The sequence below is a fragment of the Schistosoma mansoni genome, chromosome W (assembly GCF_000237925.1).
Source record: "Schistosoma mansoni strain Puerto Rico chromosome W, complete genome".
In the NCBI taxonomy this organism is placed as follows: domain Eukaryota; kingdom Metazoa; phylum Platyhelminthes; class Trematoda; order Strigeidida; family Schistosomatidae; genus Schistosoma; species Schistosoma mansoni.
This window is the reverse complement of record NC_031502.1, coordinates 10300839-10436767: the sequence shown is the minus strand read 5'-3', so window position 1 is coordinate 10436767 and position 135929 is coordinate 10300839. Positions and strand designations below refer to the sequence as shown.

The window sequence follows — 135929 nt, the reverse complement described above, 5'->3', positions numbered from 1 at the left end:
TATCCAATTATATATATATATATATAAAAATATATAGAGAGAGAGAGAGAGAGAGATGGCAAATTGTTTTGAAATTACGCCATTTTTCTGAAACACATTTTATAAAATGAAGAAATTTTGCAGACAATTACTAACAAGCATGCTTTCATGCATATAAAACATTAGCCTTTCCCTATCTTTTGATGAAATGTTGGACTAGCTACTTAAATCATAACACATACAACAGAATTTAGATTTGCGTCAAAGGTTCTGAATATTTAACTCATCGAAATCATAACTTGATTTGATATCAACTATAATTTGTAAATGAGTTGTAACTTGAATAGATGTTTATAAATCATCACTAAGTGTATTCTGTTGTTCTCACTTAAATCTTTAGTGATTGTATTGTATCTAATTTATTCTATTTTTTGTATTGACAAATATTAAATTATTATCAAATTGTTGGTAGGGGAAAATTGTTTTAAATCTGAATTATTCATAAAGTTTACATGACGGAAAATTTTTGATAGTAAAACATTTTCAGCAATCTGTGTCGTGGAATTACAGCAGCCGCAGATTATAGATGAAAGGACTCAGACTTAAGCCAAATAGGCTATCTGTCAATTCAAAGCTCACTCCAGCTAATTTGGATTAGACAGCCGGTTAATGTTACCGGACTTCACAAAAACAATGTAACTCAAAAGTGATAACGTAAAACTAGTACCTCAACTGGATTAATTTAATATAATTCATTTATGAAGAATTCGACTAATTGATGATAATGGATAGCAGATTGTAAATGATGTTTGATCCCGATTAGTTGTTACTGGAAATATTTACACATAAGGACATTATGAAAAAATATTTCTCGTAAAAAGAAAACAACACCTTTTCAACGTGTCCACTTAATAATTGTGTACTGACAAAATCAATTCTGACAATTCTAAACAATGAGAAATCTGTGTCTAGAATATGTGGACTATTAATCTAGGCTAATGACACAATTGTTTCGTGTGTTGTCTGTTTTTGTCACAGTTAAAAGTCAACTTCCTTTATTCATAGACAACGTTACGTCATACCAGTGTGTTAATAAAAAACTGTTAAGTTTTAGAAAACAAAGATTATGTAGGCACAGTATGTTAAGTTCAGTAGCGAAGGTCTTATGTTTTCGTGTTAGCATGTTCACCTAAATTTATAACATTGTTGATTTATCGATTAACTATATTTAGGTGCAGTACTTTAATCTATTAACTCCATCTAAAGCCCCTCCACGGTTATTGTTGCTCCTAAGACTGGGTGATAGAGAATGGGTGGGTGCAAGACTAGCGACCGTACTCCTTAGAAGAACCAGCTACAATAAAGCTAATCGCATAAGACTGAATAATCTCTTCACTGGAAGTTGAAGGACCTTCATATAGAAAAAATATGGCTCCACAAAATGAAACCCAAGTCTCCCGAAGCCACCTGGAGAACAACCCTCGTAACACCCAAAGCAGCAATAAACACAGGGACATGGGATTCCCAAACAATTTAAAAGCCCAGAAGGATCACACAGCTTAGAAGATGAAACCTTTCTCTGCTTGGAATAAACGAAACCGACTGAAGATAAGCTGGACAAAATAGATCAACTTCAGGAGAGCTGTTGTTGTATCCCGGTCAGTTAGGAAAAATGCCACACACACTCAAGGAGTTAGATCTATGCTCTCCAAAGAAGCAAGAAAATCCCTTATGGGATAGGGAACTCATGTCTACATGATCATCAAACCATCATTCAAAACAAAGTAGGGGATTACAATGAATGCCATCCATTGTTATGCCCCCACAGATTATATCAGTGTAGATGGTAAAGATCAGTTTTTTATGAGACTATATTCCATGTTAGACGAATCCCCAGGAAAAGATCTGATTCTTCTGACGGGTGACCTAAGTGTCAAACAGTGGATACAGACGTATCATTAGGTGATATGGACTACGAAAACGAAATGAGAATGGTGAAAGACCTGCAAATATATTTCCCTTAGACGAAGACCAGGTAACTGAAGAAAAAAAGCTGTAAGGGAAGAATATATCATCAAACTAATAATTTAACAGGGGAATATGGTGGACCAGATCAACCAGTCGAGAATAAATGACGGAAACCAGTCATTGTGGGTCATACAAAACTTCTACGAGGGATTGAATTGTGGTGTCATGAATAGAAGGAAATTTAGACAAGACTGTATACCCTCAGCTTTTTTCTCTCTGTTAACAGTTGACTGGATTATAAAGACTTACACAACTCTAGGAAAGAAAGAAATATGTGAACACCTTGGACACATGTGGACGATTTGATCTTTGCAGATAAATTAGCCCTTATGTCGCATACATAACAAAAAATGAAGAAGAAAACACTTAATGTATCAGCGGCTTTTGCAGAAATAAGCCTCTATTTTCACAAAGGAAAACGCAACATAAGGAGCACCAACCCAATCACACATTATATCGAAGCCCTGAAACAGGTGGAAGCCTTAAATACCTGGTCAGGATCACCAATAAACATGCCTTTTCTGATGCAGATGTCATAAAACAAACTGGCAGGGCAAAGACAACATTCCTACTATCGAAGTATATCTGGAATTCAAAAGAACTCTCAGTCAACACTTCAGGCAGAACTTTTTATACAAACGCTAAGAAGATTCTATTGTACGGAGCTGAAACTCAGAGGAGTACTCTAATAATCACTAAAAAAGTACAGGTACTAATAAACAGCCTTTTACTCAAGATACTTCGGATCCCTTGACCAGAGGTCACCAGCAATAATCTATTTTTCTGTTGAATAAACAAACTTTCGGTTGATGAAAAAACTAATAAATGACGTTGGTAGTGGGTAGGACAAACTGCGCGAAAACCTTCGAACTGCACCACAAGACAAGTTTTAATCTGGAATCCTGAAGGGGAAAAGAGGAAGATCAAAGAATCCATGGCGCTTGGAACCGGAGATATACATAAAAACCATGAGTAGAACTTGGGAACAGTTGTAAGGAAAAGAGTTGGTTGAGAATTCTTGATCGATGACCGTTAACCTAGTAGGCTTTTGTACGTCAGTAGGCAACTCTAAACTATACTTATGTTTTATAGCCTCCAACTGGTTACATCACGAAGATCTAGACATGTATTCTAAGCTAATAAACTGGGAATATGTGTGAAGGGTAGTTACCCTTTAGTTGTTCGCTCAACGGGTGATTGTTTAGACAATATGATTGGTTTGAGATATTTCTTTTATATGGGTATGCGTTACATATGTTAGAGTAATTTTAGTGTATTGAAATGACTTGTAAACACCTATTTCCTTTCTGAAATGAACTCACGTTAGTCAATTTGACAATTTTTTCCCTGTGCGAAGTGTTTAACAGAAATTCTTAGTGGTTGGGTATTAAAATTGTACACCTGTAAATAGGTTATGAATAAACACCAAATTGATAATTCCACACATAAACTAACCTCATCATTTTGAAAAGACTCGTTTAAGCTTTTTATCATATCAGACTGTTTTGATATAACACCTGATGAGTAATAATTACGAGTGTTACCTTGACGAAATTCATCCTTATATTTTATCGGTGTATTAAAATTAAGATAAGATTGGTTAGAAACCACAAAATTACTCATCTTAATTAAAGAATTATTGTTTAAATCGGAGTGTGCTACTACTTGACGTTGTAAACACAATAACGGATTATATGCAGAACTTGGTGTTTTTATTGTTTCAGTAATCGTGTCACTAGTTGCTGCAACAGTACTAGCATTAATATTCACTTCCATAAATTCATTAGATGTTTGAAACGTAGTTGAATCCAGTGAATAATTTGATTTCGATGAGATCTGACCATCTGTTAATTTTGTAATATTTTTGTCTTTATCTGAAAGATTGCTGTCATCATTGTCATTACAATATTCAGTTCTTTCATTGCCATAATTATCATCGTCACCATAATTAGTATTAACATTAGTTTCATCTATTCCATTTGTCAATGCAAGATTAGTTCTTGAATCATTAAGACTATCCCTGCAATTATTTTTTAATAAGTTCTTTTTGATTGAGTTCATTAAATTCTCTTCAATAAAATTTCGTTTTTTCATGCTACAATAACGTTCTGTTGATGTGAGATCAGTTTTAAATCGACGTTTACGTCTTAAATATGAACCATTATCAAACATATTATGTGCTTCTGGATGTAAAGTCCAAAATGAACCTTTACCTGGCTTTGTATCATCTCTAGGCACTTTGACAAAACAATCATTTAAGCTTAGATTATGTCGAATGGAATTTTGCCAACCTTGTTTATTCTCTCGATAGTATGGATAACTATATTACAAATAAAAAAAAGTGAAAAAAAGGAGAAAATAATTGATTATCATAATCAAAAATCGTATATTTTTTATAGTTGTCAAATAAAAAACAGTCAAACAAGAATCAAAAACACTTGGATACAATGATTGTCGGGATTTTTAAAAACTGTTGAATGTATTAGAGATCACGAACTCTAGCACTGATGACTACAATTAACTTCACGAATCTTAAGAGAAAATTTCATGAATTCTAGTGAGAAGTCATGATAACTGGAGCTTAAACATATCGGACATGAGGTTGTTAACCCCCGAAAATCAGTGAGAGATATTTGTGCAACATTGATAATTAATTGAAGTTAGACAATATAAACCATTGTATACCGGCTCAGGAGTTTAAAGACAAGCTGTCAGAAGACTGATGATATTAAGTCAATCCCAATTGGTGTCATGGACAAACACCTATGTATTATGTTAAGCCAAAAGAAATTAGAGATATCGATAAATTTTATATTATAATGAAACAAAAAGTACTTTTACTATAACTCTGATTGTTATATAAAAGACATAATTTCATTAAAATTGCCAACTCTTCATAATACTTTAAAATTATCAGATATCTTTAGTACATTGATATTTCTCATACTAACGTGATATAAATGGAGTTAGCGGAATATAATAAACTCCACACTAATAATATTACCAGTGTTATTATTATGATTATTAGTATCAATAACTTGCATCATATAGTTGAGCCTGTTGGTTTAAAATTAATGAGTCCAGCATAGAACCTTATCTTATACCTGTTACACCTCTTGAAGGAGCATAGGCCGATCACCAGCATTCTCCATCCAACCCTTTCCTTGGCAATCCTTTCCAGTTCTTTTCAGTTGCTATTCATCCTTTTTATGTCTGCTTCCAATTACTGATGCAGTTTGCTCTTTGGCCTTGTTTTCTGTTTCCTTTCAGGATTCCAAGTTAGTGCTTGCTTCGTGATGCAGTTTGATGATTTCCTCCATATATGTTCTATCCACTTCCAGAGTCTTTTCCTAGTTCGGTTTGTTCTCGCCCGTAGTAGGCTGTTTCTGATGGTTCCCGGTCAACGAACATTGAGTATCTTACGTAAACAATTGTTTATAATTACTTGTACGCTTTTGATGATGGTTGTGATAGTTCTCCAAGTTTCAGCTTCGTACAGTAGAACTGTCTTGACGATCGTATTGAAGATTCTGATTTTAACATTGGCTGACAGTTGTTTTGAGTTCCGTATGTTCTTCAGTTGTAGGAATGCGGCCCTTACTATAACGATCCTCGCTTTTACTCTAGCACAGAAACTATATGTTTATTTAAAAATATTTAAACTTCAGTGGATATATTCATAGTTGAATTAGATATTTATTGTAAAATGCTTAAATATTTAACAGTAGTGTAGCGGGTTTGAAACTTTATGCTATTTACTTTTATTTCTGATTTCCAGTTTGTCTTAATCTTAAGCTAATGTTAGTCCTGATTATCGTCCATTTCTTTTCTCAATAAACGTAAGTATTTTCTATGCGCTTGTCGAATCGTCGACTACCCTTGTCTTTTATCCTTGTCCTTTTCATCTTTCTTCATGCACGCTCTCCTGGTACTAAAAGTATCTCCCGGTTAGGCACAATCCGCTACATTAGTTTATATACAACATATGTTATTTTTTAGTTACATTTAGCTACATCGTAATATGATTTGAGGAACTATTGAAAACAAGAGAGCACCGAACATCAGTTTGTTCTTATCATAAGTATGTGCACATAACTTCTCTACGAACTAAACAGAAGATATATATGCATTTGAGCCATTGAGCTTAAATTCAACTATTTGTCTTCCGAAATTCAGTTAAATCGCTCTAATAGGTGGAGAGTTAATCAGTTAGTATCACTTGTGGTGACTAATTTAAGTCCAATATAACTTCACAGTTTACATCACATAGTTACGTAACCATTAAAAATCAGGAAGCACTGGAAGAATTTTTTTGGTCTCAACTTGGGACTGCTCAGCATTGAACATTCACGAGCCCATCGGGGATAGAACATAGAATCTTTAATCTTACGACGAGAGACCTTTACTTCTAGACCACTGAGTCGGTGTTCAATGACTTACATGTATAACTTCACTCTGTAGCTATATTGTCCGACTCTATGTTGATTCTTTTTCGACAGTTATTTACGTTAAATAGAATTACTTGATAATCAAAATAAAGTTAATGGAACTTGCATATCTCAGCAATAACTATTATTTAAGGAAAAAAAAGACAAAATACTAAAAAGATAAATCTTTACTGTGAATTTACTCTACACTAAGATATCTCTTTACTTTACACAACTTGACTTAGATAATGATTAGACAATAGCAAAAAGTTAATAAAATAGTTTAGTTTAATCACATATTCAGATTTACCTTACTATTCAGACATCATATGAACGTACATGTACCTAGCTTTAACTATTTCTCCACTTCTACTAAAATGTAAGAGCATTAAAATCCGCTTAACAAATCACTTAGATTAGTGATTACATCATAATTTAATACATTGAATCTGGCTAGTAATAAGGTCTGAATAAACAAGACATCTGTTATTACTCAGTAGTCAATCAGTTTTGAGTATCTGTTCTACAGCAGGTTGGTGGTGGTCGGAATGGTCAAGTGGTAAAGCGTTAGCCTATGAAGCTAGGCAACGATGTTTCAAATTCTTGAAAAAGCATCAGTTATCTCAAGGTTTCAGATATACCTTGCTGACAAGTATCAAATAGCACGAACCTAGATCCAAGATCTCCAACCTAATTCCTTCAACCACTAACAATCACTGTCCATTTTATCCCTAACCAGACAGGTTCTGAATAACATTTTAATTTATACTAAGTATTCAAAAATAGATTCAATTCTTCGGTATTTGATTGCACTGAATGTATATGAATCTTTTGTAGAGTATTTACGATCTATTTATTAAGAGTTAAGTAAACATTCCAATTTATGTCTTCATAGGGAATATATATATATATATATATATACCACTAGAGTATAAAAGTCAATTTTTTTTCTCTTAACTATTCATATCTATTACATACTATGAACGACTATAGGATTGAGAAATGTCAAAAATATTATTGATCGCCGTCACATTTAATCATTACGATACAATGACCGTTTATCTACGTCTTTTGTCTTCAGACACACACACACGAATGATCAAACACAGTCACATACACTTTTTATTATATAATAAAAGGTAAACATTTACAATGATTACATATAAAGATATTACCACCAATATTAATATTTTTTGAATAAGGTAGTCTATCCTTTATGGAATTGATTTTGAAAAAAAAATGAAAAACTAAGAAAAAAACAAATAAGTTCTTCATTTGTCTATTTCAACTCGTCAACATCCTGTTCATTAGAATATAATTCATCTTGATAAATTTAGTTGTTTTTTTTCTCCGAAAGTGGTATTTGATCCTACTTACCCTCTTGGACAGTGTTAACCTAAGCAAAATTTTATCTCTCTGAACTATTATAATATTTAAAAAGTAGGATGAATATTGAAAAAAGACCGGAAGTGGTAAGTTTCCCATAATTATCGAAATGATGTAATGACATCTAAGTTGTCGTTATTCTCATTATCATAAGTACAATGCGATTATTTGTATTTCATACAATTAATAGGTAAGAATTAGATATCAAATTTTTTCACACTGCAAAATGGACAATTTTAACATGAGTACTGAAAACCTGGGAGCAATATATACTAGTTTCTTCCTAGGCAGTGATTACTCACATTTACATCCCCGTGATGATGAACAGTTAGTATTATAGTTTATTACTAAATTATGTGGAGCTAGCATGGTGGAACTAGTTAAGAAAAAATTTATTGTTCGTTTTGTGATCTTTACTTTCATCATTTCTTAATTGTTCATTATCTGTTATATGAGACTATTTTGTTTGAACAGTTTTGATACTAATGGAAATTTTAATTCTTCATTGGACACAGAAACAAACGGAAGTCAGTAGGATGATCCACTCGTAGAAAATTCATCTAAATGGTAATTTGGGAACTAGTTTCCATGGATAAAATTAGCAATAAAGTCACACTAATTATACCCCGAGCTTATGAAACCACGTGTGACCTTATAACATGCAGATTCGAATTTGTCAGGTTTTCTCCCTCTCTCCGTTCCTTTAGATATCGAGGTTTTCAAAACACTAGTTGGTGTTATTACCCTCCAAATTACATTTGAGTGGTTATAATTCTGTAAATCAAGCTGTAGGAAATTATTGAACCAATCACCTCACCAAGTGTCATCAACTTCGATGTATGACATTTTACAGTAGTTATAATCTTTTTAATAAGTGCTAAAATATGTATTCATCGCGTCGTATGACGTTTGTTACCTCTTTAACCATTATGATAAAAAAATTTTCCTTTCACAAGTAATCCATCATAACTGAAAATGAATGGTTTCACGTAAACTGATTTAGTGGAAGGGCGGGCTAATAAACATGCTAACCAATAAATACAGTTGTTTTTTATCAATTTTTTTCTTGTTTAAGTGTTGAATATCATTCATCTAATGAATTCGTGGAGGTGTGGGTGATCTCTAGTACTTTCAATATTACTTGTCATATAGTGCTACGTTAAACCACTCGGCCTAATAAATTTAAATAAGAACCGACATCGGTTACTAACTAGAGGGAGAAAAATTTTATTACAGAAATAATGAAATCCATTGATGACATCTTGATTTGGACATTACTTAATTCTGTTCATTAATTTGCGTGTAAATAATTACTTGATTCAGTAAATTGATGGGCTAAAGTATTCTTTTTTAAACTATGGCAATTGAATAAGTTCCTAGTTTTGGTAATGGACATTAATAACGTCTTTCCATATTCTATTAGTTTAATAGTAAGCATGTAACATACCGACTGCGCACACACATAAGCAGCCATTACATTCATTGATTTTTATTAGTAAATAATTTGAAGGGGGGAAAGAATTAAAAGATGAAAATATTCCCTAGAGCTTCTAAATCAATTCGCAAGGATTCGTTTATTTTCCATTTCAACACTTGTTACTCTACTTTTCAATTAAACCAAATGTGGAAAAGCAAGTTTTCCAACGAACATTATATGTTGCTAAGCTGATTGTACTCCACAGGTGTATATGACTAATTCATAGACCATAAAATTCCATTAGCAACATGTGTCAGTCATTCATAGGAAAAAATGTTTCCTTAAAAGAGCATCTCTTTAAGATGTGTCACAATTCGAAAATATAACAAATTAATTATGAAGTTAAACGATTGAATATTCGATGAGTTTTTGTCAACATACTTAGACAAAATGATTTACCTGTCAGAAAAGAACATTTGGGATCCATCTTATTATTTCAGATGGCATTAGATATACTGAGAACTAAAATCCTTTGAAACAAACAATTACAAAGCGATTTCAGCTACCTTTTGTATACAGGATATTCAAGCTATGGTTTGTAACGGTCAAACCATTGTCTAATTTAATTTACGATTAAAATTCAAACTACTGGATACTGAATATTCAGTATGAGATAAACTAATATTTAGTAATTATTTAATGAATTGGATTTGTAATTATCTTTCTAAAGTAATGAATTGTTAAACAAGGACTATTTTGTCATTGTTTAGGACTTATGCATATTAATGAGCACTAACGATTCCACTAACATAATCTCATCAGAGATGTCAGTGTTGTGTCATGATCCTACACCTAATTAGATTGATTCTACATACTTCTCATTAGAATTTAGAAGAGTATTTTTTACCCGGTCACTGATGAGCATACAAATATTGTTAGGTAAAGGTATTTTTTGGTAAACATTTCAACTATTTCAAATGAACTACCATTGTGAACTAATATGAAATGAATAAGTCTTAAACTAGGACAATAACATTTGTTTAATGCTCCGCTGCATTCAATGGTCTTCCAATTGGTATTGATTCATGATGAAATAAATTCCACTAAAACGACCCAATCTATTTTCCTTACCTTTTTTCTTCCCAATAGAACAATTTTTGTCTGAAGGTCAAGCAGTCAGCGTAAGGGGCCTCAGGTCCTGACATGGATGGGGTCGCGGAGGAACACTCCTGAAAATTCCCGTAATAGAACAAATGATTTGTTCAGCGCCTCCTGGTTGTCACTAGTTGTCCAACGAAAATCAGTCTGACGTTAAATTACAAAATCAAAAAATCTCCAAAACTCTCTATACTAATAAAACAGATTAATGTTTATTTACCTAGCTTTATCGCTTTTTACACGTTCTTTGTAAAGCTTTACTTCAAACAAAGGCTTCAATGGTAACGAATGTTGTTATCATGAAAATTCGAGATCAGCGAATAATCAATTCACAAAAACTTTTACGTGTCAAGAATTTACCATCAACTTATTTAAGCGCTTCATAAACAATAAGGTAACTCATTAACATACGAAACTGAAATGAGAGGTTAGTTCTTCTTTATATATTTTGAGATCATATCAGTGTCAGTGGATCATCTAGCATATTATGGTTGTATTTAAACAACGATCAGATTTCATAACGTACAAGTTAGTTTTCAATATACATAATCAAAGTTTTATAATTTAATCACTGCCACGTCAAAATAAAGCTAACTCATTATCATAAAGACAGATAAATATGAATTAACCTACAAAGCCTTTGCTGAAATTTACTACAACATGATCGTAGCCATTGACTAATTGAATTATAGATAATTAGAAGGCTACAATGAGAGTCTTACACTCAAAAAGTGATTAAGAATCTTTCTGACCGTCCAAACTATGACGTTCACAGTTTCAATTTGAAGTTATGAACAGTGACTGATAAGCATGAAAACTGAACAGAATCGTATTTGTCACAAGACCTGAGTTCTTAGGTTTCATTTCTATCAGGATCGTCATTTTCCATTATCGAGGAATAACAAACTAACAAGAAAAATTATGTTTTCTCTGGTTTTCGAATAATCAGTCTTAAACAAAAGTTATCATTAGTATGTAAATCACTTAAAATAATATACCCAACACTTGTTACTGACACACCACACTTATACCCTTTTTATAATGGTCAGCAAATATTGTACTGATTATTCTTACACTGATGAATAACCATTGAAATATAAGAGTTTATTTTTTGTCACATTGATGACCCACTAGACAAAAATAGAAATATATTAGATAAAACTTATGATGCTTTTTGTTTTAGTTCGTGAACGACGATTAAAATGTGTTCTGAAGATAGGCAATACCATCTTCCGACCTAGGCTAAAAATTATTGAAGACAGTGGAACGTTAAACAGTTGACATGGGACTCTTCACAACTGAGCATTCATGACCCCAACAGGTAAACACGCCAAACTTTGACTCCTTGATGCGAACTGTCATTTAATTTAATGAAAGTTCTGGAAATGAATAAAAATTCCATGCTGATTACAAATTACTGTTTTCTAATAATTGGCTTAGAGATGAACTAGCTAAATTTTACTGTGAATTTCTCACCAAGAGTTAAACCATGTTGAGAACAAGGTAGTATCATGAATTGATTGAAGCTGGAAATGTAAAGCATTAGGTGATAACTCACTTCCTACGGATCTTGATGGTTCTGGATTCCAGCCCTGAGGTGACAGTGGGTACACACTAATGAGGTATCTCGGAATAGATGAAAACAGTTGTCTAGTAAACCCTAATAAAGTCAGTTCGTAATGTAAAAATATATTCACAAGGAAAGATCTCTATAAATCTTCAATCCTGTGAAATATTTATCAAATAAATACAAAAGAATTGTCATCATAGAATAAGAGATGAATAAAGTTTCATATATTACAATTTATAAAAACAAATTAACTTACTTATCCATGATATAACGATAAATTCCATTTAGTGTTGCTTTCCCATCATATTGGGATGAAATAGCCATTGCTATCAATGCGATATAAGAGTATGGTGGTTTTACTGAACTGTCTTGAACACTTTCTTCTGACTGATTTGTAGTTATTGAAAACTTATTTGGATCATTTCGTTTAGTTTGCCTCTGATGAGTTTGTTCTCTTGAAGCATTCTCTTGTTGTAATTGATGTTGTAAGTACAAATTGTGTTGATAAGAAAGTGTATGGTTCAAGGACGAATTATGTAACTGATTGTCGTAAATAAAAGAGGATATGTCATTAAATAACGTATGATTTGATGTTGGATTCGATAAATTAAAGTTGTTTGTATAGGGATTCAAAAGATCAGTTCTTGTTTGATGAATAGGATATCCTGGAAGCCGATAACTTGTTGGAAGATGTGCTGTTAACGATTGATTGGATTCCGTTGGATTTATTGTCATCTCCGTGAATCTTTTAAAAGAGTTAAAATGTTCTATTGGTAATTCTGATGGATGTGGAACACATAGAGGATATTTTAAACTAGCAGTTAGTGTTTCTGATTCACATTTAGCATTTTTATTAGGATCATCACCGTTATTTTGCTGCAGATAAGAATTACTTTCTGCTATCGATTTATTTAATCCTTGTTGTTGATATCCATTTGTAGTTAAATTTAATCCTGCATCGAAAAAACCAGACTTTATTTGTGAATTCTGTATTTCATCCACTTTATTACAATCACAATCATTGCTAGCATTATTAGTAGCAGCATCATGGGTATGTTTGTTTATTAATATATGAGAATAGTCAGGAAATTGATTGATAGATTTTACATTCACTGCATTTGTTTCAATTTCTATATGCTCGGGCGACTGGTAATTATTGAATGTAGGAAAATGGATCGGGATTGAGCGAGAGCACAGGTCAAATGGTCGAATATACGTGCTATTATTATTACTACTACCATCTGTTAAATAAGTTTCTAAATTATTTTGTGATTCTTCATATGTAGTTGGAAATCTTGTACAATTCATTGAAAAACCTTCTGGATTAATTATTTTTAAAGTATCACTATTATTGTTGGAAACACTATGAAAATTTACAGTACTAGCAGTTTCTAAATTATATGAAGGCCATAGTTTAGAGGTAATCGATGGGTTACGAGTACCAATATCAGTTAGGTATGAATGTAGCATGTGAACAGATTGTAACTACTATTTAAATATTTTGGAATATAATTCGTCATAAGTTTCCCATCCGCAAAGCATAAAGTAGCTCATTATGTCCCTCTTCATGTTCTTCTCCAACTGACCAATCGGAATTAACTTTATTTTTAAGTACTTTAGCAATAAAATATATCAATAGATGATTGGTTAAATGAAGCGTTATAAATTCATTCCTTTACTATGTTAACCAATGAAGACGTTATAAACCATTTTTGTCATTTACACTTCAGTTTACTTCGTAAGGGAGGGGGCACAAAACCAAATCCCAATACTTTTTAATGAGTATTATTTATGAAAATGAACAACAAACTTGTACGCAGCTCAAGACTGGTTTTTCGGTTAGAAAGAATATAAATGTCGAGATTCGCACAAAATGTCGAAGTAAAAACAACATATTTTAGTAATTCCACTTAATTAGTTCAAGGATAAGGTAATGAAAGAGAATTTAAGGCCTAGTTATAAAAGTGATAAATTTTGTCTACTTTTCGTCTGTTTGGTTGACCATTAAAGTTCAAGTATTGGAGGGCAACAGTCCGCTTGATTTGAACCGATAGATTAGTTTACTTGGAATAATGAGAAGAATCTAACTAGTTCTATGTAAGGTGGTGGTTGAAGGTAGTCGACAAGAACCCTGCACCTAGGTTTCGTACTATTTGGTGCACATCAGCAAGGTGCACCTGTAATCTTGAAGGAACTGATGAGTCCTGACGGGTTCGATCTCGTGTATTCTTACTTCACGGTCAGAGACGTTACAACTGAGCTATCCGGGTTGCGACTGACCTCCTGTAGGACTGAGATATGTCTACAATTGATTGGTCAATGGGTAGTGGTATGTATATCAGGCCCTTCTTGGCAGGCAGGATTCAATCTGCACTACGTTATGTCACATATGCTACGATTAAATCTGTTCATTAAGCTTCATAGATTAGGGGAAAACTTATAACGACTGTTATTAGATACTTAAAAACTCCATACGTCTTCTACCCGTATAATCTATGTTACACAGAGACTAATTAATAAGAACAGGACTCCTTCAGAATATTTTCGTTCCCTAAAATGAGACAAGCATCTCTCATGCATCACAGCTGACGTGGATTAGCAGAAGTCAAACAGACTTTCTGCGTGATCTAATCGGCCATCAATTTATTGGGGATGTTAAAATTACCGAGATAACTGAAGTCTTCAGCACATTACTTCAATCCCGATGGTCAAATTAGTCAACGATGTATACCAGACCTAATGTATTGTCACTAAAAGCATACAGAAGAATTTTCATTTTCCAAGTATCTTTGTCAAACACAACTACACCATTCATGTAGTCTAAGGTGGATGACAAATTCCTCGAAAAGTCATATGAAAATAGAACTATCTTAAAGAGTATTGAAGAATATAAGGATGGTTAGTAACTGGTCTCACACTGTCATGATAACAAACTATATAAAGCCAAACAATAAACATTAAGAAAACATACGATTACGTAAAAAGTTAACCTGATCAATATTTATGCCTCATCAGTTGGACAACGAGAAATAACAAATCAATAAATAATAGCACTGAAATAAATTTATTAGGAAGCTTGCATATGTTGTACAGTTACCTTAATTTTTAAACTTTGAAACAAATTGGCCACTATTAAACATGAATTTCTTTCTATATATATATATATATATATTGCCTCCAGATTGTACTGAGGATAAATAACAGATAAGTTGATTTAAGACTTCAATGAAAGATATACTGAGTCACTGAATCATTAAACATTATGTCCTAACTAATAAATACTATGACACAACGATTATCAAACTTAATTTGAATAATATTATGCGTCTAACTTTATTTATTAACTAATAACAAAGAAATCCTGTTGCCATGTTGTTTTGACAATTCATCTTCAGTGAGGTATAGACAACAAATTGGTTTATTTATTACGCAATAGCTGATAAACTTCTGTCAAGACGAAATAATAAAAGAATGATATTGGTCACGATTCAATAATTTATAAACGTAATCATCTTCTGAAGAGAATTGTCTAAACCTCTTATAAGTTTTGTCTATACACTGAACGATTGGATAATTCTAACAGGCTGTCTAATTTTTCCGTCCCACTTTACACTCAAGCCGTCAAACAGTAAACTTCTGAGAAGTCACTATATACTAAGACGTGTGTCCAACTTGATTTATGTAAAAAACACAACAACCATTTTTCGCAATGTGTTTTGCTCAGCGGGTTAGTTACAGAATGGTAAATTATAAGAATGTTTCATAATGAAACGTACCGACGGTTTTTGTAAAATCAATATGTAGTTTCAGAAAATAATTGGTGTTTTCACTCTTTCTGTGAAGCAATCCTGATTAGCGTTTTTTAGCAAGGTTGGTTTCCGCGAGATTGGGATGCTGACCCTACTCCCAACCCTCCTCTTTTACCCGAGCTTGGGACCGGCGGTAGCCCTAGAAGAGCTATAGGCGGAGTTTTAAAGCAATCCAACCTAAGAGATAATATTGCTATTACACAAACAAACATTGTGAAACTGTGTTTGTGAATCAATGAAAATCTTACAAATTTTCAGTTCGGGGCAGTGGAGATTGTTGAACTTCAATGAAATCATGAACTGATTAATGATGGACCTCCATTGGAAAACTGGAAGCACTAGATGGCTGTTTCGTCCTAATGTGGGTCTCTTCAGGAGTGCACATCCACGATCCTGAACCCGGAATTTGAACCCAGGACCTCCAGTCTCGCGCGAGAACTCTTAATCTATAGACCACTGAGCCGGCATCCAACGTTGTCAATGTCTTACTTCAATCAATCCACAATATCATGCGATCATCTTCCATTTCCTCCGTGGGTAACTACCTCACATCCAACATAGCTGAACTCCACTGGTCACGGCTTCCAGTGGTGGTCTAACATTGATTGGTTCATGATTCCAATAGGTGTTATAAAGTTAAAAGTACAATTAATTGATGATTAAAATGGATTTTTTTGACCAATGACTATAAAACTATGTGAAACACTTAAAATGTTTGTTAACTTTAAAATTTCTTAAAACTATTTGATTTATGGCTAGCAGTGAGATCCAGGACTTGCATTTTTACTATGTTTGAAACCCATCAACTGGATATACCCGCACTACAGTGCTGATATTCATTTTTGAACGCAGCACTTATCATTTCAAATACTGACGCTTTATTCGCTATACCATAGTGATAAACTTCAAGCACCGCTTTTAATTTCAAACCTGTCAAACAAATTCGTAGCTTTTAAGGCACCATAAAGACAGTCAGCTCCGAATGTACACATCCCAATAGTGACTGATCAATTGCTGTCCTGAATATCAACAACGGGAATACTGAAAGATTTGCGTATTGATTACAAAAAGTTATCCAATCATATAAACTAACTACTTGAAAAACAAAAAACAGTCCACCCACAAGTTAAGTGAAATTATCATTTAAAGAGCAAATTTTGGATAAACTTCCAGTAACCTTGATGTTAATGTCTAATTTCCATACTAAAATAACTGACTGATTAAATAAATTAGAAACGGTAGTGTTTCGATTCGTAATAAGAATACTGTGACTAAAGCTAAAGCGAACAACAGTTATTACGTCATCTAAAACATATGTACAAAAGACAGTGGCTACAAATATGAAATTTACCCCTGATGGTGTTGTGGTTTTTGGGCAAAATGGATAATTATGAAGCTTTTGTTGTTATTCTGAACAACATTATCAGTCCACATAAGTGAGCTTTTTAATTATTTCACAAGTATTAAATTAGTTCGTTCTGATGGAGTTGTTTGTGCGTGAGTGTTTTAGTAGGTTTTTCGTCTTTATTTATCTTTAGATTCCTGTTGACTGTCATGTTCGGTTGACCTCGGACGATATGACTGACTAACATTTCATGTATGTGTTGATAGACTGGATCTATATTGATGTAGCTATTGAATCCCTAATCGATCTTAATATCATACTTCTAAGAATGTGTTAGCATGCTTACAGTTGTCGCTATCCAGAATTTCAAAATGACCATTTTTCTCTAGTTGCACAGTGATAACATATCATGTCCCTTCACTCTAAGCAGATTTTCGTGTATTTGTAGTCTGCAATATTTAGTGTAATATTTATCACAGCTAGCGCAATTTCTTTTGAGGATAACATTGCATGTAGTAGATATTGATAATGTTAACCAGAACGACATTGAAAGCTTTAAAACAGATCAACCAGTTCAGAGAGTACCCCGCCAAAGGACATCCGCCTAAGCTACAACTGACTTCAGAATCGTATGACTGAAATTAAATACAAAAAAAAGTCAACTGGAAACAGGTAAGTGTTTTGTTTCACAAAATTATGAGACTATTGGAATCTACATAGCATTAGATAGATGTCCAGTTACAGTTTACTATTTATTCCTCAAGTCCACTAACAGTTTTAATTGGGATAGAAACTTGGATGATTTTTTGTTTCTATAAGTTGTAGAGACCTTATATGACTTGACGGTAATTTTCATTACGGGATGAAATCAACTGTAGAACCATTAAGACTTATGAGTTAGTTCTCCAGCTGATATCAACTTGAGTTAAATATTGCTTTTAAATTACTAGATGTTCTAATAAGCTACTTTAGTAAACGATCGGCATATGTAATTACTAGCAAAATGGATACGTTCCTTTCTACGGATCGGTAACTAAGTTGTCGGACAAATGAATGTGAATAGGGAAATAAAAATGATTGAAAATTGAAATTAGAATCTAGAAATATTTATTAATTTGCATACACACTAGTCATTTTAGTCTAATTTTCGAACAACTAATTTCCTACAACAATTCATACCCTAGTTATATAATTAATAATAACAATAGTGACAAGTAACCACAAATTATAGTTATGACGTCTTATTTTCAGTTTCAATTGAACAAGGTTCATTATCCATTCATTAGAACAAAACTGACTATAACAGATTAGTTGTTTTTAGCATTAAAAATACGCAAATAAACTAGTTTATGGACAACACACATATATATAGTCTATAGTTAGTTGTTATGATTTAAACTATAAATGCATTAAAATGAATTTGTGTCGTGTTAAATTAAAATTATAAAACATGCATATTTTGGAAACAGTTTAATGTTAGAACATTGACATAGTTTGTTTTTTTCTTTCTTTCAAATTCTCTTTTCCACTTACATCTTATTCGTCAGATTCGATGCAACAACTATTGACTGACTATTTCAAATAATAAATGAGTATAAATGAAGTATGTTAAATAAAACTCAGAAATGTTTGAACGAAAGTACCATTTAATCATTGTCTGATTAAACATTATAATAAATTCGAAATCATTCAGTTATCAGTTTTTATTTTCGATTATCAGATTGTTAATTGTTGTCAATAGCTTTCATTATTAAAAAGTATATTCTAGATACTGATTGAGTTAGTGGGTTAGATTTTCTGCATTCCAGGATATCATTCAGTTTAACATAGTTCCTAAAGAGTTCATAATTAGCTAATAAGTGAGATAGGAACTCACTGAAGATAATTGGTGAACGGTTGCTCAACTTGGTAGATTGGTTGAAGTTAGACACAAACACCATCGGATGCCGGCTCAGTGGTCTATCGGTTAAGTGCTCTGGTGCGAGACTAGTAGGTCCTGGGTTCGAATCTCGCGAGGCGAGGTCGTGGATGCACACTGCTGAAGAGTCCCACAATGGGACGAAACGGTCGTCTAGTGCTTCCAGGTTTTCGATGGTGGTCTAGCTTCAATTGACTCATGCTTTCAACTATGAAAATACTAAATCTCCACAAAAAACCCCTTCTCATTACCATTTGTTTACTGAATTTTAGTAGTTCACTTTCATTGCAATCTAAAATAATACAAAATAATCAGGTTTGCTTGATATTCAAATCAAACATGATGACCCATGAGAAAAATGTTAATTTCAGTCGCTGACAGTTTTATGAACACAACACCTTTCCAATACAAATAAATCATATTATCATGAAAATTGATTATGTATTGAAATCTAACAATATTTCTAAATACTTATTTTTGCTGATACATTTCCGCATACCATAATGATGATTAAAATTAAAAGTATGTAATAGTCAATCTTATAATCTAAACCAGTGACTGAGTCACAGTGTTATTACTCTATCAATTAAGCTATAACTTATGATGGTAATAAAATTATTTCATAATAAGTATGATAAACAACAGGCTAATACATGTTGATTAACGTAGAAAGTACTTTCAATGAAAAGCAATATTACCAGAATGTCATTCAGTTTAACATAATTCCTAAAGAGTTCATGATTAACCAATAAGTCTTTATAATCTCACTTTCAACAAGAAATTCTATTCAGATTATTAAATAAACCTCTAATCCTCAAGATATTTTCAAGAGATATTGTCATACGTTATTATTAGAAAAAAATTGACTAACTTATTTGTTAATATCAGTGCACTATTGATGAGTTACATACTAGGACGAAACAGCCATCTAATGCTTTCAGGTTTTCCATCGTGGTCTAGCTTTAATTGACTCATGGACTCAATTATTTGTTAATAGTTATGCAATTATTACTTAAATGTTTTGTTCCACATTGTAGCATTATTCATAATAATAATAATATTTAAATCATTTCTAAAAATCTTACCAATTAACTGAAATTTTCCTTTATAAAATATTTATTACAAATATATGCTGAGTTACAAATAATAGAGATACATCAATCCCGTTGTTGATGTTAAGAACAGGAAGATCCAAACCTTTATAAATTAATTAAAATGTATCCCAGTTACATAATCTAGTGATTATCCGGGCTCAGTAGCTCAATGGATAGTGGGTTAGGCGTTTGAAGTGAAAAACACTGAGTTCGAGTCTATGAGTAAAAACCAACTACAATGTAGGTACATTCAACTGATGGACTTCAAATAAAACGAGACGCGTCTCTTAGATTCTTTTGCTGATCACTGCCAAAAATCCCCTAAAAACTTGTAATTTTTCCCCACTTTTTCATCTAGTTCTTAAACACTGTGTTACTGTGAGTGAATTTGACTTAATGTTTAATGTATTGCAATTTTCTTCTCAATTCCTTAAAACCCAAGTTAGAAAATGCCTGAGTATGGATAGGGTTTAAAATCATCTATTAACCATTGTTTATTAATATGTGGTGTATGCTACTTATGTCTGTCGACTTAAGTAGTATGTAACAACAATCAAAAGTTGAATAGCTGACAACAGAAGGCTGAGAAGATCAAATTGAGGAAAAAAGAAGGGGAAATTGAAAGGAATTGTGGATCGGAAGAATCAGACAGAATATAAAGGACAATTGATGGAAGATTTGCAAATGAAGCATTTAATGAGTGGTTGTCCCCACCCAAGTTCTCGTTCATTACCAATATGCCTTTTTCATGTAATATTGGCTTACTATTATAATATTTTCTGACTTTTTTGGTAAAAGTGAACCAAAATAATAATCTAGGATGTGTTTTTCTGAAATTAGTAACTAATACTCAAATAAACTGTCGATTAAATCAAGCAACCAAGGTGATCTAAAAGAAGTAAGCACAATCTGCAAACTTACTGAACAAGAGGTTAAACATATTGATTTGATTTTAAAACATTTTATTCATCTAATTAGGAACTCTGGTATTTACAGTAAGTTTTAGTGATAACCTCAACATTCAGTAAAATAATTCAAATTAAACTGACAAACCCAGAAGAGAATGAAAAATCTAAACACTTTTACTAAAACATTAGTTTCAGTTTGCAGTGGAAACTTTCAATCGATTAAAAAAAATTACATAAAATTCATTAAATTCAACAATTTTGATGTAAATTCCTATTTCAATCTTGATAGTACATTATTTTCTCAACTTTTTTTCACAAACAAATAAATTCATTACAAAATAGTCACGTAAAAGTATTCTTTCGACTCTTTCTCCCGTAGTTTATAACATTCAACAATTTCCCTCCGGTGTAACAGAGATATGAATAAATTCCAATTTGTAGAGCATCTTTTTAACAGTGAAAAATTATAAGTGGAAGCATAGACTAGTTAATAGATGGAAGGCGGGATGGACAGACTGATAAATAATATATAGTTAGATAGACAGGCTATTGAATGTAAAAAAGATTTGCGAGAAATGGTTACATGTCGAATAATTTCTATTTCAGCTTACTTCTTTACATGTACAAGAATTTCATGATGATGGGTAAGAAAATTTAACAAAATCAAAAGCAACAATAACCGGTAAATGATATTAACTTATTGTCTTCCTTATTTCATGACTTTTTGTAACACCGAAAAGAAACGAATGATTTTATTGAAGTTGTCAGTGTATTAACAATCTTATGACTATTATTAATTATATATCATTCATACGTGCCATTTGAGTTGTTCTTCATTTGACGGGACTACTGTTATAGTTTGTATTGTCTTGTTTAATGTTCATAGTATCTATTTAATAATTAATCATACATTATATAGGCATGTTCAACAATGACGGCAGTTATATTCGTCACATACACACACCGAAAGCTAGTGTTGCTATATATATATTGATACATGATAATAAAATGGTAGTATACTTTAGAGTGAAATTGCTTTCAACAGGAAACATGACTACCAATAAAACTAAGATTAATAAGACAATGAAGAAATGATAATTAAGTGTTAAATTAATAAATAAAACTTAGAATGAGAATGTCATTCGAAATATAAGATAAATAGCAATGGTAATCATTATCATTTGATAAAGCGGAGTTAGTCCTACCTACCATTAATTATATTCAGTTCTTAATCAATTTATTACTAATGTTCACTGTGAGTTGCCATAATTTACAATCCGTTATAAGCTGATGAACACTGGAAAATTTATTCCTCTTAGTTTGGGAATCCTAAAAAAACTGCTAACTTGTGGTATCATATAAGCTTAAAAAATTCAACGGTAACTTCTCAGATTATGTAAATGGATGAAGTAGGTTCTAATAGATCAGAGAACATCAGTTCCATCTATATTACTGATGACTGTCAACCAACACAAAAACCAGGTTCGAGGTTTTCTGAAGACTATCTCCAATCACTTTACAATTTCACGTAACACTTAGCATGTTTTACAGAAACCTCTGAGTAATAATCAAACGGGGTACATTTATGTCTTTAGTCAATTTACAATGTAGTATAATGTTTATTTAATATCATTAATCATTTACTGTGTTATTTCGTAGTGAAAATCACCTTGGAAAAATATTCTAATTGATTCGAACCGAAAATTTCCTTGTCAGTCTAACATTGAGAAGCTGGAAACACCGGACAGCTGTTTCGTTCTAGCATGGGAGTTCTAGTGAGAAGCCATGATCAGTGGAGCTAAACCATGTCGAGCGTGAGGAAAGTATCCATCTAAGATAATGGAAGATAATTGGGCACTATAGTTGATCGATTTAAGTCGGACTTGTACACCACTGTATCCCGGCTGAGTGGTCTAGCTAGCAAATCAATAGATCAATAACAGATATTTGAGTGTATCTGAGTAGTTCCACTTGATATCTACTCAAAAATCATTTACAATTTCCACCTGAAATTAATACATAATTTCTAAAAATTGTTTGATGATTAACTTGATGCAAATGTTGAATGATGAACATGGGATCCAAGATGCACATATTCATTCGGTATTGATACTTTTCGTCTGAAACCTAAATCACAGTGGGTGATGTTGTTCCAATTAAAAATTAAATAGACATTATTGTAAAAATTTTACTAGAGAAAACAAGTGTTTAATTAGCATTTTCAAAACGGTGTCAATGATCCTTTCGAAAGCAACAAATTATTCATATGTTTTCTATTATCCGCTGGTTTTCATAATATAAACCAAAATAATTTAAAAATGCATAGGATTCACAACCAATTACTTTGGTATGACAAACTCAGCTGGTGTTCAGTAAAACCTATAAAATATATTTTACATTTTTCAATTTCAGCATTATCAAAGTTCGGTTTCACTTCACTGTTGGTTTTCCTGATACCTACGTAAATCAAACTAAACACACATACACGCAGATACACACAAGCGCACATATACATGCACATATATATACATGATAAGTGTAGATCGAGGTCAAAAGCACACCAACGAAATAACTACTAGAATAAAAACACTTGGGATTTAGAAAACTAACAATCTGTACACGTATGTATACATCGTAGACAGGTAAATCCCGATTATGTAATCAAGATAAACAAATTCAAAAAAATAACAAAAAAGGAAGTGGAAATAATCTAAAACTAGTATGTCACCTTTTTGTCCAGTTTAGAATTAACAGTCTATTGTCTCCTAAACGCCTTATATATTCCATTCATGCAAGTATATTCTGTCCAGTGGGTGGACATCAGTGCATATTTATATATTCAGTGAATGCGAACAAAAATTTGACGTAAGATATATATAGATAGATGTGAAATATATATATATATATATATATATATATATATATAAATCTATAAATCTGTGATTAGTCAGATAATCAGATCAACATGAACCAGATGAAACACTATGGGATTCAGTCCCATGCCACCCGCGATTTTTATTCCCCATTAGCTTTTTTTACTTTTCAAAATACCTAAAATAAGATTTAGTTTTTACTGACAAAAAAAATTGCCCCAGTGTAAAAAAACTACTCTAACATGCGACATAATTCAGATTAAGGAAGGGGAATCGGTACTTATGACAATCACTCAGTCATTTTTTCTGACTGAACTGTTCCCTCTATTTTTCGGAAATCACAAATATAGGTATTTGTCTGTGCGTTTATTTGTGTGAGGATTTATTCTATTTAACCGTTTTTTTCTAAGAATCAGTGTATTGACTTTCTGATCTTTTTTTCTATAACATATTTGAAGAATTTGTAATTTAACTTACTGGCATTGTATCGAGATAATCATCGATAACTAAGTACACAACATGTATGGGTCAGTTTATGTGATTAGTTGAGAAAATAACAAAGATTGCCTATGTCGAATAAAAGTATTGTAGGGATTTTGATTTTTGGAGTTCAACTATGTGGAAAATCGTTTAATATGTGCAAAATACAAAGGATATCAAGGAATATTATGATTCCCATGAGACCTGAATGTCTTGAACGTAGTCACTGACTGGGTCATCGATGGTGTATACTATGAAATAATTCTAAACCAACACGAAACCACTGAACATTATTGCCCACTCTCCAACTGATATCAGCTGGTGATTAGATCTAATTTGGAATTAAACAATTTCTAAAGATTTCATATCTTCTTATTGGTAGCTAAGAGTTATTGATTTGTTGTTTTATCATACATAAAATCCGTGCAATTTAAAAAAAGACCTTCACGTGTAATGACAAACATATTATCAATTATTCAAGGAATTGGAATTGAATGATGTATGTTTTTCTACTTCACAACAAGGAATAATTATTATCTCGTATGCACCTGATGTTTATGTTCTTTTTTTCCCACAGATTAGTGATTTCAATATTCCACAGATATTATTAGGTATTCAGCCGATGAGGTAATTTATATTGAAAGCTACTGTCATTACATGGATTATGTTTAACAATGGAATTCAAAATATGAATTTTGTCTTGTTTACCTGGACATCTTAGTGTTGATGTTTACAGTGAGACTGAAATCTAGTACCTATCCTTTGAAATGCAGATGTGTTATAAAATAAGCTACTGAGTTAAGATAACCACCAGCTTATTTAACGGATGTGATATTTAATATTCAGTGTTTATATTAGGTGAATGTTGATAAGCAAAAATGAATTTTGATCAGTCTTTATTTATTGAAATAAATTCAATAAGAAATGCACTTGAAATTCACAAATACTTCTGTATTAAGTAGATGATTTAAATTTTTTTGTGGCATATGATTTTGCTCGTACACAAGATATACTAGAATGAATGTATTCCAAAATATCTCATTTATACAGGGTCGTTGATAGACACTCTATATCAGATTCACTCTTTCCCATTTCAGTAACCAGGTATTCAGGAATGGAAGCTTTCAGAAGAACTTTAATATCTGCAGAAAAGGTAATGAATTAAGTAAGGATCACAACATAAATTATTAGTGTGGAGACAAAACAACTAATAGGAGTAGGTATTGACTGCTTACCACTGCCACTTTACAAGATCACAACATTAGCGAAACATAAAAGATCCAAATACCAATTGTAGTGTAGTAGCTCCAACAATTCATGGTAATTTCGATTCGGATCAGCCCCGATGATATTTTACTATTGAAACTAATACGGTGATAAATGAAAACAATTATCATGTTACAGGAGAAAACTTATCGAAACTATTGTGCGACACTTTGTTTGAATGATATATTTGTTGAAATTACTTACACGAAGACAACAAATGTGTGTTGTTTGAAAATATGTAAACAAAAATCCAATCTAGAAACACATCATTTCCGTTTTGTCCTAATGCGAGACTCCTCAGCTGTGCGTACCAATGGTGACCTAGCTAAGATTATTTTGTAATTTAAACTGTGAAAATTCTACAGTCTCTGCAAATCCTTCTATACTAAAAAAATCTCACTATTAGTTTCGTCGATACTGATATTATAAACATATTATTTACCAAAATATTTAAGTTTTGATGATTCGTAAACTTTTTTGGTATGAATATAGTTATGATTTCCGAAGCCGAATATATTTATATGCAAAAAACATTAAATTCTCTATTATCAGAAGGGGGTTTTGTGGAGATTTTAGTAATTTTATGGTTGAAATCATGAGTCATTTGAAGCTAAACCACCATAGAAAACCTGGAAGCACTGGTTAAAGTCATTTTATATACGAAACTTTATCTCCGTATGCATAAGATCAAATCAACATGACTCGACAATGACATATATAAACAAACATTAGTGTAGAGGACAAATTAATTCCACAGAGTAATCAGACAAATTCGAAGAGAGACTCGTACTCAATCCTCACGTTTGTTAATATTCATTCGTAAATAATTTCCACATCCCTAAAAAAAGCATACTCCATTAAATATTTAGATTTGTATAATTTAGCAGTTCATTCAGGAACGTTATGAGGTAATTGATCAATTACACGAGTCTAATTTTGTAGAGTAACCAATGTTCCGTTTTTATTAATAGTCACCATAATATTGCAATAAGCAAAGATCATAAGTTCATGACTTTATACTGAATATATTTGGTTACAACATCGTACACTGATCATTTACTTAACCTAGAAGTTACGATTCAAAACACGAATTTCGTCATTATAGAAGACTAAATACTATGACTACTTCTAACCTTCTAGTAACTGAACAGTATTTCAAAGTAACTAAATACAACGAACAAAACTTATAGGCTGGAAAAAATATTTTAATTAGCTAATAATTGATGCGCTATGCTGAGTTGATGATCTTATCAGTTTTTACTTTACACTGAATACTAATTTACGGTCAACCACAAGTTGCAATTCATTCCACTGTTAACGCTTCAGTTGGATTTAAAATCTTATCGCTCGTAATGAACATGGATAATATATTTAGAATATTCAAGCCAAACCTTAGCTATTGTAATCATGAACGAAGAGCAGATGACTTGTAAGTGAATAACATAAGGTGTAATATAGATCAACCATTAAATAATTGACAAAATTGAAATACTTTATCTTGCTCTACTAAAAAAATATCTGTTCAGAATTACTAAATTCACAATTGAATGATCACCGTGTGCAGTGTTATTTTTTATCCAGACATTTAGTTCTGATAGTATTCAGTTGGACAAGTTGAAATGTAGCCATTGGTCCAAGTGACCAGATATCGCGTAAACGATGTTGAGATGATAGATGGTTGTCTGTAGTCAATAGGAAACACCAGATCTAAGTTCCATGCTATTTGGTGCTCGTTAGCAAGATGTACCTGTAATCTTGAGGAAACCGGGTTTTTTAAGTAGATTTTATCCCAGTAATGCAGAAGGTCAGTCGAAGCCCGAATAGTTCAGGGGTAACATCTCAGATTATGAAGCTGATTGACATCAGATCAAATCTGCTAGAGGATACAAATTACCTCATGATTACAGATCTCACTATTTCACTATTTTTCTGATAAACTGTATTCCCTTCATCTTCCGTGAAAATTATCTCCATTAGCATATATACAAGACTGAATTATGGGCATATAGTAGGTAACTATATAATCCTTTTTACACTGTATATATAAATTGTGAGAGAGGTGACAGAAATCTACATGTGAAATAATGTTTTGTTTATTTAACAAGTTAATCGGAATTCAGTTTGAAAACATGGTATACGTAGCATATGATTCTGTATAATTGAATATCTATGTGTGTGTGTGCAATAATATTGTCTATTTTGTAGATATTTGATTTTAAGTTTATGCATATATATATATATTAGTACATGTATATTATATTATATTAAATACAATTCAAATTCAGTGTCCAATACAACCGAACTTTTTTTGAATCATTTTCCTTTCAACAACAATTTGAAATTAATTTGTCATCCTATAGATATTTTAAAATAATGTGTGTATGGTCAGATAAAAGCTAAAAATTAACTTCAGTAAAATATCAAAGTCTCTTATTGAAATCTATTTCACGTTGTATGTATATTCCGCATAGAATAAGTTATTTTAACCTGATTTATTCACAGTTATACATACAATTAGTAGTTAAAAACAGAACATGTGAAATTAAACTTTACCCAGGTGTGCAAAGTGTTGAAAGTGATGGAAACTAAGGTAACTGACCCGTATATACATATATATCACACCTGGACGACACGAGTTAATGGATATGATGGGAAAATAAGATATACTTTGAATATAGAAGCAGAAGTAGTGAAATTTTTACATGTGATTTCAGTTTATCAAGTTAATGTATTTTTCATTTCAAAAATGATTTTTTAAATATTCAGTTACAAGTTATGGAATATTCGGGTGAAATCGGATTCAATTAAAAGTAACAATATACGATTACCTCATATTAAAGTAAAGCTTTTTAATAGAGTTAAAAGTCATAGAGAATTTTAAGAAAGATATTCATATAGTATCCTTCGGATGATTGACCTTTATGATATTATATATTACAACGTAAGTAAAATCTTGAGTTGTTTTTCCTCATTCATTAGTTATAAACAACATGGAATCCGACAGAGTTGGTTGGGTAGTTACATACAACACTGCTATCAAGAGGAGTGAATAAAACTGATAAGATGAAATAAATTTAGGTTATTCTAAGTAATGCAATCCAAAATATGAGCTGAGCCCTCACTGAAATCCTCCAGCTGGATGCAACCATATCCCAGTGGTGATGTTCACATTAAGTTTCAGAGTTAAGATATCCACTAACGTGATCTATTAGTATAAAGAGTTATTAACAATAGGTGAACTCAAACCCTTATATATAATGATCATAATAATTGCCTCACCATTGATTGATCAAAATACCCAAAAGATGAACAATAATTTACAACCGATTGTTCAGATATTAACATAAAAGGGGGAGAGTGTATGACATATTAGGTTTTGACTTCATAAGAATTGCAAGGTATTTGTTGGTTTTCATTGATACTTTATCTCAAAAAGTTGTCGAATAAATTTTGGTTTAAAAATATTGAAATAATATTGTATTAATTACAAATAATTGTAATTTATTTAGTTATTTCCTCATTTAGTTAGTAAGTTATTAATAGATTTAATGATCTCATTAATGGTTAATTGCATTTTCCTTAGAGTGTGATATGTGTACATGGGTTCGTTTGTTCACAACATAGACAAACGAATACACATAAACAGACATACGTACCACCACCACCACCACCACCATAGTTTACATAATTCAAATTTGATTAGTTCATGTTTATTATACGTCCACTGTAAATGATCTTATCTAACAAACTTTTTTTTCGGAGTTATATAGGATATTATTATTGTTGTTATAATAATTATTATAGAACACTCACCCATGTAGACTTTAGAAAATGGCTAATTGACTTGAATTTTATTCTAAATGGTGAAACAAATTGGTGAATTCACAAGGAAATAGGTGAATCATACTGGACAAGATTATTGTTAATCTTAACCAAATATAGTTTATGTAATGAGGTGAATTATTTACTTATATATACATTTAAGAAAGGAAACAAAATAAATGATATATGAAATAATGTTAATAGTCAAGTCAATGCAACAGATTGAAGAAATTTCCAATGTTGAGTAATTTCCATTGGTGTTAGTTATTTTGTCAATTTTCATAAAATTCCCAAATATGAACAGTTTGATATTTCTTTCTCATCTTACGGGTTAAGCCTTTATTGTGTAAAATAATTGAAATGATCTACGTTAAATAATCAAGATTTATGAATATGAAACAAGAAAAATAGAACGGTCTGAATGTGTGTGGCAGGAATGGGGATGAGTGAGTGAAAATCGAAGAGGGGAGGAGATAATGGTGAATCATTATTGTTCTGTTGATTTAAATGACCATAACTCTAATTTCGTTTTTATCAATATTTATCGAATATGGATGGAAATTATTCATTAGGAAGAGACCACTAGTTTGTTTGAAATATGTCCAGTGCTTCCAGGTTTTCCATGGTGGTCTAGCTTCAATTGACTCATGAATTCAACTATAAAATTACTAAAATCTCCACAAAAAACCCCTTGTGAAATATGTTTTTTAAAAATGCTTCTGTTTTTAAAAATCAAAATGATCTAAAATACATAGGTGTTATTGATAGCTGATATTGACTAGTTAGGAGTCGAAATAAAGTATTTGACCTAGTCTTCGTGCAGTCTGATATCGCCTATGAAGAGGTATATGTGAGTTTTACTAATTCTAATCCAAGTGACCAAGTGAAACAGTCAGACTGTTTACAGAACGGTGCTATTCAGGCTACAACCCATTTCTTGTGTGACTGAGATATGTACATCAAGTAAAATCCCACAGGATTTCCCAGTTCTTCGAAAATCTCAGATATATTTTACTGATTAGTGTCAACTAGCTCGAAAAACAGTTCCCAAGCTTCCTGATAATGTATTTTACAGCTGAACATCAAATGAAGTACATGGTAGTGTGAAGTTTCTTAACTTAATGATCAACTTGATCCACTGAATCTAATCGTTATTCAGAAAGGGATAACATAACATTAGTTTATGATCAATGATCAGTTAGCGTTATTTGCATCTAAACGACGATGATATCTTATCCATTGACAGCAATTTTAATGTGTAATTAAACGGAGTAATCATCTCATTCGTTAGAAGTTGAATAAATTGCCGGTGTACTTTGTTATGAAAGTCAAACCTATTTGTAGGGTTAAAGCAGTGTAGAGTCAGAGACGATGTTAGTTGAGTAAGTTTTCAGTAGAGTTTTGGATAAAAATATCTGAATTATTGAGAATTATATGATAATTATATGTTCATAAACTAATATATACACAGAAATACCATTTGTGTGGTCAGATACTCAGATAGAGCTTCATCTGACATAGTTTCCTATGTGATCTGCATAATCTCAACTAAGTAGCTAAACTATACAGATTTGATTACTTCAGAGCAATACTGACATTCATTAATAAGAATATATTCACAGAAAGCCTTAACCCTAGGCTTTCTAAGAAAGGCGAATAAAATACTAAGGAATAATGCTACATCATGGGATCGAACGAGTGACATCCAACATTTTAGTTACAAACATATACTTTGAAACAAAAGATTTTTATGTGCAATCATCACTGAGTAACTAGTGTATTATGTCTAATTATTTTATTTTACAAACTATTATCTTTGATTGATCATGTAGTCTAGGTGTTCTGATATTCACTGACCACATCATCTACGCAAACATAAATTACAAAACTGACGACATTAAGTTTTCATAATATTTATCGACAACTCAGAGTTCACAGTTAAGTTTAATTGCTCACAGTATACATATCAACTTGTTCACTTCACTAACAATAAACACAACCTCTGTTTTTTTCTTTTTTTTTTCACGAGAATTTTCACTTTTCCAAGCCTCCAAAATACTGGCTATAGGACAAACTAATAATCAAAAGTAATATTTCTCATAGTATTCGAATTAGTAACTTAAGTGATCGTACATGTAAAATACCAGACTAAAACTTTCAACTTTATATCTATGGTCAGCTGTTGTTTTTTAATGATAAAAGATCTAACAATAATCAATGAATCAAAAGAGATCTTACATCTAGTAATATATAAAAGCACTGTAAAACTATTGTTTGATAAATAGTCAGTAAACGTCTACTAATTTACTGAAGTATAGATAGCGGTATCCTATAGTTACTTTTAACTGCCTTTTATTAACAGTATTTATATGTACAGAATGTCGGAGTTTACTAATTATAGGTGGGTCTTATTGAAAATATATAGGGCATTGATGTAATCATAATTATGGTTGAATAGTATCAGGCTCACTGAGAGACCAGGAAGTTCTAGATGTATACCCTTTAGTGATTTAAAACTAAGAAAGAATAGCTTATAGTATTTCATAGCAACCAGTGGTTCTTCTGTCGAGATCAGCCATTAGTGAACAATTTCATCAACAGATTAAACATTTGTTTGCTAATTTCATTACATATGCTCATGTTTATTAATTTAATGAAGAAAACAAAGGGAATGTTTATCGCGACAATTCAATAAAGGAGTTGCTTTTTTATTAGATATACAAAGATCCGAATGAAACTTAATCAATCTCATTCTGACTGATGCAATCTAAGATCAAACAATTCAATTATTTTGAAGGTTGAAATCACGGACTGATCTTAGCTAGACTACCATTGGAAACCTGGAAGCACTAGACAGCTGTTTTTTCCTAATACGGGACTCCTCGGCAGCGCATATTTATGGCTCCGTACCTGAGAACTGAACTAAGGGCTGTCAATTATTGTATGCATTAAATCAGAGGAATCTAACGTAAAAACCCATTCCACTGAAGATAATTGATTATCAGGAACGATATTTACTGCGTACTTGGTCAACAATTTTTGTAGCGTTAGTGGTTATTGTTCTAATTTGCAACTTGAATTTAATGTATTTGTCAAGAAGTAAAGACAGTCTCCAAAAAACTGTTCATTTCAGTGCTTATTCGATTTTTTCAAGGTCTTTCAATGTCAAAGTGATTTCACAGCTTGTCCAACCATTTGAGCTGTTAGTATTATTCAATCGTGTCCTGACTGACATTAGTACTAGAATAATTCAAGGAGGACGTGATATATACTTCTCAGTATGAATCCTACACCTGTTTTTTGATGTATCATTTTAAGTACATGCTGGACAATGGTTAAAATAATCTCTATTCATATGGTTAGCAAACATTCAATTCATTTGAGTTCTGTCATGTAGTTCAACTCTTAAGGTTGCGTATCTAGAAAGAACGGCTACATTAAGTTAGCACTCGATTTGGTGAATTTATGTATGCAACAGATGATTTTATTGGCCAACTGCAAACTTGCAGATTATTATTGTGTGCAGGATATTTATTTGAAGATAGGAGGCTAACTACTTACAAACGTTTCAGTAGGCAAAATGTCCACGAATATTAGTAAACTAATTGACCAGTAATAAACAAAGGCGACAGTGCGCATCCACGATCCCGCCTCGCGAGATTCGAACCCAGGACCCATCAGTCTCGCGCGCGAGCGCTCAACCACTAAACCACTGAGCCGGCACCCAACGGTGTTAATGTCTAACTTCACTAGGACGAAACGGCCGTCCAGTGCTTCCAGGTTTTCCATGGTGGCCTAGCTTCAGTTGACTCATGATTTCAACTATATAAAATTACTGAAATCTCCACAAAAACCCCCTTCTAATGAAGGCAACAGTGTCCATTTAAGTGGTCTCTACATAGACGTGCTACTTAAACGACTATTATTAGTAAGTTACTGAATGAAGAAATAATTCGCTCGATTTATTTTGAAATGACTGTTTCGATCATGATTTTATGTTCAAAATGTATGGTATGTTAAGTACACGGACATCTGACTAATTACCAAAGTTTAAGCTGGTTACCTTCTCCCGAAATTTATATGGTGATTTTCAGGGACAGTAAATTCTAGGTGAAAGTACGAACTTTAAAGAGCAAATAAACCGGCTATCGTAATTTAGATAACGTACAGATCATGGATTCCAGGTTTCAAAGGTACAAAAACAAAGTACTAAATAATTCCAGTCAATAAGCCTCTAACGGGACTGAATATGGACATGAAATTCCAACTAACAAAACACCATAGCAAATTCACTTGCTAGATATTTTCAATTCATCACATTAAGTGGCGATATAGAGTGGTAAGTTTTCAGGACCGAACTACCTAAAATTGTGAAACAAAAGCTTGAACAAATATTCATTAAATTCATTTTATTGAAAGAAGGATTTAAAATCCAACCTTAATATGAACGAAGAAGTACCACTTGGAACAGTAATCATTGTCATTCTAATAATATTATAAATAAGAATAGAACCTAGTGTTTTTCTTCCGATTACTTTTTCGGAAAATAACTTCAAGAGCAATTGACAGAATAAACCTTGAAAATAGAATGAATATCATTTGATCAAATTTTGAATTAAAAGGAATTGTTTTGAAATATTGACAAAGTAACATGATTCCAGATTCTTAGAGAATGTTTACTTAATAAAAATCATGAATGGAGAATGTAACCATACTGTTCATTGATCGATTTGTTATTTTTACATTGATTAAACTTGTAACAGTAAGGCGACACCACCTAGAATCCAACGTGATGGTTTTTCTTTAGTTTTCAGATTAAATGTCCATACATAAGTAGGGCCACGTTGTTTTGTTTTGTATACTGGACAAGCATATGTATTTCGTAAATCTTGTCTGTCAACAGGTATAGCTTTTAAAAAGATCACTGGTAGACTTGGTGCTAATTCTTTTAGTCGAGCTTCAGCTATCATATTAGTTTGTATATCCCATCTAGCACCTTCCATAAACAGACCATATATATAGGCACCTTCTCTTGGTGGTGCACTCATTTCATCTTTTGTCTTTTTAGTTACATCACATTGAAGCACCATACGATCTAATGGCCACTCATTTTTTCTTGCTGTCTGTTGCATAATAGCTGTTAAAAATGATTGCGGATTAAATAATCCACCTAACCAAACAGTATTAGGTAAAGAAAAATCATTTGTCCAAACTTCTAATTCTTTCACTCTAGACAACATATCAGCATACCAAATACCAAGGGGATACATACTTGGATAAGCTCGTTTCTCCCATTGAGCCGGTACACTATCTATAATAAGTGAATTAGCTAACTCTTCCATTTCTGGTGTTGTAGTCAATTCACCTTTTAAACCAAGTGTTAGTTCTTTCAATGATCTACGCATTTCTTTAATTAAAATATTAAAACGTTCACATTCTTGAAAAGCAACTACAACATATGGTGTACGTTCTTCCGGTGGAACTTTACTTTGCAATTCTAGCATATTAAAATCTTCTGGTAATTTTTCAATAATTTCATCGAGAACATTTTGTAATTTCTCCTCTCTACTTATCCCTGTACCGCTACCAGCGCCAGCATCACGTGGTTGCATTTCAAAAATAGTACGAAACAGTTTTTCCGATGTATTTGTTAGGAATTCCATCTCAGCATTTGGATGTAAACCATACAGGTACGGTGATTCTGGTGGTAAAAATTCATCAATATACTGATGATAACTTTTATAATCAGTATTTTGTGGTGTTTTAAAATTTGGTGCTAAATAATGATCACCATCTAACATTTCCGGCACTAAATATTCTTCTAAATATGTTTTACATAAACGACGATCCCAATCATCTGTAATATGCCCACCATACATAATATCACCGAATAAATATCTCAGATCTTCCCATGGTACTTTACTATTTGCTTCTAAATAATTATATAGTACACTGACACTGATAGTTAAATCACCTGTATTAAACGGATAAATACGATTCCAACCTTGTGGACCAAATTTACGTCTTTCACAAACAACAGCATGAAAATAACATAGACCAAATAGAATTGTTTTAAATTCATTTTCACGACTACACATTTCAAGTGTGTCTTGATTGAAATTATTTAACGCTTTGTGTAGATTAGCATGCATACCAGTTGGTGGTTCATTTGTTATTTTGATAGCATTCTCTAATATACCTTGCGGTATAATATGATATTCTGGATCAGAGGCTGGTTCAGCACTGACAAACAATCGATAATTTGCATGTCCCTTTTCAGCAGCTTCTTCCATTAATTTCTCTAACGTTGGCAACCACTTGGCAACTAAATGAACATTTTGTAATACAACCCAGTGGCCTTCTTTTGAAGCCAACTCCATAGCTTTTGCTGCTACAATCTCTTGGCCTTGACCTAAAGAAACATTGTGAAAATTTTGATTATCCCCAGTAAAACCAAGTTTGCGACCAAGTGCTTCAACCTCTTTCAATGGATCAACACCAGGAGATAATATGAAGAAAATTGGTATAGATGGACTTTGAACACCATCAAAGCTTGTTGCGATTTCTTCAAGGTCACGAAGACGCTTGATATAGTTTTCCACAGATTCCAACAAAATCAGTTATGGCATAAGTCATACGATCTGGTCGTAAAGCACGGAATATACACAATATTTGTAATGGTGTTTTACTTTTCCATTCTTGTGGTAGTTTCTCTTTTTCTGGTGCTTCACCTTCAACTAATTTTTTCCAGCGTTTAGCTGAACCTTCAATATCTTTATCTAAATTACGAAATGCTTCCATATTTGATAATGCCTTAATTCCACCCCAACCATTATTTGTAATAAAGTCAACTGGGGATGTTAAATTCGGTATAATTGGGAATCTTAGTAAAAAGTCCAGTTCTACTGGATTAATTTCATTGGATACTGATAATATTTGGAATGTCATTTGTGCAGTAAATATTAGTTTATCTTTTTCAAATAAACCTCTTGATGTATACATATAAACAGAATAAGTAATTGAATCAAGTAAATTTTTAACCCGTGTTTGTATATCTTCAGATGCTTCCGATCTATCCATGGCCACTTCAAATACACTACGGAATGCTTTCAATGAAAATTGATACATTGGATTAATTTTGTTTAAATCATTCAATATAAAATATAATAATGATGCACGACATGCTGCTGGACGATATAATTCACGTGCTTCATTAATTTGAACCTCAGTAATTTTAGCTTGTGCAACTTTTTCCACGATTTCTATGGCTGTGCGTTTATTTGTTTCCAAGTTTTCAACTAATGCATAGTCTCCAAGAAAATTGCCTTCCGCCGCTGATAATCTGGCTAATAAACTATCTTCTAATTGTTTTAAGGTAATTTTAAATTGATTTTGTTGTCGTGTTAAATCAGCTTTTAACTGTTCCAAATCTGGACGTTCTTTATTGACAACACTGGCTAATAATTGATCTTCTAAACCGTCACGTGTTACAGTAAAGTTAATTAGCGTAGTTTGTGCTTGCATTTCTGGTTTATAATGTGGATTAGCTAATTTCGTTTGTAAAATTAAACGAAATTCCGGACTATATTCAATTTCTTTATCACCAAGACGTATCGCTCTACCTTTTTTAATTGTTTTTCTGCCCAATAACGAATCTAACACAGGATCGACAGACTCTTCAATATTTTCTAACAAAACTGTATCACCAGACGATATAGCACGTTCAATTTGGTCTAAATAACCTTTTGAACCTAGGCGTATTACCTTTAAATCAGTCGCATAACGTGTTTTAATCCATTTTACACCTTGTAATTGTGGATCAATCATCAATGGCCAACGTTCAGCATTAGTTAAAATAGTAGCATTTTCAATAGACATTCTATCAGACGGTAGACCTTCATTATTCCATGCAGCTATAACTGCATCATCAATTAACATGTCTAGTGGATCTAAACCATCTGTAATCGGTATTGATGGATTAATTGATTTCAAAAATGGTGTCCAATGTTGATCAAGTAGTTCAGTACGATAACGTTTCGTAAAACAGCCAACATAAGATAAAAATGCTGCAGTTAATAAAATATCACCAGGTAATGTAATAGCTTGTTCTTTATATTGTTTCACTTGTTGTGCCCAACGTATTTTTTCTGATGCTAAACCACCAACTAAACGATTAGCTAATTCAATTGTTTTATATGTTAATTCTGCTTCATCTTGACATTTTTGTTTTTCCATAGTAGCTGTTTCGAATTCATCTGTTAATTTTCTTAATTTTTCTTCTAAATCTTTAATCTTTTTCTGAATAGTTTCTAATTTTTCAGTTGCTTGACGTAATTCTTCATTAGCTGCATTTAATGCATCACGTTTTGGTTTCACATCACAATAAATATTATAAAATTGTACAATATTAATAACCCATGAACATAGACCAGCCGCTGCTGTTGATTTATTACGAATAAATTCTGGATCGAATTCAGGATCTTTTAAATATTCTTGTACAGCTTTTAAACAATTCTCATGAATATTTTCTTTGTCATAATTAATTAAATTATCTAAGAATAAATCAACTTTACTCATTATACCAGCTTTTGATGCTTTCCAACTACGATCTTTTGGTATTTTACCATCTGGTGCTAATAAAACCATAACAGCTGCTGTCACATTAACTACAGCCGCTGGTGGTGAACCAAATGATTTCATTTCAGTTAAATTATTTTTATTCAATGTGTTCAGTGCTTCTTGTGCTGCCATTAATGCTGGTTCAGCTTTAGCTAAATCAACTTCACAATCTTTTTGTTTTTTTGATACTTCAATTTTAATTTTAGCAACTTTTTCTTCTTCTTGATTTGCAAATAACTTTTCACCTTTAACTTTTTCAGTTTCTGCACCAACAATTGTTAATAATTTATTAGCATCTTCATTTTTCTGTGCTAATTCCACTTCCTGCGCTGCTAATTTTGCTTTTAAATCATCCACTTGTTGTGAAGTACTTTCTAATTTTTGTAAACCATTTTCCAAGCGTGTCATTTTATTAATTAAATCAGTATATTTTTGATTTAACATATTTTCATATAGTTGTATTTGTTCTAAGAATGATTTTGGTGTTGTATAATTATAACGACGTTCATTCTGTAAATAAGTAACACTTATATCATTAACTGACTGATGTGTAAATGACATGAATTCTGCAACAGATGGTCGAATACTTTCCGGTAGTAATTCTATACTACTTAAAAATCGTTTTGATACTGATAATAAGGCTTCTTTTGGCCATTCATGAAACCAATCGATTGAAGTACAATTAACAATAGCTGGAAATTTTCTCGCTCTAACACGTAATGTTGAACCAACTGGTGAAAAGCACAACACCACTTTTAATAAACGACGTACTTTATCAATGAAATAACTCCAACAATTTTCACGTGTATCTTGTATACCTTGAGATTTAACTTCTCCACGCATCCCATTAATTACATTTTCGACTTCATCATCAGGCAATAATTCTGGTATATCACCGGATGCTAATAAATCATTGATAAGTACTAAAAATTTCTCTTCAGTAATTTGACTATCGGTTAGTAAGAAAACGGTACCAGTATTTTTTAATCCAGCTTTTAAATAAAGATTAGCTAGATCAGCTTTCAAATCAGTAATTGCATAACCTTTACGTAATGTAATTTGAAATACTTCTAACGAACTAATAAATGCCGCTAATCTTGATAAAGATTGTTTACCGGAACCGCCGACACCAATTAATAACGCATTACCACGTGGTGATTCTAATATACGACTAATACGTAATATATGCGAAATAGCATCTTCAAATAAAACTAAATTCATTACAGCATTTAATTCATTATAATTATCCAATGCTTCATTTAGTAATTTATTTAAATCATTCATATTCGTTACCGGTAGATATTTTGGTTCACCAATACCTTGTGTGAAATGACAATACATATTTGGTTTACTAAATAATATACTTTCATCGATATCCTCAAAACATTTTTTAGTGATGTCTATTAAAATTTTCTGAAATGATTCAACATCTTCACGTTCAATTAGTTTGTCAGAGTAAACCCGTTCACATTCATGCATCCACAAACGTATTAGATCACTCGGTTGACGAATACATTCATTAGTTGAAAATAATAAACCCTGTATAATATAACGAAAAGAAAGAATTAAACCATACAAGTAAAAAACCGAAGTGCATATTGTATAATGGTTCATTTTATAGAAGATGGTTGCACGATATTGTGGATCGACCGAAGTTAGACATGCACACTTATAGATTTCAGCTTAGTAGTCTAGATGTTAAATACTTAAGGAGACAGTCGAGGCCCTGGGTTAGATTACCGGTGAAATTGTGGGTGCACACTGCCGAGAAGTCCCATACTACGATGAAGCAGCTGTCTAATGCTTCCTGGTTTTCAGTAGTTCTTTAACTAGAACCAGTCTGTAATTCAATCTATATAAATATACCTGAAGCAATCCCACTGAAAGCCAGTGAGAGTGAGGAAACGGTTTTGTCCCGGTTTTGATACTCCATAGCAGTGTACACACGCAATAACGCGTGTCATCACATAAAAGAACCTTTATATTTTATTTGTACATGATATTTTTCACCAACTATCTACCATTTTACTACTGTATATATAGTTATCTTTTCTCAATTCACTTTCTATTTAATTTAATTGTCTTTCTAGTTTCATTAATTTCTACTTTTTGTGACATAATTTAACAAGAATTTTTGGAGTAATTTACTTTTTTGTAAAATTCTACACGGTTGTGTTTATCACCTGGATCATAGAAAGGATTTAAATTCAGAAGAAATCAGTAAATTTTTTCAGTGTGCCTCATCTGCTGACAAAGACTGATCAATGTTTGGTCTTGAATATTAAAAAATGGGGAAATAAAAATCTTTGCGATAAATGTTCGATTATCCCGGTTCATTTTAGTAAAGTTGGATTGTTGCTAGCAGTAGAATTCAATACACGCGTTTCATTCTATTTGAGATTCATAAGCTGAATAAACCTACATTCTAGGGTTAGGTTTTTCACTGAGACTCGACCCTAGTATCTATAACGTTTTCCAGAGAGCTGTTGTGTTCTAACTTGTTCAGCGAGTATGGACTTATTTGTCAGAGTTTGCATTTTTTCCCGTCATTGATATTATGTACTTCAATTGATCAGTTTGTATTGGCATGTGAGCACCCTGATAAAAATTACCTCGATAATGTCATTTAGTCAAAATTTTTAGAAAAAGTTGGACCTTGTTGGTAGAAAAAATCCCCTTATTAAAAACTTACTTGAAATATATTGGATAAATCACGTAAATTAAATATATAATGAAATTTGATAGCAGTTGGTAAAAATACACTAGCCACTTTGGCATGTAATAATAATGCACAGTCAACAACATTTACGGCGAACTTTTGTAAAGCTGTTGAACAATTGATTAATCCTAAATGTTGTGTTAGTATAGATGAATAAATTATTTTCAATGCTTCTTGACCAGGAAAACTTAGTCCAAATACACAAAAATGCCTCTAAATAAGAGAAAATCAAGATACAAAAATATGTTATACGAACAACTTTTGTTTTCTAGAAATAAACAGAATACTTATGATTTTCATGAGCAGAACTTCTATGAAATAACTTCGACAATAACCACAAAGAATCTCAAAACTCAGCTGATATAACCATTTAGAGACGAGTTTTTTCAGTGATACTTCAGACAATATGAGTTTATAGTGACAGGAAGTCGAGAACCGAAGTAATCGCTATAAATCGCATTCTGTAATAACAGCAAAATAATGTATTTATTTCAAAATAAACCATTTGATCTATAATTATCTAACTTGATAAACAGAAATGAATCTGAGAGTTAACAATAGTTAAATAATTTCGACATTCGTGTTCAATACGAAAATCAGAGTTGGATGAAAACCAGAGTCCCAATCGAACAAACTACAGTAGCTTTCAAGATTATCTTTTGTCTAATACGCTATCAGAGATATCAAAAAATGAGTGATTATCATTTCATAATGCATTGCAGTTATTCAATATAGGTACTGATTTTACAAGTATTATGTACTCAATGTTAATTTTCCTGCATTATTATTGAAACCATATTATTTGAATCGTTCTATTAATCTTGTTATTTCCATCTTGTTGAGCTAATACAGTATGGCAACTTAGGCCAAAGCAAACGTGTGCTAGGTTCGACGTTGATGAAAACTGATTAATTGATTTACTGACGTTCAAGTGAATGCTATGAAAAATCTTTAAAACTATACGGAAAATAATCACTTAAACTTCTATGTGAGTTAGTCTATGACTATAAAATACACATGAGTCATTCATACCATAAAATTCTTCATTGTTCAACCAGTCGAAAGCTAATTATGATTACACGATTTTGCTTTAGATTATAACACTGGTGATGGTAATTTTTTTTCCAGAGATCAGTGAAAAATAGTGGTATACTTGAGATAGATATCACTTTTATATGGCATTTTGATTACAGATTCTAGTGTATTTCTGAAGAAGACTATGGGAGTTGAAACTCTCAATTGGTAAATTAGTAGATGAATTTACAGTCATCATAACAGAAAACTCAAAACCAATCAACAAGCTAACCATTGTTTCAAATTCACTGTGAGTACCAACGGAATGCTTGGCACATTTGATGATTTTAGGCTCCAAAAACTTCAAAACTTTTCAACTCAATAGCTTACCAACTCTTTAATACCTACTTACTTGTAATCTTGGATCAATAGTAAAACTACCGGATGTTGGGTTCATACACGCCACATATTGAGTATTATTGATTTCCTTCAATGTCAACTTTGTTCTGTCATACCAATGTGAATGATCAATATGTTGTCTTATTAAACAATGTGGTTGCACTGTAAAATAAGTATCAACTTCCGGCATATTTAAATCGTCAATAAAATAGATTAAACGTTTGTTACCAGGTGGACCATAATTTCGACCAGCTTTTTTCTCTAATGGTTTCTCTAAAACACGTTGAAGCATTTCACTTGTTGTATAAAAATTAAATGGTACATTTGTAATCATAATATCTTCGTTAAAACTGGAGAATGTATCCTGTACAAGTACTGTTTTACCAGTGCCTGCATTACCAACTAACATAACAGGACGTTTACGTTGTAGTAGTAAATCTAAAAAGTAACGTATACGAATTGTTTCCGTTGTCGGTACAAGCATGGCCTAGAAGTAAATAAAAGCATCAATAAATTTCATTGAATCCATCAGTTTGTTTGACATTATATGATGAAGATAAGATCTCATAACCAGTTAAAACGCTCAGTGGTCAGATTAAGTCAAATCTACTGAGCCTTTCCAGTAAACTCTCACCAGATTCTACAGATTCTACGCTTAAAATAATAGTTTAAAGGAATAACCAACTTTAAAGTATGTAGATCGTCTAAAATTATGCCACAAACTCAGATTATAACTTTCCAACAAAGTTTTCCAAGGGGTTTATTCTGAAGAGATTGCCCACTAATATCCGTCTTTTTATGTTCACTCGTTAATATTTAATATTTTTTTACTTGCATAGTCGATTGAACCAACTGAGAGAATTTTCAGTGATCAAATGGGTTTAAAATACACAATTACAATTTGAACCATGCTTTCAGAACTATCTAAGCCCCATAGGATTAAACTACTTAGATTGAAAAAAAGGTAGGTAGGAGGCAAACAGTGAATATCTGATTAGCTTGGCTCGAGAAGAGAGAAAGTGAGACAAAGTTTGTACAAGAGAATCAGAGTGGTACTTCTGAAAAGTCTAAAATGGAGGAAATTTACGTCAATCCACCACCACCACCCCTTTAGAAAGTATGTCAGACATAAATAACATTGCAAGATTAATAATCAGAATAAATATTAATAATCGAGTGAGAGAAATAATAACGTAACTATAAGTCAGCCCGAAACTCCGGTGGAAAATTACATAGGGTAGAGGGTGACGTGATTCCGGTGGGAAATAAAGAGGTGGGGAAGTGGCAACTAGATTATTCATGTGTTTGGAGGATTAATAAATGATAACATCACGAAGGTAATAGTAGTGACAATGACAGTAATGCTTGAGTATGATTAATTTTAAGCTAGGAATATACAAGAGAAGGGGTTGTATCTACATTAGTCAAATGGGGTCATTCTATAGTTTAGATTACTAGTGATTTATAGGCCTTAAGGTTGGTTAAGGTAAGAGAAGAGGTTGAATATATTTCTTTTGAACACGGTTCCAGTTGTGATGACTAGTGATAGTAAGCGTAAAAACAGGCCACTAAAACAAACTCGGAAACATGAATAAAGTTAATAAATAAACCTATGCGATGTACTATAACTTACTTGTAGTGGAAGTTCTGGGTCTAATTCAAACACTGGCAGTTTCTTCGACCATAGTTCGAATTTTTTACTCACAGGATCAATGAAATAATCAAATACAATACCATTTATTGGAAATTTGACACTTTTAAATTCAGTTACCCACCATTTACTAAATTCAACACGATGATCAACTAACTGATCTTGAAATAGTGATCCACCGAATGCCCAAACAGCACAGAATACAAAGTATAGTTCATATAATTCCTTCGGACAATCTGGTGGTGTAGTTTCTGGTGTTAAATGACAATCAAGTAAGTAGCACAACATTTGTACATGAGCAATTTCAGTAATTGGTGTAATCTTTTTAAAACGTGAACGTAACACTTCTAAACATGGTGGGACATATTTATCAAAAAGAATTTGTAAATTAGCCTGTTCCGATTGTAGTTCACGTGCAGCTAACCAACTGGATATAAATGGAGTTGTACCAAGATCCTATAAATCAAAAGCAAAAAACAGTAAAGAATTAAACTTATAATTGAAGAATATTTTCTTCGGATAATTGTTGGGTCACCAGCTGTTCGATATTGGATAGTGATGTTGATTATGCCTAAGTCTCATAACCCGTCAAAATTATCAGAAGTCGTCATCTCAAACCTATTGAGCTTCGCTTCTCTTATTGTCATCCAAAACTTTAAATCAAATATATATTAAAAAGTATACCACTTTCAATCATTCATTACTTTTGTGATTTCAGTATTCAATGGTTTTACTAGGTTAATATTTCATTTCTTGAGATTATTTTTATTATTCTCTTGACAATATTTAGTTTTTCGTTCTTACTTAAGCTTCATTTACTGTTACTTTTCTGCTTAATTTAAAATAGTCTATGAAATTAATTTCCCAATTATACTTACTCATTCTCTTTGTGTGCTTTGTCTCTGTAGAATATTTACTCACTTCCCAAATGTAATGAAATTTAATAATTTTTTTGGCACCGTTGATTATTCAACACTTATGTTATTGTCTATCTTGATTTGTACTTTTTCGAGAAAAAGTAATCAAATTTTCGGTATATTTTTTTCGAATTAACCAACATTAATGCCTTAGGTTGTTAACATTTAAGGAGAATCTATGATATTGACAACAGATTCTACTATAATTGTAACTGTCATTGTTGTTTCAACAGTAAGAAGTTGTTGTGTTTCTTTTGGTAGGTCAAGTATGAAAAGAATCCGTGTAGAGAAATTTTAAGTAGAAATTAAAAATTAAAAATGACTAATATACATCACTTGGAAGCTGTCGAAAAAAAGTTATTACAGTCTAATAGATAAAATGTTTGTGAATAGGTAAGAACAATTAAATAATAACATCAATTTAAAAATTACTTGTGGATTGATGTATAAAATTCCAGCTCGTGAAACAGTAGCTGGTGTAGCTGTTTTCAAATGACTTATTTCAAATAACAAACGCATTGTAGGCGTTAAGGGAATACGTTCATTACTCGATAATGTTAAAACTTTGTTATCATCCATCACTGTATTTAATGATTCAATCCACATTGGGTCGATATCACCATCGAGTACAATCCATTTAGGTCCATCATGTGTTAAATTAGCTAAATCTCTCATAATAACAGAGAATAAACCATCTTTCCATTCACGTGTAGCCGGATTGATAATACCGAATAGTTCATCATTTGTAACAGCCTTTGGATCTAAATCAACAGCGACTGGTTTCTTTTTCATGTTCAAATTTGTACGATATAATGTTTTCCACACCATGGATTTACCTGTACCAGCATTGCCTAATACAAATACTGAATGTCTTACAGCGAATAATTCTTGCAGTTGTATAGCTTTTAATATAAAGTTATCTTCAGCTTGTAGTTTCAAATCAATCGCAGCTTGTTTAACTTGTTTTTCAAGTTCTAAATCACGTTTTCTGGGTACATCTAATGCTGGGAATAAATCACCAATTAAACCCATAAACACAGGTAAATCATCAGTGACAATTTTAGGTATATTAAAATCACGTAATGCACGCATAAGCACTTGATCTTCTGGTCGACCTGGATCACTACGTTCAAATGCACCAGCCACGACTAATACAGATTTAATAGCTCTTAAACCCCAATCATAATGTTCTTGTTTCGACAATAATTCTTTGCATAATTTATATAAGGTTAGAAATTTTCTAGCCAACAATCTAGCATCAGTAAAACCTTCAGCAACTAACATAATTTCACAAATTAATTCAAAATCTGGCACAACCATAGCACATGGACGAAATAAAGCTTTTAAATTTTCCGGTAATTCAGCACGTCCAGCGTAACCAGGATTCATCGTGATAAATAAACCAACTGTTGGATCTAAACTAATCTCTTCACCAAGAAAATTAAATCGTTTCTTTTTATCTCTTATTGCATCTTGTATACATTTCACTTGTACGGCGACAACAGATAAAACTTCAACTGAAATACGATTGAATTCATCAAAACAACCCCATGCACCAGATTGAGCTAAGCCTTTATAAATATTACCAATTGACTTATAATCCATCTGTTCTGAACAATTAAATACATATACCATAATGCCTAATGCACGACCTAAGTCTTTTGTTGTTTCTGTTTTACCTGTGCCAGCTGGACCAGCTGGTGCACCACTCATTGTCAAATGCAATGACTGTGTCAATGTAATATAACAACGATCTGTTAATGGTGTTATTACTAATCTTGGTGTATTGCCTAAATATTCATGAGCATAACGAAATTGTGCATCACAAATATTAATGAAACAATCTTGTTGTTTTTCATCCCAACGATGTCTTAATTGACTAATCCATGTAAATGATAATGCATTATCAATTTTTTGACTAATTAATTTGCTAACTACATCACGATTATGTACATCAATGGTACAGATAGTCATAACTTTTTGACGATCTTGTGAGTTCAGTTCACCGATTAATAATGTGATTAATGCATTTAGTTGTTGTATTTGTTTTTTATTATAATCTTTCAGTGCATTTTCATAGCCTTCTTCTAATCTAGCAAAATTTATATTAACTTCTGTTGTCCAACCAATTTGTGAACCTGCTAATGATACTTGAGCTGGATAGTCAAACAACCACTGATCACGGGATTTCTCTTCATATGTTGATACAGCTTCTGATAAATAATAACGTATTGTAGCACGCATTTCATCTAGTAATTTATTTAACCATACTTCAACTTGTCCATCTAAATTTACATCTTTTGATAATTTAACTTGTTCACCGTCTTTAGCGCCCATATGATATGCAATTTTTGAGTTTCCTTTATTACCATCTGGGCGAAATTTCAATGAAGCCAATGAATCAAATAGTTTAGTTAAATGTTTAGTAACTTGTTCTGGTATATTACCATTAGATAAGATATCTAATAAATCAGTTGGTGATACAAAGTAAAATCGTGGAAATGCTAAACGTTTAGTTTCTAAATACTCGGCCAATGCTTTTTCACACAAAGTTAAATCTTTTTGTATTAACTCTAAACGTTCATATAAACGTGGTCGACTTGTTGCTTTAATCACATTGCGATCATCACCGATTTCATGAATTAATTGACGAAAATCACGATCAATTCCATCAAATCTTAAAGAATCTTGTGGTAGTTGTTTACGTATGTCTTCAGAACCAATAAATATCGATTCTAAATGTGACCATGTACGTTGTACTTCAAACCAAATAGTAATCACTTGGTCAGCTGTAGATAATCTTTTTTGCCATAATGATACATCATCAAGAAAATAAGCAATATATTTGGATGTCATCATATTTTGTAATTGTACTTGATTTTCTTCAAGTGTCTCAATTAATTCTTCAGTTGCTTTCAATAAAATTAAATTTGTACGTGAATGTGTTTCTTGCTCAAATGTCATTTGTGTCCAAGTTGCATTGATTTCTTTTAATACTTTCTCCATACTCATTTCTTTTACAGATTTATCAACTAAATTACGTACTTCATCTTCATATTCGTGTAAATTTAATGATAATAAGTCCATTAGTGTTGTACTTTCAGTCATTTGGAATTTCACACCAGTAGCTTTCATTAATTGTATCCAATGTCGATCACGTATTGCTGGATTTTGTAATTCACTTACTGCTCTTAATGATGTTAACATATTTTTAACTTTTTCTTCGATACCAATATATGCATCCCATGCACGCATTTCTTTATCTAAACCGCGTAAATCTTTGGCAAATTTTTTACAATCTAAATCTAATTGTTCAACATTTATTGTACGCCATGGACTCAATGTCCAATTATGTATACTTGTCTGGATTAAATGAATATAATCCCATAATATTTTCAATAGTTTTAATTCTTTACGACATTGTTTAATTTGTTTAAATTCGGGAACATTCACTTCAAATAAACTAGCTGACGTAAGAAGATTTGACATTTCGTTTTCCAATAATAATAAACTTTGATGATTCTAGTATATAAATAAAACAATGAACAAAATACAGACCAAAAATAACAAACAAGTTATTGAAAACTAGTTGAACACTGAACAGTTTGAAATAATGCAGCAATAAAGAGATAGATTTCATGGTCAGTAATAAAGAATATTCCCATTTTTATGCGAGAAATTTACTTACGCTGGGTATTCCAGATTTAGAAAAATAACAGTGGATCAACCCCAAGAATTGGGTTGAAAATTTGAAACATTAGAGATTGTGTTTGTCCTGAGACTTGAAGAACATGAGTTCTATCCTGCGTAATAATTTTGAGCGAGAATTGTCGGTGAGTCCAAAATTAGACTATCTAGTAATTCCTGGTTCCTATGATTCCGTAGTAGATGATCGTATATGATGAAAATTATATTCAAGCTTAGTTTAAGTATTGTAATTCATGCTGATTTCTAACCAGAAACCTTTCAAGCAAAGATGGATGGTGGCTAGCAGTAGAATACAGAATGCGCGTTTCGTCTCGTTCAGGACTCATCAGCTGGATGTGCCCGCATCTCAGAGTTGATGTTCACTCCAGGACTCCAACCTAGTACCGTTAGCTTCAAACGCCATTGCGTTATCCACTTAGCTACTGAGTCCTGATAGCCACCTGACTGTGCAATGGGGTAAAGTTTAAATTCATTCGCAGGTACATCCAATTGACGAGTTCCAAATAGAACAAGATGCGCGTTTTGGATTTCACTGTTAGCCACCATCTATCTTTACTTATAATGCTTGTGATTTAAGGCAATATCGAGGCAATCCGCACAAGTTGCATGCATGCCAATTGCGATCGTAATAATTAATGGGAAGATTTAAACAAACAATACTAAATGAACAGATACCTTTTAGTTATAAATTAGTCCTTACATACGATTTGATAACGAAGGTGATAGTAGTTTGGTAAAGCAGTGGAGAAGAATAATATATGGTTCTTTTTTATTCAAAAACTTAGTTTCACAATCATAGAGTGGAGGTTTTAATTTTTTTAGTTCTATAAATGAGTGGCATAGATTAATAAGTAAGTAGTTTATTTTGCCATCTACTCATAGAGGCCTTCTTGAACATCTGAGTTACCTGTTCCTGTCATCTAGACATTACAGTAACGTATCTAATTTTGTTTGTTTCAATGCATCTTTATGGCAGTTAATCGCATAACCTATTCAGGTGTGTTTCTGAAAAGTGTACATCTTTTCGTTGTACAAGTTAAAAAAGGCCCAATCAGAGATATCGTGGTTGCTAGCAATATACAAAAAAAGAATGTGCATTATTTATATGTCGATTGACTGGACTGCTCACTTCTAACTGACGATCACTCAATAGTTGTCTTCAGAATCGATCAAGAAGTAAGAAACCGAAACTTGCTGAAATACTTTGTGCTGAGAATTCTATATTATACTAAAAATATAATATTGAATAAAACCAATAATAATAAACATTCACTGATGTAGTAGAAGTTTGACGAAAAAATTTGAATTCTTATATTTCGATACTATAACAGAGGTTACAATTTTAGACCGATCAAACATTATTAAAAGGTTTTCGCGCCATCGTAAACTTTTAACTCTACATGATTCACTTGCCCGAGTACATATGTAAACAGACAAACAGGAATCACATTATAGAATTCCCAACAAAATTATAATGTTTAAAATTTTGCATGATAAGATTCAGAAAAAGTCTTAATTCTCCGTCATCAGCTGAGAATTCAGTGTTCCATATAACGTTTTGGTAAAACCATAAATACATATCATCTACGAGAAGTTTCAGGACCTTAAACAATCAGTGAGAATAAATATCTTTATGTGTGTTTTTGTACAAATATAGGTGAAAAATTACACTCTAGTTAGAAAATGGATGATATTCAGATTTTCTAGAGATTCTTTCCATTTGAAATCAAACCAACTCATGCACAAATTCTCCAATAGACCGTAAATATTTTCAATTATTTTTTGATTTCCCAATTAGTCTACAAACCACCATTCACGGGCACTGGTCTTAATCCAAGCAACCTGTATAATCATATAAATGATCAAGTAAACTGTTAACAAACAATTACTTTTACTTTTATTGATCAGCATGAGGATCATTAGAAGACGATACATTCCTATGATCGCATGAATTATTTTTAATTTCTTGAACTACGTTGTTTTTGAAAACCTTTAATATCTTGTGATAAACGTTAATTAATGAACGATTCAACAAATTAAGAAAGAAATGTTGGCAGTACGTGAAGCAAATGCTTAGATTGTTTTCGAAGATTTTTAAAACAAAAGATCTAATCAGCAGTTCACAATTCACATTCAATCACAAAGTCATAAGTCTGAAACATTTTTGACTCAAAAACATTATCAGTAAATGTCATCAACTTCAAATCATAAATTCGATTTCTAGTTCAGTACATAAAGGATACTAAGTTATTGAGTATATATATAATATTATTACTGTCGACGGAAATTAACAGAACATAACAAAACAGTTATTCACTGTTTAACTGTTTAAAACACGACGATTTGTATAATATTACGATATGAAAATTACATGAAAACGCAATAATTAATTACCTTGTCTATAATTTCGTAAGGATTCTGACAATTATAATTAAATGGTGACATTTTACGGAATTCCTCACGATACATATGTTGTTTCACATCGAAATGTGCACATTTACGACGTATATTAGCAACTTCATTATTTTGTAAAGGTGCGACTGTTTGTTTCATTAATATAGCTTGTTTTTTGACATTGTTCCATTTTTCAGGTAATGACTAAATATAGAAATATTAGGAGAAAAAGTAAAAAACAAACAGATATATGCGAATGCTAATTGATTTCTAAAACTATTTCCTATATATGCGACTGTAAAGCTTGATAATAAATTTATTGAAAATCGATCCCGTCGTTGAACTTTGTGTTTTTAACTAAATCGTATTTATTTAAATTTGGAGTCTTTGGATATCCTCACATGTTACCAAGTCTTTTCTAATCGAAGAGAGTTTCAGTTGAAAAGTACTTCTACCAAGTTTAGATTGCGATAATCATTCGATAGCAAATTCTTAAGTAAGAGACTTGAACGTTACCAATTCTCTTTTTCATGCAAACAGTCTAATGATTATTCTTTGAATAATTTTAATTTATGATAGAAAATACTTGATGGTAAATCAATATGTCTCGAAACCGTTAACCTTGTTATTAGTTACATTTTTGAAGAGATTAGAGTTAGTGCTGAAGGAAAATAGACAGTCTAACTGTACACGAAGTAATACTTAAGATAATAAGAACTTAATAAAAAAACTATTGATTCGTTGTTTTTAAATATATTTTCCGCTTACTTCTCTATGTTGGATTGACTAGATTTTAGTTTGGTTATTAGATAATTAACACTCAGTGACAATATAAGGTGACCCTTCCTGAATGAGCTCTTCAAAGAATTAATTAGTTATCATTCTATCATTAGACGAAAGATGAATCTTATACCAGTTATTGATTATCATGAAGTAAATGGCATTACTCAATCTCTTTGTCAGATAGACACCTATAGTTGTTTTTATCCAAGTCTGCAGTAGGATTTACTAATTATCTATGCATCATGAAACAGGATAGACTTGCTTTTTTATTACGAGGATCTGTAATTACTCAAACGCTGCGTAAAATGTTGCTGTTTGGTGTGCAATAAAACTATTCACCCTTATGACATCAACAAGAACAACTAACACCAAAGTAAACATTCTCATTTCATGGAAAAGTAATTATTATAAAAATCAAAACTACAATAACATTATGCATTGGCTTACTTCTAATAACTGATGTACTTCATCAGGCATTTCTTGATTATATGTTTTCAATAGTTCTATTGTTTGTTTCAATGGCTCGAACATTTCATCTGTGGCTATTTGACGATCTTTTACTTGCCCTAGGTGTTTCATGACAGAAATTAAAGCATTATAATTTCCATCTTGAAGATCTACACTTAAACCCTTAGTGGAAACCTTAAAGTAGGGGAAAATGAAATTTAAAAAAACAACCACAGAAGATATAGGTTATAGACGTTTTATTATTTGCGATCTAATAAAAACAAATGTAATACCGTCTGGAAACTAAACACCGAAAACCATAAAATTACAACAAAATCTGTTTACTATCGTCTAAACGAGTATTAGTTATCGGGTTGATGTGTTAACATGTATTCTCTCATACCAAACAATATAGATAGGTTACTGTGGGTATGAATTCTAGAGGAACCCTTTGAAGATTGATACTAAAATCAGTTAGTAATCTGTAATGATTTAAATAGAAACCTGACTTGTTGGGTAAATACTAACAAGGGTGAATATCAACAAAATAAAGTATTTATTTGAAGTTATTACTATTCCATAGTCACGACTATCGAACTGTCCTGAATTTTACGTTCTTAATTCGTTATTTTTCATTGGTTACTTTCATTGTGAAATGTAAGTGCATCATATGCATGGATTTCGAACAGTAAGTCAAGAAATGAACATATTATTACTATTATACTAACATATAAATAAGCTTAAAGTGAATTATTAGAATTTACCTGAATGAAATTATTTAAATCTTCTAAACTGGTTGTAACATGATCAATTAAATGTTGTTTAAACATTAGACTCCATCGTTTAATGACATTTATGAGCGCTTGTTTAAATTTACGAGCATCTACACGGAACCAAGAATCAAATTTAGTAGATCCATCCACTTTACCAACCTTTTGATTTTTTAAAAAAAATTCAGATTTATTTGACAAAAACTATTGTAACACAAAAAAGTGAGTGAATTACATAAAAACTCAATAAGTGATTGAAGTTGTTTATTGTTCGTATATAAAATAGTGTAAACTAAGAATAATCAGAGTAAAAGTAGTTAATGATGATTTTAATAATTCATTCTTAACAAGAATATCTTTACATCAAAAAGGTAACATTATTACTCGTCCTAAAAGGGGAACTAGAATTAATCTTGATATCAGTCGCTCACTTTTTGCTGTATCGTGAATGATGTCATACAAACAAATCATGAATGAAATAACTGATTATTTCTCATTTTTCAACTGAGAAATTGGTTTGTTCTTTAAGAAAGCATGTATAAATGTGTACTGTAAATGTGAACAGTCTTTAGAGCTAAAACAGATAACTTACTATGTATATGTTTTTGTGCGTTGTTTGTTAACGGTCTGTTTATATTCTGTTTATACAATTGGAGTAACGGTAATTTAATAGGATAGTCGAAATATTTGCAGAGGAGTAAACTGGGGCTTGGACATAACATATTTATAAATTTTATACTTCAGTTAAAAAGTAATGGAAGTATAGAGGAGATTTACTGTGTTGAACAGCCAATGTTAGTTAAGATGAGTGGTTACTGACAAAAAGTTGTTTCAAATTTGGTTCAACTTCAGGGGATACTGAAACAAAAGAAGTTCATCTGTTTAAAATCGAAATATTTTAAGTGTTTTTCCTACCGAGAACTACCACTAGTTAGAGATTCTTTGAACAAACAGAAGTATATGTTCATGAAGATATCCAAACGACGGTGAAACAACTAATTCTTCAGTGCTCTCTTGTTTTAATGAACTTACAGACACTATAACTTTTAGAAGGTTGAGATTATTTTCAATATTTTCAATGTTTATTGAATGTGTCATACCAAGCACTTAAGGTTGTTTTTCTACTAATTTAGCAGGTGAATGCTTCATGTTAGGGTATACCTTTCATTAAAGATTTCAAGCCATAAATATTTATGTTTTTAATCGGGATTTCGGGATGTGGCACACTGAAATGTTGGTGACCGATAGTTGTGGATAATTGTAAGCACTTTAAATGAAACCTTTTATGAAAACTACCCTCTAATAAGCAACAATAATCCACTAAATGATCAAAAAAATGTTTGAAAATTCTGAGTATAACATACTTAGCGGACACTGAAAACGTTACAGATAAACCTCAGGCCTCGTAAAAACCATTATCTTCAAATGTCAAGTACAATTAATACATTTTAATTTGAACAAACGAAACTGAGAAAAACTTATATTACCTCTTCATAGATTTTTTCATAATAATCGATTTGCTCTTTAAACTGTTCCAATGTTGGTGGTTTTAATACTGGTAAATTACTGGAATTATCATCTAATTCATTAGTCCTTTGTATACCGCCAGTATTGATTAAATCAAGATCTTCTTGACTGACAGCTTGTCCATAAAGTAAAAACTGCTGCATAAATTCATTACGATCATCAATCCATAAATAAGAATATGCATCAAACGTGGCACGATAAATTAATGCCTTTTTCATAACAATTTCTACACGGTCTAATAGTTGTTTACGTTTTTTTGATAAATTTTCATTTTGATTCATTTTAGTCTAGAAATTATTTGTTTTAATTAGATAACATACAATACCAGAGAGAATTAAGAGAACAGGAATTGAAAGTAGCTTTAAACAAATAAAAACTGGATTTTTTTGTTAATTTCAATGATGATAATTAACAGACTCTTACATGAAGTAATTTGTGTCATGAAGATTTACTGTTTGGTCTGTTAACTTGAAAATGAGCACAACTGAGCATCGGTTAAGGGACTTTGCAACAATATGTGAACAAAAAGTTTCCAGTGTATAGTTATCACTGGTTTTAATAAACCGAAGAGGATATGTCACTTCATATACTAGATAATTGCAAATCATAAAGCTCTTCTGTCCAATAACCGGTGATGATAAGATGTTTGAATATCTAATTCCTATGGATCTACTGGTCTTGATTTGTACACATCTTTAACAGTATCCCTTAAATGACCTAGGAATAACTAATAATAAACAACGGACAAGTTTTCGTTTATCTGAATAACTGAATTGAGATACATGAGAAAGTGGATGAGACTTAAAAGGATGATTGAAAGAAGTAAACTGATAAACATATGACCCTTGAAACAAATCTGTGTGGGATTCAAGTTACCACATTTTATATTTCAGTGAAGCAAGGGAAAATCATCAAGGAGAATAGTAATGGTAAATTATAATATTGACAAAAGTGAGGAACTAAAAATATGAGAAGATATAGTGAAAAGGAACGAATAAAATCCTCTAGTGAACTATTTAAATCATGGATAACTATTGTACTAGTCAGAGTAAGCCTAATACTTAAGATTTATGCTAATTTGCTAATCGTTTACCAGATTTTTTGTTTATTATTGGATATATACAAAATAACTTATTATTATGTCCATTTATTTGTTTACTAGCAAGTTTTCTGTTCCTTGAATAGCAGTTATGATGAACTAAATTTTGTCATTTTGACCTCACGATAGTTGTAGTTATGAAAGGTCACTGGATTGGTGATTAATTCTCAACTCTCAGTCACCATTCATTTTTATTCAGTTTTGGTTTTAAATGTAGTGTATTTTCGATGGTTTGCTTAGATCATCGGATAGCTGTTTTATCACAGCTTGGAAATTCTAATAAACGGGATCGAATCAAGAACCCTCAAGTTCCAAAGTGATTATGAAACAATTCATGCACTGATTTAAAACCTGCCCGATTGCCTACACTTGTCAACTTCGGTTTATTCACTACATGTTAATAACAATAATACTACAAACCAATTTATTCTAATTTCCAATTCTATCTATCTAGTTTATGGATCTACAAATGTTACAAAAACTATTTTTAACAAATAAAATGGTCTGAAGAACAGAGAAAAATAAAAAGTGTACTGCCACTAACCATATAGCTTTCTTTCATACTCAAATTGGTTATATAGGGAATAAATGTGGCTTGTTTATAAATATCCTCAATAATATGATCAACAAGTGAATACAGCCCATTCTTCGATTCGACATCCATAGATGGTTGAAATGATATATCTGGAGCCTAAATGTAATACAAGAAAAGAACCTCAGTAACAATAGCTAACAAAAACTTATGTGCCTAACCCTTCAGTCAAAGATTATTACAAAAACTAGTAAAATAGGTTTCAAATAGAATTAATGTAAAAAGTTTAATATCGTATCATTAATGGTATGTTGTGGATTTTAAATGATGTCATTGTAGAAATATCCGGTAGAGTGAGGAAGTATTGGGCCGTCACTTTCTTATTCTATTCGGTAAAGGTGAGTTGGTCTAAGGAGAACAAAAGAACTATTCATACATCACAACTGTTTGTCAGGAAAGACTGAACTAATGTATTGGAATAATTGATAATGTTTTTAACTTCCCGAGGAGTCGCCCACTCCAAATTGTGATTTTTAATTGGCTAGGAGTGGGCTAGAGAAGTTAAGGACAATCAGGTTAAAACATGAAACTAAACCATGAAATCAGTGGATCTTGTTGTGAAAATTGTCGAAATGACGACTAAAGCATTGGTGTTATCGAGATGTTGGAAATCAGTAATTGAAGATCCTATGTGGCATACCCTTCTAATCATGAAAATATTAATACACTACCATAATCTGTCACTCTACTCATGATATTTAGTGTAAGGCTCAGTGTTGTTGTGTTTGCCTATCTACACATAATGCATCACTAGAAGGTTGGGTAAAGAGATGCGTTTTTCCAGGTGTTTGTCATCACAGAGTGAAGAAACTCATTTGAACTCCCTCGATATCAACACTTAGTCGGTTGATTTAACTAAGTGGATGAATAAATTGTTTACTTTGTCAGGTTATCGCTATTTCTACGCTGATTTTTCTTGAAGAAATTAGTTTAAACAGGTATTAACACATCAGTTTAAATTAGTATTTGCGAAATGCATCAACAGAATTCATTGTTCAGCTTATCACATTTAGAAAGTTGTATTTTGTATAACTCGTATTTTGTGATATAGTACAGTTTTTTTACTAACCTAACATTTTTTTTTTCTGTGAACCCGAAATTTACTGATACAACAATAAACTGGTTTAAACCTGTGATTAAAAAAAATTGTGTATTTTAAAATTAAGGGTTACTTGTAGTTCCATTTGAGATTCTAACAAAGCAGATGTTATTGGTGCATCTTCAGTTTCGGTAAGTAAATAATTTAAACTACATTCAATTGTTTGAACAAGACCATTTTCTACAATACTATCAATATATTCAATGTATTTTGTCCAAGCAGGATCATTTTCATTAGCTTTAAGTAATTCACGATTTGTCTAGAAATCAAACGATTAAATAAATAATAGTAAAATAAATGTGTTATTTATTTGAATAAATTTAATCGGTAAGTTAACTTCTATGACTTTTAGTATTATTTAATCTAACAGGTGTTATATTAATGAGTGATCAAGATAGATTTCATAAAAAAATAACTTGGTCATTGTTATTCACCTAATACCAAAGATGGACGATGTGAGTTCAGTAGACCGATTAACTTAGTGAAATACATTTGGTTACAACAACGATTAGAATAACATTCTTAACAATCACCACAGTGAGTGAAAACTTCTTATTAAGAATACAAACTTGATATTGCGACTAACCACCTTTAAATAAAAAATTAAGGTGTTAAGATAGTGTTCGATGAAAATAAGACGGGCCAAATCAAAATTCAACAAGAATAAGGTACAATTTATAAAATCTTTTTACCCTGTGAAGTGTTAATATGGGTTTGTAAAAACACTTGACCATAGAATCGGAAAATTATGCTCACAAGAAAAGTATTCAGTAATAGATAATTGTCTTGGAAAAAGTGGCTTCCCCAAGGCATTTATAAAGGAACATAGAATTGAATACCATTTAAAGATGGAATTTCGTTAAAAACTGAGAGAAAATGTGTTTCATTCAATAAATGTCTAAAGGTGATCAGATCGCGAATAAAACTAATCAACGTCGAAAGGAAATATTAAGGACGACATTAATTGCAGCAAATTAATTTCATTGTACACAATGAGATGCACAACAACACAAGCATATATCAATTCAAATGTACATGCTTTTGCATGCACACTGGAAGAACAAAAAGACGAACATCTACGTGTTTTGTCGAGCGAATTTCCAAGCACCTGTACTTCCGAGGACAAAACAATCTTCGTAGTTCCATTGCATGCCACTTCTTAAATACGGGACGCAAGGTAGATACGACGAATCTATTCACTGTAGTCAACAAACAATCTAATTATGCCTTATTAAAATTCGAGGTCATGGTTATCAGAAGACAAACGTGATCTTTAGATTCAAAAACAATCGGTGATTGATCTTTCGTATTACTTATTTAACTCCTAATTACTGTCAATTAGTCATAAAGTTGTTGTTAAGATTTGTATCACAAATATACTAGTCACATATACATTGAAATTTATTATTTATGGTGCCACATGATTTTCTATGTTATGTCTATGAATATAAATTGAAAAATAATACTTAGGTCGTCTTCCAAGGGTTCTGGTTGGTAGTTTAGAAGAGGTGGTATAGGTGAGAGTTATAAATGAGCAAACAACCGTTATGAAATATGCGGAAAGCAGTGTTAGCAAATATTGACAAACAAATTCACAATAGGCTGAAAATTAGACATTCTATATCTTTAAGTTGAGGAATTTAAGGAGAACCACATAAGATCTAGACGTGAGGACAGAAACGAATGTGACCTAATCATTCCGCAATAAATGATTATGGAAAATAAAGGAACCAACAATATGGTACTGACATAATGAAGTAGAAATCAAATTTGAATACTCAATTTCTATCACAGAAATGTACCAGATCATATGAAAACTGAAATAAAAGTTAGTATGCTCACAAGAGGGAACATTTAAAGTTATGTAAAACACATTTTTGTTCCATGGTATATTGAAGTACTTGGTTCGAAATGTGCAGACAAAAAAACTTGATCCCAGTTAAAATAGTGGTGATTCAAGAGAAAGAAAGCAGAACGACCTATGTTAAACCCGCCATAAAAAAAGAGGTAACCAATGTGTGACAATGTGGGGATAAATAATGACATGATAAGCAATTTAAATAGTGGAAGGAGCCATACAAAAGACAAATCAAAGATAAAGTTGCAGGCAGTGAGAGCAGGATGTTTAAACGAACTAAATAGTGACAAAGCTAATCTCTCTTGTAAGTAGACAAAGTTGAAAAAATCAGTAAATGTTGATGCAGAATGATTGCTTATGGAAGAAAAGTATTAACGGAACTCGGAAAATATATTCCTCAGAGTTTTTGAAACGACACCACAGATTAATTGAATACCAAGCCTATAATTGAAAACGCGAACATAAATTTTACGAGATCGAAGACTCAAACACGACATTGAGAATAAGTATCAATCGATCTACAGAAGAAGACCATCGCTATGTACATCAGCTTAATGAACTTAATGAAAACATCTAAAATCAAGAAAACAGGTAGGAGACTTCTACCTGAAGTTTGTTCTGATAATGTTGTTCAGAAGAACAATGAAAGCTCCACGACCAAACCAACCATCTTAGAGAACAGAACCCCACCTAGATCATCCACCTGAGTTTCAAATTGTCTCCACCATCACAGAAAAAAGGACCTATTTTGTTGAAATTCAAGAAAAGTTTGAAAGTCAGAACATTATTTCCACGATTTTAAGCGGTCAGTTACAGCAATCCATTACACAAGCAAGGAGCAGAATCTACAAGATATCCTGGATATGATCTGGTAATTTCACTATTATACATTACCTAGATTTTAGAAAGGAGTAAAACATAGCACACATTACTGACGAATATACAACAACTTCGGAAAATGCTATTCGGAGAATACATTTCTTGATTGAATTAATGAAGATAATAGATTTAAAATATTACAATGGCAGAAAAATAGATATCTGCCATTCCACAACTTATTATAAGTGGTTTGTTTACAGGACCACTCGTAAATTTAGACCTTACCGTATCAAGTAGGTTGATTGTAGAACGGTCAGATTAAGAGCAGAAACCTAAAGTGAAATCATGCTGTTGACTTTTACGAGTTATGATGGCAGCAGGGTTTTTCATTCAAACAAACAGTATCTCTAGTGATCCTGACATTTCACAACAAAAGGAGTGGATTAGAAAAGATTGGCCGTAAGAATAACACGCTTTACCTTACCACACAGATTTCCTTAACCAGATGTAAGGCCCTTAAAATATGAAGCCTCAAAAAGAAGTATTGGTCGGTTTTTTCTAATTTAAGTTTCTTGTGGTGTAGGCGAGATGTAAGTCCGTCAACCAATGGACGTATATACTACTTAAGAGACAGTCTTTTACAATTATATAGCTATAAAATGCAGTCTTTGAATGTTAACGATATTCGTAGGGTGCAGGTATCCAATCATCGGTGTACTTGAACACATTGCTCTTGCATTGTGGAACGAACAAGCGAACAGTGCTGAGGTTAGGCATCGGTTACTAGGTAAAGATGAAGTACAGTTTGATGAGGTTGTGAATCTTCATCGACTGAGGAAGTTAGGACATGTACTAAGTATGCATTAAAACCACCTACCTCGACGAGCACTGTTGACTTGTGTAAGAATAAGTTGGAAAGAAGATAGGGGCAGTCAAACCAATGCTTGATAAGAGCCCATAAAGTTGTCAACGGTGATCATGGGTTGGGGATTATGTCACATGAATCAGAATCTGTCATAATGGCCCAGGTACACTCGCTCACTACGTTGCCTTCGATCTTTAATTTCAATATTCCTCCATACACTCTTTTATATTCTTGCTTTACAAACCATATTCTCAGTGTTTAGTCTTTCTCATTACCCTCATTATCATTACTTCGACTCTTTTGCTACTCATCTTTTTAGATTCTTTTACCTCATTAACGTTGTATAATAACTTCAACCAACCTACGTACGTGCCGGGGTTCTGTACCGATCATGGCTGACGGAGTAACTAGCACATAAACAACTAAAGTATTGTAGTGTCTAGTACCACGTCAAGCCCACATGGGTTATTCTGGCTTCCGGACAGACCACTCAATTTATACCTTTTGAATCTCATTATGACCTCGTCAATTATTCACTGATAACCTTGACTGTTTTTATATGAGCGTGTGTGTGTCTACCGTTCACCTCATTCATCACATGTCTTCAGTTGACTTTCGTCTAGCTATAGATAATGAGTCACGGGTTAGCGAAAGGAGTTAGTACGCTTGCCTTCAACGCTTCGACTTTCCACTTCTCATCATTAATGTCTGTCTAAGTTGACATGTGGGTAAAATGAGTTCATCCAACTCAATCCGGATTCGGCTACTTATTGCCGTCGTCGCAAGAGGGGGTTAGTCCAGGTTTAATATGAGAAATTAAATTAAAGATTTTTATTCATGGCATATTCATACGTTAACTCAAATAGGAGTCAGATCAACGGGCCACTGAAGTGTATATCAGAGAAGTGTATATAAAACTGTACTTTATAAGTGACTTAAGAAGAGAAGTGGGGAGAATAAATGAAAAAAAGAAGTTTTATTTTCATGTTTGAAACTTCTTAGTAGGGTTGAATACCTGGCATCGTTTATTCTACTAACAGGTAATGTCATTTTGTGTTATACAGTTTGTATAAAAGCAAGAGGTTAATGAATTTGAATTTATTGGTTAGGTTTTATGATGTAACTAGGCTTGTAAAATAGTGCTTAGAAAGTTATTTGCATTGCAACATTATTGCAATCGATACTAGGTTTTAAGTTACTTGAAAACAAACGAAGTGAATACTTTTTATGTATTCAGTTGATCTCCCTGTCAAAAATTTACTTGTCTAATTTAATTTGATGTTTTCAAAGTTTTTTTGGATTTGAAGAGATAGTTTTCACCAAGAATTGACTTGAGTTGAATAATTTTTAGAAATTAGAATACATTAAACATCTTTTTCATTTTAGTCTGAAGCAGATTAGTGACAGAAATCCACGACTGCATGTAGTATTTGACCAAAAATCTTCAAAATTTATGACGAACGTGATATTATTCACTCGTAAAATTAGGATTCATCTATATTTTACAAATTCAGTCTATTTGTGCAGACTACACGGTTGAAGTCCTCGCGATTATCGTAAACAGTGTCTGGGGGAATTGAGTGACATAACTTTAAACCGGTATTGCAATCGCGCATATACATCCATTCTTTATCTTTCAGTAAATCATAAATTCCAAGATTATTTATTACTTTTCATTTCTTGAACTCCTTCCTTCTTCTCGAATCTTATATTTTATGTTAAACGTTATTTTTATTATTACAGATACAACAAATACTGTTAGTGCCTTAAGTAATCATTATAATAATCCCATCTCACATGATCTGATATTGTATGCAACTTGGATTGATACACATTTGTTACAAGCTCCACGTTGTTAATGACTGACATACTAGCTTCTTCCCAGAATAAATGACATTTTTTAAGTTAAAGCACGGAGAAAATTCGATAAACCATTTAGTAAGAACAAATAATTCTGATTACGCCAGTTTTGTCATCCTGGTCAGTGATCCTACTTGAGACATGTTTTAATATTCCTTTTTTACTTACTTGCAGAAGACTAAGTATTTGTTTCCCGGCATCTGCAATTTCTGTATAACGTTTAGAACACCTATCCTCTCGATCATCCAATCCTAATAACGTATCTTTTTTACCATCTTTGCGTTCAAACAATGGTATTTTAGACCAAGTGATCATGATTAAACGAATTTGTTGTACATTTTCTTGAGTTTGTACGACGCGATGTTTTAAATCATCGATCTGGTTTCGTGTTTTTTGTATATAATCCCATGCGTCTGAAAAAAATATTGATAAACAATTCACGATTAATATATGTAGGACTTATAAGAAGTGATATTTTGCATGCTAACAAAATCATGTGTTGGCCGTAGTTTTTATGAATCATATTTAGTATATCCGATTGAAGGATTGAACAACAATGATTTGAAGTGTAAAAAATGTAGAGCTACATATAAGTACTGGAAATGAAGTTTTTCTAAAAACCATATTTATTCGATTCAAGGATCTGAGGAATGTTCACCTATGACTCCACGTAGGATCGAACTTAAATCTTTCCCGTCTCTTTATAAGCCATCAAGTTAGGGTCCAGAGTCTTATGGTTTAAACTCCAGTCAATTTGAGATACGGATATAATGTGATAATGATCTAATGTCATCGGAGAGTTACTATTCAGCTTTCGACTGAATTAACTCTATAGATCATGGGTTATAATTGATTTGAACATTCTGTATAGGTGCCCCAACAATAGCTATATAGAAAATGAAGGTACATGCAGGTACATCCAGCTGACGAGTCCCGAATGGGATGAAACGTGTGTCCTGGATTCCACTTCAATCCACCATCCATCCCTGCTCATATAGACAATGGTTGTTTTTGGAAATATATCTTCGTATTTAAAGAAAATGAAAGCTTTATATATAGTCAGTTATAACTACCTCAGACATTAATTTCCAACGTAGAACCTAGCCCGAATGTATATCAATCCAAGTTCGTATAGATCACATTAGCAATCAAGCCAAATCACTTTAAATTGCCGAATAACTCTGATGGATAGCTTTTATTTAGTACTGCAACTATAAATTTGGAAAATAATTCCATATATAAATGGCTTATCAAATAGTAATCATGGTTATTCTATAATATTCAGTAGAGACGAAAACCTGCGAGTTAAGTTGTTAAGTTATAGCACCATACAAAATGAAATCAATACAGTGTAAACTCTCCGTGATGTTTGGTGGTGGGGTGCCACTATGTCTAGTGAAGGTCACCATAAATATTTTCATAAAACATGAAAGAAATTAAAGTAAATTTAATGTCTTACACCTGGATTTAACGTTATCATAGTTCATCAAAGTACAATGGTTATAGTCCTTTTAATGTATTATTAGGGGACTCATTTTTTAAGACTTTTCACTGACTGCTTTTCATCACTTAATATCTATTTTTTTGTATATACATGAAATATATAATCAGTAATAACTGAGTAAATTAAGAAAAAGTCACCTACCACTAGTTTTCCAACTCAATGAGGTTTCAGCTTCTTTCGCTAGTTTATCAAATAAACCCATTTCGTTGTTTATTAATTCTGTTTCAACAGATATAAGTTGATTAGATAAATAACTATATGCTTGAACAATCATATCTAAACTAATATGAAAATTGCGCAATTTCTCATTTTGTTCATATAATTTAGTTGCTGAATCAGGAATTATTTCTTCTGTATATAAGCCTAAATATTTAACCTCACGAAGAATAGCTACAAGCTAGTGAAATAAAAGTACATAAAATATGATCAACAGTTAAATTTTAATTGATAACTAACTTTTGAATAATGCATTAAACAGATAATTTTCAAAGTGTAAATTGATTTCGTCAGGGACTGTCACCAACCGGATGGCCACTAAAAATCAAGGAGCGCTAAAAAGAGTTGAATTTGATTGACAAACAATTTCAGGTTCATCTATATTTAATTTGGATGACTTTGTGGGGGGTTCTTATATAGTTTGAAAAGAACTTTCGTAGCAAACTTACATTGGCTGGAAAACCCAAGAGTACTGAATAACTGATGTAAATGTTGATCATAGGACTTTTACATAATGGTTTAGAAGTATTTTGTTTATTGCGAGAACTGAAGGCTTCGATTTTGATTTAGTGTCATGTTGTGTATACTCCTAACAAATTTTGAAGTGGGATAAAGTATATATCACGTCCTTCTTGGTTTGTGATGAAAGGTATCTATGAAATATATTTATTTTGCAGAAACCACTGGCTTATACTTATGAATAGTCTTAAAACAAGACAACATGTATGGTAAGTGTAGTTGTGACTTCCAATGATTGGTTGATTGGCTCTAGCATCCAATGTATTTGATTCATAAGAGTTGAGGCAAAATATCAAATGAAACGTTTGGTTTCATATGTTTTATTTATTCAGTATATCTTCGTGAAGGATTATAACAGACCATAACTTTGTCATAGTATCGTAGTAAAGTAGCTGTAGGAAGCGGAATTTTTTGTTGATTTTGACAGCTACATTTTGATAGTATTTTTCAAAGAAAATAGATCTGAGTATCTTCTTTTAAATGAATTTTTAACGCATGATGAAGACGTTGTTTATGTAATATTACTGATACAATGGATGGTTTAAAATATTTTTCCCACTCTCAAGTATACTACGATAATACTCTAGTACGATAATGAGACTACTCATGTAGTATCAGATCCAGGATTCACGACCCAGAATAGATAACCAGAATAACACTATATAATACTTCATTCAACACAGTTACAGTCACATTTAGCGAGTCCAGAGTAGAAATCAATAACAGGAAGAGAAATCATACTCAGTAGTTGGTAGACTGCGTGACTGTTTGTCCACGCTCAGTGATCAATCATACTTTACTTTCACCACCACATATCAAATACTAGCAACTAACGCTAGAACATTCAGTAAGATACATCAGCTAGTGAATGTTGTTGTGTATTTGTCCCTTATACCAGACCATTATCCATTTCAATATGAACAACTTACTGGAATGAGGTAAACCACAAGGTAGCTGGGACAGTAAGCATAAACAGTCATTGCAAACAGTGACTATAAAATGTCAGAGGTGATTTTTAAAACAAGTAACAAACAGTTTTTTGACTGTAAAACTCATGTTTGTCTCAACCAGTTGTGTAGGATTTGATTATTTCATTAGTCATCGTCGTTCTAAGTTTCGAAAAAATCGACGGTCAGATGAACGTTGTATTCAGTAGTTAATAGTTAAATTATAAATTTATTAGTTGACATAAGAATATTTCACTGGTTGTTCAAAAAAGTTGAATATCATTTATCACACGGTGATTTTTGTATATTTTTTAAAATAAGAAATTTCCCATCCCATTTAAAAAGTTTTTCATCCGGTTTCGTCCAATTAAAAAATTGGTTTTAAAATGGTAATAATTGCTTAGTTATTTCTGAAAATTGATATAAAAGGTAAATATTTCTCGACTGATCACCTTTTCTCCAAATTATGGACGTAAATAACGTACAAACTACAAGCTCTACTGTTTCGAACATTGTCACGGACACGGATAAAGTATTCTTGAGTACGTTGTATCTGGTAGCGTTCCAATCGTCGTCTGAATATAATGTGTAATAAGAGGGTGTTATCAAGGTAATTGTGATAAAAAAGAATGTGGATTAGGAAAGATGAATGTGAAGATTAAGAAAGGTATAAACACAAAAGGAATTGATAGGGAGTATGGGGGGTTTATAATATCCAGCTTCGGCATCCGGTGATACAGTAATGGGCCAAGGGAAACATAGAGGCTGGATATACCTCTTCTCGACACATAAGATTCTGTGGAAATTCATTTAAAACAGAGAAGGCTTCGTCGATTTAAATATGATGTTCGTTATCTACCAAGTGAGAAAAAACTGTACTGTTAATTGATATAGTCATTCCTTTCCCCAATCATGCTGGTACACACAAGGATAAAGCCCTCTGAGTACTGCCTATGTAACTAGCTCCATAGCAGTAGTTGAAGTTGTATACACATATCTATAGCCTATCCTTGATTTTTTGTGTAAGTACTGATCTTGTTGAGAAAACTATATGTAACTTGGCGGTGTGAAACTTCCTTTCAACAAATCTTTAGAGTCGACGTGTTAAAATGTCACCCGCTATGTCCTCTTTGAAGTGAAATTTCAAATACAGGTTTTTTTCACTGATCGAGTCACAGTTTCTTTTTTAAATACCTCCTAATAGGAATTTTTTGACGAAATTATCTGGATAGCTGTTATTTTGCAATGCGTTCTTTAGTGTATCTATTCCGCTATCTGCACTATCTTCAGAACATAATAGTTCGGTTCTGTGACTGAGATATTTACCTAAAACTATTTGGTATTGAAAAGGTGTAAACCTAGGGAAATGGGTATACTAACCAGTTCATGTATTATTTCTAAATATATATCTTTTTATGGAACCGTCTATCCTTCTAGAGAGTAGGAGTTCAAGGAAAACTTTACTATTGTCGTTCTCCTCTTAGCTGGTGAATTCGATAGATGGGTGAACCTTATTGAAACAGTAAGAAAGCGTAAACGCTTATTCATTCAACAATCCTTGACGTTTAGAGTTATTAATATACACCCTATTCATTATTTTATCACAATAATTTATTCAATTATTTACATACATATAACAATTATTACAAGATTGAACTATGTGTCCAAATAACTCTCGAAAATGCTGCAATGAAAATCAGTTTTCTACTTAAACATTTTATTAGCTTTCAAGTTCAGTAACTACTATTATCAATTATTAAAGACAGTTATTAGTTTTTTCCCAGTTTACTTTTAATGACGTGCATAGTATTTCTCTTATCACGATACCTAACGACTTCAGTTCCATTTCTATGTGATCGGAAAGAAATTTCAATAAACTTCTTATTTCAATATCTATTCACAGACAGGAGTATAGCAGAGCAATCTAATAGCATTGATGTCTATTTCTTTTAGGAGTTACAAATTTTTATCAAAACGCAGGTGGAACAGTCGGAGAGAATTTTTTATTAGAAATAAAATTCAAATGTAAAAATGCAAGTTTTCACATCCAATCAAACCAGTTTATGCTACTTTGATTTGAACTAATCAGATCAAGAAGATGCACAGTTTACAGACAATTAAAAAATTATTACAGGCAACAAAATGCTTGCTCATTATCATATGAGCATGCACTTCCTAAAACAATTTAACCAATCACTTGTTGCCAAATATTTTTTATAACATCCAGAAAATTTCCATAATTGGGGTTCAGGGATCACAGTCGCCGCGCAATAATAGTCAACCTCAAAAGTTCCTCTCTTTAATTGTGTTGTGATATATTATTTTCATTCTGTCAGTCATGAATAAGGTAGAACGTTGCGCAACAACATAGTAAGGTAATTGAAATAGTAATACTAATGGTAGTCAAACCATAACACAGAGTTTAGTTAGAAAAGGAGGAATAAATTCGTTGAATTAAAATCTTGATATAACCTTGAAACCTTAGATTTAAGGGATGATAGAGAATGAAAACACTTGTGTTATTACCAATAAACTACGGCACTATAGGTGTCCTTTCAGGTATTACGATTGTCTTGAATAATTAAGCTAAGAAGCCTACATGTACAGTTACTTTTCAGTCTGATATTGTATGACCTAATAGACTAATGTTGTTATTCGGTTTAGTAGGTCCCAAAATTATTTCCGATCATCTATGTTATGCCAGTACAGCATATTGAATCATGTGTAGTGGATGATCCAGTCATCATGGACGATGAGGTTTCAACTATAAACATTTCCAGAATAATTTATATGAATATGTGTAGTTTAAAACTCACTTTTGCGTCAAAATTTACACTTAGCATTTTCGTATTTAAATCACGTACAAGTAATGGTTGAGATAAATTAAATGAACATATTTCATCTACACTTTTAGACCATTCATCAAAGGCACGTTTTTCATAGCTACAATATAATAACAAATATAAACGTGTATATCTATTAATGAGTAAAGAAAATAATTCTTAAGTGATCTGTATGGATTTTCCTAAATGCATTAAAAATAAGTGATAACATTTATGATTATTATATTGAGGATAAATTATTTAAACCAATGTGGTTATTCTGTGTAGTAAAATGACTGCAGTTATTCTTGGAAACTGATGGTGATTGATTGGTTGGTTGTTTAATAGGAAAAGCTTAGTTTCAAAGTCCCGCCATATATATATCGCCACAAAGCATGAACTGTTGAAGACTTCGAAATTGGGATGAAACAACTATCCAGAGAGTACTAGTCGCAATAGCCCATAGATTACTGTTGCCCAATGGTAGACAAAAAATCGAAATTTTTAAAAATACTATTTAGCATTAACAAACAACTCACATTTCTCGCTAATTCCTATAAACAGGTGCAATCTCTAAATAGTTTTTGATCAAATAACAAATTGGATGTCTAGACAACAAATTGCATACGAACTAATCAGATTTAAGACAGCACCTCTTGGATTTTTGTGTGAATTTCATTTCTCCATACGTCTAAATAGAATTCTGTATTTATAATTGGTGTCAGACAGATAGTCAAGGTAGATTGGTTCAACACTGTAGAAATTTTGGAGATGATTATGGGTTCAAGTTAAGCAATTCACAACAGCACAAAAGTAGGACACGAAAGAAAGAGGGAGATTCTTAGAATGATTAATAAGAGTAGACTTTGAAAGTGCAGAATAAAAATTAGTTGCAGTGTTTAGTATTTAACAGAAGATAATGGACAAATGGGTCTTATAATTTTGAGTGATATTTAATTTTACAATATTAAATTGTTTAAACGTTGTGAATAAAGCCTACGCTTTTATCGATATACAATTTAGAACAACAGTCGGTGTCTTAATAAGTCACAAAGAGCACGAAACCACTATCATTCTCAAAAGAAATCAGGCTTACTCATGAAGGAGATTCAGTATTTGATCATATTTCTTTTGAATTAATTCACCTTCTTTGGTGTGAAATATTCTAAAACGAAAGTATAGAGAAATAGAGAATCAAACGAGGTTAACAGTTGTTTACTAGATCAGGTAACATTGATAATCTTCTGCGATTCAACTGCTTGAGTAATTTGAATAACATAGTACATGAGGAAAATTATTCTAGATCAGTGTTGTGTTTAAAACAGATTCATTTGAAGGTCATAGCTTGCATGGAACTAGGTCAGTCGGTCACATGCAACGTAGAACCTAGTACATGAGTGCACCGGTTAAAGTTGTCATACTACACATTAGCACAACGAAATGAATTTATCAAGAGAGATTTGACAGAAGTTGAAGTAATAACAATATCAGCAGTTGTAGGAAAGTTTAGTCATAGAAGGCCTAACTCGAGGATAAAATATAGGTTCATGCAGTAAAAAAAATTATAAGATAATCTATAGACATAAGATCCAAGGGAAGATAAAGAGTCAATGCATCTGTACCATTGTGAATAATTCTGAGTCATGTCACAGAAAGTTTCTCAACATTGGTTACGACAATCGCTTGGACTCCAATCAGGTAGTCTGCACCTTCATAAATGACTCAGTTGGATTGTCAGTAAATTTATGGACAAATGCCACATCCTGATTTGGTTACCCTTAGGTTTATTGCAATCTACTTTTACACCAGAAAATATAGTCGGTTGAGGTAGTTGGTGTCTGGCCATACGTAATACATGTCCCAACCACATCAGTTGATGAGGATTCATTGTCTCGTCAGAACATTGAGTAACTAATCTAATCCGGTACTCTAAGTTGGTGGTTGAAGGTAGTCGACAGGAAACACAGGACCAAGGTTTCGCACTATTTGTCACTGATCAGTTCAGTGTGCTTGTAATCTTTGGGGAACTAATGCTTCCTGACGGATTTGATCCCGTGTCACCCAGCTTCACAGTTAGAGATGTTACCACTGAGCTATCCGGGGATGCGACTGACCTCCCGTAGCAATGAGATGTAGTACACATCCCACAGTGAACATCATATATTAGACACGATGCCGAGTCACACGACCAGTTGTCGCACAGCAACATGGTTGATAGTATTCTATTTGGATTAAGAAGGACCTGATGCAAATGACATTGGCCACTACCAAGTGATCAATCAATTGTAAATCCTATACTCAGTTAATGAATTACGAAAGGTTTTCACGCCTAAAATAATATGAATAGTTCAAACCAATTTATTGCGATCAAAGCAAAGTGTCATGAGATTTAATTAAATTTATTTTCTACGTAGTTCGCGAATTAAATACTCCTTTGGAAACAGTTATGTTACATTCAATCATTTAATATAATGTTTTACTATTCAACTAAGTCGAAAAATAAATTCTCTTGATCTTCACATTTTAACATCTATAAAAAGTGGTTCTTGTTCGCAAAATGTGAATTTTATGGGGAGGAAAGATAGGTTGGGAAAATAATATCTTTTGAAAAGATTTCATTTGAGATGGCCGTGGATGTTCACTGATGAGGATTTCACATAAGGACGAAAGGGCAGTCCAGCGCTCCAAGGTTTTTAATGGTGCTCTAGCTTACATCGACTAATGAATTCAACTATTAGATTACTACAATCTCCACAAATCCCCACTCCAAGAAAATCTTTGTCAATAATAAACACCTTACTAAAGGTTATTTTCAATGATGTCAAATAAACGAAATTGAATGTATTAAGCTTATCATAACAATTGACGTCACCGTTTGCAACAGTCTCCTTTACTTTTATCTTTGTTACGCTGCACAGAACAGCGTTATTCAGCCTTATTCATGGTTTGCCCAAGCTTTTTACTGAAGTAAGTCGTAAAGAGTTTTAGAATGATGTAGTTTTTATGCACAACTACTAGCATTCAAAAATTAGAAACTAATAACTTAACTGTTTGCAATGGCGTTGGTTGGCAAAGTGAATTTTAGTAACCATGAATGAGTACCGAAGTTGAAAGAAAACCTTGCTATTTTATCAACCGAAATACAAGATCTGACCACCAACCACCTTTTGATTTTACTAGCCTTGAAGTACTGGTTGTTACTTTTAGGTGAATGAGAGATGCACAACAAATCCAATGATAAATGAAATTGCTTATTAGCTGACTGGATTAACGACTTGAACCCATGAACTATTATTCTAAATCTATTATTTTATCCTCTTACACTTATATAAATATAGTATATTGACTCAGCAGTGTTTGATTATTCATTCACATTTACCCTTTCCTCTAAAATGATTCATCATTGCCTTAAACTCCGCCTTTAGCTCTTCTAGGGTTACTGCCGGTCACAAGCCCACACAAAGGAGGAGGATTAGGTGTGGGGTTAGCAACCCCATCCCATGGAAAACAATCTTGCTAAAAAAACGCTAACCAGAATAAACAAATTAAACCGTTTAAATTCTGCCCTCCGAGTTGAAGGAAAAATTATGACGCCTCATGATGAAAACCGAGATTCTTCGGATGTCAATAGGCCGATGCTCCTTCTAACAACCAGAGCAACAATTTTTATAGGTATATGGAAAGTGCGGACAGGGTAGGAGACCGGGAGTACCAGTCAAATAACAACGGAAATGAGGAGATACAACCTGGCGGTTTATGGAATAAGTGAAGCCCATTGGACCCAAGCTGAACAGAAAAAGATAGATTCGGGAGAGATAATGCTGCTTTACTCAGGTCACGGAGAAGAAAATGCTCCATATACTCAGGGAGTTGATCTGGTGCTGTCCAAAGAGGCACGTAAAGCACTTACAGGATGGGGGATCTCATGGACTCAGAATCATCAAAGCACCATTCAAAACAAAGAAGAAGGCAATCACAATGAATGTTATCCATTGTTATGCACCCACCAATGACAGCAACGACGATAAAGGTCAGTTTTACGAGAGGCTACAATCAATCATAATGAAGTGCTCAGAAAAAGATCTTACCATTCTGATGGGAGACCTAAACTCCAAAGTCGGAATGGACAACGCCGGATATGAAGATATCATGAGACGACATGGACTGGGTGAGAGAAATGAAAATGGTGACAGATTTGCAAACTTATATGCATTCAACGAAATTGTTATAGACGGCACAATATTTCCACACAAACGCATACACAAAGCTACATGGGTCTCACCAGATCACACCACGGAGAACCAGACCAATCATATATGTATCACTGAAAAATTCACAAGGTCAGTGGAAGATGTGAGAACCAGGAGAGAAGCTGACATAGCTTCAGCTCATCATCAACTAGTGGTTGCCAAGATCAAACTGAAGATAAAGAAGCACTGGACAACTGGACAAGCAGGATTATAAGAGTTCAATGCAGTCTTCATTCAAGATACCGACAAACTCAACGACTTCAAGATATCTCTCAACAACAGGTTCCAAGCCTTACAAGATCTACTGAAAAAAGAAGAAACTACTATGGAGGACAACTGGTAAGGGATCAGAGAAGCACTAATTTCAACGTGTCAGGAAGTTGTGAGCCGCAAAAACCCTAGAAAAGATTCGAGAAAGAAAAAACAAGAAGACAGAAATTAACAACAGTCCAACAAGTACAGAGAAAGTGAAGGCACAAACTGAATACACAAAAGCAAATAAGCAAGTGAAGAAGAGTATTACAGCTGACAACCAGAAATACGTGGAAGAGCTAGCAACGATAGTGGAAAAAGCTACCAGAGAAGGTATTATGAAACAACTATATGAAACGACGAAGAAACTGACAGGGTAATATAGTAAACTAGAGAAGCCGGTCAGGGACGAAGGAAAGCCAATCACTGAAACTCAAGGACAAAGGAACAGGAACACTTTGAAGAACTCTTGAATAGATCTGCCCTACTGAACCCACCGGACATCGAAGCTGCACATACACAGACCTTCCTATAGATGTCACTTCACCAATAATCGAAGAAATCAGCATGGCCATCAGACAAATCAAGAGTGGAAAAGCAACAGCACCTGACAATATACCAGCTGTAGCACTAAACTCAGACATAGAAGTAACTACAAACATGCTCCACGTTCTATTCAGAAAGATTTGGGAGGAAGAACAAGTGCCACTGACAGAGTGGAAAGAAGGATACCTCATCAAGATACCAGAGAAAGATATGAGCGATCGTGAGAACTGCAGAGGCATCACACTACTGTCAGTAACAGAAAAAGTTATCGACAGTGCTGCTGGACCGCATCGAAGAATAAGGAGGATCCGATGCAGACGTAAATGGGAGGATTGGCAAAGCAAGGACAGCATTCCTACACTTGAAGAACTTGTGGAACTCAAAACAACTGTCATCCAACATCAAAGTAAGAATCTTCAATACGAACGTCAAGACGGTTCTACTGTATTAAACTGAAACTTGGAGAACTACCACAACCATCATCAGAAAGGTACAAGTATTTATTAACAATTGTTTACGTAAAATACTCAATGTCCGTTGACCGGCTACCATCAGCAATAGCCTACTGTGAGAGAGAACAAACCAGCTTCGATCTGAGGAGGAAATTAGGAGATGTTGACAGTATATAGGACATATATTGCGGAAATCATCAAACTGCATCACGAGGCAAGCCCTAACATAGAATCCTGAAGGTAAACGGAAAAGAGGAAGGTCAAAGAACACGCTGTGCAGAGAATCGGAAGCATGCATGAAAAGGATGAACAGCAACTGGAAACGGCCGAGAAGAATTTCCCAGAACAGAGTTGGATGGAGAATGCTGGCGAGCGGTCTATGCTCCTCCAGGCGTAAGTAAGTATCACTGCCTTAATAAAAATATTTATTAAGTCGGCCACAATAATACAACTTAAGGAATGAAGAATATGGTTTCATGTCATCTTACGGAAGTCTGGTTAGAAGAAAACCGATAGACAGAAGTACACAGTAAAATAACTAATTCTTGCTCAACTTTACAAATCAGATCACACTTACGGTAAGTCTAATTGATTAATCATTTCCATGGGTTGTGTAATGCGGCTTTTTAAATCACTTGCCCATTTTAAATTTCCTGATAATCTAGGCATATTTTTATGAATTTCTGAATAATAAGATGGTTGTTTCTTGTTAAGACCAGGTTTTACATCATCCTTTTCTTCTGGTGATTTATCACCTGTTTGTGACTTGTTATTTGCAGATGATGTTGAGTTCAATGACAGAACTGATAATGGAGGAAAACAAAACTATTCATTTATCTTTTATATATTAAGAAATACAAATCAGATTCAGAGTAAATACAATAAAAAGTGGAATATGAAATAACATAAAAATTTTTTGAACTCTAGTATTTTGTAGTTCTGTCTGCAGTTCGTTTATGGTTAGTGCCGGTCCCTAGGCCGGATAGAGGAGGAGTTTTGGGCAAGGAGTTAGCAACCCTATTCCATGTAACAAATCAGGGGGATAAGTCATAATTTACGGAAATCATCGAATCGCATCACAAAGCAAGCTCTAACTTAGAATCCTTAAAGAAAAAGGTAAAGAGCCAGACCGGAGAACACGTGGGATCAGAAATTAGAGGTAGACATTGAAAGGATGAATAGCGCTTGGCAACAACTGGAAAGGAGAGCCCAGAACAGAGTTAGTTGGAGATCTATGGTGTACAGCTAATGCCTCACAAGGGTTAACAGGCGTAAGTAATATTTTATAAACAACTAGAAAATTGTGTTAAATGATTTACTTGTAAAACTAAAATAAGATGTTGGTAGCTATTAGTGATGGATCGATTTCAGAAATTTTAAAACAATGTGTTTACAACAGTGATTAACGGTTATTTGTCTTCTGGCCACAAACTTGTTTTATTGTAATTCCACTTTCAATATTTTACTTCAGTGTGTAGCATTGTACAGAGATTCATAATATAGTTTATATGAATAGATTATTATATACTTGCGTCTGTTGGTGGAAAAATGAAGTGGCAGAAAACACAATAGTCATAGTAATGTTTCTTTTTGAGCTTTAGAGCGTTTCCGATGATGTTATGCTACATACTTTTCGTTAAAGCTCGTGAGTAAATATTAAAGTTAAAATACATTACTAGTTATTTAAAACCAATTCAAGAAAGTCATTGAAATATTTTAAACGATTGGGAAACAAATAAGTCGCAGATTTTTTTTTGAAAATTCAGCTTTTAACCAACTACTCACTTTCTTGTCTAGATTTTTCACCAGCTACATGATAGTCATAGATATTTTTCACTGTATCCATTTCTTCATTTAACATTTGAGTTAATAATTTATATTTAGGTTGAAAGCTCTCCTTGATTATGGGTCTGTCCAGTAATGTATGTAGAATACTGATTAGCTGCAATACAATTTAGTTATAAATTTAAATTCGTAATTAGATGTATGAGATAGGTTTGTGATATGTGGATAAGAATTGATGCCTGAAGAACTCGGATCTTGGTAGGATTTGGGAAAATAATTTCTGTCTTCCTAATATCCGTCTTAGTCACGAGTACCAAATACCAATTAGTTTCACTTGAGTTAACAAATATTACCCTATCGTATGGTGTGCTAAGATGGTCAGGACACAAACGGAATACATCTATCATTTGAAGTTAATGTTATTACCAGCATAGTACGAAGTTAAATACATTATAACGATTAGGGTTCGAATCCTGCAGGTAGCATCAGTCTGAAAAGACTGAGATATGTCCTGCTAACGAGTATCAACTATCGCATAGCACAGTTTCATAGATTCCTTCTGGTTGTCTCCCAATACCTAATATTAAAACAACCCAACTGACTGATTTAATACCTGTTATGACTAAGGTATCCGGATTAATAACTTTCATTCTATTCAAGCCAATAACGATTGAACCAAGTCTAAGATACAGATACATTGGCCATCTAGCAGCAATAACATTCGACAATTGAAGGCAAATGAGCTGTGGTGGTGGTAATCTCTATGAAGTAAAAATGTTTGTAGTATACACACAGGCGAAGTTTAAGGATAGTTTTGCCAAGATAGAATATTATCCATTTTTGATGAGAATTGACAGTCCATCCCAAATGATGTATTGCCAACAGGAGAAAAGCAAAGTATAATAATTTTGGTCATCGATCTACCAACCAATAAAATATATTATCAGTCTAATTTAGTTATTTGACTAGTTGAGTAATGAAAGGTAATGAACAGGACAGGTTGTTGATACTTTAAGTGATTAAACTATTTGATAGTCGGACGTTGTAGATCAGAAAGTCAAGCACTGAACTGGTTGTTTGATTACTCCTACTTCAAGTTCTGCGATGACCGAAGTTTACTTTGAGTCAGCATGTATTGTTACTCTTTGTGATAAAAAGAATTTTTTAATAATTAATTAACAGATTGTATGTTACTGATTATCATTTGAGTAAGCTAAAATTAATTTCAAAATTTGTGAAGTACCTTGAGAAAATGTTCTAAAGCAGGGCAGTCGTCTATGGCATGTTCAATCACATTAGACAGTCGATGTTCTAAATCTTGAACATTTTTGTTAAAATCTGAGAAATCCTTACAAAATTCTTCATTCATAGGATCCAGAACATCATATGTTCTATCATTGAACATCTAAAGGAATACAGAATAGTTGTATAGGATAATTCACAGTGACATTATAATAGACATAAATAATTAGAAATAATAAATACAGCATTTGAATACTAGACAAACAAAGAAAATTTCTAACCAGTCGACTTCTTATAATAATACAATAAATGAGAGTGACTGGTTTATGACAACTTCGTCCCAGAATCAAAGCTGAGGAATGACCTCGGAGAGGATCACGAATATAACAAACACATATTTACCGTTCAATCATAAATGGAACATTTAAATACGTCAAATACTTCCGTTTCAAAGATTGATTCGACCTAATTTTCTCAGGAGATTTTTGATCAGTGTTAAGAATCGATATAATATTTCTTAATGTTCTACATTTAAGCTATGGTTACCAATTTACAAATCTAGGATGAACCACTAACTGAACTTGACACAAGAAATAACATTTTAAGTCCCTGTTAAAGCTTTAAGCTCGTGTACTTTTCGTGGGATTTTATTCTCTTTATGAGTTTATAGGTGTCTATTATCTTATTATGAAATCATATAAATAAATTGAGGCATTTATCAAGGATATCCCTATCAAGGAAAACACTGATATTAGTCTAAAGCCATCAAATAAAAACCTGACTACATTTAGTTTGACTAAAGATTATAGAATGGCTGAGAGTTTTAGCCCTTTCGTTTGTTCAGATAGTTTCAGTATCCATGGTTAAATAGTTGAATTTTAGTCAGCTTTTGCCATTACTGATTTAGTTAATCTATTTATCTATGTACTTCTTACCCAATTTTTCTCTGTCTTCACTTTTAATTTTAATGAATGTAACGACACGGATCAGAGCACTCATATATTATCTTCATAGTTAATTCTATCATTTAATTAAAAAATTATAATTTTTATAAGTGATGGTGAAGATAGTTATATTAGATTGTTAGAGGCTTAAGATCTTGCAAAAAACAAACAGCAGAAGTTTTGAGATCGCATATTTTTACGTTTTTATCAATGTTAAATGTCATAGCAACAAAACTAATTTTTTCTCAGATCAGCAATTAAGTTTAATCAGTTACGTATTTAAGGTTTAAAGTAGTAGTTTTCATAAATAAAAGATTTAGTTTCTTAGTTTAATCTAAGGTCGCATTAGCAAAGCAATGAACGATATATATTGTTGAATATGTTGGATAGGGGTTTAAATGCCAGGTTAAAAAATAGGTAAACAAAATGATATCTTGGTAGAGGCTAATGGATATAGCATGGATAAATTCAATTTCCGTAATCAGAAATCAGTCGTGAAAGCACTTCAATAATCATCAGAAGGGGTTTTGTGGAGATTTAGTATGTTTCATAGTTGAAAGCATGAGTCAATTGAAGCTAGACCACCATGGAAAACCTGGAAACACTGGACGACCGTTTCGTCCTATCATGGGACTCCTCAGCAGTGCGCATCCACGAACCCGCTCTCGCGAGATTCGAACCCAGGACCTACCAGTCTCGAGCCAGAGCCCTTAACCGATAGACCACTGGGCTGGCACCCAACGGTGTTAATGTTTAACTTCAACTGATCCACGAAGTTGAGCAACCATTCACCAATTGTCATCAGTGAGTTCCTATCTCACGACAAACGTGGTTTGCACTCCACCAGACATTAACACCGTTGGATGCCAGCTCAGTGGTCTATCGGTTAAGGGCTCTGGCTCGAGACTGGTAGGTCCTGGGTTCGAATCTCGCGAGAGCGGGTTCGTGGATGCGCACTGCTGAGGAGTCCCATGATAGGACGAAACGGTCGTCCAGTGTTTCCAGGTTTTCCATGGTGGTCTAGCTTCAATTGACTCATGCTTTCAACTATGAAACTTCAATAATCGTTTTTATTCAGTTATTTTTTAAATAAGTCCATTTAGTCATACAATCAAAATTCTTTTTTACTGGAGATCAAAGTTTTAAAGTCTGGTAGTTAAAAGAAATTATTAGTAATATATAGTTTGTATAAAGATTATTTCAATTTGAGCGTAGGTTCCCTCACTGGCTGATATCATTTAAAAAGCCTTTGTAAATCATTCAGTGATGGACATCTATTTATGTCTAGCTTGAGATTTTTAAGCAATGACTACAACGATCCAGTATCTTCAGTACTTGTAGAAGGTACTTTGCCTTTAGACTACTGTTTCAGACTTCAATCATTAGCATTTTCAACTTGATTTGATTTGGTACACAGCATCACAATCATTCAATTATATCGGTAGATAACTGTCACACACTTGACATGATTAAACTTTACCAGTCATGAGTTGTTGCTAGAATTTCAAGAACGTGTCCTGAATTCAGTTAATATTGTGTGTCACATAGTGGCTACGCATTCGTTACGAGACAGGAATTTTCTTCGTTCTATCCAACGTGGATTCATTATTGAGTACTGTTGAAGTTTCCTAACCTAGGATTAAGCTGACTGGTTTTATGGTTTTTCATCGAATCCCAGTCTGTGAGTGACGTTAATTATCTCCTATTTATTAGTGAGTTTACTTGATCAAGATTTCATATTTATTGGTAATGCATATTTGAAACCTAAAGTAATCAGTCAGTCTTTTAGAGCGGATTTGGATTTCATCATTTAAATCAGGGACTGACCCTAGTTGGATAACTAGGAAGCACTAGACAACAGTTTCAAGCTAGTGCGGGAATTATCAGCAGTCTCCATATATAACCTCGCTGAGGATCAGACTCAGGATCTTCAGGCCACACGGCCACCTAGTGAAGAATCAGCTGAAATTCAATGGTCTTCATGTCAAACTTTAATTTATCCTATACAATAAGTAACCATCTTCCGATACCAATGGCATGTACTGCCTTACACATGGCATGGTTGAACTCCACTGGTCACGGGTTCTGACTAGAACTCCAGAAAACAGTCATGGTTATTATTACCATAGGGTATTTTTTAATTGACCCTAATGAAATTATGGAACTTGATTTCATGAATTCGGCTACTTGCTAACCAATGACACAAAGGCTAAATTACAAGGAGCCACCGAGGTGAAAGTTACGCAGATTAAATAATCACACAAATACAACCCTAATCAACTGAATTCAATCAACAGAGATACTGAACGAAAAGTTAGTCACTAACTTTCTGCCTAATCAAAAACAATCAAATACTTTGAAATGGAGGAGTTTTAGGTTTTCCTTTTAGTGGTGAAATGATTTGAGTTGGTCTTAGTCTCATGTTTATCATGATGAATCATTTTTGACATTCGTTTCCGAATAAATAGTTGTTTTTTTTACAAGCTAAAATGGATAAAATAGAATGAAGTGATCTCCTAATATATTGCATAAATATTTCTTATTATATTAGCTTTTCAAACTGTTTAAGAGGATTTGATCAAAAGTTGGCAGGATGTGTGGTAATTTTTTTAACTTCATTGGTTTCTCAAACTATGATTCAGTATAAGAGTTATCAGTAAACAATATAACATGTTTAATTTTAACAATCAGACTTATGGAGTATACAAACTATGTTTATTGCCATTCAGTTCTCTGATATGGATGAACGTAAAAAATCATCTGTTTAAGATGATATTTTTGCAATATTGACTCAATAATTTTTAAATGAAATTAATTGACTTAGTAGATTCTGTAAAAGATTGAAAAATCAAAACATTTTAAAGGACAAATCATACCTATTTCAACCCTTCACATAAATATAAAGATAAACAGTTTAAAGGTGAATGATTCTCTATGTAGAGTAAAAACGATGAAGAAATTAAAAATGAGGACGGTAAGATTTTCAAAACAAAAAAACTAAAGTCTGCAAATAATAATGGAACACTTTAAGTTCTACTACCATTCTGCTTACCTTGTATGTATTACAAAACGATTCATAAATTTCTGTGACACGTTGATTTAATGAACCGCCTTCAATTCCACCAAATACTAACTTTTCTAATTTTAAAAATTCAATAGCTGTTGACACTAAATGCTGTACAGGAAAAAATTAAATATATGAAAAACATGAATAAAAACTCAAGTGTGATGTTGGATAGAAATTCTTTCTTATATTTTGCTAGTTTTAAGGATATCAAAAGTCATTTGGTAGTGACTAAAAATCATGGATGGGTTTATTCATTGTTTTTTTCCACACTTAGCATTCATATATTAATAATATAGTTTTATTCTCTATTGTTCATATTATTCTTCCTATTTATTTACAAACACTTTTATATATTACTATGATCTAATTTTTCATACTTCTTTCTAAAAGAATTTCAAATGTTTCAAACTGCTTTTTAATCATTGTCGCTAGGTCGGGCGACCTCGACCAACACTAGGGACCTAAACAATATGGTTTTACTTGCCGATAAAAATGTTCACTTGGTATGAAAACATCTCAAGTCTAAAGGAGGTCAATTCCAGTCCGAATGACTCATCAGTAACGTCTGTGACTGTAACACCAAATGATATTAGTTCGAATCCCATAGATCATATCACTTTCTTAAGGATTTAAAATATACCCAGCTGATAAGTTCTGAGCATTCCGAAACCTAGGTCCAGAGATCTCCCCCACGATTAAGTCTAAGCAATTAACATCAAACTCTCGGATACTATTTTAGCCTACATTCATCAACCAATTGAAAGGAAATTCGTGTATAAAATTAAGTGTAAGAATAAGAAATTTATGATATCAAAGTTACTTACATGTACTGATTTAACACGTTCAACAAATGAATCATATCGACTAAATGCTAGTTCATTTTTGAATTCCCACAAAGTAATTTCATCTGAAATATTTAGTCTTTTAGAAACTGTTTCAAAATATTTAGGTAAGTTTTCACGATGTTGATGATATATATTTTTAAATTTATGTAATATCTTCAAAGTATATTCAATTTTAGGTTGAATCTCTTCAGCTTCACCTTTTAATATATCATAGGGATCTAAATTTGTTCGACACTAAATAAAATAAACAGTTGGGGAAACGATGGAAAATGACAATTTAACCGGTTTATACAAGCAGGATACTGTCTGAATAATTTATAAATGGTTCAGAAGCTAATTTATTAATGATTTATTGTGAATAGAATCAGTTTATATTTTTATTATGAGTAGAGACTTGAGTGTGACAAATTGAAATTCATTTTTAGAGCAGTCTCACGAAGAAGCTAGAGAATAGTAATATTTGGGTTTTGCTTCTATGCAAAGCCAAGTTAAATATATGTGTCTTAGTAGGGCGTGATAAGCCTTCTAAAAAAATATAAGGAAAATGACTGTCAGCTAGATAGTGTTTGAAATCTTTTGAATGGAATGACCAATATTAGACAGATATTTCTCACCAACACGAAATTACCCTAGATACCAACTAAAGTTCACTTTATTATTTGTGGGCCAAAAAGTAAAAACCGGTTTACAAATAATCCTAGTAACCATCAAAGTATCAGAAAGTACTGCATAATGTTTTACTAAAAGTCCACAAAAGAATAAAGGGAACATTGAAAAAAGGATAGGTTATATACAAGAAAGAAAGAGTCGCCAGAGGATATATTAGATAATGACTAAAATACGTAACATGCTTAAATAAAAAAATAGGAGGAAAAACGATTTCCATTTTAACAAACACGTAAAAACCAGCTACATAGGTTGAGAGTTCGACATTTATAGGGTTTGAGTTACATTTATGCAACGTTCGTGAATAACCAGTTAATTGGAAGCTATCTGAGCTAGCATACTTAATGTACGACCATCCACATGATTAACATAGGTAGATTAATTGCACAGTAAGTTAAAGGGGGGAAGACTAGCTCCTTAATTCATATCAATTTTAATGCATAAAAAACGAAACACTTTCCTTTTTAAACAATATATTTCACTATTTCAGGAGAATAAGAATATAACTATCCATTAGTTCAGGATTGAGTATTTATGAGAGACACTTTTTGTGAAATAGATCTTAGGACAGAATTCAAATCAGACTTGTGGTCTAGAAAAGTGCATCGAACATAATTAACACTTTTTCTGAACTCAATGTCGAATTATAAAATGTAATGATAGAGGAATCAGAATTACTTCCCGAGTGTTCTTAAATGAAGAAATATTGATCGGAATGATCATCCGATGGTTAATATGTTTAAAGCATTTTGAAAAGAAATAAGATGGGTAATTTACTTGATCTGAACAACTTACCTTAAAATCATAAGCACAGTCTTTAGCTGTGTCTTGTTAAGTAGCTATGAAGTTATTATAATGTTAAATTTGTCGTATTTTCAGGTCGAGCAAACGATGATCTTTAATTCACTCTGTACCTAATCACTTATTTAAATTTAGAGCTCAGCTTGAAAATCTGTCTTGTAAGAAGTTTTTATCTATATATGTTTGGACATATGTTAGTCTTTAAATTTCGAATGCATCAACTTATCTTGCAATATCAGGTTGGTAAATATTGTAGAATATCTCAACTTAGAAAACACAACTGTCAACAAAATAATGAATTATGAGAAAGAAAAAAATGTGTAGAGTTGACCCATAGAATATACGTAACCAGATAGTTGTATTTTTAGGGTAGATTTTAACAAATACATGAATCGCGTTCTAAATACTTACATTCAAACTACCAACAAATAGTCATTCAAAATTATTTCAATAATTATCTCACTTGATTAATCATTAAATTACATAATTCCTGCAAAAGAACTAGTATTCTTGCTGGTTGTCGGTAACCTTTAGAACTAGCCCATACTAAACAGATTAGATCAAAAATAGGTTCAATATGTTGTGATAACTGGTCGAATTCAGCTTGCTCCATATCTTCTAATCTTGTACGCATCATACTTAAGTGCATGTCAATATCTTGTGCTTCACGTAAAGCTATAATAGAATGATATTAAATTTAAGGTTATTGAAATAACTACCGCCAGTGAAAAAAATCGGAAACTGTTGTTATAACTGAATTGACCTGATGAGTATATACTAGTTAGTCGAGTATTCTCGATATAAAAATATTATGTGAAGGACTGATGGTGATCATAAAATATTTACTATCATAGAGTAATACATGCTATAATCATGGTGCTCAATAGCGAAAAATTGCAAAACAGTTGTATCAAAGGACAGTTTTATGGGAATCGTCCACTTTGAAATGTGTATGGAACTATCAGTGTCTGTAATAAAGACGTTCAAAATGGCTCATAAAGTAAGACTCCATTTTGAGATGGTGAAGAATAGCTATGGCTCAGAAATGGGGATTTAGAAAGTATTTTTCCTACTAAACTAGATGGTTTTATCGCTAACCTGTAATCGCCTTTTTTGGAAGACATCAGCTTATGCTTCAATAAATGACCTACTAGAATTCCTCCGTAATTAACTAATCTCTGTACCTGAAATTCGGTTGGTTGTTATCCAGAATTGTATGACCATTATTTGCACATTTATTTTAGTTGTTTTATTCCCTAACCTGATTTTTGATCTTGTAGTTGTTAATGCTTTTTTTATCTTGGCTGATAGACTAAGTCGACTTCCATGTTTATTGATTAATGCTTGACCGGGGTTTCAGACTTCTAAAAACTCTCTAGTTTACTTTGTGCTTCCCTCATCTAATACGTTTGCATCTTCCTGGTCGAACCCATTCCCATAACTTTCCACAGGCGTTGATATAAGCAAAGGTGTTTAGCGTCGTTTAATAGCTAGATGGCGTTTGTATAAATGTAGCAGGTGAGAACAATCACTTTGTTCTATGTTGGAATTTTATGTAGTTTTTACGGTTTATCTCGTAAATTGTATTTGGTTTGTTTTCGTTTTCCGCTGTATTTCTTGACTTGAGTTGTATGGACTGTATCGACTTAGTCGGTTTTTAAGCTATAACTAATCCTAGCACCGCTATTAACACGTTTGGGGTCTGGAAGATGTGCTTTGTTTACTGACTTTGATTTTTATTTTGTACTTGGTGATCGGTTTTAAAAACTCTTTTGATGAAGTTTTGTGGGTAATCGGTTCTCAAAATACATCTGTTAGTTACCTCATTTCACTTCTCTGTGTACTGAGGGTGCTGCAATTGCAGTGTACGAAAACTTAGGTACGGTAAATCAAGATATTATATTATGGAACATCACACAGTGCCTTTGCAAAATATGAAAATCATCCATCAGATACATAATTTGTATATTTTTCCTTAGTTATCCTTTACATAATCAATCCTTCTTCCAATTCTTTTGTTAATTTAATCACTTTCTGTTTCTCTTCCTCTTATCTTTACTTCAATTTTCTGCTGGTAAGTGTTCCACTTCAAATTCCCAATACATACTTCTTACGTCTGTCCTCATATGCAGCGCACGCCACACAATGTGTTTCCCTGTTTTGAATTGAGTTCGTATACAGTTTTCCATATTGTAGAAGTTATCAGAATCAATATTAGAAAACGTGGAACTCAATTATATCTCAGTTCAACACATGCTGATCAAATATTCAATCATAATAATAACAACCTAATGGCTCACAAACAAAACTGCGTACGAACTCTATTCAGAACCTCTAGCGCACGGAGAACACAACAAGTTCAAAACTACATTACTTGCAGTTCTGCCCCCAACATTGTTAGGAGGATAAAATTCTGCACTAAAATACGTCGTTTTGTTGAACACATCAACTTAACAAATTTTACTGTGTCACACTAAATTTACCGACATAGCTTTACTGGGGAAACATCAATTTATTGGCATAGTGATAGTAAATTCTATTATAGAAACATGGACTAACCTGTTACAATAGATTTAAACATTTCTTTAAATGGAACAAAGTAGCTACTATTAGCCTGCTCTAAAATTTGCGCCATTTGTTTGACTTTTGGTGTACATAACTGAGAATATATATTTTCAAGATTTGCTACTTTTGCCTTCCAAAAATCCAGTTCTACCAATGGAGTGGGATGTGATCCACTTAATAATGATTGAGATGAGTCTCTTAGTAATACTTTATGGATTTGATGTGACCAGTCAATGACAAGTGATTCAATAGCATATATAAAGCTTCGATTCACCTTACTAGAGGGTGAACAGTTAAAAAAGAAACAGTAATTGATGAGTTCTTTTTAAACACATGAGTTGATATTTAACTGTAAGAATCAGTAGTTGAGGTCAATAACTATTTGAGTTAGCCACTAATAAGTTAATGGTAACTGAATACTTAAGAAAATAGTTTATTTAGTCTAGAAGGATTTATTATGACGAATAAACTTGTGAGGTATCTATGTAATAAAATGGAAGTTCGGCCTTAATACAAAAGTTTTGTAAGATTTTAATAGATGGTAATCCAAACACAAAAAACTTATTTATACGTTGTAGGACCCTCCTCAGTTCCATCTCCCTTAATTACTTAATGTTATTCCAAATTTTATCATTACCTACTTTTAAGAATAGAAGCGTTCAACAAAACGAAAAACATAGTGTATAAGTGCATGCAACATAGTGTGTTAGCGTTCTAAAGTGGAGGCCTTATATTTACGATTTGTAAGCGGAAGACATAACAGTTTGCGCCTCAGTTCCGATGATTATCTGGAGTCTTGTGAAACAAAAAGTCCTAATGAATGTACAACTTGTAATGTTCGTAAATCTCCAGGTCCCAGTGGCCATTTACCTACTGTTTTACATAAAAGACAAAGAGCAAACTTCTGCGCGTACTTCTTGACTTGCACTAGTGAATAACATGACACTTCTTTAGCAAAGCTGTGATATTGACAAGTGACGTTTAATTGCCAATTATACGACGCGTACCTAATCTGCTCGGCGTTATGAAACAAATATTGTGTATGCAATGAAAGAACACGACGATAAAAGCCCCAAAGCTTCTAAGAGGTTGTAGGGTCACTGAATATCGAACAGATCATTGATCCCTATCAAAGTCAAGGATAGTCAACGCGCATCAATAAAATTATATGCCATGGACCGGCCCACGCGGCAGTGGTTGTTCTTTCACTTCTGTACTTCCGTGGTTGTACCTTAACTAATATATTCTTGTAATAACGTCCTTTGTGTTGTACAGTCTCCATAGCGTCCATGATCCTTTGATGCGTCGATGGTTCAAACCACGTAAGGGCCGGTCGCGAGGTGTGACTTCAGCGTTAGTTGGTTCGTCACCATTCTCGTCTAACTATAGTAGGCCCCCAATCATTTCGACATAGAACATCAACGTTGATGTTCTACAAGGTTTTTGTGAGACATCTGAATATAAAAAAACTGAGTTTGTGGTGCATATCAGGCGAAAGCCGTGACTGGAATGAAATATTTTTCCGTAAATTGCTGTCAGCTGTCAGTATCGATTCGAAGATTATTCAGCTCTAAAAAATCTGGAACCTTATGAACATTAAAAAAAGTAAGCATACATACATACAACTCAATTGAGCAATATGCCGAGTCAATAAATGAGTACTGTGCCACAACTAATCTCGATCATTAAAGACGGATTTAACAGCCAAAACATAGAAATTAGGTTTTTATACGCAGATCAAAACAGGAAGATTTAATGAATAAATATTTACCCTTCTTTAACATGCTCCTTTAATCGCTCTTGTTCAATTGGTAGAGGTAAAAATGTCTTCCCTTTTGCCTGCCCAACGACAATATCGGTCTGCCTTTTCAGACCGTGTGCATATTTTATGACGTCCTCATAAACAACAGATGGCCAAGAACTGTAGTTTTTCTTGTTAGACAAAACAGGGACAAGAACCTAAGAGAAAAATGTCAACAGTCACGATAGTTCATTTACTTCGTCAACGAATACGGAAAAATGATCCAAAGGACTGTATGAAAGATCACCATAGAAGATATATTTCGTTATGACACCGTCTTTAGGGATTGCCTCCTTTGACTTCTTCATAAAAAAGCTAGCTTTGGACTTGGAACCAACAGGAAATTCATTTTCCGCTGTTAAAAAGCCACTTGGCATCAAAAGAATGAAAAGTTGTGTAATATCAGGCTTGTCAAAAAAATTGGTAATTTTTTGTTTAATATCATCGGTATTCCACAATTTCATCCACTTATCATTTTTAAGTTTATGTGAAGTCAGAATATACTCAGCTATAAATTCTGCCCTTTTATCATCCAAAGCGAGTTCAGACATAGTCATGTATTGATGATTCAAAAGCTGAAATGCATAATGAAGATACGAACTGCAATTTGCAAAAACGACTATTTTTAAAAATTAGAATCGTTGCTATAGCATCACTGATCATTGTCGACTGATAAAAACAAAGCCGCTGTATGAGTATTTTTATATTATTCCTTCAATTTATTGAAAACAAAATAAATTCCTTGATTTTAATGTGAAGATGCAGTTATATCTTCTCCATGCATTGGATACCATAGTAACCCAGTGTATTTCATGTTGTAAATGTGACACATTCGAATTTCTCCTTTGCTTCCAGTTTCGATTTCTAGGTTTGTTAGTCTAACTGGGATCCTATTGCTAAATCATATCAGTGTCTTTCACCATAAATATGGTTGGGTTCCATGTATTCTGTTAGTAGTTGGTTCAAATTTCGTTTGGCTGTTCCAGATAGTCCTACTCATTCTGCTTTCCACACTACATTACAAAACTTAACTTTCGGTTAGACACAACTCAACCTTATCCTGAAAGTTTATAAAAATAAGACATTACATCGCTCTTTTGTTCTAATTCTGTAGAACATATGCTTGTCCTGTTTATTTGTCCACATGTGAGTTTCTTCGAAAAAAAAACAACTTTTCTGACCTGAAAAAATCATGGGAACCGTCTTTAACCAAAAGTTGATAATTTTATTGTAAAATGCGTAAAGCTGGTGTTGATCTGTGTCTGTAAATTTGAGTCTATGGTCATTTGTCTGTTATCGTTTCACTAAGTTTGTTAACACTTTTAGGTTGCCTTAAAAATCTATCCGTGATGCAGTGGAGGAACAATGGATTGAATGGGATGAAGTTCAGTATACACTGTTTTAACTGACAGTAGAGAAGTGCTGAAAAAAGTTGGTCGGACTATATTGATCACTTAAATATCTTGTAGTAGCCTATTTTATATATTGTCTGCGTGGTTTTATCTTACTTTTAGGCAAATGAGTTATTCTAATCTTTTTAATCAACTCGTCACTCACATGTCAAAGATTATTGACATGCAGAACCGGTCGTTTTTGTACATGTGTGCATGGTAGTAAATATTTGCTTACGCACTTCTTGTATTTCTTAAATAGTTTATAAAAAGTGAGCTACATTATTATTCCCTAAGTTGGTGTGCCACCAAAATCTAATGTTTTATACACTCGGCACACTTCTAATGGCCTATTTGTTGTTCGGCATTAACATCGTCGTATGATCTGAATGGAGTAAATAATGGCAACTAAATGCTGCTTTATCGAATCATTAGTAGGTTTTTAGGGTATCATTAGCAATATGTCAGGAAAAAATTGTGTCAGTGTATCAATAACAACAACTCGCAATTAGTTAAACATGTCAATACTCAAACTCATTCTTAAAAACCTTGACTTATATACTAATTAAAGTAGCGAAGCGATATTTGTTTTATGACTTGAAGGGTATTTCTAAAGATCAAATTCACTAACTCATCATTTAGGTTGCACGTTTTTCGACTGAACACAAGAGGAGCTGAATGATAATATTAGTCTTTTCCTAATAAATTGCTGTCCGTATCTAGTATTTAGAATGATTGAACAATAGTACTTTTTCTGGTATTAGGTTTTAGGTGCTTGTGACTTGTGGAAAAACCTGTACTTTGCTAAGATGGGGTTTATCGCTTGCTAGTAAGCATAGCCACTGTATTTTCTGGGTTATTCTAACCTGATTAGAATAAAAAAGGGAATGTGTCATGCTCAAAGTCATCCTTCACTATTTTATACGTTCCTATTATATCCTAAGTTAACCTATGCATCTCTAGAATTTTACGTTAAGGCTTTTCGAACTGTTTATAGCAGATTTTACTCGATTCTCAGAAATGAATTTACAGTACATATTTAGCTTTTTTATTTAGACCACACTGTTCATTTAAATAGGAGTGTACGTGCTCTTGTCTAACTACCAAATACTTCTTAACTATCAGTGTTCTGAAACTGAAATCCAATATGCAATTCTTTTCCAGATATGGCTTACTATGACCAGGTTGCATTTCCTTATTTTTTGTCTTCTCTGTCTTAGCAGTAAGTAGGTAACTTTTTGAAATGACGTTGTGAACCGTTTAAAAGGAAGACGTTCGTAATTATGACACTTTCCAACAATTTCTTTCGAAATCGGTTCATAGCTTGGTGCCATCTAGATTATTTTATATGGATCGGGATGAAGTTGGTATCTTTCCACTTCATGATTAAACTATGCCTGGTCATTACATGCGCTATATTACTACTAGGCAGCATCTGTACGTATGTCAAGCTATGTAACCAACCTAGGGTTCAGCCTATCTGATTCTATTAACTTTCAGTACATCAACTCGGTTAGGATTTATAGAGAGAAGTCTGTTTCGTAAACTAGTCTTACAGTTAATTCTCTTTACCTAGCGAGTAAAGGTTTTTTCAGAATATCTTACCACATTCTCTTATTTATACAGTTCATCCGTTACTTGAGACTGGTCCTCTTCTTTTGAAGTGCGTTGATAGGTTTTTGGCTCTCAACTTGTACAAAAGAAAGTCAACTAATGTTGGGCATCGAATCATTATGCCAAATCAAACCTTTTGGGCTTAAAATAGTAAGCAAAGATGGATAAGGGCTAGCAGTGGAATCCAGGACGCACGTTTCGTCCTATTTGGGACTCGTCAGCTGGATGTACCTGCAACGCGCGTCCTGGATTCCACTGTTAGCCACTATCAATCTTTGCTTACAATGCTTTTGAATTAAGGCTATATCAAAGCAATACTCACAGTATGCACATATGTCAATTAGAGACTGACCAGTTGCAGTCCTAACACATCGATGGGAAGATTCAAACAAACAATACTAAATGAATTTAAAAATAGTACTTTTGAGTCGGAAATTTCAGACTAAACATCTTTGTTTTAAGGGAATTACATAAAAGATTAAGTAAATTCTTATGAATATTTTTTAAATAGTTTTAATTCTGTTTGTTTAAGTTTTACGGAGGAATAGATTCTTTTATAATTGACGATAGTAATTATGAGCAGCATGCAACATGATCTATCCATTTAGTGTTTACATTTTGAATTGAAACTCACAGAATTTCTAACGAACAGAAATATTACTAGTAAAGCTACCTAGTTTGTGTCAGTCAAGGGTCTAATCGATTATAGTAATCGTATTGATGAGTACCATTAAGTTAACCAGATGGTCTGTTAGGAAACAATTAACTGAGTACAAAACAAAAATAAGTATTGACTCGATGTTATGCTTTATGGTGAATTTAGACTAATTTTATGTGAATGCTCTAACAGCTTGACATTCTAAAACCATTAGCATAAATTATTCATCCAAGTTTTTATTTCCATTCAGCGTATAAGCCGGTGAAAAAGAAAGGTAAAACAACTTGGAACAGTTGGCGGGACTAAAAAAACTTTTGTTGAAATTAACAGACTGAGTGGTTTTTCTCAAATGGTTTATATGCGTGAAAATATAGTTTCGGTTCTTTAGTTGCTGAAATTCACTCTATCATATGCAAGTTGACACCATCGAGAGATTTATCATAGAAAATTGACTATGTATATTTTGTTTTTGGTAATCATTTTGGACAATATCAAATAATGAGCTTGAAAAGCAACTAAAAATCTATACAACCATTACAACTGTATTTGATATCTGTCTTAAAATAATCATAACATGCTTTTCATCCGATCCTATTCCCAATATCCAAGAAATTCGGATTGTTAATTGGTCGATAGGTTTTGTGCTTATTTCACAGTAACCACTGGTATATGTATTTTAGGTTTTTAATATCGCAACGTGGAGTAATGAATTTTACCGTAATTGTATTATTTCATTTGCTTACTGATAATTAACTTGAAGTGGTTTGCAAGAACATTTTATTCAATCTACACAAAGCAGTTTTAAATTCATCAAGATTTCGAACCTTGTGAGAACTTTTTAATATGTATAATTCTCTTTGTTTTGGTATCAGGCGTTAAATTGCACCATGAGAGGAGAAACAACTAACACTAGGTATGTTGTAGTTGTTGGTTATCGCCAAAGTGTTCCCAGTCTGTGCTTAGATAACTGTCCGATCTCTGATGATGAACCATTGTATACTGTTGCCAAAGGAGGGGAATATTCCGCCCGCTCAGATTCAACAATCAGCTGGGGAACAGAATCGTCGGAAAACTCAAGTCGGAATTTGTCTATACGTCCAGCTGTGTATCCGCCTTGGGCAACACATCTGCCATTAGTAAGATATCATTTCGGATGTTCACTTTTCAGACTTCTTTCAACAACGCAGAACACGGAGAATTAATACGCAATTCTCAGGTAGGTGATCATTTCGTGTTTAAGACATTAAAGAAAGGATAATGATGAAGATTTATCTTCGTCATATGGCGATATCACTCAGCGCATATGTTCTGATCTCGAAAAACTATGGCGAAAAGAATCAGCTTGTAAAGCCTCCGAATATGAGGTAGACGACATTACATTTTTCGATAACTCTCAATCGTAGAATATCACTCCAAGAAATCAAACATCACGTAGTTTCAGTAGTATGGTTACACCTAAGCAGTTGATTGACTACTCAATCCGTCAAGCACCAGGTCTTTCAAGGTATTAATTTATTCTTTTATCTCCTAGTTACCCTTATTTTTTGAAATTTCATTTTACCCATGTAAAATAGAAATTAAGTCACTCCAGTTCTAGGGAATACCGATAAAAGTAAGCATTTATCTGAGAAACGATAGTTTTAGAAAGTCATTCAATGTTATTATCACTCAAGATGAATGTATAAAACTGGGAGTCATGGAAAAATGCAGCGAAATTAGAATTAACTAACCTGTATGACTGTTTTTTACTCCGTTTGTTAGTAAGGATCTTTATATCTAGAGTGACATGTGGGAATAAGTAATTTTTTTAGCAATATACGTAGTAATATATTTGGATTTACAATGTTTCTGTCTCAGAAATCGACTAGAACTTTCGTGTACAAGTGGTTGTATGATAGGACTGAGGATTTACAAAAATCATTTTGCAAAGTAACTTTGTGTTATTTGAATGCTAGTCATAACAATACGCAAAAATAATCACCCAATTTGCTAACTACTCATTAAGTTCATGGTCAGAGCGTTTTATAAACAACATTAATATTTAGTTTTGAAGTTTCTTTGTATCTTACGGCAGTAATAAAGAGTTAGTTAGGGTCTATTGTATTTATATAAATATTGAACAAAATTTTAAATTCTGTTACTCTTCCTACATATCTGTCTTTTCAAACTGTCCTCAAAATTTATTCTTCCTTCCTATCGTTTTTACTACATTGTCTCTATTCCTTCTGTTTTTTTCATCTCGTTGTGCTAATGTAGTATGTCAACTTTGACCAATATGCATCTTTTCCAAGCTCTATGTTGATCCTATCTATACGTATTACTTGCATGGTTTACTGTAACTACTCAATAGCTGTTTTCTCCGGTTTTGGAATCCATGGCTCTACATATGATAGAATTCAAAAATCTCTGATCTCACGGTTAATGTCAGGTCATTGAATTAGGTTTTTTATGTGGAACAAACCGCTAATTTATAGATGAGCCCAATGATTTAATGTGGCTGAGTAATAGGTGCTCACGAGATCGTTTTAGAAACTTGAGCTTCTGAATGATTAGCAATCAAATACAAGACCGCTAGCCAGGTGAATATGTTTTTTATGTAATGAAATATCACGTTTGTACACATGATACGAACATGAATATGATGTAATATCATAGGCGATTGTCAGAAATAGTTTATAGGCTACTAACTCTTCAATCAATTAAGACCTGGCTGTCGGGTCTAATTTTTGGGTATCGTATCAAGATCCAATAGTATACATTACAACTTCAGTCAATTTACAATATTGTGTGATTATCACTTTTTCTATCGGTGGTGTGTTTCATTCCTGACGTGGTTGGCAAGTATCGTACCACACGATCCGAGGGTCACGAGTTCACACTCCTGTAAGGTTATGCTTACACACCACTACTAAGTCCTATATTACAGCTAAACAGCTTACCAGTGTTCATTGGTTTTTAGCTGAAGTCACTCTATGGTGGAAACAATCTTCACTTAAAGGTTATCAGTTTTTCAACTATTTATAGTCAATCTGATATCAGCTTTTTTTTAGTAAACTAACAATTGATAAATTCTACATAACGTTTCCTGATGAGATTGTGTTTGTAAGTTGCATTATTACAATCAGTAAATTTAATCATAACTTTGAAAGTCATGCCAACTTCGGATTTAAATCGAAAACATATGCTATGTAAACGTTTTCGTGTCATGTCACTACCGAGAAAAATATACCTATTTTAATCGAACTTAATATCAAGTTTACAAAAATGATATCAGTTCTATATTATTTTTCAGTCTACAAAACTATAAGCAGTTTAACCCTTATTCTGTCGTTAGCTTCGCATAGTTATTCAGAAAATCAAAGTTCTTATAGTTTGTTTTTATGATATCAATCCTTTCTAAGCAGTTTTCCCAAAGTAATTACATGTGGTCATTTCTTTTAGTGAAAACTACCAATACGTTAAGTACAGTTTCAATCACTGAGCATTAACAACACCAGGTCTTTTTAAAAATGAGAGATATTTCGCCCAACCTTATAATAAGTGAGAACTGGCCAGCCGTTAAATACATTCATTTATCATTATATTGAAATCAAAAAAGTAGAATTTTAGTTCATTTTAATTCCTTTATTTTATTTTTTTTCCATACACAGACCAAGCAATCAACATTTAGATCATTTAAAAATTATTAATGATGTTCAAACTAATTTCAGAAATAGAATTTGGTTTACTGCACGTCTACTTGTGTTTAATACGGATGATATATCTAGTGAAAAACAATTTCGACAGACAAGCGATATGGATTGGACCAATTCAATATCTTCATTTGCTTTACGTAAATTCATTGGAATAGCCTTTCCAAATGATTCTACGTGGGCATTATATGAAGATCATAAAGTAGGAGTTAGGTTAGCTATCTCTTTGAAATATTATCTCCATTATTATTTAAGATTTTAAAAAAGTATTTTTTGTTTAATCCATTGGGAGAGATTTTTATGTGGTGTACATAGTATAGCTTGTAGATCTATATTATCAATCCCACTGACAGCATAGATTAAAAATTAATTTGAATCTTTCGATTTTCAATAGGACTAAGCATTTGTATGTGATTCATCTTTTTCATCCTCACTTTTAACTGTGAATCTTGACAATGTTTGTTCTATATTAGTGCATCATAAGTCTGTTGAAAAACTGACCATGTTTTTATGAGTTTAATAGAAAGTGCACTCTATCTTTAATAAGTTAAAACATATCATCGATGGATATGACCCAAAATGTGCGAAATCTTTATCAGGATAGCGAGTATCAGTGATTTAAAGATACCTAATTTTTGGGAGTGCAAAATCACAGGTGAGGACATTAATTATTCCCTTTTTCACTGAATGAGTACCCAAAACGTTAATAAGGTTATGATGCATTGCCATTTGATATAAAGCAAAAATAATCATTGATATGTCAATTCAATGTGTGAGGAAGCAGGTTTGAAATTTGTCTTTTTAAATGATTCAGTTATAAATATGAGGTACTCACATAAATACGAAATATTAATGAATGATAAAAACTAGAATAATGTGGTAATTGATTTGTAAAAGTAAATAGATAACGTATTTGCTTCTTTTAATGTTTTCTCTGTCTGGTATATGAGTAATTATGCTGGTACACAGAAATTCATGCTTACTCAGTACGAATCCATTAAAGATTAGTTTTGAGTTCCACTAAAGTTTTCATTGGCAAACAAATAACATGTCTTTTGAATATCTGATCACATTTTAAATTAATAGTTGGTTGCAGAGTTTAAATAAACACTAGCAATAAAGAATTACTGAAAATAATGTCGGAAACTGTTCAGCACTTAAGTTATAGTTTATAACCACATGACGTTATATACATTTGATTTTATATGGTTTGTAACTTTGACCATCTCATGATTCCGGTAAGAACGTATTCCTCCGCAAAGGTGACTTAGCTATCAGGCACAGGTTTTATGGATTCAGCTTTAAATAACACGTTTCTTGTAAGCGCTATTCAACAGTTCTAAGTGATGTAGATAAGAAGGGCTCACACTTGCTACCAATCCTCTTAAAGTCTAAATTTTTGACCACTAAGCTATCATCTCATTCGTTTTCAGTTATTTCTTCTAAAAATAGTGTTCATGTCATCTCTATCGGTTTACTCTAAACTTAAATTATTAAAATTGTTCCACTGGAATTTCATTATTATTCACCACGGTGTTTTTTCACTGTTTTGTTCATAACATTACATTAGTTCCAAACCATTACCATTTTTACGTCGATCATTGTATCACTGTGTATGGGGAGCAAGAAATGGGCAGGTGTATTTACCAGAAATTGATTTTTTCCCTGGAGCAATATTATTTGTTCGCTATTCAGATAATCATAATCCACCCAATCCATTAAAACAATTTTTGCACCACACTGGAAATGTACTTCGTATTCTTATCACTGGAGTAGATCGATTAAGTAAACGTAATGCAATGTAAGTTTGGTGTATTGAAAAAAACGTGGCACCGAGTCTATAAATTTCATTTAATGTCTTTTAAATAAGGTCAGTTTTAAAAATTAATCAATTAACTGAGATGCTCACTGCAATCTATAGACGAGGGGTAACCAACGTTATATCTAGCTCTCAATAACGGTTGAATTCTGTTGATTTAATTGCGGTAAGACCATAAAGTTAAGTCATTAAGGTATTTACAAGGTGACATTTGTTTGGTTGGCGAAAATACGACTAAGAAGCTACTAATGTAATATCTCCCAATATTTCATTAAAATCTGGTCGATGAAGAATGCAAAACAGGTTTAGAAGGGATGGTGTATTTGTTGGAAAACGAAAGTGGGCGAACGGTAGATTTGTTTGGGTATTCGAGATCTTGTAAGATCAGTGTATGACGAGATGCTAAATTGGGTTCTTTACTGGATACCTTTAACTAATTTCCAATAAAACTAATAAGGTCATCACCAGATGCTGAACTTCTATTGGGTTATTTGTTTTATCATTTAATTAATGTAATAATGAAGTATCTTAAAAACACTAATACTAAACTCAGAAATATTACTATCCTTTATTCTTTGTAGCCAATAATCCTACTGGGCAGCAACTGCTTCAAGTAATTTTGTTTCGAGAAGTATAGTACCGAGAATACGTATAAGATGACGAAAAAGCAGATATTTATGATCAAATATTAAGTACTATAACATTTAAAAAGTTTTACTTTTTCAAAATAATCGTTTTGTAAAAGGGAATCTTACTTAGTTTTCCTTCATTAAAATTGACCAGTGAAATACACTTATAGCAGTTTAGAAGAATTTGTGTATTGAATCCCACTTAATAAAGTTCACCAATCATTACACTTGAAAAACGAGGGTTTATTTTTCTAGGCATCGTTTATTTTTCAGGTGTCGACATAGTTTGATGATAAATATTTGTGGGCACAATCGTTTTCACCTATGATTTCCAGACAATTAAGACCAAACGCAGAATATAATGGTTATTTATTGTTTTGTATAATTGTCATGTTATACCCTATGGTCTACAAACTTCAAGGAGCATTAAAGACTAAAACACCAACATGATGACTATCTAACAGTTCGTTCATGTAATTGCTTCTTACATTTTTAAAAATGTTTTGTGTCATAGTGAATCAGAGTTATCACGCCAGAAGGTGCCCAAAGAACAATGGTTTTCTGTAATGGCAAAACTTCATGTCGCACGTTTATTAATCAGGCCGAGATACATGATGGAGTTGTTTAAACTACAATGTGAGTATTTTGAATTGTAAGAGCAAATGATTTTGTGATTTATAATTTAACAGATAAAACAAATATATCCATCACCATTATTCGCATAACCGCTTTTACTGACATTGTTGCTAGCTACTTTATTGTAAGTATAAGAATGCAATTTTCAGGAAATATAACTGAAAGCTTCAACGTACAGCAAATACTAAATTGCTTTCTACCATATGACCAATCAGTTGTCCACTTAACTATTGAAAATAGTCAGGTTAGATCATTTGAATCAATACATGTGTCAAGTTTTAAGGTAAATGCGATGAAAACTTGGAAAGATTTATCTTGGTGGAGAATGGTTTGTTAAAAACTAAGGTCTAGTCAGCGTGAGATATCACTGTCGAATATAGATAACATAATACCTCACAGATATATTTTACTCCTATTGCTTTTAATCTACATAACTCATTAACATATCCACTGATCAGAAGGGGTTTTGTGGAGATTTTAGTAATTTATAGAGTTGAGATCATGAGTCAGTTGAAGCTAGACCACCATGGAAAACCTGGAAGCACTGGACGACCGTTTCGTCCCATTATGGGACTCCTCAGCAGTGCGCATCCACGAACCCACTCTCGCGGGATTCGATCATGTGCTCACTAGTGACTGACTCCTTGAGGTATTTCCTGGAGTTCTTCTAGTGAGAAGCAGTAACCGGTGGAGTTCAACCAGGTCTGTTGTGAGATAGTAACTCACTGATGACATTGGTGAATGGTTGCTCAATTTCGTGAATCAGTTGAAGTTAGACATTAACACCGTTGGATGCCAGCTCAGTGGTCTATCGGTTAAGGGCTTCGGCTCGAGACTGGTAGGTCCTGGGTTCTTCATCCTTGATCAAGTTGAAGTTTCTATTCTTTTTGTCTTCCTAATCCTTTTTTTAAGTACTTTGTTAGTATTTGGTGTTTATTTCACATTTATAGGTTTATGGCGTCAAGATTTAAGGAAACGTAATAGTCCAATTGAAGCCTACTTAAATCTACATTTATACTACCGAAATTCTATAAAAAGTAACAAACAACTGATGGGCGGTACTACAACTAAAAATAACAATAATCTTTCAAAAGAAGACGAATTAAATATAAAGAAACAGTTAACACGTAAAATATTCGAGGATGGCTTAATATGGTTTAGACTTCCAGAACTAGACAAAGTTAGTTGTAATTGTTTAATTTTGTTCGTCCTTGAAGAAGTTGTTTATTTTGACCAAACGTTTTACTGAAAAAGTTTGCCGATGAGACGCTTTTCTAAAATACAGTTTACACAAATTAGAATAATTCGATACGTTTGCATATGTTCTTCAGTATATGATTTCTTCTCTCTCTTCATCATCGTGTTTATATATGTATATCGGGTCGGTATCCTATTGTTATATCAATACCATATTAAAGCATAACGTATAGTTCACAAAGCAATAGAAAGTGATAACACCAAAACTTTACCAAGCTCATCAGAAGTATGTAAGAGTTGGAAAATGAATGTTAGACGGACAAGAATATAATGATTAGGAAACGGGAACCCTATTTGTATGAATGCTTATTACAAAACACCATGTTGGTATATATTCATTCTAAATGAAAACGTTCTTGGAATATATGCCTACACGCAGACTAAATAAAAGAACTGCCAAATATCAACCACAAAAGAATTCCTTTAATACTTCCCAGTGGGAGTAAAAATTCACGCTATATGATCATTTTCTTTTTTTCGGTTTATTTGATTGAGTTAGATTGATAAGATGCATTAAATTCATTAGGTGTTTGATAAATTCGGATACCGCTTCATATCAATAAGTCAGCTATGTGACCGACCTTGATTAGTTTGTCAATTAGTTAGAAAACAGAGCTTATTTGAGAACCTACTTATGATAAAATTGTAATGTACAAGTTTTCGTATGATTGATCAATCTTTTCACGTGAATTATTTCTTAGGGTAGAAGAAAGGGAGTCGGGGTTAGGGAATATTTCTGAAGTAGGATAATGATTTGTATTTATAACGATGAATATTTTTGCAGGTGGTTATATGGATTTAAAAAGGTGTGAGGTTGCTTAATAAAATTTATTAGTCCTGTTAAATGTTATGTATTTTCAATCCATTTATTTTCCACCATTTTCCGCCAAAAAGAATTAATTTCCATCGTCATTCTAAGGATCACTCAAGTTTGCGCCTATTCTTTAGCCTTGTCATATTTATTAATTTTCAGCATCTAAGTAGCGATATATTCCTAACTTTTAATGAGTTCTTACATAGCTCTTAACAAGTTACGAAACCTTCTCCAGTGACTTTGGAATCCGATAGCTGCTATCTTACCACCAAGTCAAAGCTTATAATTTAAGATCAAATAAACAATATTTTGCCTGTTCGTTTAACGGTCAATACCTTAATGATAACAATTTACTGTGCATTAGTTTCTCAAAAGGTGAATTTCATTGAACATAATTTCGAAATGATTAAAAACAAATCTTGGTTACTGAGTCAAAATAAAAGAGAACCATGTTAATAAAGTTCTACTCATCATAATGCTTCATTTTTACTTATAATCTTATTAAACTATTGATAAAACTACTTCCAATAGTCAATTAATCAACAATATTCTCAAAATTTCTTTTAGACGGAGAACTTAGAATTACTATGGAATGCGTTAGAGGCTCATTCAGGTTATAATGGAATTATGAATTTCGCAGACTACATTTCACTTGTTTTCGGAGAATTACCTGAGTTTCATCGTACACTAGTTAAGAAAGTAAGCAGTTTCTGACACATTTCTTAGTAAAGAATAATTAATTAAACTATCAAAGTATGAAGATTGGGGTTTTAGTTCTCATTTATTGACATTTCACTGAATAATGGTCTCTGTTTAAACCAGGACTTTCGGTTATTGTGAAAATAGCTTCCACCTGCAGAAAACCCAAGCCCACACAAGCTTGTTGAACTTGTTTATGGCTTAACTCTTACCTGAGTAAAAATCGTGTTTCTGTTAATCTTACTAACAATTTCGTACTTATTTTCATTGGCGTAGTCATTCATTTCCATAAATATAAGTTTCTTTATAACTGGTGTCTGTGTGCACGTCTACTATTCGCTTATTTCATCAATCGTTTTGGATATATTTAAACCAAGTCTGTAGTAAATACATTGACCATTTCACCCGATCAGCCTGAATTCACGTGCTACTTGTTCACATTTGCATGCACGTTTAATTTCTTCATTTTTTGTTTGCCTAACGATGGAGATGCATGAAATAAACCATTCCTAACATATTTCGTACTAGAATTTTTAAAATCACGTCCAAAGCTATTGGTATGTGTTATAAAAGTAGAGGATACTTGTTATAACGCTGGGGGTTCTTGTTATAACAGTCCTTTTACTTCTTACACGTATGTGGAACGCTAATTTACCTTAGACGAATATCTACATTAGATTCCCACCAGCGTCTATTCTACAGGACTTCAACACAACTCAGATCAAGAACACGAGATTAGCCTGACTACAACGTCAATATATCTCCACACCAAAATCCGACACAAGGAACAGTCAATCAATAACAGTCCATCAATAAGTGTTCATACATAATAAGGATAGGGGAATATATATAACACATAACACCTGTCATCCTATCTAATGTCTGACTCATCAAGACAACCAATCATTGTCATTCTCGCCCACACATCAGTATGAAAATATATTCAAATTTAAACTGAGATATACTAATATTGGATATTTATTTATTTATCTGAACATATAAATATTAGTACAAGGGGGCACCAAATATGTATGCGTCACACAAAACAATGAGAATGGGTAAATAAAAAGTGGGTAAGGTGCATATAAGAAAAAAAGGAAAAGAAAAGAACAATGACAACTACAGATTAGTGAATCTTAATGTAATAATAAGAATAATAATGGGGAAAGCAGAAATGTATAACCAGAAGAACTCTTTCAGTTAGGGAAGTTTTAACCACTCTTTATGAAGAAAGTAAAAGATGGTTACAGCATGATCGCCACTGGTTTCTATTCCGAGATGTATCTAATAACGTATCTAGCCACTGTGTTGCATCATCTCACGGACCCCAACCAAAGAGTCGGGAAGGACCAACAGAAGCAAACCCTTTGCAGCTTTCTTTCATACCACGACACCATGTCATACACTGACCATCTCTCCGCTTTCTCCAACCAGTCCCAGCGTCGTCAAATGATCCACGACGTGGAATTCTCTGGGACGAAATTCGCAGAACATGTCCAAGCCACCGAAGTCGATGTTTCACGATATTGACACCAATTGGATTACCATCTCTGCGCCCAAACACATGATGCATTACTAACATGGTGTTGCCACTGGATGTCGGCAATCCTTCGGAGACAACGATTATAGAACACAGAGAGTCGTCTAACATCCTCAAATCGAAGAGGCCAGGTTTCACAAGCATACAGCAAAACTGCTCTCACCGACGCGTTGTAGATCCGAACTTTTACAGCCAGACTAACATCACGAAGGCGCCAAAGGTGGCCCAGATTGGCATAAGTTGCTCTAACTTTCACTATACGTGCATCGATCTCATCACTCACGCCACCATCAGCACTTATGTAGCTACCTAGATACACGAACTTCTCAACTACTTCAATCTGCTCACCATCTAGGGTGAGTACAGGATTAGAATCCTGCCAGTCTTGTAGGAGTACTTTGCACTCGTAGGGTGCAAAGCACATGCCGTACCTGCGGACACTGATTGCCAACTGATTAAGTGCGGATTGCATGCCTTGGGCATTATCACACAGTAAGACAATATCATCCGCATACTCAAGGTCGAGAAGTCTTTCTTCAGGCAACAGATCCACACCGCCATTGTTTACATCCATCAGAGCTGTTTCCAGAGTGTCGTCGATGGCAAAGTTGAAGAGGAATGGTAAGATTCGGCAATCATGTCTAACCCCACTGCTTGAATGGAACAAGGGAGAAAGGTGGTTGTATGCCCTCACTCTGCCTGAGGTGTTTGTATACAGGGGCTTTAAGAGGTTACTAAACTTCTCAGGCACACCCTTCTTCAATAGACAATCCCAGAGTACAGTCCTGTCCAACAAATTGAAGGCAGTCCTGATATCAAGAAACACTATGATTATTGGCCTGTGATAAGTATGATGTTGTTCTAACATTTGGCGGAGGGTGAAGATATGATCAATGCATCCCCGACCAGAACGAAAACCAGCCTGCTCTTCACGAGTCAATCTTTCCCGGGTTTTAAACAACCTACAAAGTATGACAGAAGTCAGTAGTTTGGACGCAATTGGAAGTAGACTTATCCCCGATAGTTGTTACAGGAGCAACGTGAACCCTTTCTAAAGATAGGGGCGACTATCGACTCATTCCATGACGTTGGAACACTTTCTAGCTCCCAAACTTTTGCAAACAACACAGTCAGTTCCTTAGCTAGAAAGTCACCACCATCTTTAAAAAGGGTAGGAGGTAAGTCATCTGGGTCCGGTGGTTTGTAACCTTTCAAGAGTTGGAGTTCCTTGCGGACTTCCGCCTCATTTGGTGGATCGGTCGTCACCGGCCATGGGGGGCAGGACAATCTGATTGGTGTTGCCGGAGCAACAGGCCAGTTGAAGTAAGGTAAGATTAACGCAGACCAGGGAATGATCAGAGTCCAAATAAGTATTCCAAGAGGAGCGGTAGTCTTGTACACAACCACGCTAGAGACAGCTGATCGCGATGTGATCAATCTGAGTCCAGGCTTGAGATGCAGATAGAGGACGCCAGGTGGCACATCGATGATGAGTGTGCCGAAAGCTAATGTCAGCCAGAAACAAGTTGTAGTCCGTGCACAGTTGCAGCAAACGGTCTCCGTTATCTCTCCTGCGACCAACAAGTCCCCATCGGCTACCTAAACGACTCTCTTCTATGCTCAGACGCCCGACCTGTGCATTCAAGTCTCCGGCTAGTACTACAATATCCGTTGAGTGCACTTTCTGGAGAAGAACAGTTAACTGGTGGTAGAACTCATCCTTGATTGCATCCGGGCTGCAATCTGTCGGGGCGTAGGCGGAGATTACGAATTGACGTCATTTCTTACGCCAATTTCTTCTCACTTTGATGAAATTTTCTAATCTAACTGTCATGTCTTGTAGGTTGAACGCTTTATTCGGATAACCCCAGGCTAGCACTACTCAGCGACTTGAAAGACCAGAGAGAAGACACGAGTATCAGAGAAGCACTTTACTACAAGGTTCAATTATGTACAGAAAAAACAGGGGTTTTATAGTAACTAAAAGACCTTGAGATCCCATAGTAACAGTATGCAACAGCCAATCAGGACCTTGTTATTTTAGTAGCGTTTTAGTAGCATAGCTTCTAACTAATCGCTGATTGGTTGGGCTCTTTATGAGCCTCTCTGGAGGCTCTGATAGAGTTTATTGTAAGCCGACCTAACACTAACAGCACATAACCGACTGTTAATGGGGATCGATTAGTGTTGCTTCAGCAGGACCAGACGAAGATGCCACAGGGTCCCCGGATAGACGCATGTGAAACAAGCCTTTTGAAGTGACATACGGGGAGCGAATTTGTAGTACTTCATTAGAGTCTTGAATGCGGGTCTCGGATAGACAACAAACGTCGATATTGAGACTTTCTAAAGACATAGCCAGCCCTATCTGTTGTCCGATCTGCATTAGTGTGCGAACGTTGAAGGAAGCCAGCTTGAACGGCGTACGTGGTTTCAGAAAGACTGGTTCAGTATTCGTAATCGGTGGAAGCATTCACTTTCGACCAGACAGTGACTGGAGATCGTTTAGATAGGACAGAGTTTCCACCATGGGCGATCTGTTACATAAGTTGTAAAATGGGAGTACATGAAGCGGGAATAGAAGAAGATAAGTGACGCAGTATATAAAAAAAATGATAATACTAGTAATAATAATAGTAAAAGTGAGTGTTATCAAGTGAATGAGAATTGTTTGCATTCTAATTGAGGCGAGCATAGTATTTCGTGAAGTAACTGTCATCTCATCAGATTTGTGTGAGGGCTGTAGTACTCCTCGCGTACCCGAACTGAAGCAGGTGATTTTCTGAGGGGGCCACACCCCGAGCCTTTGACCTAAAGGTCTAACCCACAAGGCAGTGGAGCATCATAAGGAGATGCAGTCCCATGGGAGCCGGTGACCAACAATTGATTCATACGCCATTTGTTCCCTCAGGATACTGGAGCCCATGTACACCATTGGTTTGGAATGAGGGTTTTCCAACTCCCCTAGGTGGACTTTCCGTGTCCACCAACCCGGTTAAAGCGCCTGACATTCGCTCTTCGTCCTCTCAATTTCGTAAACAACAGTGGTGCCAGGAGAAGGCAGTGAGTAGGACTTCCCTGGCAGAGGTTATATATTCGCGTGTCCATGTGAGAGCATTTGGAGAGGGAGAGCGGACTCTCCACATTCTCGGCTGTACCAGGGCATTTGGGGACAATATTGGATAAGTAGAACTTGGCAACAAAAACGAGTCAGTTGAGCTTGCACAACACGAAATCATTTCAAGAACAGAACCTTTGGAATCCAGGAAGTCCTATGCATTTACTTTCATCTGCTTTTTCGATTCTCAGGATAAGATACACAAGACATTCGGTTCTCATTCACATGGATATAATACTCCACCTGTAGCTCTTCTGAGGGCCACTACCTGTTCCAAACCCGGATAAAAGAGGAGGGTTGGGCATTAGGTTAGCGATTTCATTCCGTAAAAAGCTAACTTGCTAAAAAAAACGCCAAACAGAAAAAATAATTCAAACCATTTAAACTCTGCTCTGGGAGTTGAAGGAAGAATTATGACACCTCATGGTGAAAACCAAGTTCTTTCGGAAGTCACGAAGTTGATGCCCCTTCTAACAACCAGAGCAACAGTTTTTATAGGTACATGGAAATTTCGGACAATGCGGGAGACCGGGAGAGTCTTCCAAATTGCTGCAGAAATGAGGAAATACAACCTGAAGGTGCTTGAGATCAGTGAAACACATTGGACGCAGGTTGGACAACAACGACTAGCTTCAGGAGAGCTTCTGTTATACTTCGGCCATGAAGAAGAAAATGCTCCACATACACAAGGAGTTGCAGTGATGCTGTCCAAACAAGCACAAAATGCACTTATAGGATGGGGATCTCATGGACCAAGGATCATCAAAGCCTCCTTCAGAACAAACAAAGAGGGCATTACAATGAACGCCATCCAATGCTACGCACCTACCAATGACTACAATGAAGACGTTAAAGAACAATTCTACGATAGGCTACAGTCGATCGTCGAGAAGTGCCCAACAAAGGATCTGACCATTCTGATGGGAGATTTAAATGCCAAGGTTGGAATGGATAACACTGGATACGACGACGTTATGGGATGACATGGACTGGGAGAAAGGAACGAAAATGGTGAGAGATTTGCAAGCCTATGTGCCTTCAATAAACTGATCATATGCGGCACTATATTCCCACATAAACGCATTCACAAAACCACATAAACTTCACCGGATCACACTACACAGAACCAAATCGTCCATATCTGCATTAACAAAAAGTTCAGGAGGACGATGGAGGATGTGAGAACCGGGAGAGGAGCTCATATAACATCAGATCGGGACAACAGTATGGCGTACTGAGAAGATAGTCAATATCATACGGAATTCCTATGATGGATTAAAGTGCAAGATCGTTCACGGAGGACAACTCACCGACTCATTCGAGGTAAAGACCGGTGTCAGGCAAGGTTGCTTACTCTCACCCTTTCTCTTTCTCCTGGTGATCGACTAGATCATGAAGGCGTCAACATCTGAAGGGAAGGATGGGATACAGTGGACAGCTAGGATGCAGCTGGATGATTTAGACTTCTCAGATGGTCTGGTTCTTCTGTCACACACGCAACAACAAATGCAGGAGAAGACGACCAGTGTATCAGTAGCAGTAGGCCTTAGTATAAACAAAGGGAAAAGCAAGACTCTCCGATACAATACAGCATGCACCAATCGAATTACACTTGACGGAGAAGCTATGGAGGATGTGTAAATCTCTACATATCTGGGCAGCATCGTCGATGAACGCGGTGGATCTGATGCAGATGTGAGGGTGCGGATCGGCGAAGCACGAGCAGCATATCTACAATCGAAGAACATCTGGAACTCAAAACAATTGTCAACCGACACCAAGATCACAATTTTCAATACAAATGTCAAGATAGTTCTACTGTATGAGGCGGAAATTTGGAGAACTACGAAAGCCACCATCCAGAAGATACAAGTATTTATTAACAATAGTCTACGCAAGATACTTCGGATCCGTTGGCCAGACACTATAAGCAACAACCCACTGTGGGAGTAAACAAACCAGATTCCAGTTGAGGAAGAAGTCAGAAATAAGTGCTGGAAGTGGATAGGACACACATTGAGGAAAGCAGCCAACTGCATCACAAGGCAAGCCCTTACATGGAATCCTGAAGGCCAAAGGAGATTAGGAAGACCAAAGAACACATTACGCAGAGAAATGGAAACAGATATGAAAAGAATGAACAACAATTGGATAGAACTAGAAAGGAAGGCCTAGGACAGAGTGGGTTGGAGAATGCTGGTCGGCGGCCTATGTTACATCAGTGTGTTCACTATACTTTTATCTGTTTAGTACACTTGTAATATATATGTATTAAGGGATTTTGGAAATATTGACCATTATATTATGAGTCACTTCTTAAGAGTGCATTGTTTGGCATGAAATCTGTTGGTTATGGTTACGGTCCCATATGTTTTTCGTAAAGGTACATAATATTTTTTTATGAAAGTAAAATGTATATTGATATCTATCTACCCTTATGTTAAGCTCATCAATCTAACTGACACAGAAGTTAGTAACAATTATAGTTTTGTACATTTTTCAGCGTTCTGAATTATGTATACCTTGAAACATGATTTATGTATCATGAATGGATTAAGATTCTTCTCAGTTGTTTTAAGCTTCGGTTATATGTCAGGATAGTCAAGTATCGTGTTTGTTTCAATGGATTATGCCCTAGAATACATCGACAGATGCAATCTATTTTTTGTCTAATAGCGTAAATCAACTAGCGTCTCATCTATTTCTAACAATTTAGACAATATTTTGACGTGGAAATACTTAATTATTTATACCATGTGTCCTTTTAAGCTGACCATGCAATAATCCCTTTTTTTCGAATCCCTAGTTTTACAATAACAATTTACTCTTAAACACTGCATTATTTCTCACTTCAATCATATAGGTATTTTTAAAAATGGATCCAAATCGACTTGGTCATATCCAATTACTGGATATTAAACGATTTTTCAATACTCCTAGATGGGCTGTGGATCAACTGGGTAGATTCTAAATTCTTTTTGGTTTTTCAAAAATGGTATGGTGTTTATCATTCTTACTTATACATTAAATAAATCTTTTGATTAATGAGATAGACAAATAAACGGTTCTAAGAGTACGACTGCATTCATACTAATAAACTTTTAAGAATTTACACTAAAATAACCACTTTCAGCATAAATAAATACAAATGCATTGAATATGTTATGTTTCTGCAATTATATAAAGTGGGCGATCTAGTTCTGATGAAGAATACTGTATTGGTTCCTTTAAACTTCAGTTATAATTTGTTGGCATGAGGTGTTTTGATTTATATACGGTACAAATACCAAGATGGTTTTCTTTCTGTTACCATTTATATTGGTCTAACAAAGTTTTAGAAATTCGGACAAAACAATCCAGTAAAAATATCTGTCTACACAGGAATCTTTACTAATGACGAAAGGTTCTATTACTAATATTCCGAGTAATACGGAAGCAACATGAAGAGTATCAAGGATAAATCTGCCGCGCTCGGAATGATGTACACAGAGGTGTACAATTTGTCGATTGTAAAATCTTATGTGTACAACTTCTGAATTGCTCAGTTGTCCTAACTTTGTGTAGACCATTATTCACAGTTTACATATTGTTTGTTTCACCAAATATAGAAAATCCAAAATGCTCGTATTATTCGTTATCTTTACACTTTCTAAAGTCTCCTAAATTTCACATTACGACAGTTACTAAGTGCATTTACTTATTGAGAAGCGTCAATTGTATATAACAATAATGTTTCATTGCTATTAAATTTCCATCAATGTTCCCAGGTACTAATATAGCTCATTCACTACCGGATATTTTGAAAGTTTTCGAAAAATTCGTTCATGTTCAAAAACGCCTAGAGTATACAGAATTCGAAGTATATTATCAAGCTGTTTCGACTACTTTAGGAGAATGTCCTGTTGATCAGTTGAGATCAGATGCAGCATATATGGATTTATGTTCATTATTTCCATCAAGTGAGTGCGCTCAAAATTATTTTCTAGGTGAAAACATAAATGATTCCTGTGATACATTTATAAAATTAATACAAGATACATGGTGCATTTGATTGTCCATGTTCTGATAATGATGATCATGATAAACGTAAAGAATATATCAGACAAACTTGCCTCCACATTTTTTATATTTAAACATGCCAGTTGCCACCAACTGTTCGATATAATGTTGTGTTTTTATTCACATAATTTGTTTTTATATCTTTTTATAAAGTTATGATTTTGATATGTTCGTAATAAATTTGGGATTTTAGTTCCGTCTGTTTTTAAAATCGTCAGTTTTCAAAGGATATATTTTGTTAAGTACAAAAATATCGGTACAGCTGGGCAACAAAATAAATGTGCACTAAACAATAGGGAAATGAAATTGTCAAAAGGTAGGTGAGGTAGAGGATGTACAATCGAAAATAAACAAATGAATAGGGATAATAATGATAATGAGTGGCCGAGAATAGTATATAATAGGAGATATAGTTCAGTTTAAAATACAACCAGCAACACATCTCTCAGTTAAGTCACGTCCTTTCATTTCTTGAAATGTAAAATGTAAAAGAAAGCTACTGCAGGATCTCCATTGGTTTCCGTTTCCACTCACATTTGGTAATGTCTCAAGCTACTAAGTTGTATAATCCCTAGGATCCCAACCAGGGAGCAGTGAGGGACCGAATTGTTCCAGTCTCGTACAGTTTTCTTTCATACTATGACACCGTATCATGAAAAAACCACTTCTCCCACTTTTGTACCTTGCCACAGAGTCCGAAAATAAAGCACAACGTGAAAGTCACTGAGATGATTTTCGCAACACATGTCAAGACCACCAAAGCCAGTGTTTCAACATGGTGACACTAACCAAATTGTCATCACTGATCCCGGATAAACATTGTCGAACCTCAGCGTTACTAACACAGTGTTGCCACTGAATGTCACCACTCATTCGAAGACAGAGAGAATTGAACACAGAGAGTCACCAAACGTCTTCATCTAGGAAAGGCGAGGTTTCACAGTCACGGAGTAGGACCGCTCTCCTCGACGCACTGTAGACCGGATATTTCAGTCAGACTAACATCATGACGGCCCCAGAGATGGCTCAGTTTGGCATAAGCTGCTCTAGCCTTCACTATACGTAGGTTGATTTCATCAATCACGCCATCATCAGCACTCGCACAGGTACCCATATACATGAACATTTAGACTATTTATTACGGTTTGCAACTAAATGTGAGTGACAGCACAGATTCCTGACAGTCTTGTAGAAATATGCTGTATTCGGAACTTCCAAAATCTTATAGGTACAGACATGGATTTCCAGCGGAAGAAGTGAGAATTGGATAGCTCTTGTTTCAAAGCATGGTAAGAAAATGTAGTCTGGTTACCGAGACATTTTCCTCCAGGTAACAGATCTAGGTGTTAATAAAAATCACAGACACATCCTTTTTCAATAGAATATCGTGGAGTACAGTTCTTCATTGCCGCAAATTGATGGGAACCCTAATATCAAAAACATAATTACTGTTGGTCTGCAGTAATTATGGCGATGCTCCGACATTTTGTATAGTGTAAAGATATGATCAGTACATCCAACACCAGGTCGAAGGCTAGTCCAATCTACATGAATCAGTCTTTCACGGGTTTTGAATAATCTATGAAGTATGAAAGTAGCCAGTAATTCGATACAATCGAAAATGGACCCACTCCGTCTACGATTTTTACATAGACGACAAACGTTTACTTTAATGTTGAGGAAGACCATCACTTTATCCTAGAATTTTCGGAACACTGTCTCGAAACCTTTCCAAACAACTCAATTAGTTTCCTGATCAAAAGTTCGCCCTCACCTAACGAAGAGTGGGAGAGTAGGCTGTTCGGGCCTAGTAAATTGTGGCGCTTTAAAATTTGAAGTACTTTGAGAACCTTTGATTCGTTAGGTTGATCAGTTGTTACCGGTCAGGGATGAAAAGACCTCCTAATTGACGGTTCTGTGAATAACAGACCAGCTGCGTTGTTTCTCGAAAAGCTCTGGTAACCGTTCAGGACCTTGGATATTACTAATTGGCTTTCCATAAACTTCCAAGATTGCTTCATAGATGTCATACCTCTGACTGCCAGTTGAAACAGCTTCCGGACTCAGGTGTTGTTTTCAGCTCGTTAGAGCGTTCCAAACACTGTTTCACAATCCTTACAGGTTCCAGCATTTCTTGCGTAAGAGTCTACGTCTGACGTCAAACTCGCGTTCCACTACAGTAAACTAGCGTGCCTCAAGAAATTGTAAGGAACCTTCAGAAATCTAGTATTTGTAAGTGGTACACTGTGAAATCGAGGCATGTCCGTCATTTTCACAGTGTCATACAAACTTAGTAATTAGCTGCATTTCTTTCTGATTGTTGTGTTTGTTTCAACTATAATTGGGCACAGATAGCGATTGTCAGCATAGAATAACTGTAAACCAGAATAAATCATTTAGCTTTAGGCTGTAATAAACAGCATGGTTTCTGAGAACAACCTAAACCGGTAACTTTTGGGTCTTCTAGATTAAAAGGTCAGAATAATAGATTAAAAGATAGCTGATGTCATGCTCGAAAATTCCCAATCTATTTGTTATAGATTAAAAGATACATAGCAAAGTTTAATCATACAAAGTTATAGAGAGACTTTTTTAAACTACTTTGCCATAGGGTATCTGAATAAAAACTATGAAGGCCCCACTTCTCATGACATAAAAAATTGTGATTTGGATTGCCGAGAAATACGTTTTATTTACCAATAATTTAATCCTTAAGGCCATATAACAAGCAAACTCATAAGTCTCAATGTTCATAAACAAAATATTTTTTTATAAAACAAATTAAATCGATTCGAGATACTGAGAGTAGGTTGCAAATTGTCCGATGCAACCATAATTTCTAAGCATAATCGCTCCCTGGAATCTAGAACTTCAAAATCTGGGGAAGCAATCTTAAATTTTCATAAAATTCGAATAATTAAATTTTCTTTACTTACCTTTAGAGATATACTTCCTAAATAAGTCTTGGTAATTGAGTCGTACAAACCCTCATCATGTATATAAGCTAGTAATAATTCTCGCAACTGATTTTTATTTAAAACTGAACAAATTGCAGGACATTTCGTGGATAGTAGCTAAAGTTATATGGTGTAAAACATAAGAATACCTACCACATTGGCGAAAGCAAGGAAAGATGATGAAAATTTTTCAACATTATTTACTGAACCATCTATTTGTAAGTGTTCGAGAATAATATTACTCCATGGATTAGTCAATAAGAACATGTCTGTGCATTATAAACAAATATAGATAACTTACTGATAAATGATTGTTTTGTGGTAGTTAAACAGATATATTTAATCAGACAACCATACACTTCGATTGACAATTCTTGTGTAAATCTATGGGTTATGTCCATGATTTTAGTATTCAAGCACATGAAGAGCTGTGAGGAATATGATAGGAATTAATTAGACTAAGAACTATAAAAACACAGTACTATTCAAGAACACAAATATTTGGGTTACAAGTACTAATTGTTATTGCTAAACAAAAAGATGATATACCCATAATCGGATGTGATCATTTCTTAATACGCTTGAAACCATGTTTAATCCCTTTAGTCTAATACAAGCTAATAGAATGAAGTGAAGCATTCAGCTTGACACCACAGAACGTTGAATACCGTCAGCACGAAACCTTATGATCTCTCGGCATTCACCAGAAAAGAAGTCAGAAACCAAAAACAAATCATTTCTAAACTATGCCAGTTGCTCTTATTGTTAAATAAGTTACGACTAAGCCGCTAGACCGGAGAATTTCCTACTAATATAACTAAGATCTTGAATGAACATGGTCAGCAGAAATACAATCTTAATTTTAAGGAATTGAAGTGTATTTCAATCATTATCGCGCCAAATAATCTTAAGTTGGTTGGCTCGTTTAGTAGAGGAATCGCGTAATTAACAACGATTTGTGGAAACTAATAATGCTTACTTCATAGTAATAGTTTTCGCTCGAGTTTTCTGATATATCCGGCCATAAAAGATGAGACAGTGGTCCGTAAAATGATTCCAATAGACAAACAAGTGCACTGCTCTCGATGAAAGGAGATCCATTCGTTACTTGATTATGACTCAAAATTGCTAAAATCGTTTCTGGATTCATAAACAATAACTGCAAGGAAAGTGGTCAAAATTTTCGTATTCATATGAAAACAAAATAAAAAGCAAAAACTGGTCTAAAAAAGCGATTAGTTCTTTGTTTGAATACTTCAGAAAGTTTTTTTTATACATCGACTTCTTATTGTCGCACATAGACAAAAAAGTGGTGACAGATCTGGAGTGTATATGTATTCAACCTTAACCAAGTTATATTTAGGCCGTTATAAACCAGTATAAATTCAAGATAAAGACCTATTACCCATTGAGCTTTGATGGATTTATCAATTCACTTTTATGGCAAAAAGTACTAAAAGAAGCCCAAAATACTATCTGTTGGTGATTTTTAAAAAATAATTTTGTCGTATGAATCTAGAATGAAAACACTTTCTCTGTGATTCACGATGTACACTTGGTTTTCAAATAAAAGAATAGAAAAGACGAAGGACAAAGGTAATGTCACCGTACAATGATTAAAATAACTATTTGTATCAGCGTATGAAAATTCGTGATCTCTTTATACTATTATTATTGTAACCACTGCTTTATCAAAGCCTCAAGAAAACAGTTACATCACATGATTCCTGAAAGCTTAAATAACTTTAGAAAATTTATATGTACAGAAAAAGTCCAAAACATGACTCTTTTTATTTCGGAACTCTGATTTATTTTATAAAATTGTCTGCCTGACTGTTGAACTTTGACTTCTTGAAACCATGTAGATGTCATAGTTTTGTAAATCCGAATTAAGAGTTTGCTAGAAATCATGGGTAGAAAATTAAATTGGAAACGTTTTCACCTCAACGGTGTTAAAACAAACGGTAAACGAAGATTCAACAAACACTAATTTATTAAAATAAAATAAGTGATTCAAATATATATTCACTCACGCTACTAACAGAGTCAACAATATCATGATTGACCGATAAATGTTTTGTACAAATATTTATTGAGGCAGCAATCCCTAAAATAGAGTCCCATTCCGCAGCTGTGATTTGAAACTTTTCAGTATGTATTTTCAAACGATTAGCTGCAGAACCTTCGGAAGTCTCTTTCGAAAAGCGGAAAATACAACTTTCCCAGGTTTGGATTTCTGAACATAGCAGTTTTATAACTAGATGGATAAACCAAATTCTTAATTTAACAAAAATCAGAGATAATCAAGATAGGACAAAATCGTGCGGGTTCTATCAAATTTTAATTTTGTATTTAACGAATTTCCAAATCATCCGTATTTTACGAGTTATCACTTAAACAGAATATTCGATTACTTCGTAGAGAAGACAGTTTTCACCAGGGCTTGATAAGGTCTCAATAACTGAAAGAATCAAGGGTCAATAGACAGCTTTTTGTCCTGTTCCAGAGCACTCCACCAGCCGACAACTATTGGATTCAGTTATCACTGAAATCCAAGACCGTTAAGGCAATAAATTGGAATCTTTTGGTTCACACATACGAATATAAGTTAATCCAGGATACAGTGGAAACAAAATTTTATGCCATACACGTGTTAGTAGATTCTTTACATTATCTGTTATTATTTTCTGCTAAAAGTTCAGGAGAATTGTCAATAGGATTCTTATTGACGATATCACTTTACGATGAAATTTTTATGCGAACCTAACAAATTATCAAATACTAAAGCTATAAGATGAAGGTCCAAATTTTTAGTTTATTTTGTTCGTGTCAAGCTAATACTGTCAATGTTATGCAAAAGGATCGTCCATAGTACTGACTCTGCAAGCTGTAATAAATATTTTGCTTATCTCAATTATACTTGATTAGGTAATGAAGTTCTTCATCAATAAGCAATGAATAAAATACACAACCGTGTATGAAGTCTATTTAGCTGTTAGGAGAATGTAAACGTTCTTATCAGTCCAGTAGTTTATGATTCAATACATTGTTAGCTTCGAAAGACAAATATTACTTTTTGATCCATTAGACTTGGACGTATAGGTATTATTTCTTATCCCACTAAAGACATTAGTTCGTTTTGAACAGGTGTATGTGATGAGAAATGGGATATTATTGGTCAAAGCGTATAATTTATCTAATGTCATTCTTAATAAAAAAAATTTAAAAGATGGTACGAGTTATAGCTTAAAATACAATTAAATTTTAGGTTAGACGGTTAAAAATTAGGGTTTTGAGGTTAGTGTAAGAAAATTGTGATTTAAGAGTTTAGGATTAAGGGGGTAGTAGTACTAGGTTTGATTTCGAGATAGTGATCATTGGTAACTCAGGTGGATGATTTTGGAAGTGTTTCGGTCTCTGACTGAACCAACCATCTAGAAGAAAAGAGCCCTACTAAAACTACTTATGATATTATGCTCAGAAAGTAAAATCCAACTATTATTTTCATTAAGTTGTTATATCTTTAGTATGAGCGTTCACTAGCTCCTCATATTCCATAGAGTTTAACTAAACCTAATGTAAATTCAACAAAAACTTCATATTTATCGAAAAAAAGAATTTATAGTCAACTAACTTTGTACTTGTGTATTACTATCAGAATTCATCAAAAGGTGTAATATGATTTTGAGAAGATCATTTCTAAGTGAAGAATTAGGATCGAACCGCTCATTCGCTAAAAGTCCAATAACTTCAATCATTCTGGTAGATAAACAAAAATAAAAACATACTTTGTTGTGCCACCATGATAACAAACTGAGAATAAAGGAAGACTTCGTGTAGAAACATGCAGGTTACTTTTAGCATTTTCACATACGCATATTTCAGCTCATCTGGGAATGAAAACAATTTATTGAATTTCAATTATGAAATAAATTAGTTTTTGTCAATAAATTTAAGATTACACAAATGTATTATGAAGATAATTCATTTCGAGATTAGAGACAAATGTGGCATAGTGGCTATTTATAGTAAACGTGACTACTGAATACTTACTATTCATAATATATATGTTATATATTCCATCTGTAGTGCTTAGGATTGATTAAATATTTCAATCGTAAATGCTTGCTGGTGTGTTTACATTAATTATTTGGGAAAAAAAAGAGAATTCAAGGAAAACCAATAATATCGTGGGAGTTCATCCTTTGAATATACCCTGAAATCTTCACTGTACAACGAGCTGTATTTGGTATCTATAGTAAATTATTATTTATTGGTACAATGACCATATTTCTTCCGTGCACACCTTTTAGTTTTAGCAACAGTCGAATGCTAAATTCATCGTGTCTGAAAACCAGTGTCATTGATAACGTAAATTTTCACAAGGATAATACTGTTATTTTTTTGTGAAAATCAAATATCATGGCGTTGTACCATAAGTCGTAGAATGATCGAAATATTGCAAAATTGAATGCTTTTAACTAAATACTGATTTGGAAACTATATGTCTTAGGCCTAATTAAATACAACTTTCACATAAAGTATTATTCAAACTTATGCAGGTCATTAAACAAAGTTGACTTCACTCCGGATTTGGTCACCTAGTTTACTATTCTATCTCACAAGCACGAAATTTGACTCAACTATGTAATTTGTAAAGGAACTCACTATACAACTAGAGTATCAAAATCACTAACTGGATTCTAGCAGCCTAAAGCTTAGAGTTACGTTTGCACTTATTATTAGTACAAAAATAAGGAAACTGAATGATAAGGCATTCCTCTTACAGATCACTTAAAGTAGAAGTTTATTGCATGAAAAGAAAATCTAAGGCAGATGTTTAAAATAAATTTCAAGAACTTAAGGATTTACTAAAGCGCTTTGTGATTACAGGTCATAAAAATAATAAAATGTTTCATTTATACATTGCTCCTATCATTTCCGAACAGCTTACATTGATATCATATTATACATATTATTGACCGAATCGGTTTGCTTGGCAAACGGAATTGTAACAGTCAATCAATACTGCAATCGATTTCCCAAAATTTAAAAGTCATAATCAAACCGAAAACACCGATATGTACTAGTAGTCTGAGGGAAGGTTGATGTATCAACACCAAGCAAATGATTCTACATAACAAACGGATTATCATAAGTATGATTCAGCTCTCTGATTTAGCAGATTTTTCAGGAAAAATCATCAGATCACGAATATGTGCTTCTTTAATTGATGTTTCTGAAAAGGTTTAACTCAAGAATTTTATGTAGTTCGCGAACCAAGAACAAGTTATCAAACCTAACTTTGAGCCACATTTTATATATAATACTATTTAGGTATCAAAACCATAGTGGATAGAGTTTGGTTCAAAAGTTACTGTAGATTGTTAGAAATCAACTAAACATCCTTTAAAAATGTTCAAGGTTCAAGACTGAACCAAGTAAAAATTTATGTACCCAAAAACTGAATAAAATAAAAGCCTGAGAACATAACTCACAGTTAGAAGTGAAGACGTCTGAAAACGATCCTGGGAGGTTATTTGGCAGTACTGAGAGACAATCACAAATATAAAGTGCTAACTGTTTTCTCTGAACAGAAGAATGACTAGTTTCTATCGATCCATCCTTTTCCTTGTGCAAAAAAAATACAATAATTATTTCAGTGTCTGTAAAAATATCTCTTTAGCCAGCCTACTTGTAAATGAGTAGAGGATACAATTATACACACAGGGCTTTAATACTCATGTTTCTGAACGTTATTGTCTAATAAAAAATTTAAAGGTTTGATGCAAGAGAAAGTACGATGTTTAAAATGCTACGTATAAAGATTTGTAAATCAACGTCCACTGTAGTAATATGGTATTTGATGAACGTGAATCATATTGGAATAGATTGTTCACATTTTCTTCAGTGATTATCAAAAGTAATTCAAACATCAGTCCTCTAGAAGAAAATTTCGAACTTTGGTGCATCATTCAATTAAAATTTTCGACATTATCAAAGCAAGAACAGTCATAAGATATAATCAACTGAATTTCTAAATTTCTTCAAGCTTTGAGAATACGGAAGAGTTTCCGGGTTTAATCAAAGATATCTACTTGAAGATAATTCGAGATAATACAAATTGATCGTGGTCATATTGTTGTGGTATGTAACAAACTGATAAGTTTCATTGGGAGGAAACATGAACTTTGAACCAACTTAAGTGAATAGTAATTTTTGTATTCACTGGAGAAGAGCTTGTAGATAAAATTGGAAATGAAAGTTATAGTTACGACAGTTAGGAAAGGACTTCACATGAGATAACAAAATACTGTTCGTCGATCACTTTTTTCGAGTTCGTTTTAAAAAGTAGACATGAAAAACTTATTCTGAAATACATATAACTATTTAAGCTTCTCAGTCAGAAGGCGTCACAATAACGACATCCTTCAGTTACTTTTACATTAGTTTATAAACGATTTACAACATTCAATAAAAGATGGGTATAAAATAATTTCAAATGGGTATTTTATTACTGACTATGAAAACTAACCTTTAAGCTGAGTGTTTGTATTTCGAAAGTTAGAACTAAACGCTGAAGGACATCCGCATTGTCAAACTTGATCAAACTGTTGTACCATACTGTCTATATGTAAAAATTAAATTGATTTAATTCAAAAGTCGAGTATCGAAACAACTGTACCCTGGTTTGTTGTTTACTGTCTGTAACTGATTAGCTACTTTCATCATATCAATAGGCTAAATTTAACTTTTAAGTAATTAAAATGTAAATCCCTAATTTTGGTTATTAGTTCATGGACTGATATCAGCTGAAGATTCATTATGAATCAAAGACCCAAATATTTCCCACTTATGTATTGGGGATTTACTACAGTGTGTGCTCACTTTCGCACCAGGAATGGAAATTGGGACTTCAGGGTCTCTTGGAGAACATTAAAACCTTAAAATCACGAAGTTAAAATTTAATTTCGTTAAGAATACATAATTTAGCTGTTCATAGTATTTCATGGTTAAGATAATAAGCTTATGTATTGTTTACTTATGAGGTAAAAAATGTCCTGAATCACATGAATCTATATCACCTAATTATAGGCAAGTTCAAATCTAATGCATATGGATGCAGTCGAAGAAAACAAAAAGCTCAACATTACAATATTGGGATATTAGAATATGGTTAATCAAACAAAACGAATATCCTAGGGATATCAGTGTATGACATGCTTGAAAAAGGACATACATTCACTTTATTTCCAAACAACTAAAACGTTATATAGAAATTTGAAATATCGTTCAGATTTTTCATGGGCCCAACTAATAGACTAGTTGAATCACCATTATTCTAAACGTAATTTTTAAAAATGTTTCAGATATTTCCTTTTGCAATTTTAAAGATATCAAGAAAGTCAGGAAACTGAAGTAAATGTTGTGGGGTAGAACATATTCAAATAAAAAAGTCATAAACTCACCCAAGTATTGGATAATAAAATGTAAGTTGTGGGAAGTAGTGAAAATACTTGTTCCTCAATCAACAGTTCATCACTGTGACACTGTAGTATCTACGCAGAAATGAAAACATTAATGTTTGGAAGTGTTACCTGTTATATATAACCGATTATCTTGTTTTTTGCGTAATTTTGTTTAGGTTGTTAATCCTATCATTATTATCAGAGACTGTCCTGTGTTTTTTTAGGAATGATATTCTTTTTTCAGTCCATTACTTGAGAACCAAAATCAAGGAATTTTAGTGACAAAATGACACCTGGTCGTTCACATTTTGGTGTAATAACGACCACTAACAAGCAATATCAATGAAACAGTTTAGGTTCTATAATGTTCTCGATGCTTAATTTTAAACTTTTCTGGTTTTACCAAGTCTTTTTATGTGGTTTTACAAACCACTTCTAATAGTGCTCTTTTACTAACATAAAACAAAGAAGTTGACGTACATTCTGTTTTTCGCAACTTATTCTGGATCACTATGATTATGAACGTTTTTTCCGAATAAATAAATATGAAATAGATAAGTATTCTGATGAGAAAAATTTTTTTGTAACTTAGTGCATATACTTAGTCCTTAAAATGTTGGTACTTCAAACAGAACGATAGGTCAGAAGGGGTTTTTGTGGATATTTCAGTATTTTCATAGTTGAAGTCACGAGTCAATTGAAGCTAGACCACCATGGAAAACCTGGAAGCACTGGACGGCCGTTTCGTCCTATTATGGGAACGATAGGTATTGATCACGAACAAAACACCTAAATTATTGCATTGCCTAGATCTAATATTTATGTTGGTATATTGGCCTATCACTAAATAAAGTTAGGAATCGAATTCACATTACCTTAAATAGATTCCGGCTTTTTGTAAAAAGACTGAGAATGGTATTGGGACGATGGAGATATATTTATGTCTCGTCAGTAGCAAAATTCAGTGAACAAAGCGAACACAGAATATTATAATGGATATACTACATATGAATAAGTCTGGATGTGTGAGAAATTTTACTGCCTGAAGTACTCTTGTTTAAGAGTAATTAAAAACATTATTTAAGGTGCAGTTATGATTCGTAACTGATAGTATTGTTAAGTTTTATACAATCACAAGCAGTTTTAGACATACACTTCAGGTATTAATTCCTCTTTGGAAAGTTCCCTTACGGTCAAATGCAACTAAGATATCTAATCCTCCTAAAATCTTTTGTGAAGTACCATATGCATTGGTTATCAATCATTTAACTCTGTGTTTCTTAAGAAGACGTTATAAGGAGTAAAATAGCTTCATTGGTGCTTACCGAAAGAATCAAAAGACTTTTGTACTATAACCAAAAATGACTTTCAACCTACAATTTTTTGGGCCATTTTAATCCAGCAGGGACTGCAGTTTTCTAAGTAAGTAGAAAATCGTGGAGTGCGCAATAGAACCAGAGTATGTACGGGCTGTAGACGATCAAACAGTGCTAAAGATAAAATATCTAAACCTAAAAAATAAAAAACAGGGATTTCAACTTCATGAATTTGTACGTTTCACATGTTCATGGTCAGTGGGTTTAAGGCGATGTAGATCAGCGTTTGGTAATTATAAAAAACCTGTGTTCTATACATGATAGTGGTTTCTGTAAAAATGAGTATATATCACACAGAAAAATACATTAAATTTATCATGAGGTAATGCTTCTTCATTACTATATGATCGTGAAAAATACTAAGTGATAGAAATCCAGATCAAACTAAGAGTTGCAAAGTGTTTTTCTTGACAAATGTCGCAATTTCTATTACCAATATAGTGTTTAATGATCTAAATAAAGAATTAATAATTTGTAAAGTACATATTTACTACCTTTGTTTTTGAATAACTAACCAGGTGATCATTTCATTTTATTTATCCAAGATGCATTCTGGAATTAAAATAACATCACTGAAATTCTCTGAATTTAATTAACTACGAAGCACTACTTGTACATAACGTACAGCATAATGTGACTTCTATTACCCTCCATAGTTACAAACTTATTTATCCACAAATGATATTTACTAAAAACCGAATTCTTACTGAATGCGTTTCCCTTCTTGAATGACTTATTCTTAGAAGCCTTCTTATTTGTACAAAAATAGAGAGTTAATTTCAACTCGCATAGTCTTTGAGTAAATTTTAAATCCACTTAGTCAATAGCTAACATTTTCAGTAAATATAAAAACAACCTACACTTTCACTCCAACATACTTTTAATTAAGTTATGATACTTCAAATTAATTAATATATATTGTTAGCTTCATTGACAAAAACTTCATGAATTTGAATGTTCATCATATAAACGATTTGAGAGAATCGTTTCAATTCCCTACTCGATTGACACGAATAATGTAAATCATCTCAGTCGTCTGTCTCACTAATCAGAAATTTTACAAGCGTAAGTAGCAATAGGATAAGTACATATTGATAACAGTGTAGTCACAAAGCATTTTTGAAAGCTTAATGTCTTTATTTATTGTTTAGATGCCCAATATGCGAAGTGAAAGATAAAGTGACAGTTTTTTTCATCTGAATTTCAGATTCTTTTAAAAGGTTTTAGAATAGGACAATAAATACGATATAATCAAGCAAATAATTATGGTAGATTTTCGCGAGAACTGAAATAATTACCTTCTCAGTTGCTTATTTTTGTAACTCGAAAAATTACTGCTAATAGTAGTAATTCTAATGAGGTATTGAATGTAGCACAAAACTAGCAAACATATTAAATCAGTTATCCCCAAATATTTGACGACATTAATATTGAAGGCTTGATCTGTAAGTTTTACACAAGATGTATCAAGTTTGAGCTCAGACGAATAAGATCTATTTATCCAAAGTTAAAACAACATACCTTTATTATACTCATCGATGATCGCAGAATTATCGAAAACATTCCGGAATTTCGGCAAACACTGGAAGAATTATAAGTTAAGAAACTAAAACATCGCCTTACCATATATGTGATGAGAAATTCTACGGTGATTAAAACCGAAACCAGAAGAAAGAAGTTGACTCCTGCCTTTGTGGGAAACTGAATTATTTGCTTTAAAGTTTTGCTTGGGAAAATAAAACAATGCCTAGTTTTAAAGATATCAGAAATAAGGGTTATTCAATCATTGAATGAAATTCAAGAAGTAGACAATCAATACATACATCCCTTATTTTCTCTAAAATATATATGTAAATATATATATAGCTTCATTTGTCTAAATAGATGAGTCTATCTCAGAAATCTTCGCACTGGTAAAAACTACAGATGATCTGAGGCGCGTTCACAGCCTAAACGACGTAAAGAGTTGTTTAAGATATTGAGACGTAAATGGTCAATCGTCCAGTTTAGATGCTTCTTTAATTTTCTCAAACTTTATATAAGCTGTAGAATTCACTGGTCAAATAAGTGCATTTCTTAGCTCACTTACGTCTAAGCTCATGATTTGATGTTACCCAGCAAAGTCGTCTGATTATTGGAGAAAACTGAGATGTGTGCTCGTAAGTATCGTAGGCAGACCACTGAATAAAGTTTGAATGATTACGACAGACAGATCATGTATCAACGATATCGTTCTGTAAAGACAGTATTAATTAAAACTAATTATGAATAAATTAGGTTAATGGTGTATATAGGAAGATGGGGTATTAGGCAGTGATATCCATCACCTTGGTCACGGGTAGTTCTATCGTTTGGTTGGAAATGGTAACAAATATGTCCAAGGTTTATTTTCAGCATCAGATTTACTTAGTTCTTCTCTTTTCACTCTAAGTTTGGTCGTTTTTGTTAATCAGATAAATGGGTTTTTGTTGTTTTCCTTTTCACGCTATCCATAGTCAATAAAATTGTGTTCTGCCATGATTAAACAGATTTACCTAAAAATATTTTTGAGCCAGTGTCTTTAAAACTTTTTCAGAGTTTTTTAACATACTTTTAAGTACTACTTATCCGATAAAAAGACCATATTTAATAATGTTGTTTAGATTTGCAATATGATTGAGTAAATAAGATTCTACTACAGTTTTTGAGATACCGCAAATCATAATTTGACTTACAGAGGGATGTCAATCTATCAAAACACATGAAGTCAATGTAAGGTAAATCGCATTCAGAGTCCATTTGGAGACATGTTCTTGCAACACTAAATAGAAGCAAAACTTTTATTGTTTATATGATTGTTTTCCTCTTCTTTACTAGTAAACGGACTGTGGATATGAATATTTGACACATCTGACTCTTATGTTTGATGGTATGATTTTAATTTTATTATGAAGAATCTGGTAACAACGTATGGAGAATTATGACAAGAAACGTTGATAATTCTTTTCAAAACCATTTGTTGATTGATACCAAGTCGCTGTTTTTATTCTAATGAGCTGGTTACTATAGATAAAAGGTTTGGTAACTCAAAGCAAACAGTATGTGCACTGTTTTAAGTTTTGAAAAGGAAACATATTACATCTCTTCATCCAGTTCCTCAAAAATTGTTGAAACTAAAAATTGCTCTATGTTATATTATTATACTGAATAGTATTTGGTGGGTGAATAAATCCATCAATTAGTGTTGAGGGCTTTAAACAAGTGTGGAGTTATGCTACTCAAAAAGCAAGATAAGAATATTCAGTAAACTATAACAACAGTGCATACATAAGGTTGGTACATTCTGACAGAAAAATGATAAAATTTAAAGCATCATGCTACCAAAACCCATGGTAAGACAGTCAACCATTTACTCTGCAACTGGAAGAAACTAATGACTGTACATAATACCCCATGTTATCTAGACTACCAGCTATAACGTTTTGTGTATTAATGATATATCATATGTGGAACTTAATCATTGTGAATCCTCCTACCATTTTCTTTAGTCACATTTAATCTTAGATATTGAGAGAGACTGTGAATAGAAATGCACAACCTGCTGCGTGAAATATGTCTTATAATCGTAACAAACGAGTTACTTTTTGTCCAGTACTTTATATTTGGGATCTCACTATATATTAATGGCTTCATATGTTTTATGTATCGGTGCTAGGGAAAATATGTTTTGCACACAACAGTTTTTTTAATTATATAAGACTTGAAACGCTACGTACAGTAGATCTTAGTTAGTGGTCAAACATGTGTCTCCACTGAGATCTTGTTGACAAGTAGATAATTTTCACATGATTCGACTTTTTAAAGCGCCCGCCAAATTCAGCACTTGGTTCAGAAGATTGGCAACTTTACTTTCCAATGACAGACAAAAAAGGAATACAAACCTACTCCTAGAAAATACCGAACATATTTAGGAATTTAATCTCATGGTATGGATTTAGAGATTCTTATAAAGTGAATACTAAACTTATTATGTAACACATCTATTTTTACAGTTATACATAACCCAACCCTGAGAAATAGACAAGAAAAGTTTGATATTTATAATGAACACGTATATAAGTAGAAAATAAGAAGCTTAATTTCAGGAATATTGTTAAAAATTCATATTTATGATAAGAATCATTTGTCACTTAGTCAAAGTGGTTTGTAATAATGAATTGAAAGTCGGTTCGCAATTAAAAATATGCTAGTCCAATAAGTCAAATGCTCTCGGCAAGATCCCGGATGAGTATTACATGGTTTCCCTTATAGCATTTGTCCCAAATTCAAATCGAAGACAAAATAGGGTGACAAAATGTTATGTCCGGCTTAAAATAGAACCATTCTATATAACTTAGTAAACCACCGTTTATTCTTTACTTGTTCGCAGTTTTCCGTACTTCTGGAATTACGCAAAACTCGTAGACATTCCAAAATAGTATAGCAATGTCCCCAGTAAGAGCTGGAAATTCCCTAAACTGGGGACCACTTTAGTATTAGTGTCTTCTAAAACGACTGAGAATAATAATTTGCAACTATCAACCTCAACAAGCTTTATGTTTCATGACAAGTGTACGTTTTAGCCAGAGCCGGAAGTTTGGCTACCATAGCTAGTATATTAAACTTTGGAAAATCAGATTATCATCATAGAAAACTTACTCCAAACAAAATTTCAGTGACCCGTTTTGTATGTAATTATTTTAAACAGAACCTCATTCTAAACAAAGATGTATGTTGGCCAGCAGTGGAACCCAGAACGTGCGTTTCTATCTATATGGGACTCGTCAGCTGAGTGCTAATGCATCCTAGAGTTGATATTTACTCAGGGACTCCAACCCAGTACCGCTTGCTTCAAAAGTCATTGCCCTAACCACTTAGCTACTGAGTCCTGATAGACACTTACTAGTGCAACGGGGTGAAGTTTGAATCCACTTGATACTATTTTACTTGAACCTTCCAATTACTGTTTAGGACTACAATCGATCAGTTTCAACATCATTCTTCTAAATGTTCTGTTTTAATAATGATAGCTCTTGATTTTGGAGTTGTGGAGATCGTCGAGTGTTATCGAAATCACCGACCAATTTAAGTTGGACAATCATTGAAATGATGGTTTTCATTAGTTTTGGATGTCTCTTACCGTTAGCTTCAATAGTTATTGCCATATAACACCTAAATAGCACAACTGACGTCTGTTCTGACTCAAAAAATTTTTAGTCAATGATAAGCCATTCGACTTACTACAAAATTAGTGCGCGTACATAGAAATGGTGGGTTTAATAGTGGTTATATTTCGATAACATGCTATCATTGAAACGGTTTTAATTGCTCATAAACTTGACAGAATTAGTTTCCGTACAACAGCAAGATAATATGGTGAGTTTCTTTTAGTCTTTTCATAGAAATCGTGATGATAAGGGACGTTGACTACAATGTCAAAATAACGGTATACGCAAAAGAATAATTAAATATAGTTCACTTTGCTATAAAACTTATAAAACTTAGTGTGTCGACATAAAAAATATACTTTAAATAAACGTGTCTCGTTATCACGAGCTGTGATGTGCTAAGATATCAAGGTCTGGCTGATTCTAAAAGAAAAATCGTTTGATGCATTTAGAAAACTGTTAGCTTCTTTCCTTTATATTACTGTACTAAAGTGAAGCTATCACTAACCAGGGTTTCTGCTTAAACATTACTTACCTAAGTGAATTTGCCTCGTGATCTCCATCTTCAACCAAGGGGGATCTCTGCAGCTTTTTAATATGTTTGATATTACGATTGATAAGGACGCATACAATGGATATTGCTGAGGCAGAAATATCAATGAATTCTTGTCCCCGTATACTTAACTCCATGTATTTTTCAAGGTACTCAAAATCCACACCTTGATAGGGAAAGTTATCAAGCATACAAAAGTAGTCGATCTGAACAGTGTGTTAGAGGCGCTTTCTAATTAAAAACACTGAGTTATACCCAAAAATCTTGGTACATTTAGTCACTAAATGTTTTCTTGAAATAACATGACCTATGTATTTCGTTACTTTTTACATACAGATATTTTTGGACACAACGTGAGGTTTTTATTGAAATACATTCAACTGAGAAGTAAAACAAATCATAATTACAAAAGCATCTTGATTTCAACTTATAACAATGTTTGAAGGAGACTTTAAAGTTTATTTTGAAATTCCAAATATATATAGTCCTAGCTATATAAGCGAAGTCCATGACAGATGTCGTCTTATCAGCTCTATTCGCTGCTAAACGTAAACTGATTAACAACTACCATTACCACAAAAGTTTTTTATGTTTTTCTTGACACCACCCTATATACGAAAAAGAACTTTTGTTTAGTATTGACAAAGCTACATAAGCGGGATTTTCTCACAGAGCGAATTTTAACAAAACCATATTGTTTTGTTGCTATGTTGCAAACAATGTCTGTATGTAAAGATGTAAATTATCAACTATTCGAATAGTTACATAATACATTGGCGGCCAAAATACTTTTTATCCTGTGGTTGTTGTTGTTGTTTGAAATAACTTTCTGAGTTTCCGATAATCTAGTTAAATAATAATGTCCTTTGAAGCAACGGCTCGAAGTTCCTTAAATAGAAGAATGTGTACTTTAAAGACTCAAACCGTTTAAGAAATTTCAGCACTGGTAAGATTCAGAAAAGCTTGTACTATTGTTTTAAATATTCGAAACATTAAAGTTTATACCACTAAATATATTTTAAACTTACTCGTAAAATATTTGAATCCACGAACTAAAGTAGAAATCCAAATTTTAAACTCATCTCTCTTTAGGACGTCAGTTAAATGTCTACGCTTTGATAGATGCGAAATACTAAGATTGTTATATATACTGGAGTTGATTGTTATCACAGCTAGCAAAACTTCTTTCGGGAAAGACATGGAACAAAACGGGACGCTGAGCTCCCTAGAGCAAATTTTATTTAACCATGCGACAAAAAAATGTATTTACCGCTTTTTATCGTTAAATGTATGGTAGCCAGGTGAAAATAAAGCTGGTTTAACGTTCTCAGTACCGACCAAAAAGCAAATCTTGTAAAACAGTGGAAGAAGCAAAGTAAAACTTTCGCAAATTTTGTCTTTGAGAGCGTTTGAAACACAGTTTTTAAAGGTCTGAAATTGCTCAAATATTCCGCCACAAATATTGGTAATCTCCTTAACTAGAATGTCTGAGCATATGCCATAAGCGTACATTGTCGTTATCCTCAGCACCGATAGCAAATCCTCCACAGTAACATTTTTATACATTAATTGCTTTAAAACCATAAGAATTTAATAGGATAAAACCTACAGAAACTAAATTCATCACTACAGAAAAAAATATATACGTGAGAGAGCATTCAGTTTCCATAATTACTTCAGGTATTTTTATCGGGGTCCTTTTATTCGTATACAAGAAGCTAAACTTGCTGATGCTATTACGGTAAAACTTACGCGTGCACTTCCCTTAACAAACTCAGCAAAGTTGGTAATAAAATACACAAAGACTTTTCTTCTATTTTCATGTCTGACTTTGAGATCGCACATTCTTTATTCGATTGTTTAAGGTGTCTAGAATTATAAATTTGTTTTCTTGCAAAACGTTCAACGAAATTTAGAAATTTGTTGAGTTCCTTAAGTGGCATACTTTCTGTCTCTCTTTCATATCTGCAAATAACTTTACTTAAGCAGCTTACTTGAAGATATTAGCGACACAGGTTATTCCTAATATTCCCAATTGTGCTGTGCAATCTTCCATAATATCTGAAATAGCCTTCAGAAACTGTCCTAAAATTGATGGGCATATAAAAAGTTCCAATGGGCCATTATAACTTCAGAATGAAGGTTGGCAGTCTATCAACTTACTACATTATAAAACTATTTGTAATCTTCACAAGCCCTGGCAAAAGTCCATTTTCGTAGTCATGGTTTGAATCAATGGCTTTTACAATTTGGCTAATTCCTAATAGGCAGTTACAGTGGCCAACTATCTCGAACAATTTTAGAATAACTCACCATGAGGCACAAAACCTGAAGACATCAGCTCTACTTCTGTACCTATTCTTTGTAAGCATTTCAAAACATTTCTGAAGTTATATTAAGCAAAACAAATTTAATACCTGAAACAAGGGTTTTTAAAAGAAATGTTGCCAAACAGGAGTTCTAAAATAATTCAAACTAACGTATACATACCAATGACACCAGATGTACAAATCAGTTTAGTTGCATCACCATTAAACTTATCAACCAGGAGTTCAATGAATATAAATGTAATTTCTTTAATTTGATCATCATTAGAATTTAGAAGGGCACGTAAAACCACTGGAAGCTCTTTATATTTGCAAATTTCAACAAAGCTTTGATTGCAGAGGGACAATTTGAACAAACAATCTGTGCAGGGGTAAATATTAAACTAATCAGTTAAACCTAGTCCGATTTCCACAACGTCCCTGTTCTTGTTTCTTAGGATCAACTCCGCAACTTTCTGGAAACTGATCCTTACTGACTCAAAACACTTTCTTGGAAGGTGCTTAAGAAGACAATTCAAGTAGCAGATTGAAAATGATTCCAGATAAGAAGATATGGTATTAATTAATACGAAAATATAATTTGTTATTAGATCTAATGTAAGCGATAAATCCTGAAATACCTGGAAGCGCCGAATTCGCAGCTGCGATGTTGTCCAATAAACTGCAAAACAGCTTAAGGCTATAAATGTAATCCTGACTTTTGTCAATGGTTGCGATAACCTGTGAATAAATTGGTATATAACTGCCTACCTGATAGTATGTGTAACTCAGATACTTAAGCTTTAGTTTGGGACTAGCTAGAAGAAACAAACATTGTAAAACTATATTGTAGTTGGGAGTCCAGTTTATTTATTGGTATTTACCTGTAAAAGTACATTGATCTTTCTCAAGAAGTTCTGTAGAATTCGTCCCTGAGTATAGAACTTTAGGATCGAATTAATTACTTAAAATAGCAGTTATAGACTTGTCGATCAACTTTTCACTGCAGATTATAGTTTCACAGCGAAGATTGGAGACCTCAATAAAGTTCAAATACTTGTTTGCATATAGTTGACGGATATTATGCTCCAAGGATTGGTCGAAAATAACGGATGTCAGACAACAAATGCAGTTAAGATTTCGAAGTATATCAGATTCATACTCTGAAGACGAAGATTTCTCAAATATGAGACTATCAACACCGTGACTACAAATCATTCACGACAACAGGTTAATGAGTTTGTTATGCTGCATCTTATTAAAGCTTTCAATGGTCATTGTCATCATGACAGACTAATGCAAACCAATTGCCTCTCACATTTGCTTCTAAATGTTAAAGTACACTTCGAAGATCTCGGAAACATACAATAAAGCTAGTCTAGCTACTCATCTTCACTAATCCTAAGGAATTTGACAGTTATTTAGAATTTGAAAAATCTTGAACCTAAGAGGATGAGTTAGTCTCGGGAAGGTAGGGTTGTTGAAACCAGCAGCCGTCACATTACTGATTAGGTGACTGATAGTTTGCAGTATGTAAACTGTAAAAATAGGACTCAGGAGACCGGAGAATGGACAAAGTTATGAGGAGCAAACGAAAGGATTGAATTAATAGGCCTTGGGTGTGTACTAAGTTTTCAAGTTTCTGTTATAAGCTATCCTCTTAGATGTTTTTAATCGGTTAAATAAGAGAGGGTTCTAGATAAATTCTACTTTTTAATAAAATGAGGAGGACTTCGCTTGGATCGTTGCTCTTTTATGTGGTTCCCATAGAGCATTACGTCGTGGTATTCACCGCTCGACTTCAGTGACAAATTTTTGTATGAGAGTTATGGGGTATCTATTTCGTTATTCATTGATGTAAGGTTACCTCTAATACCCCTATAATCTAATGAAAACTTTCCAAAAGTGCTACCGTCATACCTTTCCGACACTTTCTGGCATCCATAGTTTCTGCTATCAAAGGGCCGAAATAGCACCCAAGTGAAGTACTGAAGTGGAGAGGACCTCAAACAAAGTCGTCGACGCTCATCCTCTTTGTGGTTTGAAATGGCAGCGTTTTGAGTTTTTGAAGTCCGAATGTTAGGCCATGTTTGTATGATTGCTCTCTCGGTAGCACTGAATCTTGTGCGTCGCCTTAACATATGATAGTTCTAGTCAGTTTGATAACGTCCACAAAAATCCAGATCAGTGAAATGAGTTTCTCCTTTTGATCGTTGATATGTATTACATAGGACGCTCAATACGGAACTTTGTGAAACATCAGTCATCGACTCTTTTCAGTCTAACCGTGGGTGCGGAACGCTCGACCCTGTAAATAGTTCCTTACTCAGGAGAAAGTAGTTCCATGAGACCCAATGTGCTATTTAAGACGGAAAGATAGTGGACAGAAATTTGTCTAAATCTCTCGAATTTTTAAGATGCAGTGCATACATGGTGACTTTTTAATCCCATATTTTTGTCAAGCCCACATAAGATAATAAACCGTTTGTGACTGAACTGATGTTACAACTGTTTTTCAATTTTTATGCAAGGATAAAGCGTCGTATATATTTTCGTTGATTCAGTGGTTTAGTTAGAAGTTTCAACTAAAAATATTGACTGTTTTCAAACTTCATGACTAAGCGCATGATGTTTATGCTTTACCTATTATATATTAAGCTTTACGACTCAATATTTACCAATCTGACTAACTAGCTAAGTGGGATGATTTTAATATGTCACCTGGGGCGAGTTCATAATGAAAACACTTATTTGTTATTCTTACTGCTAATCTCAACTCTTAATTAACTAACTTACAGTTCTATAGTAACTTTGGAAAGTGATTGAATTTCCTCAGGGTCTGTTTATTATAACTCAAAAGCCGTCCACAAATTATGGTCACACCACTGCTTTGTAAGTTATAAGTCCTATGCAACATTTGTGAGAAACCGAGTAAACTTGGTTTATCCATGGTCGAAAATGCTAAACAATAACGCGAGACCCTTTGTAAACGCTCGAACATTTTCAAGATGATGACATGTACATCAACCAGTTGTGTTACTTAGCTGAAAACAACGGGTTGAGTTTCACCGTTGATAGTAGTAAGACTAATCCGAGTGAGGAAAAACCTAATAGACTACTACCAAGAGTTGGAATGTCAAAGAAAAAATGTGACTAAAAGCGGAAGCGAAATTAGATTGGTAGATACATCGATATCTTGTTGTTAGTGTTACGATCTCAGCGACAGGGAATTTATAGCCAGCTTTCAACAATGCCTTATTCATGTAAAATCAATGTATCCCTAACAAATTTTTTCATTATCAGCTGGATCTAATTTGTATATTCACATACATCTCTTGATTTTTGAGAACGACCCACTACAAAAAATACTTTGGTACATTTTTTCTCTCCCTTTGTTGCTCTCACATTAGGTTCTTCCTCGTTAAATTTCAAAAACTTTCGATTTAGTCCTAAGGAATACATTGTTATTAAACATTACTTTTTATTCGTGTCGACAGTTGAATATCATTAATAGAGCAATCTTTCACTGAAGAACGTCACTTGCATATTACTGCACACAATATTTATTAACGTTTTCCTCACGCAGATTCGCGTACACTATCAATCATTGAAAATAACAGTTTAGATTGTTTCAACGTACAAAAATAAAACCACACAGACTGTCAAGTATTAAGGGGGCAGTAACGAATAACGGATCTGTTTGAAGAAGATTCACTAAGGCTACAGTGTATGTCGTGTACTGGGAGATAGAACTGGACATTTCATAGTATATCGTAGGAATACATTTAGAAATCTGAGGGGTGAGACTCCTTTCCTGATAGTCAGTATGTGTTTAGTAATGACAAACTGCTATTTGTGTGGTAGAATTATCTGAAAGCAATAAAAATAAGACAGTGCTTGTAGGGTATGTCCCATGGTCCCGTATTAGGTTAATTCGAAGGGCATCAGACTTTATTCTCTAGTAGTCTCAGAAGGTAAATCCTTTCTAGAATACATGCGAATCTGGAGAACACTTTTGATCATCCGGGTGCATCTAAATCTAACATCATAAAACACTGATATAACACATTGTCTGATATAAAGAAACATAGTGACTCATGCGTACTGGTTCATTTCGAGCAATTTTCACATACTATCCTTCCAAGTTGTGTCTGAGTGCTACGTCTCACATAATTCGTGTAATTATTACCTCCACTCTATGTAAGTGCTGTGGTTTTTAAGAAAACCCACTACACATTTTCTTTATTTATTTGAACACAAATATTGGTACAAAGAGGCACTGAATACATATGCACCACACGAGTCACTTGATTTGTTTGAGGGTTGTGATACTGCCCGGATGCCCAGACTGCAGCAAGTGGTTTTCTTAGGGGACCACACCCGGAGCCTTCGACCTAAAGGTTTGATTTACAAGGCAGTGGAGCATCATAAGGAGATGCAGTCCAATGGTAGCCGGTGACCAGCAACTGGTTGATATACCATTTGTTCCCTCAGGATACTGGAGCCCATGTGCACCACTAGACTGGAATCAGGGTTTTCCAACGCCACTAGGTGAACCCTCCATATCCGCCAACCCGAGTGGAGTGCCGGACAGTTGCTTTCCGTCCTCTCAATTCTGTAAACAACGCCTCCGTCTCGAGAAGGTGGTGAGTAGGACTTCCATATCAATGGCTAGTACACGCGTAGCCATATGAGAGCATTTTGCGAGGGAGAGATGACTCTCCCCTCCCCGGGTCGTACCAAGGCATTTTAGTCATAGAGGTGGGATATATTCATCAGAGGTATTTAGGACCATATAACACCGTATTTTATGAGCAGTTAGTTTAATCTAGACCCCAAGTAGCATTGATTCTCACATCAAATGTTTGTGGCTACTACTTTTATCTTTCAATGTATCAGCTTGTAGTCTGTGTATACGACACAAAGTTTTAACTCAATTTGGTTGCCTCATTCTCAACAAAGACAGTTTTAAATTACCTTAAATGCAAGGGTTCACTTATTTCAAAAACTTGCGTTCGCGAAATATTTCCTCCTTGCCCATTCTACGATTTTAGAAAGGTTACACTGATTCCCTATGGTTTAATTTGAGTTTAGGATGACAATTCTACAGTTATCTGCATTCATCCTGCCATTGTCTCTTTAATTTTGACACTCCCCCTCTCGGTGTGTATAACAAAGCCAACTGTAATCCTACTTATTGGGTTTTGTGGCTTCTGAACTTTTATTCACTTTCGTTTGTTTTTTTGGGCTCATTATTCTTCTTATACCTTCATGAATTTTACATCTTTTATCATACTTCTATTATACATCGTTTCATCTAGTTGTTTGTCATGAAGCCTTCATTTTGAGATTTCATAATATATATATATATATATTTCGTTGTTTCATGTACATAAACATATTCCCATGGTATATCACTATGACAATTTTTCGGCTGCTTCCCTTCCTCGTAATTATTTTTATCAAAATCATGAGGATCATGTTTTATCTCGAAAGACTTATTATCTTGACAAATATATCATCATAAAGAAAATCATCTGAAATTACTGAGGTTCACAGTATTTCAGGGAATGATCCCAATAAAATGTTTTTTCACTTAAATTTTTGGTTTTGTATTTTCTGCCTTTGAAAAGTTACTCTGCCACCGACTCCGATGATTATTGTAACTATCGAAATACTAATGTTCGACCTGAATTCAGGACTAAAAAACCAAAGTTTTTTCGATTAGATCAGACAACGTTCTTCTGCATAGCGTGCGAAGCGTTCTAGAGTAGCTCGTATTAAATTATATCCAAACACAAACCTTGAGTTCCGCATAAACAGTTCTAACCCAAGAGAGAGTAAATTATATTAAAAGTACAAAATATCCAAAACAGTACAGCCTTTGGAGTTGATGGCTTCTCCTAGCTGTCCACGTATCCCGTCATTCCCTCCAGATGTTGACGTCTTCATGATCTAGTCGATCACCAGGAGAAAGAGAAAGGGTTAGAGTAAGCAACCTTGAGGTAAGATGGTGGTTGGAGGTGGTCAACAGGAAACCCTGGACCCAGGTTTCGTGCTACTTGGCACTCATCAGCAAGGTGTACCTGTAATCTTGAGGGAACTGATGCTCCCTGGTGGATTCGATCCCGTGTCACTCAGCTTCACAGTCAGAGACGTTACCATTGAGCTATTCGGGCCGCGACCAACCTTCTGTAGGACTGAGCTGTGATCACAATTGATTGATCACTGGGTGGTGATCAATGTCATGCGTGTCAAGTCTTTCTTAGTGCTGATCGAATGCTAACGATCGAGATGCAATGTGGCCACCAG

At 33.4% G+C, this 135929-nt stretch overlaps 7 protein-coding genes across 7 annotated transcripts in view; 1 reads left to right on the top strand and 6 right to left on the bottom strand.

Moving 5' to 3' along the window:
* Smp_158750 (putative forkhead protein/ forkhead protein domain) overlaps nucleotides 1-13273 on the bottom strand; it is a gene marked incomplete at both ends in the record, with an annotated part of 19011 nt that extends 5738 nt beyond the window's left edge. The window contains 2 exons of the mRNA XM_018788504.1: nucleotides 3463-4327; nucleotides 12222-13273. Coding sequence (XP_018654040.1) covers nucleotides 3463-4327; nucleotides 12222-13273 — 1917 coding nt within the window. The remainder of the gene's footprint in view (nucleotides 1-3462; nucleotides 4328-12221) is intronic.
* A 20646-nt stretch (nucleotides 13274-33919) lies between these two features.
* Smp_158760 (putative dynein heavy chain) lies at nucleotides 33920-51060 on the bottom strand (the record flags this gene model as incomplete). Its single annotated transcript, XM_018788503.1, is given in 8 exon segments — nucleotides 33920-36052; nucleotides 36057-39638; nucleotides 40792-41031; nucleotides 42245-42718; nucleotides 43865-44338; nucleotides 45232-45922; nucleotides 46067-48321; nucleotides 50902-51060. Coding segments are annotated over 8 exon segments (9699 nt in total). The 3' UTR covers nucleotides 33920-34228.
* A 1044-nt stretch (nucleotides 51061-52104) lies between these two features.
* Smp_114580 (hypothetical protein) lies at nucleotides 52105-52263 on the bottom strand (the record flags this gene model as incomplete). Its single annotated transcript, XM_018788502.1, has 1 exon — nucleotides 52105-52263. The coding sequence occupies one exon, from the start codon at nucleotides 52261-52263 to the stop codon at nucleotides 52105-52107; it is 159 nt and encodes a 52-aa protein (XP_018654038.1).
* A 608-nt stretch (nucleotides 52264-52871) lies between these two features.
* Smp_067620 (hypothetical protein) lies at nucleotides 52872-88395 on the bottom strand (the record flags this gene model as incomplete). The annotated part of the gene is made up of 17 exons (XM_018788501.1): nucleotides 52872-53063; nucleotides 54389-54715; nucleotides 56072-56218; nucleotides 57292-57477; nucleotides 62789-63033; nucleotides 64266-64521; nucleotides 68623-68749; nucleotides 69725-69793; nucleotides 74706-74811; nucleotides 75914-76070; nucleotides 77157-77318; nucleotides 81152-81274; nucleotides 81991-82245; nucleotides 83942-84153; nucleotides 86038-86321; nucleotides 87815-88002; nucleotides 88042-88395. 17 exons carry the CDS (start codon nucleotides 88393-88395, stop codon nucleotides 52872-52874), a joined length of 3390 nt encoding a protein of 1129 aa, XP_018654037.1.
* Nucleotides 88396-92394: 3999 nt separating this feature from the next.
* On the top strand, nucleotides 92395-109762 carry Smp_158770 (hypothetical protein; the record flags this gene model as incomplete). The annotated part of the gene is made up of 11 exons (XM_018788500.1): nucleotides 92395-92643; nucleotides 92676-92723; nucleotides 92761-92871; nucleotides 92911-93011; nucleotides 95158-95412; nucleotides 96770-97000; nucleotides 98162-98283; nucleotides 99234-99463; nucleotides 100922-101053; nucleotides 108575-108671; nucleotides 109479-109762. 11 exons carry the CDS (start codon nucleotides 92395-92397, stop codon nucleotides 109760-109762), a joined length of 1860 nt encoding a protein of 619 aa, XP_018654036.1.
* A 2758-nt stretch (nucleotides 109763-112520) lies between these two features.
* On the bottom strand, nucleotides 112521-116531 carry Smp_158800 (hypothetical protein; the record flags this gene model as incomplete). Its single annotated transcript, XM_018788499.1, has 6 exons — nucleotides 112521-112661; nucleotides 112707-112844; nucleotides 112881-112996; nucleotides 113029-113155; nucleotides 114761-114984; nucleotides 116516-116531. 6 exons carry the CDS (start codon nucleotides 116529-116531, stop codon nucleotides 112521-112523), a joined length of 762 nt encoding a protein of 253 aa, XP_018654035.1.
* A 5033-nt stretch (nucleotides 116532-121564) lies between these two features.
* On the bottom strand, nucleotides 121565-131562 carry Smp_158790 (hypothetical protein; the record flags this gene model as incomplete). The annotated part of the gene is made up of 10 exons (XM_018788497.1): nucleotides 121565-121707; nucleotides 123094-123154; nucleotides 123196-123319; nucleotides 127294-127477; nucleotides 128340-128536; nucleotides 129306-129396; nucleotides 129625-129695; nucleotides 129729-129771; nucleotides 129802-129999; nucleotides 131538-131562. The coding sequence occupies 10 exons, from the start codon at nucleotides 131560-131562 to the stop codon at nucleotides 121565-121567; spliced, it is 1137 nt and encodes a 378-aa protein (XP_018654034.1).
* Nucleotides 131563-135929: the final 4367 nt, after the last annotated feature.